Below are 144,179 nucleotides of genomic sequence, written 5' to 3' on the forward strand. Positions count from 1 at the left end.
CTATCTATGCATTTCCCTCAGATAGATAGATAGAGTAGATGGATAGATAGTAGATATAGATATTAGACAGATAAATAGAGAGAAAGAGAAAGATACATGGATAGATAGATAGATATGAGATAGATAGATTGACTAGTGATGCATATATAGATGAGGGAGATATATAAATATATAGCTGAGGGAGAAGGGTTATATATATATATATATATATATATATATATATATATATATATATATATATATATATATATATATAAAATCTATCTCACATCTATCTATCTGTGTAGTAAATCTACATTATTGCAGATCTCTCTGTTCCTCTATATACCCTATAGATGGATATAAAGCTATATAATATGATGACTTTCAAATCAATGATAATAAATGTTGCATCTACTGTATATTAAGAAGAATTCTGCACATTCAGTTCTTGCAGTTTTGCTGTCTCTCAGGTAGGGGGTGATCCAGTGTACTTAAGGAAATAGGTGTGGTGACCGAAGGGCTGTGCTCAGCTGGAAGTGCTGCCAGTCACTCCTCACAGTTGGCAGACACCATGGACAGCTCCCGCTGAGCACACACAAAGGGATCCTGCTCCAGTCATCTGCTCCTCAGGGCTCCTTTAGACTTTCTCATCATCAGGGGGCTACAACTATATCCCACTGACAGCACTGCCTGTGAACACACCATTCTCTCTAGCAGACAGGTAAGTGCACATTTGTTATAATTTTTTTCAGTTGCCAAATAACAGAAGCTAATTAAAATGGGTCCATAGTTCAAGTAGAAAAGTGAGATTACTTCCTCTTTTCAGTAGCACCGGCTATTCAGGTTAGAATGTCTTACCTTACTCACTCTATGGACATTGATCAATTTTTATTCTAGTATTAATGTGTATTAAATCCGAGTTACTAACACACTGTGGGGGAGATTTACTAAGCTAAACGTGCCGGAGATTTTATGTGTTTTTTAGCCACTTTTTGGGCTTGACTAGCCAGTTTTAAAAAGTGTCTAGAAAAGCAGAATTTGGATTCGAGAAGTTTTACAATGTTTCAAAATTTTTGCTCAAAAGTGTCTAACATGTCTAGCATGATGCGCCAAATTTATTACACAGCGTGCACCACTGTATTAGTCTGGCACATCTGCCTATCTTTTCAGTTGTATAACTTTCAGACAGTAACAATAAAACTTCTGCTATACAACTTTCATTTTTAGTTGAGGTAAAGCTCTAGTAATTCTGTATTCACATCTGCATCGGAGGCTCCGTTTAGCGTTTCCGTCGCAGATCCAGCATGAAACTCTGCACTTTCTACCATTTGATCGTTTATACAGTATAATGCAATACTATAATATTGCATTATACTGTATTACAAGCTGAATATTAAAAACATGCCACAGGCATGTTTTAATAGGCAAACAATCAATGTAACCTAGGGAGCCTTCAGAAGTCCTCAAGTTGCCACGATATCCAGATGGCAACACTGCAATCTTATCACTCGGACATTTAAATTCTGTTGTTAGAATTGACAAAAGCATTTCAAGGGTTAACAGCCAAGATCTTTGATCGTGGTTGTTACAGGTGGCTGTCAGCTGTTAAAGACAGCCGATACCCACTGTGTAGGAAGGTGGGCTCGCCTCCCAAGCCTGCTTCATACACAGCATACACTGTGGACATCTATATACATCCTACCTGTACAGGGTATGTGCAGTTAGGACATATATAGCTGCATGCGTGTCAGAAAGTGGTTGTACCACAATTGCAAGTTATCCCCTAAGGACAGGATAGGGTATAACTTGTTGATCGGTGGGGGTCTTACTGTTTAGACCCCCACCAATCTCCAGAACGGGATTCTCATGCTCCATTCTCCTGTCACTGCAGGAGTCGCTTCTCTCCCCACAGTGACATCACTGTGAATGGAGCGCTGGTCAAGCATGCATGGTAAGCACTTTATTCGTTTTAATGGGTCTCATGTAAATAGCCGAGTTGGTGTTTCGGTAGTCCCATTGAAAGTCAATGACCAGCGCTTCATTCAGTCTCCTCTTCACTGCAATGGGTGCAGTAACCCAGCAGGGAGGAGGACGGGGGGCTGGGGGGGCACAGGATCCCTGTACTAAAGATTGGCGGGGGTCTCAGCGGTGAGACCTCCACCGATAAGAAAGTTATCCCATATCCTGTGGTACAACCACTTTAATGATCGGGCAGAGCGCTCATAAAGTGCTTGCCTGATTGAATTCTGTTTGGCATCGGTGCCTCCTTCCTCTGCACTGCTGACAGGCCTCTTCCTGCCACTGCAGAAGAAGACACAGTACGGGAACTTTTATACATGATGACTTTTGGGTGCTTAAGCACCTGACAGCTGTCCCAACGATCATGACTCCTGTGCTTTCACATAGTAATCGCTTACTTAATGGAGGTGTAGCACAGTGGAGATCTCTTCTGGCTGCCCACCTCCATTCAGAGTAAACAGGCAGTAATTCATAGAGGAACGACTGCCTGTTTACAAGGGCCGACAGTCGCTTGTTTTTTAGGTGAGCTGAAAACCAAGCAATTCTTGGTCACTTGCTCTGTTGGGTCCCATATTTACATGGGGCGACAGTCACCAGTAATCACTTTTTTGAGGAATTACTTGGGCAACCTGTGTAAAAGTACTCTAGCCGGCCATGTTTTCTGGGGCTGGTGCAGCGCTTGCAGTAATATAGAAAACTAATGAATATGTGCAATAAAGAAACTACTTTTGTCTTTTGGAACATGCTATATTTTCTTTCACAACCTGACAGGTTGCTAGACATATCCTGATTAACCACAGCTATATTCTGGTCCTTTTCCTCTATGTGTCATCCCTCCCAGCAGTAAAAGAGTCCCATGTGGCATAGAGTGTTAAGGCAGCAGAAATGCAGTTCTAAGCTCTCGCTCATGACCTGAAGGTTGAAAGTTCAATCCCCACGTGGTTCAGGTAGTCGGCTCAAGCTTGACTCATCCTTCCAAAGTTGGTAAAATGAGTACCCAGCTTGGTGGGATGGGAAATAAATAAATAAATAAAAAATTACCTGAAAGCCGTGTGGAATAAGTTGGTGCTACACAAATAACAAGATTTATTTTTTATAAAAAAAATATAATCTCTATGCACGGTTCTCCTCCAGACCCCCCCATCCCTCCTGCTGTGTCCTCAGTGTACCTTAGATCAGACACCTTTAATCTTCTTCAATTTCTGCACAGTACTGGCATTCTGTGGACAACAGCCTGTGCAGGATGCATTCTCCTCCCCAACTCCTCAACTTCAGCATCGCAGCACTAGAGGAAGTAAAGGTGGACACAATGTTGCAGCCTGCACAGGCTGCTGTGCATGATGTGTCATTGCCAGGCTGTGTGGAAAGAAAATAAGATTGAAGGTGCAGTGTGACATAGGGGCCCGGTCACAACTGTGACCCCTGCGGCCCCTATGGCTATGCCACTGCTTCGGACATTATTTTGCTATAGTAATATTGCACCAGATTACGTAAAGGGGTATACTTTTAAAATATTGTTCTAGATCACCTTAAAATAAAGCATGAAGTAACTTAATAAATAGTATTGATTAAAAATTGCCTTCCGTTATATGTATACATCTCCTACACAAACCTATGTGTCGCCATGGTTACGGACTTCAAACTAACTCTGTGTTCCTTTTAATCCTGTAATCATGTATTACCTTCACCAATCTTCCAGATGTCTTACTGAACTACTAGCTGTAGCCTGTAAGGAATCCGTTGTCTTAATAAAAGTAAGCTACCGGCTGGTATTGTACTGAAATCATGGCCAAGAGTAATCCTAAATGCTTTGACCTTCTGTGAGCTACTTGGGTGCTGTAAAGTTTAGAAATGATATATCAGCTCAGTCGGTATCACTATACCATGGTGTGTCCAGGGCGTGCTGGACTTTTCCCATTTGTCTGTCAATGTTCTAGATGATTCGGCTACAACCCTGCTAGCAAGTTTTCACAGTCCATGATCATAGTAGAGTCTAACCCTGGTCTGATCTTTGCCCGCTTATGTACTTTTATGCATTTATGGCATGGAAATGGCAGATTATTTCTACTTTTATTTGAGGGAAAAGATAAGATTAGATTTATGACTCGCGCTCGGGAGTCAAAGGTGGATATAAAGTCTAAAGAAGGCAGAGTCTACAGAGTATTCCAATTCTCCAATATGTTTATTACTATGATATTTGCATCATACAGTGTCTCACAGAAGTAACGCCCTGCACAATAAATTGAACGCATTTTCTTCACCCCGCATTTTGAACGCTGCAAAAATATGTATATTTTATTTCTCCCAACGGAATACGCCATAAAAATAATCCCAAAACGTGGTACTTACAGCAAAATGGTATTGATAAAAACTACCGATCACCCTACAAAATATGTGTTCTGCAGGGGCGTTACTTCTGCTGGACCCTGTATATAGCCAAATATTGTGTAACAATCAAGCTGTGCACATTATTTAGGATATTGTGAGATTACATTGTATTCAGATGGATCTTGCTTGATAAATACTCTATTGCAGATTAGTGATGAGCGAGCATACTCGCTAAGGACAATTACTCGATCGAGCATTGCCCTTAGCGAGTACCTGCCCACTCGAGAGAAAAGGTTTGGCTGCCGGCGCGGGTGACAGGTGAGTTGCGGCAGTGAGCTGGGGGAGCGGGTGGGAGAGGGGGAGAGAGAGATCTCCCCTCCGTTCCTCCCCGCTCTTCCGCCGGCAGCCGAACCTTTTCGCTCGAGCGGGCAGGTACTCGCTAAGGGCAATGCTCGCTCCAGCAATTGCCCTTAGTGAGTATGCTCGCTCATCACTATTGCAGATGCAATATACAATAACCAGGCTCGCTCTATTCAAAGGAAGCTCTGTGGTTGTGACACCTGGCTCTCCACAATATAAAATAGTATATCCTGCATTAATAGATCAACTAAGCAGAGGCCAGACAGTAGAAGGACACAAAGAAAGCAAAATTAGGAGTAAAGTTTATCATTGCTATGTAATAAATTGTAAAATCATCAAAATGCAAACAAGACCAACCAGGACTTAGCCCCCTTTATCCAAGGACCCCACTACAGCCACATGGGCTGCTTTAAAGGTATTATGCATAGTCATACGTGTCTGATTGCACATACTGTAAGGTCTGACTTTACATCACTTGTGCTAATGGTACAATATATAACGCTTGAGCATTTCACTAGCCTAGCATCTTTAAAGGGACTTGACTAATCACATGTCTGAAGTTATCTAATGATACATATACTTAATGGAAGTTAAAAGCTTAGGGGTGGACGTAAATGGAGATGGTAAATATTTAATGGCTTCTGTGCGTTTTACTCTCAGTCCCTCTCTTCCTTTAGAGAAACCACCTAGCTATCCACTAAGAAGTGTTAACCGAAGCTTCGGGATCTGATTACACATTGGAAGATAGTGTTGGCTATGAAATATTGGCGTGCCTTCTGGGAAGATGCATTCTGATTCTCATTTAATATCAAACAGCCATAGCTCAACCCAAAGTGTATTGTAGACCTGCATGTAATGAATAAGGGTGATCATACACATTAGATCCAGATCAGCCAAACCCACCAATTGGTTGATCATCTAACGTGTATGGTGGCTTCCTGAATATACCCCAACAGCAGATGTTATGGGAGATAAGGATCAGAAAGTTGGATTTCAACTGCCCGCTTCTTTTCTCTGGAGATGGAAGTCTGCCAGCATCTTTTCCCTCTCTGTATTCAGAATACTTGCACATATGGCTGTTGTCACGCTTGTACAGGAGACCAATTAACAGATTAAAAAACAGAGGACAGGGACAGGCTGAATCACGTGTAAAACCCAAGGAATTTCAGGGTTGCTAGGCATGCAAGGCAATACAGTTGACGGCGGTAGAAATGGAGGGGAGGCCTAGGATCTATTCCTTGATCTGACAATATAGCGGAGCACCCGCCATGAAAAGGGCGATCCCATGACTGGAACTTAAAAAGCATGTCCCATATGTAATAAGGAGGAGAGGGACTATATGAGGACAGGACGATAAAGAATAGGCAAACAAACAATCTGAGGTGAGAGACAAAAGAAACAATAGTCATTAGCAAAATGAGAAGTAGACAGTAGTAGTCCAAAGTCCAAAATCTATTAGAGGCACCTAGGCAAAGGCTGACCACTGAGCAGGACCAGTATGCAAATGTTTTATTGGTATCCTCGGCAAACCGGTGTCCGATAGTCCCTGTCAGCGCTGACACAACCAGAAGCTCCATTACAGATGTGTATGGAAGGTAGAGAAAATGTTTGACTGACAGCTATCTAAACTGCATGGCACCTTAAGCCTGTGTTCATGTTGCCATCATCACTTTCATTCTTAGAGTTGTCCATGGTATAAAGAAAGGGTCTTTATCCGGAAACAGCTTCATTCCTGTCCATGTGTTATGTCTATCATTGCAGTTCATTTCCATAGGGCTAAGCTATAATACTAGACACAATGGACAGGAGTGGCGCTGTTTCTCCTATGAAGAAGCCAAGGCAGCTACAGTATGACAAACTGATTTTTAAACAGACTCCCACAATTCCTGATGGATCCTATTATAATGAGGTATGTGATCAATGGGAGTCCAATCACTAATCATGAGAACGGGGGTCCCATTTACTCCAATATGAATGAAGCCAGGCATGTGGGCAGCTGCTCCATTTATCTCTAAGGGATGGCTGGAGATTGCTGAGGGCTGTACTCAACTATCTATCTCATTCCTATAGAGATGAATGGAACGGCAGCACAAATGCTTGACAGCCGCTAATTCTACAATGTTGCAAAGCCAATTAATGCAAAACTTCCAGTAAAGTGATATAAATACCTACTGCACTTGTGCTCTTTGCCACATGGCTTTTCTCAACCATCTAAAGCATTATTTAGCATAGATAATATAGGAACATTCACTGGAAAGATGATGAAAATATAGTACCCAGAGGATTACATGGTCATCATTCGTATTATCCATGCCTTTCCATGTCTCAAGTTATAATGTACAGTATGTGAAGCCACGTTGCACTCTGGTCAGCAATAAACTTATCTGAACACATGATTGTAGAACATTAGTGAGGATCTAAATTGTACCGCAATGATTATTGAGTAGCGTTTGCTATATTAGTTCACTATCTCAGTTATTACAGGAAAGTATGCATTCAATCACGGCTAGATGTAGCGAAAATCTCAAGAATGGGTCTCTTGCCCTTACTTTGCTAGTCGTTGGAAGTGGACTAAGAAGCATTTATGCCATTGTCTCCATTTGTCAGGCAACCTCATTAGTAACATTTGGTGAATGGGACTAATATAATAGTTTCCTTCGCTATTTGTCTTTGAGTGACCCCCAACAACTCTGCTCATATGTCCAAATGACAACAGTTCCCGGCAAGTTTATTCTTAGTGTAGGGTCATTATGTGATCCAAATCATCATCTGTATCAATAGAATCATTCTAAGTTACTAGAATAATAGTTGTTCTTTATGTTTGTGTGGACATTGAAGAGGATTTGAACCCACATGTCACTACTTACGGGATTGTCCAGCTCAGGATAGGCCACTACTAGCCGATCGGTGGGGGTCTGCTGCATGACATTCCTGTTGAAGTATAGAAATGGGTGAATAAAATTATTAAAACTTAACATATATTTCATCTACTAAAATAGAATGTCACTAGAAGCTGTAAAGTGGGACCACTTAAATATAGAACAGCTTTACCGTGCCACTTCTGATAGTATCCACTTGTAGTTGGTGTTGTCTGGGACTTTTGGGCATTCCTGTCTATACTGGTCCAGCTAAAAAGTATGCTGGGAAATCAGGACCAAATTATTGAACTGTCCCTATAAAACTCTTCATACTAATATGATCCTGCATGAAAATGGAGTGATTGCCCTGATAAGGGCGACCCCACAGCAGCCCTGGTTTATATGGCTTTGTTATGCTTCTTAATGGTTCCAGGTTCCTATGCATTTCATCTATGTTAGAGATAGGCTCATCAGGTGACATATAAGGAGGTCAAAGCAGCCACAGACTATTTTATGCCAATGTTTGTGTTATATGCTGACCCGGCATCAGAGTTCCCTCCTATATGATGCATTGCACCAGTTGTACAATGATTACCACCAGCCACTTGCAATAGCTCACCAGAATCCCTGCTGATCAGTTGTTCACCAGTCCACTGCTCTAATGTACAGAGCTGGAAGCAGACAGCTCCATGAACTTTGCAGTACCTACATGGTATTGCGGGCACAGGTCCTATTCACTTCTATGAGAGCTCTTCCTGCAGTACCATGCTAAGCACTACGAAGTGTACACAGCTGTGTGTATGTCTTCATGCACTGACACAGCAGCCCAGTGATCAGCTATTGATTACCTATCCTGAGGGGATAGATCATCACTCGTGGGAGCTGGAAACATCTTTAATAGCACAGCACACAAGAACTAATTGCTGCAAGTAACAGACCTGTCACTTCAAGCATAGACAACTCTGCATTAAGTATAGCTTATATAACACTAATGGTCATTTCCAAGACTTGGTGGGATGTGTTACCCATGCACATGAGAGGTGAAGCTTCTTAAGTCTTTCTTAGACTCTAGATTCTGCTGGAATTATTATGACTATAGTGTGAGGGATTAGCGTTTAGGATCGGTAGCAACCTGGGCATAAGCAGTCAGAGACAGTGACACTTGCGATAAAGTCTTTAGTCCAGGCTTTGCCTGGGTTTATTTCCAAGCAAACAAAACGAAATACAGGCCTTAACATCAGGCAAACACAAAGTAAATCCTGCTCGTCTGAGCACTTACTATACAGGTAGCGTCCCTGTCTACACAGTGGTAACAAAAATGGCTCCTGCACACAGCCAGCCAGGACTCTCAGACCTGCAAAGGTCTCAGCTCTCTCAGCCCACACGCTGGGCTAGCCGGGCTCCCTGCTCCACAGAGCCCTCTCTCTGGCTCTCAGCCAGATGCTCTCTCCCCCTGGCCCTGTAGGCCCAGGCTTTATAAGGCCTGGTACCAGCCCCACCTGGTACATGGGAGTGACCATCCCACCCTTCGCTTTGGTCACTCCAGGAAAAGCCGGCCCGGATTATGTGGCTTGGAGCCACTTACTTACTACACCGTGTCAGTAACTTAATGTTACTGACACCATACTGCCGGCTTCCTCCACCGAGCCCAGGCTGCTCGGTGGCACGTATCTGCCCAAGCGCTCCCCAAAGCCTCATAGAAGAGCATCCTAGGCGAAATATATATGCCCTCCAGCACTTTGCCGGTCACCTTCTCACAATAGCTAAACTAATCACTTTAAAGTTTATTCTGATTTAGGGCTCATGCCCATGACCGTGATGGACTCCGCCAGCAGAATATCGCTGCAGAGTCTGCCACGGCGCCCCCCCAAAACCCCCATACTTACCACTCAGGATCCGCCGTACGCGTCCCGCATAAAGGGCCGGCGCGCATGCGCAGTACAAAGCATGACGCGCCGGCGGTGTCAGATGACGCGGACGGCGGTGGGTGGGGACGCGTATGCACGCGATACTTTCGCTGTACTACAGCGGAAATACAGCGTGACTGCCGGCTTCCATTGACTACAATGGAAGCCGGCCGTGCATATTCCCGCAGCATTTAGAACATGATATGGGTTATTTCACACTGAGGAACTCAGTAGAACCTAATTACTGGCGGGCCACTCTGCCGATTTCCGCCGCGTGAAACACGATGGAAATCCACCCGTGGGCATGAGACCTTAGGCCTCATGTCCACTTGTGCGCACAGATTCCATTGCTGAATCCCTGTGTGCCCGCAGTCATGGACATAAAAAGACAGTTTCTTATGTCTAGTCTAGCATTCTTCCAGTAGTTCACTGTCCTTTACTTCCTTTTCCTTGCTATTCATGCTGCATTGCTCTGTGTCTGGTCCAATCAGAAGAGAGGCAGTATCTAAATACCCACACATCTACTGTCTCAGGGTGATTGTAGGAGACATTCTGGCCAAATGACTAGTAAACCCCAAAGTAATGGGCACACACAAGTGTTGTAGCAGCAGGAGATTGTTTTCACAGTGTCTGCAGATCTGTCAGCTTGTGAGTGCAAAGAAATATCCTGGGAAGATGGCCTCTCCCTCATCACTAAGAAAGCATCCTAGTGTCCCAGTTACTACAGAAGCTTAATACCTAACAGGCAGTGGATTGTAGAGGAGCTGGAAGAGAGACCCCTAGTTGCAGCCACTTCAGCTATGATTTACAGAGGTAAAAAGAAAAAAAAAGTATATTACAAGATTTATGGGACACACAGAGGCTATTAGTTGAGCATAAGTTGTCTGAAAAGTTAGTGCCCCTTTAAAGTTTGCTGAAACAATGTATGCTATGCATTAAGTGTGAAGTGAAAAATGGCTACATCTGTAAATGTACGGCCCCTCCAAACCTTATAAACTATGTGGCCCCCTACGTGCATCATGTTTCTATTAACCGGACTGCTTATTCAAAGGGCAGGAAGAAGGCAGATGTTTCAGTTGCCCAACATGATTTGTATTGTAATATACTGCACATGTTCTGGCTTGTCATATATCAATGCATACAGATACCGGGAGAGCTTGGAATGCTGGGTACTGTAGTTTCTTATGAGTGGCATAAAACTACACTACCTGCCCGCTATGAATAAGACGTATGAAACTTAACAAGGTGAGGACTTGCAGAAGTACAGCAAACTTAATTTTTAGATGTGTCTATCTGGGCTTCCTGGGGGTTGTAGTTACTCAATAACTGGAAGAGCACTGGTTGGAGACCACTGGTCTGGACAGTAAAAAACACAGTTTTACAGTTTAGTGTTATTATGTAGCAGAGCCGTTGGGCTTTTTTTCCATCTCAGGATGTTTACCCAGATAATTCATGAGGCTTCCGCGTGGTTTTATTTGTTCCATGCTAGTAGTGCGCCTGTGACAAGTCATTCAATGCTTTGTATTCTGGATCTTACATCCTTCCTCTCCTGTGTATTGAAGTTGCTATTCCGGATGTCAGCTGTAGTAGCTTTAAGGAAAATGACTTGATACTATTGTGCATTTTCCAGAGTGGAATGTTCATTCATAAGGTAGATGAAAACACGTCTCGGGGCGGTGTCACACCTGCGCTCAAGGATCCGCTTCTCTGCTCCCTGAATGGAATCCCTGCAGCCCAACGGCTCAGGATGGAACCGAACGGTGCCGAATGGACCTTATTGCCTGTTATATGGTCCGTTCAGTTTATGCTTAGCTGCACAGCTTTTAGCACTTTTGCTTTTGATATTTTGTGTCTGAACTGCAGCGGAACCTCCAACTAGACCCTCCAACCTCCAACGCAGATGTGAGACCACCCTGCAGGTGACCGCAGATGATGGATGCACTGGTTCCAACATTATATGGTCCATAGAATCATAGAATGGTAGAGTTGGAAGGGACCTCCAGGGTCATCGGGTCCAACCCGCTGCTCAGTGCAGGATCACTAAATCATCCCAGACAGATATTTGTCCAGCCTTTGTTTGAACACTTCCATTGAAGGAGAATTCACCACCTCCCGTGGCAACCTGTTCCACTCATTGATCACCCAACAGTATACTCGGACTCAACTAAATCATCACTACAGCAGCCATTACTTGTAGGATGGATAAAATCTACAGTCACCTTATCTTTAGAGCACAAATATATGTTCAAAATCCATGTCAAATCTGCAGCACTACAAACCTGGTACATAATTAGTGTAATTAGTAAAACAGGGGTTACTTTTGTAGGTGGTCAAGGTGTTTATGCAGGGTGGGCAATGGAAAAGTCATCTGCCTCTGATCCCAGCACTCTTATGAAAGCTGTCTAAGGGTACGTTCGCACGTAGCTGAAATGTTGTGGATTTTGCACAAGTGGAAAAGTTCATGGTAAAATCCACAGCATTTCCGAATCAGAAACTGAGTCAAAATATGCACAATTATATGTGAATGTATTCTTAAATGGCTTTTATAACCGTCTGGTGCCAGGATCAGTGGCGGACTACTTTTCCTTGCCCCACGTAAGGGATAAGCACATCTTTGGAAGGTTGAACTACTGAAAAGTTAGTTTTCAAATAAGAAAAATCCAAACAAGTTTCTATAAAATTAACTTAATTTACTTATATTCCTTGAGGCACACCTGAATCAATCATAAACATATGAAAGCACATGATAGAGTTGTGTTCTGCTTAGTGCAGGCTATACTCAAAAGTTGAGTGACCACACACTAGTAAGGGATGGATGGGGGGGGGGGGGGGGAGGCAAGAGATCTCTGACAACAATGAAGAAATATTTGTTTCAAGGAGAGAGAAGACAAGTCAAAGAAAACCACTAATGAAAAAAAATCACATATCCTAGTTAGAGGTATGAGAGACTGTAGCAAAATGAAACATGTCACATAGTCTCTGCTGGAATTAAGCTATTTGACTATAAACCATGCATCATCTAGTGATAGCTATATACCACTGCATCGGACATATACCATCCCAACATGAAACATGCTGGTAGCTGCTCATCGGCAGCAAAATGCAGAGTAATCATGGAGGAAAACCTGCTGCAGTCTGCAAGAAAACTGCAAAAGAAAGCAAAATGAAATATGAAGTCAAAGCAACACATAATTAATACATATTAATTAGAGATGAGCGAACGTACTCGTAATGAGTACTTACGCACCCGAGTACCGCCATTTTCGAGTACTTCAGTACTCGCACGTAAAGATTCGGGGGGCGGGGAGAGGCGCGGCGGTGCGGGGGGTAGCAGCGGGGAACAGGGGGGAGCCCTCTCTCTCTCCCTCTCCCCCCCACTCCCCGCTGCAACCCCCCACGCCGCCACGGCGCCCCCCGAATTTTTTCGCCCAAGTACGGAAGTACTCGAAAATCGCGGTATTCGGGCGAAAAAGGGGCGGGGCCGAGCACGTTCGCTCATCTCTAATATTAATGAATATAATTTATAGACTGAATCATACCCTGCCATACAATAAATTTACATTTTTTATCTACTAAATAACATTAGAACAAAATAATAACAAGTCTGGATGCAATGGCATCAAATATGACAGTATATAGACTTAAATGACCCAAAAAGGAAAAGAGACGACACTTGGTTTCACACCTGTGCACGGGGATCCATTTTCCTTCTCCATTCGAGCAGCAAGAATAGGGAATCCCCATGGCCGAACGGCTCAGGATGGAACCAAACAGCGCCAAACAGACCTCATTGACTATAATGGGGTCCCTTTTGTTTCTCCAGCTTTTAGACAGAAGAAAAAGCTCTGCACTTTTTCTTCTGCTATTTTGAGCCAGATCGGTGGCAGAACTTCCGAGGACCCAACGCAGATGTGAAACCGGCCTTATATGTTAAATGCAGGACTGCTGACTGCACACAACAATAATAATACGTATATTGGAGAGTAATTCTGTACCGCCAACCTGATGAAGCATGATAGAACCATGCAATTTGAACTAGGTAGAACTGACCTGATAATCAAGGTTTAATATGGTGCCTTGTAGAAATGATAAAATATCATTCATACGTTTAACCCTTTCCAATCCAATTTGTATTCTGGTTTTCCTAGGGGGCTTACTCTTTTTCCGCCTTTATACAACGGCACTATCTGCTGGCTAAAGCCAGTACTGCATGAGGTGAAATGTTGGATAGGCTCCGACAGCAGAGAGGCTGGCAATATACAGTAAGAGAACCCCGACGGACGTCTTCCAACATCGGAGCTGTAAAGCCTTAAATCATAATGTCTTCAGACGTCAGACAGTGGATTGGAAAGGATTAAAACATGTGAAACGTGTAAACGGACTGTTTATTTTAATGTGTTCTAATTAGTTTTCTAAGTACTTTTACTTCCAGGCTCAAAGCCTGCAGCCAGCAAACTCTAGTGAGCTCATGGCAAGACTTCCTGTTATCAAGTCACAGTTCTGTGTCATCAAAAGGACATTGTGTGCATGCAAATCACCAGTAACTTCCAGCAATCACCAGTTTGCATGCTTAAGGCCCATTTAAACGCAACGATTATCGCTCAAAAGCCATTTTTTGAGCGATAACCGTTGCGTCTAAACGCGCGGGCACTATTGATTCATTGTGATTTCTAGCCAGCTAGAAATCACCGATTACTGTTATCGGCGCCACATGCTGATTTTCTCAACAGGCGGCACTGATAGTATTCTTTCAGTTGGTATCCCACTGGCAGTTCTCAGCGGGACACCAGCTGAAAGCTCTGAGAACAATGCAGCTGTTTGCATGTACAAAACAGCTGCTTTGTTCTCGGCGGTATCCTGCTCCACCTGCATTAACTCTTAAATAGCTAATTACCTACTTAGAGTTATGCAAAGATGATTGCTCAAAACTGTTACTCAAACTGTCGTTTGAGCGATATTTGAGCAATTACCTTTCAGTGTAAATAGGCCTTTAGGGCTCGTTCACAACAATGCTGTTTTAGTGCAGTATAGGAGCATAAAAAGATTGCGGCTATACTGCACTAAAGATCGCGTGAATGGGTGAATTTCAGCTATGGTATTTAAATTAGCCCGTACACACGATCCGAGGTGTGAGGTGCGTGCTTTGCAGTTCCCATAGAAGTCTATGAAAAGCATGCACCAAAGATAGGACAGGTGCTATCTTTGCGTGCACCACGGACCTGTCCTACCTTTGGCAGGTGCATGAATTTAGCACGTCTAAAATTCTTTTTTTTATGTGAATGCTTCCATGTAAAATCATTAGTTCCGATAGAAGCGCTTTCTCTGCGCACCTCTAATGCACGCCAACAGCACATGTGTGAACGAGGCCTTAGAATGAGACTACATGCAGGCTTTTTGCAGCGTGACTTTCCAATTTTAACTTTTGAGTGATAGCAGCCATTCTCAGGAGTGCACTCGGTTACATATAACTCACTGTACTTCCCTGGACTTCAGCTCTAGCTTGATAGTTAAAGGGAACGTTCAGTTGGAAAATATTGCTGACCTATCTTCAGGATAGGTCATCATCAATAGTAGATCAGGTCAGTTACTTGGGGGTCAGCTGTTCTCTGCGCTTATGCACTCCTGCACTGAGCTGATTTATGCAACAAGAAGACAGCTCTATTCTTATAGTAGTGGACAGGCTTGGTATTGCAGGCCAAGTTCCCATTGAAATTAATAGGAACTTGTCCTGCAATTTGCAAGCCTGACCACTGCGGTAATCATTGTATTTTGCGTGCGCATGTCATTCAAGCAAAGTAATACGCAGTATGCTCTATTTTCTTGCGCATTTGTGCATGAAAATGGTATATACTGAACTAACTTAATTGCCTGTTTCGATGAATGGAAGTATGATTGTGTGTTTCTTTTTGGCGTGTGCAAAAGTACAATCAAAAAGTACAGTCAATCACCATTTGCGTGTGCAAATACACAATGCCCATTGTGCAAATACGTGGTACAAGTGCACATGTAAATGCCCTTATGCCTGTGTGACACCTGCTTAAGGGTAGTTTTACGTATTATGGGTGCACATGGTCTTAGATCAGGTCAGTAGACCCACAGTCGGACTGGGAAACTCATTCGTATTACGGATGCATAAATATAGCCATAATGTACTCATGTGAATCTGGCCTAAGAGCAAGATAAAAAAAAGTAAGATTAAAGAAAAACTTTTTCACGTACACGAAAAAGAATCAACATGCAACTTTTGGTGTAGTTTACAATTAAAGGGGTTGTCCCGCAGCAGCAAGTGGGTCTATACACTTCTGTATGGCCATATTAATGCACTTTGTAATGTACATTGTGCATTAATTATGAGCCATACAGAAGTTATCAAAAGTTTTATACTTACCTGCTCCGTTGCTGGCGTCCTCGTTCCCATGGTGCCGACTAATTTTCGGCCTCCGATGGCCAAATTAGCCGCGCTTGCGCAGTCCGGGTCTTCTGCTTTCTTCAATGGAGCCGCTCGTGCAGGATGCCGGCTCCGTGTAGCTTCGCCCCGTCACATGCCGATTCCAGCCAATCAGGAGGCTGGAATCGGCAATGGACCGCACAGAAGAGCTGCGGTCCACGGAGGAAGAAGATCCCGGCGGCCATCTTCACCGGTAAGTATAGAAGTCACCGGAGCGCGGGGATTAAGGTAAGCGCTGTGCTGTTTTCTTTTTAAGTCCCTGCATCGGGCTTGTCTCGCGCCGAACGGGGGAGGGGGGGTTGAAAAAAAAAAAAAACGTTTCGGCGCGGGACAACCCCTTTAAGATCCGCAATGAAGCTGCAACGGGAGGCCTTAGGCAGATTTACTGGGACTAAACCCACATGTGGATCTGTATAGAAATCCACAGCAGAACTTTGAGGTGCAGCCTTGGAGTTCTGTCATGGGTTAAGCTGTAAGATCCATGTCGGAAAAATCTGACGTTGGCCTAAAATTTACCCGTGTACATCAGACCTTTATGTCCTTTAACCCTTTCCAATCCACTGTCTGACGTCTAAAGACATTCTGATTGAAGGCTTTACAGTTTCGATTGGTATTCTTACTGTAGATTACTGGCCGCTCTGTTGTCGGGGGCCTCTCCAGCATGTCCCATACCGCAGTACTCTCTTTCTCTAGCAGATGGCGCCATTGTATAATGGCAGAAAGAGAAAGCCCCCTAGGAAACACTGAATCCAAAATTGGATTGCAAAGGGTTAATAGGGGGGGTTCATACATAGGTTAAAAAAAACAAAAAGCCGCACTCTTTGTGGCAGTTTACTGTGCTAAAGCCAAAAGTACTTCAGATTCAAAAGGATATTGGAAACATATAGGAAGGATTTCTCCTTCTTGCTGGATCCACTTCTGATTTTGGCTCAAAAAACTAATAAGTGCATGAAAAATAGCTGCAAAAAACCCAAGCATGAAACCAGCCTATATATAACATCTGGTAGATCTTTCATGTGGTGTTGAAAATATGCAGATAAAGCATTATAAAATGAGAATGTGGTGTCATCATCTCCATTAAGAGTCTTAGTATCATTCCAGGCGGACTCTGAAACACTTTACGAAGTAATGATCTTCAAATTTTATTGCCCTTGTTGCAATGTAGCGTTCACATGTGCCGCGGCCACGCAGTTCCATGCCTTAGACCTTCATAATAAAATGCCCATAATAAACCATTGCTGCTGACTGCAAACTGTAGGCTGTAAAAATAAAATTACCGTCAGCATTCGAATGAAGACCGTTCTTCCCAGATGATAGTAACAACAAGTAGAAGACATGGGTAATAATAATATTTACCTAAATGGGTCGTCCCATGATAATAACATCACTACAGGATGGGCAACAAGTGGGTTTCCACTCATCACCTTGATGGGGGTCCCGAATATCCAAATTGTTTTATCAAAAGCCTGCCCTGATCATGTCCAGGTCCCAGGTCCAGATCTGACTAAGGACAATATCTGCCTGGAGTTTGTATGTTCTTCCTGTGATTATGTGGATTTTCTTTGTGTCCTACAGTTTTCTCTCATAAACTTAATAACATACTGATAAAGGATGATGGATTGTGCCCTCCGATTGGGACAAGGCCCTCTGTAAGGCCGAGTTCACATGAGCGGGTCGGGTTCCACACTTGGATGGCCGGAGTGAATTTGGCTGTGAGCCCGGGGAGGCTCGGAGGCGGTCATAGGCAGTACAGGTTTTTTTGTTTGTTTGCATTTCCCATGCCGTCATTAAGCAATGACGTGGATACCCGCAACCCATACGCAATGTTAATGTTAACCCGCAATTCAATGTTAATTGCGTATGGGTTACGGGGCGGCCGCCTCCATTAACCCTTTGCAATCCAATTTTGGATTCATGTTAAACCATGGTAATATTTCTGGATAAACATAAAGGAAAGTTTCCATTCACTGGTCCATTTAATGGACCTTTAACCCCTTCAGTGGCAGGTTTATTATTACAATATTATGGCAGGGAAATCTCCGGGGCTTGCTGCGCTGAGTATGCAGTAAAAACCCCGGAAGATTTTAGATGACAGCTCAGTGCTCTGCACATTTCAGCACTAGAGCTGTCCATGAAAATCTTCTGGGGTTTAACTGCATGGTCAGTGCAGCAAGCCCTGGAGATTTTCCGAGTATGCCACTGAAGGGGTTAATGGATCTCAATTAATCACATGTTGTTGCCATTTGCACATATGGATTTGTGTGAACGATTTTATAACAAATGTTATGTCCATTTTTTCAATCCAGATCCCAAGCCGATCCTAAAAGATGGATTTCAATCGATCCTTCCTGGATGGCATGGTGGGAGTAGGGGACATGATTCTTCTTCATACTCTCTCTGAGGATTCCCTACTTGAGAACCTAAAGGAACGTTTCCAGCATGATGAGATATATGTAAGTAAGATCATATTCACTTATGATATTAAAGGGCTTGTCTGGGTGTCGAACTATTTTTTAAAATAGATCTGTTAAGATGACAAAAGCAGGGGTACTTACCCATCCACTCCTCTGGTGGTCCGGTGTGGCAGCCCCATGGGCCTCCAGGTGTCTGTTTTGGGACAGCTACCGGCTGAGGCCACAGCACTCAGGTGCCATTGTCTTGGCATCACCACTCAGATGCTGGGTGCCACGATGCCAGAAAAATAGCACCCAGCCGCTGCAGTGATCAGGTGATAGCCGTTCTAACACAAACACCGGAAGGACCACGGAGCTACAGCGCTGGACCGATGTTTTTGTTATTTTAACAGATTTTGATCTATTTTTTAAAAAACTGTTTAACACCTGGACAACCCCTTTAAGTATTAACTAACTGATGAAATACTGTATATAGTTTGTTATATAATACAGTTATATCTGAAAATTGGATACAAATGTATCTTTCTTTGGAGATATCGATAAAATGTTAAACAGAAATAGGAAATTGCACAAAGTTAATGATCTACTCAGCCGTAAATCAAAAAAGGGGTCCCAGCGCTCTGATCAAGCGTGTGCCCTCTTATTTGTGCTCTGTATGTTATTAAACATGGCCAATTGATATAGAGGAAAAAGCAATGAATCACTGTTGACAAGGAACATATGGGAAAGTAGGCAGCAAAGTGCCGTAGGCTGTGATTACACAACATTCGACATATACACCAAGAAAATCCCCAGTATTGATCTCAAACGTGCCATACGGCTGCATAAGTTGCCTATTGACTCTTGGCGTGTCAGGCCGTAATAGGCTATGGATACATTTGACGTATACAGTAGGAGCAGTGGGGTGAATATATTTTTTTACAAGGTAATTTTAATGCAACTGTAATATCCAATGATATAAGTGCTGTTATCCCCTCGGAACCCCTTGTCTTCCCCTCTTCTCATCTCAGATTGAAACCAGGGAACATAGAATAAGATAGCAGTGCTATCCATTGCACCGCCATGTGTAGTTGAGTAGATGCCTTATATAGTTTACCTACTGTTCACACAAAAGGGAAAAAGAAAAAATATGTCTATAGCGCCACCTATTAGCAGGCAGAATTCCTGCAAGTCAGTGACAGACTGGGAATATAAGCCAAAGTCTTCTCCAGAAGGAAAAGATAACCATGCACAGACAGACTGTTTCAGGGTTTTTGCCCCTCAACAGTAGGTTGCAGGCTTGGCTACCCAAGAGGCCTATGATGTGGGTCAGAAGGGTATGTTTTATTCCTTAGAGAGAGCAGCTAGAAGGTGTGAGGACACTTATAAGCTCATGTATGCTCCTCTGGGAAATGTATGCAAATGGAGAGATGGAGCAATACCTCTACAGCGCCACCTATTAGAAGACAGCATTCCTGCAAGTCAACGTCATACCTTTTTCACAGGCCTTGTAACGGTTGACAACATGGATATGAAGCTAGTCATATTCTGTCATGGGGGCACACGATCCTACGCTGAAGACTAAAACCATCTGGCAAAAATACAACGTAATACTTTGGACGAATTAGAAAATGAAATTGATCAATAAACTGTACTTAAGTAGAAAGTCGTATTCTTTCATTCTATAGGAAATCTGCATTATTTATGTAATGTATTCAAATCATCTGCGTATTTCCAAGAAAAGATGAGTAAGACAAATACAATGCTTGCATGGTGGATAAGGGTGACTCTACTGAATTTGTAGAACATGAGCCAGCGAAGACAGAGGATGAACCCACTACTTACAAAGTTTGACCTTGTACCGGGTTCTGCATGCTGAGATAAGATTGTGAGATTGCATAAGATAGCAGAATAGCATGAAACTCGAGCAAGGATCGAATATGTGCAAGGTGACATGTAATAGTAATGAGCCGGCCATTCCTTTGCCTATAGGAGTCATGCCAAATAATTGATCAGATTTGGGAATTATGGGCATAGCATGATTTATTGCATTTGAAATTTTTTTGCAAAATGCACAAATTCATGTTTTTTATGATAAATTCTTGAAGTGTCAACAAAAAATACAGAATACTGCACTAAGATGGACAGGAACAAAGAACGCTTACTTCTAGTTTACTATTAGTCTTCTATACGTCTCTTTATCCACTTCATTCTCCCAAGGTTGTACTTAATGGGCATCTGGCTTTTCCCAACCATACTATGAACCTCAACTGTAAGGGTATGTTCCAATGGAATCGGTGTGGAATCTGCACTGATTGTCTACTACACATCAGTGTCCCATGGCATGGTGTATAGAGCACAGATCTTACCATGCATGTGGATTTCAAATCCTTGGGTAGTGAAGAAGTGACATGTCTCATCTTGATGTGGGTTCTGTGCCGTTTCCATGTAGAGAATACCACACACGAAGTTGCCCATTAAAAAGGGCTAAATATATGTGCAGATGTGTGAGTATACATGTACATAGCCACAGGGTTCTCCCGTGAACATACCTTATGGGTGCCCATAGACCTCCAGTAGCAGTTGGACAAATGTTTTTCCTGTAGTCATCATACATTACAGAATGTGCTTAACTGCAAACCAAAAAATGGACCCTCAGTTGAGAAGTGATCGCTATTCCAAGAATCGCAACACCTGAAGAAGTTGTGGAAACAAAACTCGAGTCGGCCAGAGGAGGGCTCTTCACGTCAGATTGCTTTTATGCTGTTTTAACTTGGCCATCCACTTCTACTTCTCTTGTTGCCAAGAGAGTAGTGCAAAGCCTTACTGCACTATATCCTGTCTTCTACCTTTGTATTAGAGATGACAGATGGTTCTGGAAGTGTTCAGGTCTAATTGTGAGGAGCTATCAGCATAGAAGATTGGTACTTGTGTCCGGGATTCCTGGAGTGGCGATCACTTCTCAACTGCCAATCCATTCTTTGGTTTCCGGTGAAGCACATTCCATAATGTATGACTACAGAGATTTGGGCCACTCTTGCTTTGCTGCACCAGTTAAACCTTAATCAGCCGTTGGGGAGCATTATTTACTTTACTATTTTTCTTGACTCCCCCACAGATATGAATGCTCAGTACGGCCAAATATTCACGTGTTTTCAATAGCTAGAGAGGAAGTAGTAGCCAGACAGCTCTAGCAGTGGCTTATCTCCAGACGGGAAAAAAGGATCAGGCATTAGAATTCAGTTTGCCCCAATCCTTTTTGCTTCCTTCACCATCTGTCAGATGAAAGTCAGGAGGCTACCATACACAATCGAGAGTTACTTTGAACTACGAAAATCTGAGCGTTCAGATGACTAATGTGTATGGAGACCTTAGCTCCCTGCTGTAGATCTGCTGTAAGCATCTCTGTATGTGATATTGCAAAGTGGATGCATTATATACCGCTAGACTGGGTTTGTACTTATTGTTAATGTTCACTATTAGAGGTTGATCCAGGGATTAGTCTGACTGCCTTTAGGTAGTTGGGAAGGAATGTTTCCCCCGACAGGGCTAATTGGCTCCTGCCTCTTGGGGTTTTTTGCCTTCCTCTGGATCAACAAGGAGGTTAAACAGGCTGAACTAGATAGACATTGTCTTCATTCGGCCTTACATACTATGTTACTATGTTACAAGTATTTAAGTTGTTCAGAAGGCAATGGTGGGATCCTACTCCGTACTAAAAAGGCGTACTTGATAAAGTGACTATTAACCCCTTCGAGACCAAGCCAGTTTATGCCTTAATGACCAGGCCACATTTTGGAAATCTGGCATGTGTCATTTAAACACAAAATAACTCTTGTAAAAGTTTTACACATCCAAGTAATCCCAACACTGGTTTTTCATCGCATATTGTACTTTATTTGTGTATAATTAAATATTTATTGAAAAAGCCAAAATTAAGAATTTTTTTAAAAATGTGTTTTTTTTACCACATATGCACATACTGTACATACTGTACTCATTTTTAATCAGATTTATATTTGCACTTGTTTACTTTATTTCACAAGCACATTTGAAGAACTTTCCACTTTTCTGAATTATCTAGGAGACATAATAGTTTAATATTAATTTTTTAAAGTTTTAGTTTATTGTTTTTAATTGCCATTTATATTTAATTTATCATTTTTAATTTCTGTAACTGGTATTGACAAATAAATTCAATGAAAGAGTTCCTGCACTTTTTTTTTTTAAATGTACAGAATAGTTGATTTTACAGTGTCTTTATTTTGTATAAATTATTTTTATAGCCCTGTGCATCCTGTGTCTCACCACCCTGGTGTTTAACTGCTCTCCCGCCTCATATGCTGCTGACTCCCGGCAGCGGTGTGTGAAGCAGAGAAGCCCTTCTATTCTGCAAACAGCTTCCCTCCTCACAGTGCCTTCTCCCCGCTGGACTGCACTGACCAGGACTCTCAGCTCACAAGGTGTACACTGATATATGTCACAACCTGATGCACTGAGAGCTCCTGTGGTGTAATGCAGAATTTGACCCTAATTTTGGTATAGATTCACACCGAAATCTGCAGCACAACATTTCGTGTGGATTTTAGTGCAAATCTTCACCAAAATACACTACATGTGAACATACCCTTATAAATTTATTTTTTACTAGTTAGTGTTAAAAATGAACCCTACACTATACAATCCCCTATACCATCTAAACAGTATAAATGATTTTAATAGAAGGGGTTAATGTTAGTTAATGTGGTGTTTTTTGGGTGTTTTAAAATACTATCACCTTCTCTCTCCTCCGATTTCACACTTACAGGAGAGCGGGGAAGTGAGAGGCAGCTACAGGGCTGAAATTCTGGGAAAGTTTGTTACTACAACAAACTTTCCTGGCCAGAGCTGTGATTGGCAATTTCTCTGATTACATCATTGGGACCTGAACCACAGGCTGTTAGTGACAGCCTATTTTGTATATTTTACCCGTTGGTGGGGCAAACGTCCGCGGAGTACTTGACATGAAGTGACATAAACTGACTGTAGGCGGTCATATAGAGATTCTTTTCATCCCATTCCTATAGCAGTTTAAATGGTTGTGCATTTCTAAGCTAATACTTGCAACAACTACTCCACACTTTCCATTACTTCCTTCCATGCCACCTCCGAGGTAAGTGCTCATGGGTTGTACTTAATGCAGTTAATATTAAGTTTCATATTACTAATGCATTACTCAAAAATAATATTTAGTCCAATGGACCAGTAAATATACATGGTTCTCACATGTCGTCTCCTTTATGCCAGACCTATATAGGAAATGTAGTCATATCAGTGAACCCCTACAAGCAACTTTCCATCTACACACCCGAGAAAGTGGAAGAGTACAGAAACTGCAATCTGTACCAGCTGAAGCCACACATGTAAGTATATGAAAGGGAATCCTACAGGTTGGGCCATTTGTATTGATTTGGGAACTTCCAGATAAAAAAACAGCAGTTAATGCACATAGATGTAAATCTCATAGTACAGTAAAGCAATAGGCCTGAAAGAGAAACAAAGCCAATATAGTGTAGGCGTAGGCAAATATCTGAAAGTGTAAGGTTGCCTTTACATGGGACGATCTGTTGGCGACTGCAGAGGTATTGTTCACCATCTTCCTTATTTGCATAAATTACCCAGAGGAGCGTGCATGCTCCTATAAGTCTCCTCCCTCACCTCTCAGGTGTCTTCTCACACCCCTTTTGGGTGCTCTCCTTGGGGAGAGACGATGCCATGCCCCGACCTACTCGCCCCATGGATTTCTCCACACACTTTTTGGGTGCTCTCCTTAAGGAGAGACGACACCCCATGAAAGTAAAGCAGGAATGATTCGGTGTTCAGTCAGTGCATGCATTTACACTGAATGATAATCGTTCCATGTAGAAGCACCTTAAGGTAGACCAATAGACATGATCAATAGACTAATATCCTTTCATGTTTTTACTTAAATGTCTTATGAGAAAGTTGCATATTGAATACAACTACATTAAACATTGTACTAAGTAGATAGACAGATTTGTAAGAAAAAGTAATTAGAATTACTTGGAGTTCTGTAATGATTACTAATGTCTTGTTTAATCACCCAGCATGCCTTCATCCCTATGGACTGCTGTTATTACATTCTGACATAAAATTTATTAATACACTGTAAAATTCATTGTTCTCTCAGGCCCCGAGACAGTAAAGCCAGACCAAACTGCAATGCTCCATCCACCATGCTTCCCGATGAGGTTTTGGTGTTGGTATGCATTGTTTTTTCTTGCATTGTGCATTTGTGCTAAAATATTCTATTATTGTATCAGGTGTGCATAGAACATTGTCCCAGTAGCATTAGGAAACATCCTGGGAAATAAGCTACACTTTCTTTCTTTGACAGAATTGTCAGTAACTAGGCTTTGTATACCTGTTATTTAATGGGCAAAGCACCTATAAAACCCACACTTCCAATCTCATCTTCTTAACTGAAACACCTTTTGCCAATTAGCTCTTTGAGAAATCAATAACGCAGAGGTTCACTTAAGGCCCATTTAGACGCAACGATTATCGCTCAAAAGACGGCTTTTGAGTGATAATCGTTGTGTGTAACTGCACTGACATCCTGCAGTTTTCGTTAAGCCGTCGCTCATCGTTGTCTTTCAGCATGCTGAAAGACAACGATCTACGTTTTACTGGAATTTACGGTGGAAAACAGCTGATGCCATTGCTTCAGCTATATCTCGCTCCCTGAACACAGGCTGGGTATGAAGAACAGAGCTGTCCAGCTGTGTTCTTCATACCCCGCTCAGGAGTGCTCAGCTGTATAGCAGCCGGGTGCTCCAAGCAGAGAACAGCTGGATGCAGAAGACAAGTGGGGCCAACCCGCTTGTCTTCTGCATTCTCCGCTCGGAGCGCTGAGCTGTATAACAGCCGGGTGCTCCGAGCAGAGAACAGCTGGATACAGAAGACAAGCGGCCCTGCTTGTCTTCTGCATCCTCCGCTCAGAGCGCTCGGCTGTATAACAGCTGAATGCAGAAGACAAGCGGCCCCGCTTGTCTTCTGCATCCCCAGCTTGCAGCACAAAGTGATCGCTCGATGTTAGAGCGATCACCTTGCGCTGTAAATGGACACAACAATTATCGCTCAAAAGACACCTTTTGAGCGATAATCGTTGTGTCTAAATGAGCCTTATCTTTATCTTGTTGCACTACATATACTCCTGCAATATAAAGACATGAACGGTACAGCAATGTACGTGTTATTAGTTTAGTTAGAGTGTGATTTCTAGTTAATTGTGACTTAGGTAACAATCAAACTACATTTTATTAGCAATCAATGCAGAAAAACGGGTAATTTCAAGGATTTAGTTATTTTTTATTGCAGCTGTAGACTAATGTGTACTCATAGTATGTGTAATATAATGTTACTAATGGTATAGTAAATACAATTAGCCTTGCCTTAACTTGCCAGCATCGTGGGATCATTAAGTTGAGCTATTTATACCTATTGAGCAGTCATAGCAATGACAAAGGAAAAATGATTCACTAAAGAGAAGGCTGAAACAACATTCAGGGTTATCACAATGAAATGTATAATAGATTGCACACATGTTCTACAGAATAGGAAGGAAGCGGCACTCATGTGGAGCTTCTACTATAATTCTAATATTTCTTGTCTTAAAGGGGTTCTGACATGAGAATAAAAGGCATGTCCCCTCCATCGGGCATCTTCTTCTGTGGCTTGTAGAAGCAGAGCTGGAGCGGTCAAAATGACCGCTTCCTGCTCTGCTCTGTCCGTGAGCCACTTCTGAGGTGAATGGAGGGGCGCCACGTCAAAAGCAGTGCTTGCTGTGGATGCCCCGTCCGTCCTGGCTGAACTCCCGAGTGCTGCATGTGTGCAGTGGAGAGGCGGCCCGTCCTGACTCCTGTCAGAGGGCACCTTTCTTCTGCACCTGCGCGCAATCCCGGAGGGAGGCGGCTGTCATAATGCATCGAAATGACACTGAGCATGCATCGACGCATAGTTCACATGGGCTGTAGCTGACAACATGTAGCTGACACCCCAAAACTGATCGAACACGGCCAGCAAATCATGGTGGTACATTTACATTGCAGTAACTGAGTAGTGCCTGCAACCTACAAACATGCATAATACAATGATCATGCAAGCAAAGCCATCAACAGTAGGAAGGGTCTGTGATTGACCTCCAGTCCCTTAATATAATCCTGTGGGCATCACAATCAATGCAAATTTCAATGTTTACAGTATATGAACGAAGGGAGGAGACTCCATGATCACTGGAGTTCAGTATTTGATACAGAGAATGAGAGGCCTGAAAAAGCCCCCGCAACTGTACATTAGGAATTCTCAAACTGAAACCCGTGCATATCTAAAGTGTAGTCACATACAAATATGGAAGTATATTATAGTTAACAGTAGAGATAAGCAAACTTTTGAAAAGTTTAGTTCTGTTGGTTTGCTGAATTTTGGAAAAAGTTTGGATCGGTCCAAATTAGTTTGAACTGAACCTTCTCCAATAATAATAATCCCAGACAAGTGGTGGTTCTTCTGCGGCTCAGTCGTTAGCACTGTTGCCTTTTAATGTTGTGGTCTAAATCAGGTTCAAATCTAACAATATCTGCATGGAGTTTATATGTTCTCCCTGTGTTTCATAATAATCACCTTTATTTAATAACATACAGATGTTCCCTCAGTTAGGCCGCCTGCAGACGAGCGGAAATCCCGCCGCGGGATTTCCCGCGGGATTTCCGCCGCTGAAAGTCTGCATAGGAGTGCATTACAATACGCACTCCTATGCAGACGGCCGCGGTTTGGCCGCGCGAAATCTCGCGCGGCAAACAAACCGCGGCATGTTCTAATTTTCTGCGGGGCACGCACTCACCTGGCCGCCGGCTCCGGTCTGCGCATGCGCCGGCTGCGCGGCAGCCGGCACATCAAAGAGCCGGGGCCGCCAGGCGCGGGTGAGTACGCGCTCGTCCCTGCAGGCTCTGGGGTCGGATCGCGCGGCGAGATTTCTCGCTGCCGGATCCGACCCGCTCATCTGCAGGCGGCCATAGAGTTTAACTTGCAAGGCAACAGTGCTAACCACTGAGCCACCATGCTTCTCATTTCCCCCTTATAAATATATGCACTATATAAATAAAGGTGATTATTGTGAAGAAGAAACATACAGAAACAGAACATACAAACTCCATGCAGATGTTGTCCTTGGTCAGATTTGAATCTAAGACCCCAGTGCTGCAAGGCAACAGTGCTAACCACTGAGCCACCATGCTGCTGCTTCTTCTTTCTTCCTCCTCTTATTTTGTACTCCAAAGAAGCAAAAAAACAGGAAACAGAGGGAGAACATAAACAGAGGGGCAATAAACGAAAAGAAGAAAGCGTTCAAACTACTAAAGCAACAAGGCAGCGAAGAAGCGCTAAAATCGTACAGGGAAAAAAACAAAATATGCAAAGATACGATCAAAACTGCCAAGGAGGAAGCAGAAAGACGGATCGCAAAAGAGAGCAAAAACAACCCGAAGCTATTTTTCAACTACATTAACAGCAAAAGGATTTGCAGGGAGAGCGCTGGCCCTTTAAAAAACAATGCAGGAGAAATCATTGATGATGACGAAGGGAAAGCAAATCTACTAAACAGTTTCTTCTCAAGTGTATTCACCAAAGAAAAGGAAATGCCACACGAGATGCAGGGAAATAAAACGAACCCCTCACAAAATATTTCATACCTAACGCAGGAGGAGGTGCGGAAGCGTCTAAAGAAAACTAAAATTGATAAATCGCCGGGCCCAGATGGATTACACCCAAGGATACTAAAGGAACTAAGTGACGAGATAGCTAGGCCGCTATACCTAATATTTCTGGACACTATCAAGACCGGAGTAGTACCATTGGACTGGCGCATTGCCAACGTGGTTCCAATTTACAAAAAAGGGAGCAAAAGTGAGCCTGGTAACTACAGGCCAGTAAGTCTCACTTCAGTAACGGGAAAAATTTTCGAGGGGATTCTGAGAGACGCCATCGATGAGTACCTCAAGGAGATTAAGGGAATAACTCCTCACCAGCATGGATTCATGAAGGGTCGCTCATGTCAAACAAATCTGATCAGTTTCTACGATGAAGTAAGCTCTAAGCTGGACCAGGGAGAATCTATTGATCTTGTATATCTGGAGTTCTCTAAAGCCTTTGACACCGTGCCACATAATAGGCTAATATACAAAATGAGGGCAGCTCGGACTGGGCGAAAACGTGTGTAAGTGGGTAAAAAATTGGCTCAATGATAGAAAGCAGAGGGTGGTAATAAATGGCTCATACTCTGATTGGACCACAGTCGCTAGCGGGGTGCCACAGGGTTCAGTACTAGGCCCCACTCTGTTCAACATATTTATCAATGACCTGATAGAGGGGCTGCACAGCACAATATCAATATTTGCAGATGACACAAAATTATACAATATAATTAATGCAACGGAGGACAACGTGCGGCTACAAACGGACCTGGATAAGCTGGGGGCTTGGGCAGGAAAATGGCAAATGAAGTTCAATGTTGAAAAATGTAAGACTATGCACATGGGCAGGAAGAACGAATGTCACAAATATTCACTTAATGGGGTACCACTAGGGAAAAGTGATATGGAAAAGGATCTGGGGGTATTAGTGGATAATAGACTAAACTGGAGTAACCAATGCCAGTCAGCTGCTGCAAAGGCAAATAAAGTCTTGGGGTGCATTAAAAGAGGTATAGGGGTGAAGGACGAGAACATTATCCTTCCATTATATAAGGCACTTGTCAGGCCTCACATGGAATACTGCGTACAATTCTGGACACCGGTGCTCAGGAAAGATGTCACAGTGCTTGAAGGGGTTCAAAGAAGGGCAACTAAACTAATACATGGACTGAAGGGACTGGAATACCCAGAGAGGCTATCCAAATTGAGACTATTTACTCTAGAAAAAAGAAGGTTAAGAGGCCACCAAATAACCATGTATAAGTACATGAGGGGACAACACATGGATCTCTCCCGCGATCTGTTTACACCCAGGACCATGACGGTAACAAGAGGACATCCGCTACGATTAGAGGAAAGTAGGTTTCATCACCAACATAGAAACGGATTCTTTACTGTAAGAGCAGTTAGACTGTGGAACTCTCTACCGGAGGAAGTGGTGATGGCAAAATCCATAGAGGAGTTTAAAAGGGGACTTGATGTCTTTCTGGAGAAGGATATTACAGGATATAAATATTAGGTTAAGTGTCAATCCTGGTATATAGGCAGGTAGGAACTATTAGGGGTTGATCCAGGGAACAGTCTGATTGCCATTAGGGAGTCGGGAAGGGATTTTTCCCCCAAAAGGGCTAATTGGCTTCTGGCCTTGGGGTTTTTTGCCTTCCTCTGGATCAACACAGTAGGATAGATAGGCTGGACTAGATGGACATTGTCTTCATTCGGCCTTACATACTATGTTACTATGTAACATACAAACAGATTTTATGTTCGGCTTCTCTGCAAACTGAACTTTTTGCAAAGTTTGACCCGAAACAGGGTTTGAGTGGTTTGGTTCACTCAACATTAGTTAACAGCTAATAAATATAAATGCCACTTAATAATAAAAAAAAATATTGTCAAAGTTTATAAGATATAAAATTGCCCCAAAAATAATCAAGAAACATGATTTTCTGGTTCTTACGACTAGATGTGTGTCTGTGATATTAAGGGGTTAATATATTGAACCATACCTGATAACAGCCAGTGGAAAAGTGACTCATAGTAACTGACTAGGATTTATGATTCCAATGTCATTAGATTCAGGGCGGAGAGTCCATGTGACAGGTTCTATACGGTTTACTAGTTAACACTTAATATATCAGCCACGGGCTGACTGCATTACAGTTCCCATTATTGCCATCACACAGAGAATAAGTGCTCATAACAGCAGTGCAATCCATAATATTCTGCTCATAATTGCATTGTGATGTCTGGACGGTCTAGTCGAGCCTCTGCAAATAGATGGAAGTCACATCTGTACTAGAATTAACCTGATTCCTAAGAAATATTATGAAAGGAATTTGTAAAGATTTTCATTCATATGCAACAGTATAAAATGTTGTATCCAATAAGATAAAACAGATATCCTGGATATCTCTTGTTTAGAGTTAGATATTGACTCACAAAGTAGCAAAATGGCAATTTAGAGATCACTTGGCCCCTTTAAGGCAACAATTCACATGTTTTAGTAAAAATTAACTTGTCACTAGAGATGAGCGAGCACGCTCGGTAAGGGCAGTTGCTTAAGCGTGCCTCGCTCATCTTCAGTAAATGCCTTCTCCTCCGAGCGTTCTCGGGGGGGGGGGGCGGTGGGAGGGAGAGAGAGAGATCTCTCTTACTCTCCCCCCGCTCTCCCCCGCTACCCCCCTCCCCGAGCACGCTCAGAGGAGAAGGCAGTAACTCGAGATGAGCGAGGCTCACTTGAGTAACTGCCCTTACCGAGCGTGCTCGCTCATCTCTAGTTGTCACTGTATTCTATTTAACAGGCTATGTTCACATTGAGGTTTGGAGCTCTACTGGTTGTTCTGTCACATTTGATGGTAAGAGTAGTGCAGAATTAGGTGCCATTGTGTCAACATGGCAGAAACTATGATGGTGCTACATTCATGCAGGGCAGACGTACTTCCTCCATATAGATGTTAATACCACGACAGACCAAGATAAAGTTAATGTCCACAATGGACCAATATATATATATATATATATATATATATATATATATATATATATATATATTAAATCAGTAAAATACGGCAAATAAAGGCAACAGAAATGCAAGGATAGGAGCACTAGTCCTAACCAGCTTTGGTGTGGCAGACCCTGCACAAAAGCAGGGAGATCGCCCTGATAGGGGCAACCCCACATCAGGATCCTAGGAGGTTAAGTTTGTCAGTAGATGGAGGATAGGGAAGATTTATTATGTAGAAGGAAAATGCAATGTATATAACACAGTATTAATAGGCACAGGTACTTAGCTGACAGGAGTCACTGTCTCACCTAACACCTCAGGCAGGACAATAACCGGCGCCCATGTGGAGGTGGGCTTGAAATAAATACACCTCCATTATGGCTCATTAGTCAATCAGTACACACCATGGAAGGGCTGTAAAGAATGGCACATTATACGTTGAGCCCACTGTGGGATTTCTGATAGACGACACCTCAGGGACCTTCTACAGAATAAAGCACTTATCAGCACCCAGTGCCGAATGACAAGGTACATACTCTGGAAACAGGATCACATGGACTGGGGCTGACGCCATGACATCACCTTAATCCTGTTTATTCGCTAGTGCCAACCTGCCATTACAGTTCGTTCCCACCTACTAAACTGAACAGTAATACAAACAATAGTTACTATATTTACTTGACTAGCAATTAAAGGTTTGATAGTAGAATTATATATCAGATTCCGCATAATGGAGAACAGCTGCTTTCCATAACAAACTGGAGCGAGGTTCTTGCACTTGAGTATGCCTTCTCAGACCAACAGCAGCATCCATGCTCAGATGTATAGCACATGGATATCATACAGGGTGATCCCTCAACACTTGTAGTCCTGGACCTTTCTGCACAGCTATGTTTTACGTTTTGCCAATGGGCACATTTCAATACTGGAGCAAAGTTGATGTGTCAGCTGCTTTTTATAGCGGATGATTGGGGTGGTTCCAGCAGCCAGATCCTTGGTGGTCAGCAAAGGGGAACCTGCACATCCCTAAGATGGTTTTCATGCTTCTGCATATTTCTGACTATGGAATTGTAAGGTTTCGTCAATTACGCTACGCCCTACCTAACTCCAAACCCCCTTTTTACTAAATAAACATCGAGGTTTTAAGCTTGGCTGAAAAGGCTGTAGCAGCGACCATTTATTAAAACAATTCTCAAAACACAATAAATAGTATATTATAGAACATACCCAACAGTAATAACACAGTAAATAATCAGTTGCACATTTTGGAGGAGTCCTGGAGGCAAACAGCACATCTCTACCACTTAACTCAGCCATATTATGCAGTGCCATCCAACTCCATTACTTATAGCCACATCCACATGGCTCGAGGGCACCCAAATTAACAATGATGCACTGCCGAATATAACTCCGGAGGCCCTTAACCACCACCAGGAGGCCCATCTCAGCTGTACTATGAACAGCTATTCTTAGTCATCAAATATTTCTAAGATGCGCCATAAAATGTCTTTCAAAATGTGTTACCTCCATGGAAAACCCTTTCCTGCCATCCATAGAACCTAAATGCCGACCTACAGTTCCTGAAATACTAGCATCTCCCTGTACTACCTACTACAAAATAAGGGAGGGCAGGTGGGACTGTTCCTCTTGGCGCTCAAAACTTCTTGACCTCTGCCCCTACTTTTATTTCCTCTAAAACCCCACCCACTGACATCACTTATAACACTATCCCACTGCACCCTATTCTGCCTCTCTTAAAGCTACAGTACACTTCTACACTGCTCTCAATAACCCCTTATTAGGCCACCAGCTGCCCATTTTTCTGATTAATAGCCCCCCGTCAATCCGCCTACTACGATATGCCTGCGCCTCATTTATATATACAGTAAAAGTTCAGATGGGTGCTAAAGGTGGAGTCGCTACTACGTATTACTGCTGGTAATAATAATGTAATGATACTATTTTACATATTCTTTGCTTTTTAGCTATGCGGTGGCTGATGATGCGTACCAGTCTTTGCGGGATCGTGACAGGGACCAATGTATCCTAATAACTGGGGAGAGCGGTGCTGGAAAAACTGGTAAATTAACCTCATTAGTTACCTTTCCTTATTATTATCTGAAGCCTGGAGCCTAATCTGAGTCCACTGGAAGTCAATGATAAAAGAAAGAAGTAAAGTCTGTTATATTAAATCATGGAAATTGTCAGATTCCAAAGTATTGAAAAGATATGCATCTAAGAAGTGAAGGATTCTTGACTATTTCTTAAAGTTCTACTCCAGTGAATATTTTTCCAATCATTCATTATATAACTAGCACCCTAGTCTACAGGGTGTAGTGAAAAAGACGGATCTAGCGCTATATCTCAATACTGGTGTACTATATTGAGATAACAATAGTGTGCTTGAATAGGAAGGCATGGATGTCCTACATGGTGGTATGGCACACGGCTCTTGGGGCCATGGAACACGGATTTCAATTTTATGTTGTGGCCCTTGTAAGAGATAGAGAGTAAAACCCTACTGCAAAGTTGGAGAGTAGCATGTGAGAAGCAGAAATCCGCTTCCCGCTTCTCTTTAAGCGTTGTGGGACCGCTGCTATGACTGAAGAAAGGACTGGATGAAATTTGGGTCTAGGTCCTGATTCAACCTTGGCTCTTGCACTTCTGTTCTTCCTCGTCCTGAAGAATTTTAACACCGAGGGGCTTTTTCTCTTTTTGCTGATGATTAATCTGTGTTTTTCTGAAGAAAGGAAACATAAGTTTTAGTAGTATGGCCTATACAAAAGTGTACTCGACGTGACCTTTTCCTGCTACAATAGGGGCAGAACATCCAGGAAGTCATCCACCGTTGTCTGCAGTAGATTCAGATACCGATCCACTTACACTGTCCTCCCAGCAGGCAGAGGTGGTACAGTCTCTAGCTGCTTATATGATGCTGTGTTGTTGCATCATTGGACTGGTAGCACAGAATAGTAAAAAAGTAAGCAGGGAAAAATTTCAACATCCAGATGGTGGTAAGCATCAGTCAGGGGGCTGCACTACATAGAAGTGGCTGCAATACACATAGAGGACCTCCAGATTGTGACAGGCAATCAGGTGAGAGTGGCAGGGATGGAAAAATGTGTTTTCCCTAGAGTGACCATCTAAAGTAATCTTGAGTGAAGTGAAAGTAATTTTATTGATTGCACCTCTCCCCTTACTGTAGATGAGACATTTATACGTTCACAAGATCCGTGACCGGGCTTTGTTAGAACTCTCAATGCAAAACAATTTCTATTTGCAGTCTTCCTTAAAAACCACAAATGACACGTCTTAATATTACCATAAGTGATGCCAAATGATACTGATGAACTCAGCATGGTTTTTGTCCCTTTTTATGAGCCGCCTTTAAATATAGAGAGGAAGGTATATAAGTGGATGTTCTTTCATGCTATTCTCAGAGGCCAGTAAACTGGTGATGTCATATGTGGCTGCGGTGTGCGGGAAGGGAGCCGAAGTCAATCAAGTCAAGGAGCAGCTCTTACAGTCCAATCCCGTTCTGGAAGGTGAGTAGGGAAAAGTAAGATGAAGAATGTCCAGTAATCTTTATCATCCACTATTTATAGTACTTGTGGGCATTTTATGGATCATTAAGGATAGGTTGAAGTAATAAATGGATGGGATGGAAATGTACGATGAATAGGAAATATTATTATATCTTGCCGTTGACTATATAACTTTATCTCCATCAGCAACGGCTTATCATCTTTATTAAATACCAATCAAAGCAAAATGTTTCCATTGAGCTCATTTGGAAATATTTACGCCGTTAGTCTCGTATGGTCAGAGCTTTGTGGTTACATTGATTGGGATAATTTAGTCAGGTATGAGGTGTTCTGCTTGGGAACGTTGAAAAACTCTGGCTCATATCACACTAAAAGGGCGACTTCTGTCTTGTATATCCTTTAGTGAAGTCATTGCCCCTCGTCTCAGAAGTGTATTGATGTTGTTCGTTTACGCCTTTCTTCTTTCTTTTTAGCTTTTGGAAATGCCAAAACCATTCGAAATGATAACTCTTCCAGATTTGTAAGTTCTTCACTTCTGTTTTTAATATACCCGCATGGCTACAACATTGGCTTGGCTTACACATAGTTCTAGAAATATTCTCATATTACTTTTGTACCACTTAGAGCCTTTTTGTGGTTCAAAAATACCACAGATGGGGTTTGTAGAAAGACACATTCTGCTAGGATGGAAGTAAGACCAATTGTTTTAAGTACTATTTGTCACAGAAAGTCACAACCGTGACGTCTCAAGATTATGGCTGGAGATGAAGTTAGGGAACAGACAGGGAAAACACTCAACACATGTGAAGACAGGCACGGTAAGGCCGTGTCACTCGGACAGGTCGGATTCCGCATGCAGGAGTCTGCAGTGGAATCTGGCTCTGCCCCTGCACATACTTGAATTATCTTTACTGCGGATGGCCACAGCGGCTCGCTGTCGGTCATGCGCAGTAGAAATTAAAAATATATATATTTGTATTTCCTACGCCTTCACTAGCCAATGACACGGGTACCAGTGGCCTATCATTGCGGATCGAGTACCTGCCCGCTCGTCTCAAAAGACTTGGGGCGGGGAGCGGCGGGGGAGAGCGGGGAGGAACAGGGGGGACATCTCACTCTCTCCCCCCCTCACTACTTCCTGTCGGCACCCGAATCTTTTGAGACGAGCGGGCAGGTACTCGCATAAGGCACTATACACTCGAGTAGTTTGCCTTAGCGAGTATGCTCGCTCACCTCTAATTTTGACCAATTACATATAGGGATTAATGCTATAATCCAACATTCCCCAAAAATTCCTTACATCTATGGCAAGATGAGTTTGTGGTGGCAAGACTAAAAACGAAGTTGCAGCGGTAAAAAATTTCCCAGCCAGAATTTTGACTTTTCTACCTGGTCTCCTAGCAGGCTGTGAGTGCTTCTACCATCTATATCCAATATTAATTGGCTGTGGGTTGCAGGTTGCACGCATCCATAGACATCTATGAAGCCCGTCCGCACAGAATCCACGCTAAAATAGAGCATACTGCAATTATGCAATTCATACGCGCAGGTGTGAACGAAACTTTGAAACGACATGCCTTTCAATGCCCGCATAATACTGCAGGTTTTGTCCATGCGGGCGACGATTGTGGAATCCGCAATTCCGGCCTAAAACAGAGAACATTATGAGTTATTGTATTTATCTTTACAGGGCAAGTACATGGATATTGAATTTGACTTTAAAGGTGATCCGGTGGGAGGTGTGATTAGTAACTGTAAGTATTTTTGTCTATCTATTATCTGTTTCTCTAATATTTATTTATCCATCTATCATTCCATCGCTCATTATCTATGTATTTATCTATCTATCTATATATATATATATATATATATATATATATATATATCTCATATCTATCTCTCTCATATCTACCTATCTATCCCATATCTATCTATCTATCTATCCCATATCATATCTATCTATCTATCTATCTATCTATCTATCTATCTATCTATCTAGCTATCTGTCTATCTATCTATCTATCTCCTATCTATCTCATATTTATCTATATATCTCATATCTATCTATCCATCTATCTATCTCATATCTATCTATCTATCTTATATCTATCTATCTATCTATCTATCTCATATCTATCTATCTATCTATCTCATATCTATCTATCTATCTATCTCATATCTATCTATCTCATAACTATCTATCTCATATTTATCTATCTATCTCCTATCTATCTATCTATCTATCTATCTTATATCTATCTATTTCATATCTATCTATCGTAGAATTCCCATCTTGGCCATGATGGTCCGAGATACAGTATTATAAAAACTCTTCAACAAGACTTTGTCACCTCATTCCACCCCGATAAAGTGTAATATTGTAGCCCTTGCAGACAAGATCCTCCTTCTCTACTAGTTTGTAACTCATTTAGTTGATGTTTATTGTTCTTGTCTTTTCATATATCCAGCACCCCGGCATTTATGGTGCTTTAAATTTAAAAAGTAATAATGATAATGAATAGTTTAAAGTCCACTGATATCAAATCAGTACATTTTATATTTATTCTCACTCCAACTTCCACATTGTGTGCCTGCAAACTGGCTACTTGCTGCATACTAGCTGCTTGCTAATGTATAGCAAGGACAAGCCTTCTCCAATATATGTAGCAGTCCTCTCTGTGCATTGCAATGTGCGGCGAGCGGGCCGCATACCAGGCAATTGCGGGGTGAGACCACGAGGATGTCAAGGTGGTCATTACAGGTGGCCCTGCGATCTCTCTCCCAAAAATGGCGGCAAAACAGGGCCGACCCAGTGACAAGAGGCAAAAGGGGCGCAGTCAAATGGTAGTTGTCACGGTGACACCAGTACCTTTGGAGTATGAACTCCAGTTGATCGTGATGAAATAACTGAGATGAGTCCACGTAGCTTTGTGGTAAACCGAAGGTACACAGTTTACTCAGTACTTTGTATTCATAAGTTTAACAAGTACAGTTGACAGTGGTGCAGTCTTACTTAGCATTGGAATCAACATTGTTCTGAACACAAATTAACACATGAGGTTTCTCTTCCGCGCTCTCTCCGCTTAGGGTTTCTCCAGAACAATTCCCATCAGTCCTAGTTATCTGAGGGTTGTCTTCCCCAGGATTACGTTAGCAAGTAATGGGATAATTGTGGTTGGGCCGATTGCAGTTCCCTGGCTTTTCATCTAACAGGGGCTCGTACAACTTACTACCATGTAGATGGCTTTCAACTCTGTTTCTCCTCCACACTGTGCTCATTTCTCTAGTTTTGAGATACTTTTACTCTCCATTCTAGCAACGTTACTTCTGCGACCTTGCTGCACACCTTCTTTTCTCCTACACCTCCCAACGACTTGTCATGGCAGGGATTGCCATGACAAGTCGTGCTTCAGTGTCTAGGGGAGATCATCACACCGAGACTAAGGTCGGCCTACGGCTTAGTGTAGGCAGAAGCAAGGCGAGCATCAGCCTCCCGCTGACACATCCACCTTCACCAACTACTTCTCTGCTCTCCCCTCTCTCCTCTACTCTCGTCACTAAACTCCGCCTCTAAACTCATCCTAAAATCCCACGATACAACACACACACACACAAACAACGCGTCAAGAGAGACAGGAATGTCACAACATAGCTTGTTAGCACCACACAGACCACAAACCAACACAGATACGCACACACAACGTAAAGTAACCCCAAAGACACCCCAACTCTGGGCCACTACAATAGCTGGTTTGTGAGTGCACTGCGGGGGAACAGGAGTGAGTATAAAGATACAAGTTACAGATTTGATATCAGTGGCCTTTAAAGGGGTTTTCTGAGATTAAGATATTGATGACATATACTCAGGATAAGTCATCATTATCAGATCAGTGGGGGTTTGCTGCTCAAGACCACAACGATCAGTTGTTTGAAGTGGCCGTGACACTTGGGTGAGCAAAGCAACTGCTTCAATGCTTACCAGTCACAGATCCATACACTGCATAGCAGCTGTGCCTGGTATAGCAGCTCAATCCCATTCACTTGAATGAGACTGAGCTCCTCTCGGGACATGTGACTGATGAACATGACATCACATAACTGAGAAGAGGCCGCAGTGCTCACGAGAGTGACGCAGCATCCTCAAACAGCTGATTAGTGGGAGTCCTGAGTGGCCATCCCCCACCAATCTAGTACAGTCAAACCTCTAGTTTCATTGGTAATCCGTCTGAAAGCAATTGGCTAAACTTGAAACGAATGAAACTCGAGGCAATTATTTCCATAGGAATCAATGTAAATCCTATTAATTTGTTCTAGACATTCCAAAAAATACACCAAACCACATTTTTGTACTGCATTTAGCGCGGCTTTTTTTCAGCGCAGCACTACGCTGCACAACGCTCCCATTCATTTCAATGAGGCTGTTCACACAAGCGTTTTCGGCCCTACTTCACCCATTGAAATGAATAGGCAGCGGTTTCAACACTGCTGAAAATGCGGCACAACTTGGTGCCACGTTTTTGGCAGCATTAACCGCACACCGATTTTCAGGGGGGAGGGCTTGAAATATAAGCCCTACACCAAAAATCAGCCCTAGCTACACTAAATGGGAAAAAAAGCAATACTCACCTTGCAGGTGCTGTCTAGTTCCCGGCTGCTGGTCTCTGGTGCTGCTCCAGGCTTCCTCTGCACTGACAGATCATCTATCGCTGTAAGTGAGGTTTGAAATCCCTGCCTCCAGCAATAGATTGCTGTGATTGGTTCTTGGTGCTGGCTCGATGCCAAATCCCAGCCATTCATTGACTGGCACAGCCAATCAGAGCCCGCCGGCTGTGATTGGCTGAGCCGGTCAATGAAAGGCTGTGATTGGACAGCGAGGTCACGTGGGACGGGGCCACCGGCAAAACTAGAAGCAGATGACGAAAGCAGCGGCGGATTTCTGCGTAAAAAAATCAGCGAAACTGGAAACTGGTGAAAGAAAAAGGCAACGAAAGTAGAGGTGTGACTGTACTGATGACCTATGTTGAAGAAAATCCTTTAAACTATTCACTAGAGATAAGCGAGCACGCTCGGATAAGTCAGTTACTCGAGCGAGACTTGCTCTTCTTGAGTAACGGACATTACTGCATTGTCCGAGCGTGCTCGGGGGTGAGGCGGGGGATAGCGGGGAAGAGAGTGAGATTTCACTCTCCCCCCGCTACCCACTGCCACCCCCGCTCACCCCCGCCGCCCTTCCCCCGTGCATGCTCAGACAAGAATGCAGTTACTCCAGAAGAGCGAGGCTCGCTCGAGTAACTGACTTATCCGAGCGTGCTTGCTCATCTCTACTATTCACTCATTACTGTTGGTGGGTGGCCTGAGGTGACAGATTCCCTTTAAAGTGTGCTATTGAGATTAGTTTGAGTGTCATGTAGTGTTGAGTGAACCCTGTTTCACGTCAAATTTTGCTAAAAGTTCAGTTTAGCGCGAACCTGAACCAAGCTTTTAACAAAGTTTTGAACCAGTAGAACCCTGTTTGAGGTTGGATAGGCTCCAACAGCAGAGAGACTGTCAATATACAGTAAGAGAACCCCAACGGACGTCTTCCAACATCGGAGCTGTACAGCCTTAAATCATAATGTCTTTAGACGTCAGACAGTGGATTGGAAAGGGTTAAACTAATTCACACATAACCAAACGCTTTACAAATGTTCAACGTTATGGCCAGACTCTTCAAAACCTCGCTCATCACTAGTCATATGTATAGCTGTATATATGCTCTACTATGCACACAACTGTTGCTTTCCTCTTCCTGTCTCAAATATTTTTCTAGGATGGATCACAGCAGGAAATGTCAAACATCCTGCTCAATGGGAAAACAGTTAGTTGTCTTACATATATCTAACGTATCATTGTCAAGGCAATGGATGACACATAGAATGCATTAAAGAACACACAGGGGGGATCCCTGAGGACACAGTCATATCCTGGCTTATATCAGAACTTGAAGCTTCCCACTCAAATTTCAGCAATTTTTTTTTTGCCGATTCATCCCTGATTAATAAAAACGTTCTACAATAGATTTGAATTCTTCATGTATTGAAAAAAATTAAAGCAAAGATTCAATTGGATTTCTACTTCTGTTCAGTCTTGCCTCAGATTATTGGGCCCTTAAACTAGATTGTAGCTTTTTCTACTCTTCTTCCTAAAGAACTGACATGTGGGAAACAAGGGGTCACTTTTGGATATTTGTTTTCTTCAAAAATAGTGGCTTTAAAACGTCAAGTCTTCAACATAAACTCTGCAGAGCCACTCATTTTTTAGGGAACTTAACCCTTTCCAATCCAATTTGTATCCGGTTTTCCTAGGGGGCCTACTCTTTTTCTGCCGTTATACAACAGCGCTATATGCTGGCTGAAGCCAGTACTGCATGAGGTGACACATTGGATAGGCTCTGACAGCAGAGAGGCTGGCAATATACAGTAAGAGAACCCCGACAGACGTCTACCAACATCGGAGCTGTACAGCCTTAAATCATAATGTCTTCAGATGTCAGACAGTGGATTGGAAAGGGTTAAATCACTTGTAACCCCTGTGTTTTAAATAAGCCATCTTTTCCAGAAAGCCTTTACAACTTCAGTTTATAGGCAAAATAGAAATGGGGCTGACTATGAGACCCTTGGTCACTTTTCTCTTCTGCATTGTGTAGACCTCCTGGAGAAGTCCCGAGTGGTAAAACATGTCAAAGGAGAAAGAAGTTTCCATATATTCTACCAATTGCTGGCTGGAGGAGGCGCGGAGCTGCTAGGTGAGGATGTGGATGCATCAAATTAGGGCTCGTTCACATCTGTATTACGGTTCAGTTTTAGATTTCTATCCCTCTGTTCCATTTTTAGAGCAGAGACATAGCATTAAAACATAAAATAAGAGGGTCTTTTTGCCCATTGATTTCAAATGAAACCTAATGGAACAGAAGCAAGCTGAAAGCTTGCTGGTTTTTGTTTTCTTTTTAAACCATTGAAACCAATGGGCAAAAATGGAAACGCTTATTGTTGTTTTAATTCCGCTTCTACCCACTAAAAACAGAACAGAGAGACAGAGAAAGCTCTAATGGAGCCCTAACTGGTGTGAAAAGAAGATTTGGAATAAAAGGGTCCAGTTGGACCATAAATAAGGGCTTATTAAAGGGGTGGGAGGTCAATGTGGTCATTCGATGTTGAAAAGAGAACTTTGAAATATTCTTCAACAACTTACTGATTGGTGGCATGACGTTACAGCTAAATTGTGGGTTCATATGTAACTAACTGCCATTGCAACAATAGATTGACACATGGTTGGTATTGTCTCCTGATCATTTTCCACATTTTCTTCCATAAACTGTGCCTTCCTTCTGTGGTCCAAGGTGGTTGCTAAGTACAACTGGCTATAAATGTAACCTACTAATGCAATATTATCAGTATTCAAAGATCTTATGTTGCGCCTTGACCTCTACTCTTCAGTCTTTCCCTATAGGACATCATAAAAGACTCTCAACATGCTACAACATGTTATCCCAATGCTCACGCACAGCTGAGAATGGGCTGATGTCTTGTTGGGTGCTAGGAACTGTAGAAAACATTAAAATGTGTCAAAGAAAGTTTTGTTTATGGCTCATAAGGTGCCCATACACCTTCATTAGCTGTTGACCAAACCCTTGTTTCGCCAACAGCTATTTTTCCTACCTCCCCCATCCATATGAGGGCTCGGTTTGGGTGAGCGTTCATGTGTTTTCAGTAGGTGGAATGGAGAAGCTTCTGCCGGTCATCTCTGGTGGCAGCTTATCTCCAAAGGGAACAAAAGGATTAGGTGTTTAAATTCAATATGCTAATCCTTCTTTCCTCTGACAGATGAGTGGAGAGGCCACTATGTATATCCGATAGTTGCCTGGTCCTGCCGAAATTGGCATATTTGGGCAACTTTTTTCTAATGTGTATGGGGCCTATAGATTTTTTTAACTACAGCAGATTGGGGAAATATATATTAGATAGTGCTCCTTTAAAACAAATCACTTCATATATTGTATTTTATGTTTGATTGGTTAGGACAACTGAAGTTGACTCCGGATTGCGCGAAGTACGTCTACCTGAACAAGAACGCAAGCAGTTTAACTGGCATGAATGATGCAGAGAACTTTAGAACTGTTAAGGTACTAGTGCTTTCACTTCTTCTGAGTTCGGTAGACAGGCAACAGTACCAAAAATGTGAAAATGTATGAGACTGCAATATATTGATTTGATTTTTCATTTCTTGCTCTCTTCATTCCTTCCTTTTTTCATCCAAGTTCTGCCATTAAGAACACAGTGTTAATTGAAAATATTTCTAGCAAGTTTAGTAACATGTTTCTCTTTATACAGTACACCTCTCTATATTACACATACATGATTCTTCTAGGCTAAAGCAGAAGTTAAAGTAACTACCATGTTTCCTCAAAAATAAGACAGTGTCTTATATTAATTTTTGATCAAAAAGGTTTAACTTTTTTACATGTAGAGCTGCCTGGACACTATTTAAATTGACTTTAATTAACTGTTAGCAGGGCTTAATTTTGGAGTAGGGCTTATATTTTGAGCATCCTCAAAAAGCCTGGAAAATCATTTTGCATCGTCAAAAATTCTGGAAAATCATGCTATGTCTTATTTTTAGGGTATGTCTTATTTTCAAGGAAACCAGGTATACCCAACTCTACCATTCTATGATTCTATTCTATGATTCTACCCTTCTTTGCCTAGCAAATGGTCACCTGGATATTGCTGGCTAAGCAATGAGGCTCATGTACTGAGGTTTCAAAATCTTGGCATGGTCCATCATTTGCCATATTACACGAGTATTCTACTCTAAGGGATGATAAGGTGTCAGGGTCGGCATACAATGTCACACAGAGAGCCCAGGGGTTGGAATTATGTGTCACCATATAGTGTCCTCAAAGGGCTTTTCCAGAACCTAAGTATTGATGACCTATGCTAAGGACTGGCCCCAGGGGCCCGTGCGCCATACCATCCTGTAGCGCATCCATGCCTTCCTATTCAAGTACACTATTGTTATTTCAGTGTAGGACCCCAGTATTGAGATATAGCGCTGGATCCATCTTTTTGACTATTAGATCCAGTAATTTTACACTGCAGTAAAATATATCATGTTATAATGTCAAATAGTCATTTATATATTCTGCGTCGACATCAAGCAAGTTTGTCACAAATGACTTTTTTGTGTGAGAAATATCATAACTGTACAGTCATCGTGAAGTAGTGATGCTGAATATCTATGTGTTCTTTACAGGAAGCCATGAAAATTATTGGATTTTCAGATTCTGAGGTGGTCGCAATTTTGAAAATTGTTGCAGTTGTTCTGAAGTTGGGAAATATAGAAATAAAGGGACAATATCAGGCCAATGGAATGGCCTCATGCTACATCCCAGATGTAAAGGGTAAGGGGCAAACAATATTCATCGGTCATATGGAGATGGTCATTATTATGCAGTCTTACAGTATTGTTAGATATCACACTCCTCGAATGAGGTATAAATACACAATGTTGACAAGTGTATTGGGACCCCCACCAATCCTGTGCTGTCAGCTGAAGATGATATGTAAATAGGATGTGTGCGCATTAAAGCACTTTTACACACAACGATTATCGATCAGAATTCATTCAAATGGCCAAAAGGGAGCGATAAGTGATACGTGTCAATTCGGGCAGTTGTGCACTATTCAGTCACTAGTCGTTAGCCACAGGTTTTTAGCCCGCCTAAAAACCATTGCTTAGCTGTTCAAAAAAAAATTCTTAACACACTCATTGTGTTTGCTTTGCATACACAATGAGTACTCTGTTTACTCATTGTCGGGAGAATACAATGGAGTTCTCCAGGGCAGATAAGTCTCGCATAAACACAGGGACAGCTGAGTATACTGCTGCTACTGAGTTTATTTAAGCTAATGAGGGAAAATAGAAATGATTAGGTGCGGGTAATTTTATGCAAAAATGTTGACAATTTGTTCAATCAATCGGCCGTTTAAGCGATAATTGTTGCGTAGAAAAAGGCCTTTAGGTATAAAGGATAATATCAGACAGTACAGAAACCATCAGAATGCCAGGAGGTGCAGAGTTGATGGACCCACAACCATCCACCAGCTACACTGTGACAAGCACTTTTCACACAAGGCTGCAGGTAGTGTGTAGACTGAGCCAGGGGTGGGTAATACAGAAATGAACCTTGTGTATTTCCCTTTTGGGTTTTGTTCTGACTTTTACTTTTATTATTGATTGGTCGAGTCAAAAAAACTGTACAGGTTAAGGGCTGGGAGAGCGCGGATAGGGTTTCTTTTAACATGTGTTTTTTAGCAAATCTTAGAGCAGTCAATGACTTCTCCATATGATTATATATATATATATATATATATTTATATATTTATATGACATGTCTGTTTTACTCTCTTTAATCACCTACCAGATCTCAAGGAGATTAGCTCACTGATAGGCATGGACGCTTCTACATTGGAAACCGCATTCAGCGTCCGCACCGTAGAAGCTAAACAAGAGAGAGTAGAGACCACACTGAATGCAGCCCAGGTAAAACACTTTATAAGTAATGGATGTTGTACAATGTGCAGAGAATACAAATGGTAATGATGCAGCTCAACAATGTGCAGTTTAACCAGATCTGGTAGACCTGTCGGACATAAGCAACCCAGATACAATCTAAGGTAGAAGAGGAGCCATGTCTCGGTTGCATCCCTCTGTTTTACACAAAAGTTTCCAACATGCCTAGTAAGATGCCCCAAATTTATCATACATTGTGATCCACTGTGATTAGAGATGAGCGAACGTACTCATTTAGAGCGATTTCGCAATCGAGCACCGCTTTTTTCGAGTAACTGACTACTCGGGCGAAAAGATTTGGGGGACGCCGGGAGTGAGCGGGGTTTTGCAGAGGGGAGTGGGGGGGGGGGAGAGAGAGCTCCCCCCTGTTCCCCACTGCTACCCCCCTCTCTACCACGCCGCCCCCCGGCGCCCCCCAAATCTTTTCGCCCGAGTAGTGAAGTACTCGAAAAAAGCGGTGCTCGATTGCAAAATCACCCTAAACGAGTGCGCTCGCTCATCTCTAAGTGTGATACATTTGATGCATCTTCAGACCGCCTGGTATATGTTTACCCAGTGTAAATATTAGATTGAATTAGTAAATCTCCCCAGCCCTAATATTCTGGATATACGTCTCCTTGGCTGTTTTTGGCATTGGTGGATGATGAACATGTCTTGATCTTCGCACACTGAACACCATGTGATTTGCTCTTTCTCTCTATAAATGCCATATACTGTATTTCTGGCAGAGTACAATAGACAATGTTGCCCCCCCTTCTATGTTATTTGTATGGGTAGCTTTACCATGGGGGTCTTTTGTTTCTATTTTTTTACATTTTAGGGCCTGTTCACACTGACGTTCTCCCCATTTCACCATTTCTATTTCTTTGAGCAGAAAAACGGAAATAAAATTGAATTAAACCATTTATTCCCCCCCCCCCCGCCCCCCATTGATTTCAGTGGGTTTTCAACAATACTTCCATTTTTTCATGGTTTAATTCCATTTTATTTCTGCTTCTCTGCTCCACAAATGGAACCGAGGAATAGAAATGGTTAACTGGGGCTAACGCCGGTGTGAGCGCGCCCTTGTATTGTTTTCTCTGCTGTTTCGCTTACATTCATCTTGCATTGATTTAGGGAGCTTATGCAAGAGATGCCTTGGCCAAGAATATGTACGACCGGCTCTTCAGCTGGCTGGTACAGAGGATTAATGAAAGTATAAAGGTTGGTTCCAAGACTTGTCTGCTTGGCAAAAGCAATGCCATGAATGATACATTCTAGTATTATAGTGTTACATTGTATTAAACTACTGTTAAAAATAAATCTTGTTATTTGTATAGCACCAACTTATTCCGCAGCGCTTTCAGCTAATTTATTTATTACCCCCCAGCAAGCTGGGTGCTCATTTTACCGACCTCGGAAGGATGGAAGGCTGAGTCAACCTTAAACCGGCTACCTGAACCATGCTAAGGGCCCTCTGCACAAGGCGATAATCATTTGTTAGCGACTATTGCTCATGTGCTTTTAAACAGTGATAGTCTGTTAGATACCGGAGGGGGAGCGGTTGGCGATGTCTTCCGGTGACCCGCCGCCATTCACTGCAAACAGACAGTCGCTCCAAAATTGAGCAGCCACTCAGTAGGTGTTCCGTTTCAAACGGAAGTCCTAGCGACAGCCCTGCCGGCGGCTGTATGTACACGGCCTGACAGTCACCTCTAATCACTTGTTTGAGTGATCATTTGGGCGACTATCGGCCATGTAAAGGTACCTTTATAAATGCAAGTTGGGCAAGTCTACACAATAAGCACCAGCCTTCAGGCAATTTATCTGCACATGTAAAAGGACCCTTAGTGTGCTTCTTGATTCAATAGACTATTTATGACAAGGTACATTCCCTAACGGAGTTTAGGGCCTGTTTTTAGACTATTATGGCCATTTAAGACTTGATAGTTGACTGTTTTTACAGTTTGTGAGATTTACATATAAACTAGGTTTACAGCATACTACATGTGCAATATGCATGATGCTGGCAACCTCTCTTCTGACTGTAGGCAACAACGATAAATATGCAGATATATTGTATTGCACCATATACTATATATACAGTGGGGGAAAAAATAAGTGGAGGACAGAGGAGTCTCTTAAAGAAGAAGTTCCAAGTCTGTAAGACCCAGAAATCCTGCTTGTTTGTAGGTGACCAAATACTTATTTTCCACCATAATTTGCAAATAAATTCGTTAAAAATCAGACAATGTGATTTTCTGGATGTGTTTTCTCATGTTCTCTCTCATAGTTGAGGTCTACCTATAATGTCAGTTACAGGCCTCTCTCATCTTTTTAAGTGGGAGAACTTGTACAATTGGTATCTGACTAAATACTTCCCCCCCCCACTGTATGTATATATAGCCATAGTGCATTGTATTTTTATGCTCTATGAATATATTACACTTAATATAGATTAGTGTTATGCTTGTTATTTTCTTTATCCATATTCACATGCAATCAACTTCTTTTTCAAGTCTTTGCCGTTCATGTTTTACTGCATTAATCTTTCCTCTTCTGTCAGGTTTCGGAGTTCCAGGGGAAGAAGGTGATGGGAGTGCTGGATATTTATGGATTTGAGATTTTAGAGGTGGGTTTCGCCTACATTTTAGTAAAGGCCCCCTTATATGAGCCAAGATTCAGTCTGTTATGACAAGTGCCAATTGACAAATAGTATGTAGAATAGTCCTTGTTACTGCCATTCACACAGGCAGAGAATTGCTAGTACTGGGATGAATTATGTTACCATGATTGTCCATTCCCATACATGACAGCATATTCCCCTGTCTACAATGGGAGATGTGCCGCCGACCAGCAGCGGGGAACAGGGGGGAGTCCTCTCTCTCTCCCTCTCCTCCCCGCTGCAACCCCCCACTCACCCACAGCGCCCCCCGAATCTTTTCGCCCGAGTACGGAAGTACTCGAAAATCGCGGTACGCGGGCAAAAAAGGGGCGTGGCCGAGTACGCTCGCTCATCTCTATTCATAACCAATCAACGATCCTTGTAAAAAGGGGATCTTAGCTGCCACAAAGCATCAGCCATGAATGGGAGAGTGTGCGCATAAAATGGCTGAAAAAAATGTAAGCTTTTTGCGTGCGGGAACAGGGCACCTGTGATCAAACACAAATCAAACAGGGCACCTGTGATCAAACTCCCAATTCCCTCACATTTGAGCCCCTATAACATAGTTTATGGGGCTCAAACATGATGAGAGATTCCCTTTCCTTCTCGGTGTGCGGATGTGTGCTTATCACAAATCACTGCTTTCTTATAGCTGTAATTACCACATTTTTTATTCCACACCAGGAAAACAGCTTTGAACAATTCATTATTAATTACTGTAATGAAAAACTACAGCAGATCTTCATTCAAATGACTTTGAAAGAAGAGCAGGAAGAATACGCTAGAGAGGTAAGGCGCCGGTCTTTCTAGTCACCTACCTCATTTTAACCCATTTGCACTGCAGTTAAGAGGCTTGTGGTTCCGAATGTGCAGAGTGAGGTTTGTCTGTAGACGGCGGGAAGTGTTATAGATAAAATAGGAAGGCATTTGGGTCGTTGTTTGTTTTGATTGCTAAAATCTTCATTATTTCATTGGTAAAAATGTTTTTCTTTTTTGAAAAAATTCCATTCCCCCTCCCCCCCTCCCCCGCCTCCCCGATTCACTGAAATCACCCATCATGTGTAGAGCTTTATGTCTTATCTTCTTATTTTTATTTAAGGGAATCGAATGGACCCGGATTGACTTTTTTGATAATGAGATTATCTGCAAGCTGATAGAGGATGTAAGTAGCCGATTTTACATATTTATATATATATAGGAAACAATATTCTCAAATGTTGGGGAAAAGTTTACACTTAAATGGCCACTTTATTAAAGATACCGTCCCTTTCACGATTGGAGCTTTCCTGTATGGAAATTGTTACCCCGGAGTGCAGCATAAAATCAAGTCAACATTAGAATGGAATAATCGAATGGTCGGAGTGACTTTTTACAAGGTCTGATCATCTGTGCTAGACTAGCCGAGGCCTGAAATTCAAAAACTGCCAACTTTATGGGGTTTTGGCAAGTTGCTGTGTCGAGAGTATACTGAGAATAGATGGAGGAAATACATCCAGCAAAAGGGGATCCTTTGGATGCAAACAACTTATCGATGAAAGAGGTCAGAGGAGGATTGAAAAAGGCCAAAATGTTGCTGTCTTTTTGTACTTTATGAGACTGCAGTAAAGTTTGATATATGGAGATGCTGACATCCAAAAACTTTTTTTGCAATATGCCATAGTGACTTGGAAGGATTGACTAGGTGGATGATCTGATCCATACCTGCAAAGTGTTTTCCTAGACTGGAGGACTATGTGGGGCTGTTTTAATATATGGATGTGGAGAGGTCAGAGGAGGATACAGTCAAGCATATTGCAGCCAAATACAACACTGGTGCTCCAACATGACTGAATGCTCAACTCGTTGTTCCTTGCCGTGGATGGGCTATGACAGCACACGACCAGTTTGTGGGCCATTGCTGTCTAAGAGAAACACAAAGACAAGACCTCAGTGGGCAAAAGAGCAGAAGAAAATAATCACCTGGTCAGATAAATCCAGATTTCTGTTGCTCCATGCTGATGGGAAGGTCAGGATTTGGCAAAAGCAGCATGAATCAAGGGGACCTTCCTTTCAGGTGTCAACAGTTCAGACGGGTGGAGGTGGAGTAATGGTATGGGGAATGTTTTCTTGGCACACACTGGGTCCTTATACGGTCATACATTATGTTATAGCGATGGTTTGCAGTTGCTGCATCTGTGTTCTTGCATTATGCTCATTTAAAGGGGTTTTCCAGGCAAATACTATTGATGACCTATGTTCAAGATAAGTCTTCAATAATTGATCACCAGGAATGAGCCACTCAAGATCCCTGCCTATCAGCTGATCATCCGCCTGGAATCCGTCATCAGGGTCAGAGTAGAAAGTCCCAAGGGTGGCTTCAGTACCATTGAAGCCAATGGGAGCAAAACTGCCTATTACACTTTTGGCTCCACATTGAGGTACAATAGCCAGCTCTAAGACTAACTGCTCCAACCCTGATGACAACTTCGGATGACAACTGACAGTGGGCTGGACAAGTATCTGATCACTGGAGATACCAAGTATCATACCCCTGGTGATCAACTATTGATGACCTATCTTGAGGATAGGTAATTGATAGTATTTGCCCATAAAATCCCTTTAAATCATATAATATAGATGGATAAGAAATTATTGTATCCTAACATTTCTAACTGAACCTTTGATATCTTTTGGCAGAATACAAATGGAATACTAGCAGTTCTAGATGAAGAGTGCCTGCGCCCGGGAAATGTCTCTGATGCCACCTTTCTTACCAAGCTAGGAGTAAAGTTCCATGACCATAAGCACTTCAAGAGTAAGGCTACCCAGACCGACAAACGGATTATGGATACAACATTATCTGATATTTCTTTCCGAATAGAGCACTATGCTGGTCAGGTAAGAATACATATTGCTTTCTTGAAAACAAAATAGCAGTAATGTTGTATCCTGGTAGATCTATATGGGATGTGTTATATCCTGAGTGTTTATGTATGTAGAATAGTTCCAAAATATATTCAATTCAGAAAGGTTATTACCTAAGGAGTTGTCCAGCTAAGGGCTTCTCAGGTGTTCCCTACTAGGGCCTCTCTGGCCAGAACTTTTTGGCACTGGGCCTCAGCATTGTTTTTTTTCTGCCACAGAGAGGTTTGTGTATTATATAATCCTTTTCTTAATACTGTAAACCTTTATAATAGTCAAAGGTCACTTTTTTTCAGATTCTGAAAAAATGCTTCTTCTTTTTTTCCTCCTCCTGCTTCTTCCTCCAGAGGAGGAGAAAAAGAACAAGAAACACAGGGAGAACATACAGACTTCATGCAGATGTTGTCCTTGGTCATATTTGAACCTAGGACTCCGGCACTACAAGGCAATAGTCCTAACCACATCCGTTGAAGGCCCACCACCACAGTTGTTTCAGGGTTTAGACAGTGTTTAATACTAGCTTTAGGTATTTTTTTTTATTAATTTCCAGTTTGGTTTGAACTAATTCAGACCAAACAGAATTTGAAATTCGGGGAACTACCAAAACCCAATCTCTGAAAGCTTCACTCATCTCTGTGATATATTGAAAATACAGAAGCCAAACAGTGCAATAAAAAAACTGTATAGCAAGATTTTTTTTATCTAAAACTAAAAGGTTTTAAAAGATGCGGTTGGGTTAAAAAAGTTGACAAAAAGTTATGTTTCCTTACAATATCTGTGCTTTGCTCAGGTCACATACGACACCAATGGATTTTTGGACAAGAACAATGATCTGCTCTACAGAGACCTTTCCCAGGCGATGTGGAAGGCAAAGCACGAACTGCTGAAATCTCTTTTCCCAGAAGGAGACCCCAAGAATACTTCTCTAAAACGCCCCCCTACTGTTAGCTTCCAGTTTAAAGGCTCCGTGTCTACACTTATGAAGAATCTGTATGCTAAGAATCCCAACTATATCAGGTGACATATTAGTCAATGGTTATTGCTGCTTTACCCACTTTTTATTTCATTTAATTGCGTGTCATCAATTGAGAATATAACCATATATTCAAGAATATTACAAAAAAATATATGTAGTGTGATAAGTTGGGGTCTGTTTTCCACGGGATCGCCCACCTTTGGTACCGGAATGGCCACCAGCCGTGCAGAAATGCTCCAGAGACATGGATTCTCTTTAAAGGGGTTGTCCCGCGCCGAAACGGGTTTTTTTTTTTTTTTTAAACCCCCCTTCCCGTTCGGCGCGAGACAACCCCGATGCAGGGACCTAAAGAAAGCTTACCGGAGCGCTTACCTTAATCCCCGCGCTCCGGTGACTTCTATACTTACCGGTGAAGATGGCCGCCGGCATCCTCTTCCTCCGTGGACCGCAGCTCTTCTGTGCGGTCCATTGCCGATTCCAGCCTCCTGATTGGCTGGAATCGGCACGTGACGGGGCGGAGCTACACGGAGCTACACGGAGCCCCATAGAGAACAGGAGAAGACCCGGACTGCGCAAGCGCGGCTAATTTGGCCATCGGAGGGCGAAAATTAGTCGGCACCATGGAGACGAGGACGCCAGCAACGGAGCAGGTAAGTATAAAACTTTTTATAACTTCTGTATGGCTCATAATTAATGCACAATGTACATTACAAAGTGCATTATTATGGCCATACAGAAGTGTATAGACCCACTTGCTGCCGCGGGAAAACCCCTTTAAATCTGCCTCCTGCCAGCCTTTATTTACAGCACATAACAACATAAACATACATAGTCCAAATAAGTATTAAGGTTCATAACCCACAGGGTTCTGTCACTAACCCTTCCTGGGGCGTCTAGAGGGCGTCTTCCTCCGTCCGACCGGGTTACAGACCCAACTGGTCCACACTGGACCTCAGCTTGCAGCCTGTCCTGTATTGCCAAGCTGTAACTTCCCTCTTTGCTTCTGGCAGGAACTGGCTTTTATGCAACCAATTCCTGCTACACCCATCAGGTGTTAACCCTATAGGTATCAGACTGCTTGACTAGCACACTCTGCAGGTCATTCTGATACTTCACCACTACAGTAGATTGAGCTATTTTTGCCAGTTTCAAGGCAAAGGCTATACTGCCCATCTTATAAAACACCAAATAACAGATGAATAGATGCAATAGATAACAAATTTTAAAGGGAACCTGTCACCAGCTTGGAGCTGGTGAAAGCAGTGGTATCTAGGGAAAAATAAATTTGATAAATTTGCCAAAATGTATTTTATTTCATCCATACTACAGTCACACCTTGTAAGATGTAGGTTTAAAAGGGGTTGTCCAGTTGTAAACTATTGCTAGCCCATCCACAGGATAGGCAATCAATGGTAGATCGGTGGAAGTCTGTCATCTGGGATCCCAACATCTGCTGTTTTATGGACCGAGCTGATTTCAGCAGATAGCTCCATTCTAATTGCAGTGGCCAGGCTTGGTATGGCAGTCATTGAAGTGAATTAGAACTTATCCTGCAATACCGAGTCTGGGCACTGAGAACAGTAATGTCTGCTTCTTGCAGAAATCCGCACAGTGGATAAGTGCAGCGCCCAAGAGAATAGCTGATTGTCGGGGATCCTGGGTGGCAGACACCCCGCTGATCTAAAATACTACATCAGGGTATCATTAAAGCCTGGGGCCTTCTGAAGGCCGCCAGGGCTGCCATGATTGTATTGCTATTAGGGATGTGTTTGTGGCACATCTTTAATAGGCAGCCTGTTAAAATACATCAAAATTCAATACCATAGTATTGCATTACACTGTATAAACGATCAAACAGTCACAAGTTCTTATTCCCTGTAGGGCTTAATAGAAAAAAACTGAAAGGCTTTGGAAACCTTTATGCATGAAAAATCAATGCACACATCTCTTACAAAGTCCCTGCAGAAACAAAAAGATGCCCTTATCTGTTTTTTTGCATTGAGTCTTAATTTTTGGTGACAGAAAGCATTTTTTTTGTTAAACAAAGGTATTTTATTTAGTATTAAGCATTTCTATATATAAAAAAACAAATAAAATAGGTATCGCTATCATCACACTGACACACAGAATAAAGATAACATGTTATCTTTATGGCACCATGAACACCATAAACATACCCCCCCCCCCCCTCTTCTCCCCAAATGGTGCAATTGCGTTTGTCCCCCAAAAAACAAGCCCTCATGTAGATATGTCACCGGATAGTTTAAAAAGTTATGATGTTTTCAAAATGGGACAGTATGTGACCAGACACAGGAGCATCAGTGACCCATGGTCATGGAAGAGTTAACTAAAATGTGGCACCCATGATGACCGATCACATTCTGGTATTACCTGCAGTGAATATTTCATTTTTGCCTATACTATTGTAACATTCTTGCAGTTTGTATGCATAATCACTGAGTATAATTTGTATGATGAAACAGGTGCTTGAAGCCCAATGGGACAAAGCTATCATCTGTGTTTGATGATAGCCTTGTGAGGACACAGGTACGCTATCTAGGGCTGCTGGAGAATGTCAGAGTGCGTCGGGCTGGATATGCTTACAGACAAGAGTATAAGTCTTTCCTGGAACGGTACAAGATGTTGAGTAAAAAGACTTGGCCCAAGTTCAGTGGAGACCCGCGGTAAGTTCATGTAGAATCACCATGTTCTATGAGGACCTTACAGTATTATAGGGGCTTTTCATAGCCGAGATGGGAAACCATTGCTATAGTTATCAGCCACCAGCCAGAGCCTATGGGAATGGCCAAGCGCTTCAGCCCAATACTGTTTGTGTAGCTATCATTGAAGTGAATAGGAGTTACGGAAACAAGATGACATAACGCAATATTCAGTTTCCATAACTCCCCAAGTATCACAGTTCTTGTAGCTCTCATTCACTTTAATGATGGCTACACAAACACTGTCGGGTTGAAAATTTCATCTGTTTCCTACAGGGGGTCAAAAACAGAGGTCTGGGGTTTCCCATCCCGGCCATAGAAAGCCAACATAGGAACAACCCTTTAAAGTGGAAATGTATATGCATTGTGTATATCAACACAGCATCTTTGGTTCCATCCAGTAACAAAATAGATATGTATATTTATGTTGCAATGGAGCATTAAAGGTGTTGTACCAGAATTATGTTATCCCCTAGCACTTGCTGATTCTGGGGGTCTCACTGCTGATACCCCTGTTGATCTCGAGAGTGGGGGTTCTGTGTCCCCTCTCCTCCTCACTGCAAGGTTAATACACTCCCAGAGCGAGGAGGAGACTGAATGGAGAGCTGGTCGCACTAGCGCTTCATTCACTTTCAGTGGGACTGGAGAGATAGTCGAGAGACACCTGCTTGGCTATTTCCCTCAGCCCCATTAAAATGAATGGAGCACTGACCGTGCATGCTTGACCAACTCTCCATTCACAATGATGTCACTACGGGGAGAGAAGCGACCCCCACATTGACATGCAGAACAGGATACAGGAGTACCGTTCTTGAGATCGGTGGGGGACTCAGGTGTGAGAATCCTACTGATCAGCAAGTTATCCCCTATCCCAGTGTTTCCCAACTCCGGTCCTCAGTGCCCCCCAACAGGTCATGTTTTCAGGATATCCTATGGTAATAACACCTGTGGCAATGCCTGAGGCATTCACAAGAATTACATCACCTGTGCAACACTGAGGAAATCCTGAAAACATGACCTGTTGGGGGGACATGAGGACCGGAGCTGGGAATCACTGCCCTATCCTGTGGATAGAAGATAACTTGTAATTGTGGTACAGTCCCTTTAAATATATTGTATTGATGTTATAGTAATACTGTCATCAGCTATTGGCCAAAGTATGAAGATCTAACTTTTTCCACTTGTTGACACGTTTTCTTATAATGTGTCTGACTATAACGGCCATTGACTTTCATTCAGGTGGATACTTTCCATTATTCTACATTTATCCCACTGATTAGGTTTTGGACACCATTTCTCTTGAGATTTGCACTTTAATATTTACTGTGTTTTGGTTTTCTGACAGGGATGGGGTACGGGCAATGTTAAGTGACCCAGAAGTCAGTATTGCATCTGAAGAACTTGCATATGGAAGAACCAAACTATTTATCAGGACTCCAAGCACAGTATGTATGGCTTTTCCAGTGCAGACGTCTCACTAAAGATCTTCATGAAGTCAGTTACATCCGGAAAACTTTTTTTCCTTGAACTACTTGACATGAATAAGTCTAGAATTCTGATTCCTTATGTCATGTACCTTAAAATGCTCTGAAGTGGCACTCATGAACTGGAGCCGAGTACGGTTATGTTCACATGATAGAAATTTCTCTGACGTGGATTTCACTGAAAACTGGGACAGAAATTCACACATTTAAATATACTCTGTTATAGAGATGAGCGAGCATACTCGCTAAGGGCAATTAATCGATCGAGCATTGCCCTTAGCGAGTACCTGCCCGCTCGGGAGCAAAGATTCGGCTGCCGGCGGCAGGCAGGGAGCGGCGGGGGAGAGTGGGGAGGAACGGAGGGGAGATCTCTCTCTCCCCCCTGCTCATGGCCGCAACTCACCTCTCACCCGCGCCGGCAGCCGAACCTTTTCTTCCGAGCGGGGAGATACTCGCTAAGGACAATGCTGGATCGAGTAATTGTCCTTAGCGAGTATGCTCGCTCATCTCTAATCTGTTACCATCTTTTTGCCCCCTTCTCTAAGGGCAGCATAAGGTAGTGTCAGTCAGTATGTCTGCTGTATGGATCTGTGCAGTAGTTTGGGAGAAACTTGCATTTTATCAGTAGCAGCACATGCATAGAAGACTACAGGAAGTAGTCCTGGATATTCATGAGCTAGCTACACCAGGTGTAACTTGAACCTTCTGGGTCCCAATGCAAAATCAGTAACGGGGTCCCCAACTATAATGCTTTAGTCATAGTACTGGGCTCCATATATGGAAAAGAGAGGCCTTATGGGTCCCCTAAGGCTCCTGAGCCCGGGTATAACCGCATCCCCTATAGTTACGCCCCTGAGCTACACCCACCCCGCCCTTAAATGACTTGGATTTGCTGTGGTTTTAATGCAGAATTCACATAGATATCGAGTCTAATCTGCCGTGTGAACATGGCCTGTGGCAGACAGCAGTGGTTGGTTTGGGGTAACAACCATCAAGTGGTGTTGTATCAGCTGGAGCAGGGATCAACAGCTGCATTGAGGTTGGGTCAGTAAGAGACGTTTTACATGGGACAATTATCGTTCAAAAAACCATTGAATTGTATGAATCTGAACGATAATCATTCAATGCAAACACAATTGAATGATGAATGAGAATTTGTTTGCTTATCAATTGGCGTCCAGTTTATGTAGACAAAAAAAATCATCATTCAGTTATTTGCAAGTTGTTATGTGTAAAAGCGATTGTTCCCGTTTACTGGCACAATGCCCTGAAAGACCAACGATGGAGCGAATGATGAAAAGATGTAAACGAGCCATAGAGGGACTTTATGTGAGAAGCTCATAGAACCAAGAAAAGCCCACGGGAAAAAGCCTCATTTAAAAATGTTGACATTTCACCGATCTCCAATGATGCAACTTTTTACCGACACCCAAGCCTCATCGTTCTTACAACAATGCGGCAATGAGTTGGGTATTGGGACATTGACCCTCCTCTCGGGATGTAAGGACTCGGCTTCTATACATGAGCCTGGAGCATAAATATTTTCCAAAGGCTCCTAGGAATATTCCTTTGGTCCAATGCTTCCATGACACTAGAGATTGGATTCTCTTATGTACATTTCTGCAAACCAGAATCCTCTGTTCGTCAAATTCTTAACCTTCAGAGTAAAAGAAGCATCAGGAGCGTTTTGATCTGCAAAAAAAAAAAAAGGATAATACCTCTACGGCTGAGACAATTAGAGGCAAAATAGTACTTGATGCCTACAATGAGTCACTGGTATCTACTGTAACCTTGTGTAGAACATGAAAGAGAAACTACTGACATTAAAGTCTTGGTACATATGGTAACAATCAGAGGCGTAACGTGAAGCTTCTGGGCCCCAATGCAAAACCTGTAACAGGGCCCCCAACTATAATGCTTTATTCATAGTACTAGGCTACCTATATGGAGAAAAGAGGCCTCATGGGCCCCCTAAGGCTCCTGGGCCCGCGTGCAACCGCATCACCTGCATCCCCTATAGTTCATCCCTGGTAACAGTGGGCAAAAATATGGAAACACCATATGCATGCCTTAAAATCGGTCTCGACATGTGTTATTGAAATGTGATTTATAATCCTATGTAACCTAAGGGGAGGTAATATAACAAAGATGCTGCCGGGCAGAAGTGAACATCTACCCAAGCAACAAGGTTCCATTGGTCACAGGTTTGAGCCACTTAATTGCTGTTACCAGCTGGCTCCCCAAACTACCCAGAGCAGGGCAAGAGGTGAAGTAAACACAAATTTGGTAAGAAAGCTCTCAGCCAAGCAGGAGTCAAAAGGACAGCTCAGTGCTAATGGTTAAAATGCAATGCATTTCGTATGGTGTTTCCATATTTTTGTCCACTCCCTTTAACTTACTTTATGATGCTAAAATTTGATTATAGGTTTCCTTTAGGTCTCGAGATAAAAATTTAAGCATCAAAATCACAGTTTATGGATACTTGCACACAGGGCAGATTTGTTGTATATTTTGCACAGGGGATGCAAGTCTGAAGCAATACATGCACGTGTTACATGTGGATTTTGTTGCAGATTTCACCATGTGTATTACAAAGAGTGTAGTTTGTGGTGAAAATCCACAGAAAGAATTGACATGTTTCGCACCATAGATCAATGTATGCACAGAAAATCTAAACAAGTTGGTATGTGACATGTTGTTATAATCTCATCAGTTTTGCTAGTAGTTTATTACGCTGCGGATTTTCCTTTCCAAAACCCACATGGAAAATGTGCAGCTAATTCACTCAGTGTACATTTACCCTGGGGGTCTGACATATTATATCAAATCCGACAAGGGTTATTACTGGAGTTCCCTGCATGTAATAATACTAAAACTGATAGACCAATGTTTCTGTATCTATTCCCATATAAGATTTCATTAACAAATACACTTGTTTTCAGCTCTTTGACTTGGAGGAAAAACGCAGGAGGAAATTGGGTGAGCTGGCCACTCTTATACAGAAGACCTTTCGTGGATGGAGGTTTCGGACTCAGTATTTGCTTATGCGGAAGAGTCAGATCATCATATCTGCATTTTACCGTGGCCACAGAGTAAGTTTCTAGATCATGTAGTACAAAAGTTCAGCTTGGATCCCCCCCCCCCCACACACACACACACACACACACACAACTTCACTTTTTGGACGTGTCTTACCAATCACTTTTAGCATCGCCAGCTTTTTAAGTGATTCATCGATGTATCACAACACAAGCCTTGAGACATATGTTTTGTTTCCCGCACAAAAAATATACTGTGTTCAGGCCCATTTACACGTAACAATTATCACTCAAAATTTGTTCAAATGATCGAAAATGAGCGATAATCGTTACATGTAAATGCGGGCATCGGGCACTTTTCGTTTGAATGATGATTTCAAGGTGAACTTAAAATCCATCGTTCAGCTAGTGAAAAATAAAGTACCTCTCAATAGACTGCACGCTGTTATCTCCCTGGGAGGTGGCAGATAACATTGTAATCTGCCTCCAGCCGCGAAGAGAACAATGCAGCTGTCTGCACAGCTGGGCTTGTGATTAATCACATGCTGGGCTCTGCAAACAGCTCCTGGAGGCCCTTTTACATGCAAATGAAGATAAAGTGTTAATGGCCATTAACACTTTACGCAAATAGATCACTAAATCTTTCAATCTCTCAGTCATTTGAAAGATGATTATCTTTGCATGTAAATGGGCCATTAGGCTCATACACAGCAACTTGGCTCTAGTGTACTTCTAATAGTGAACTTAGCGTATAATGGTCAGATACTAGTTTTACACAGTGATAAGGATTACAGTGCAGTTACCTTCAGTGATCACAGGTGACGTCATATCTGATTAGTATCTGCATGCACTTAAGTGGTCACTTGGACTGAGAATCAATTGTTTGCTCGGCAATATATATAATATATCAATGCTTCTTAGGCTGTTTTCCCTTACAAATCCTGTAGACAATATATATGTGTTTTTTTTCATTTGCAGCAAAAGAAACAATATCAGAAAATTAAAGTCTCCGCCTTACTTCTACAATCCTACATCCGGGGCTGGAAGGTAAATGACTCTCTACATGATATACATAGTTTTATGGCAAGCAAAATAATGAAATTCATAGTTTCATGACTAATTACGACAAATACTCTGCATCTTTACTTGTAGCATTTAATTCTAGTAATCCGCTATGTGCTTTGAACTTTTGATTAGTGTTAATTTACTTCTAGGCACGTGTGTTGCTGAGGCAGATGAGACTTATAAACCGCCAGTCAGAAGCATCCACCGTTATTTGTGCTTATTGGAGAGGATACAAGGTAGCGGCGCCTCCTTAACTTAGTGCATCCGCTAATTTATTCAAGTTTGGAAAACTTGAATAACAAATGGAACTAACAATTATTCACCTGACAGCACCGCTTTACAGTAGTGATCATCATCAAATCTATTGTGTTTGCCATGACTGATACTTAATGTATCCATGATTCGCCAGGATTTTAAGTCATGCAGTGATAATCACTCCCTTTGCTCCTTCCTTTTCTCCCTCCATCCATTCTGTTCTTTTCTCTTTAATATGCCATGAATAACTCAGAAATGGAACTATCCAAGTGAGAAAGGTTAAAACTTTCTTTAAAATATACATTTAAAACTAATCAAGTTGTGACCCCTTTACTTTTCTTATTTAGGACCTAAAGAGTGCTTGTGCCAAATTTCATGTTTGTACGACACCGGAAAGTTACATTACATAGGGTTGCAAATACTTTGCACTTAACATTGAATAATCAAGTTGTGACCCTTTTACTTTTTCTATTTAGGACCTAAAGAATGGTTGTGCCAAATTTCATGTTTGTATGACACCGGGAAGTTAGAGAATTAGATTAGGTACATTACACAGGGGTGCTAATACTTTTGCACTTAGTAGTGAATTTTCGAGTTGTGACACCTTTACTTTTCCTATTTAGCACCTAAAGAATGCTCCTGCCAAATTTCATGTTTGTGCGACACTGGGAAGTTACATTACATAGGGTTGCACTTGGCATTGAATAATGAAGTTTTGACCCCTTTACTTTTCCTATTTAGGACCTAAAGAAGGCTCGTGCCAAATTTCATGCTTGTACGACACTAGGAAGTTACATTACATAGGGGTTCTCTCTCTCTCTCTCTCTCTCAAGCTCGGAAGAGTACGTTCGCTTAACTCTAGTTGTAACCTCTTTACTTTTCCTACTTAGGACGTAAAGAATGCTGCTGCCATATTTCATGTTTGTACGACACCAGTTGTGTCACGAAGTTAGAGAATTACACAGGGGTGCCAATACTTTTGCATTTAGTATTCAATAATCAAGCTGTGACCCCTTTACTTTTCCTACGGTATTTAGGACCTAAAGAATGCTCCTGCCAAATTTCATGTTTGTAGGACATTGGAAAGTTAGAGAATTAGATTTGGTACATTACACAGGGGTGCTAATACTTTTGTACTTAGCAGGGAATAATCAGGTTGTGACCCCTTTACTTTTCCTGCCTTTCATGTTTGGACGACACTGGGAAGTTAGAGAATTAGTGGCGGGTTAGTTAGTCAGTCAGTCAGGGCTTTTACACACATATATTATATAGATATATACACATATATACATATATATATACACACACACACACACACATTCTTGCTAGGTCACTCATTTTACAGCTTGGCGGTAGTACGCTCTGCACATGCTCTGTCCACTATCCGCTATCACAGAAAATAATCACTAATAATCTTTTTAAAAAACAATGCACAATAATTAAAGCAATTAGCTTCCCCTCGGAAATCAGGTTGACTTTGTCATAAGCCACCCCTTACCTAATCGTACTTTAATCATTATAGCTCAGTGCTATGAATCTGTCAGGACTTGGAGACAAATCTAGACCTAAACACTACAGAACTGATTTTGTATAGGAATAGAAAAATGTTGTAACTGAAAATAAGTAAGGGCGCCTTCACACTGCTGAGAAAATCGCGCAATTTTTTTCGTAATGCGAGAGTAAGTGAAAACGCATGATTATGAAACCAATGATTTCCAATGGTTTCATTCCCATTTGCCATGTTTTCACTCCTACAATGCTGCATCAAAAAATAAATTGCAGCATGTCCCTTCTTTTTGCGATATCGCCCATGGTTTTCAGTGGGGCCGCCGGCAGCAGCACGGGACCCATTGAAAACAATGGGAGAACATCGCAGTCCCCTCCCGTGGCTGTGACAGGGGATTCCTTCAGCCCTGCAGGGATGCAAGGCTGTTTCCATGTGAAAATGCCTCACATCCAGGGGGTTCAGAAGAATTGCGAGCGCAATATCGGGCCGTGAATCACAGTGTGATATCGCGCTCGCCAGTGTGAAGGAGCCCTAAAGCAGATGACTTCTGTACAATTGCACAATGAAACTTTGTTTAAAGCAGACTGAGGAAGTTGAATATGAAGATATGGCTGTATAACACTGTTCTTGTTGGTTGAACACATAAAAAATGGAAAGTGCCACAATTCACGTATAAAATGCTTTCGACAGGCGAGAAAGGAACACCGGAAACAATTCCGATCCCATGCAACAAAGACCCTGGCCAACTTTATCTACCTGAGGATTGTAAGTTTTTCTGCTATTGTTTATGCGTGGTTGCTACAATAAAAGTAAAACTGAACCTTGAAACAAACTTGAAGAGCCGTTAATCTGATAATAGTTCACATAATAGCAATACTTTTCCTATGTTTTTCATATAAAAACATTATTTTATCCTAGTATATTATCTATTAACCCCTTCAGTGGCAGGTTTATTATTACAATGTCAGCACAGCAAACCCTCGAAGTTTTCAGTTGATAGCTCAGTGCTCTGCACATTTCAGCACTAGAGCTGTCCACAGAAATCTTCCGGGGTTTAACTGTATGGTCTGTGCAACAAGCCCCGGAGATTTTCCAGGCGTGCCACTAAAGGGGTTAAATGGCTTGCCCAAACTGAACACTTCCTGTGTCATCAACAGTAGATTGGTTGGGCTTTGTTGCCCAGGCCTATTGCTGATTAGCTGTTCACCATGCTGCTGCACTTGTGTACCGAACTGACTTTTGCAGGAAGCAGACAGCTCTGTTCTTACTGTAGTGGCCAGGCTTGGTATTGCAGACCAAGGTCCCAATTAAAAGAATGAAAACTTTGTTTGCAATACCAAGCTTGGCCACTGTAGTGGGTATAGAGCTGTCTGCTTTCTGCAGAATTCAGCTCAGTGCACAAGCATGCCGGCTTGGTAAATAGCTGAACAGTGAGGTTTCCAGGCAGCAGACCTCCGCCAATCTACTATTTTGGTGCTAGACAAAGATCTTGCAACCAAAACCTTCCATAGGGAAACGTTCAGATTATATATGTGCATATTTGTGTGTTTGATAATGTTTTTTATGTTTTTTTTTTTCTCAGCTTCAAAAATATTTCTTAGGACTGAAGAACAACCTTCCATCAATGTCTATAACAGACAAGACATGGGAGCCTCCCAAATATAAGTTTCTGACCAGTGCGAATGAAGAATTGAAGAGACTATTTCAGCTTTGGAAGGTGAGATGCTCATCTTAACATTACCTGGCAATTCTTCTTCTGGGTCTAGTCATCTCAGGGATCAAAATATGATAGGGGGTTGTGATGTCATGTCCCTCAGTCAAGGACTTTGACCAAAGGTCCACAATCTCTTTGTACAGTCCACGAAGGTGGGGCAAGTACCCTTTAGAATAGTTGTAGAGAGAGACTAAGATGGTGCAATATGGAGACAATGTTCTTTTTAACTTTCACTGAAGCAACTCAAAAATAATGTATATTGGCCAACTCTGGGGAGCGTCCAAGGCCTGTTTTGGCCCCTTAGGGACTGTCTGTCAATGTCAGTAATACCTAAAGGAGTATTGAAGCAATGAGGCATTTTTCCGCTCGATGGGTGAAAACTGATAGATTGGTGGTGGTCTGACATCTGGGACCTCCACTGATCCTGAGAATGGGGGACCTGTGTCCCCTCTATTTCACAATTCACCATTTATTCTCTAATTTTTGTGTATTGGGGAATGGGCCGCTGGGCGCACATGTGGTGACGCTCCATTTATTTCAATAGGAGAGACGAAAATAAGCAAGCGTTGTGCTTGGCTATCTGTATATCGTCATGGTAACTGCAGCAAATTGTATGTCAAATCTATTAAATTTTACATGAGAAGCAAAAAGCTTTTTCCATTTTGCCCCCATCATCTTGATAGAAGGAGAAGGAATTTGACGGTTTCTCATTGGTCCGTTGACATCCGACATATTGCAGTTGGTGTAGTTCACTAAATTGGCTGTCATGGTGCAATAAGCCGAAACTTTATTTATTTTAATTTCTTTTACATACGACTAGAGATGAGCAAGCACTCTCGGATAAAGCAGTTACTCGAGCGAGCATCGCTCTTCTCGAGTAAATGCTTACTGGTCCGAGCGACAGAGGTGAGCGGGGGGTAGAGAGAGATCTCTCTCACTCTTCCCCCCGCCGCCCCCTTGAGCCTGCTCGGACCTGTAAGCAGTTACTCGAGTTACTCGCTTGAGTAACTGCTTTATCCGAGCATGCTCGCTCATCTCTACATACGATCTATTGCACTTACCACAATGATATGCCCCAATGAAAGGAATGGAGCTGGTGCTACGCATGCGCCCTGCCTCTCAGCATAATACCCGGCTATATGTCTGCAGCATTGACAGGAATGGAGCCCCTGCCGTGCATTTGTGACCAGCGGCCCATTCTCCACTATACTACAGAAATGGAAGAATAAATGCTGAACTGTGAAATAGATTGGACATGGGTGACCATTCTCGGGATTGGTAGGGTTCCCAGCAGTCGGACTCCCATGACCTATCCATTTTCAGTCATTCAGTCAAAAGTCCACGTGAGGAAGCGTGTGTTCACCTGCTGGCTACAGCCACCATTGAATACCCCATCAGTCATGACATCTGGGGCTTTTACTCCCCAGCACCATATTAGTTAGGTCGAAGTCTAACTAAACACCTGAGAACTAGTACACGTCACATGACCACAAACCTGGCAATACAACTTTACCACACTGTATTAACTGATGGTGTTTCCTCCACTCCTGGCATGTCGTAAATGAAGTCATAATAGCTTCTCAAATGTATATTATTACCAGGGGCGCCCCTACCATGAGGCGACCTGAGCCTGTCTTCTCAGGCAGCCGGTTGCAGGACCTCAGAGGAGTGCTGGTGGGTTGCCACCCGAACGGTAATGACTAATTGCCAACAAATTGCCAAGAATTTCACTCACTGGGTCTGTAACTCTTCTCTGGCGTGTGGGAGAGGTGCCACTTCACACTTTGCCTTGAGGTTATTATTGTAATTCTAATCAAGTGTATTTTGGCTAAAGTGGTTGGGAAAGGGACATATGACTTGAGTGCCCTGGGCCCAGTTCTTGCTCAGTCCAGCCCGAGTTTAAGGCTGAATTCACACAACCATATGCAAGTTACGCCCAAGATTATTGGGTGCAACTTGAATTGGACAGCACGTGGACATATGTCCACGTACCGACTAATCCCCGCAGGCAACGGATATGTTCGATTTATGACTGTGATGTGGAAAAAAATAAGACGTGCTGCTCTTTTATTCACATGGACCATTAGTCAGTGTGAAAAAGTGCCTGCGGGCGTAACCTAATTGGCTATGGTGTGTCCGAGTGCTGTCTGTGAAATACACGGAAAGTACGTAGACCGCGAATACCGCTGTGTAAACAAGCACTGCGTTTATTATAGGTTTTAAGTGTAAAATATTGTATGAAATTATTTTGTATAAAATGTGCCTAAAATATGTTTGCACTTTGAAATGTGACCGATACGGATATTGTTTTTGAACAGTGTAAGAGATACAGACAGACTATAATGCCTCATCGCAGGACAATCCTGGAAGAAAAGCTAATTGCCCATGAACTCTTCAATGGCAAAAAGAAGTCCTATCGGGCCAGGTCAGTAGATTGTAAATGGCAAAGAGAAGAATGTAAACATAACACTATCAGGCACCGGCAGGTAATAGAATAACTCATTTAGAACTGTATTAACCCTTTCCAATCCACTGTCTGACGTCTTAAGACATTATGATTTAAGGCTGTACATCTCCGATGATGGAAGACGTCTGTTGGGGTTCCATTACTGTATATTGCCAGCCTCTCTGCTGTCGGAGCCTATCCAACATGTCACCTCATGCAGTTCTGGCTTTAGCCAACAGATAGCGTCGTTGTATAACGGCAAAAAAAGAGTAAGCCCCCTAGAAAAACCAGGATACAAATTGGATTGGAAAGGGTTAAACTAGTAGTTTGTTAGGCCGGCTTCAGAAAAGTGTATTTAACCCCTTCCTATCCCAGGACGTAAATGTACTGGCTGGGAAGCAGTTTCTGCAAATGGACATACATTTCCATCCTACGGGTGGCGCAGACTGAAAAAGCTGAGCCCGAGCCGTAGCGACAGCCGGCCTCCCGCTGCAACGCTCCCCCGCAGAATCGACATGTAAAGGATTCACAGAGGAAAGTCGCTCCTTTTGTGAGATCATCAGCACTCTGCCATGTAATTATGAAGAACCAGACAGTACTGCAATGTATTATTAGTGTGATCATAACTAGAGATGAGCGAGCATGCTCGGTAAGGTCAGTTACTCGAGCAAACCTCGCTCATCTCGAGTAACTGCCTTCTCCTCCGAGCCGCTCACCCCCCCCCCCCCGAAGAAGAGGAGGAGAGGGTAGTTACTTGAGATGAGCGAGGCTCGCTCGAGTAACTGACCTTACCGAGCATGCTCGCTCATCTCTAATCATAACATTGCGGGTTCAAGTTCCCTATAGGACATAAAAAATATAAGTAAAAATAGTAAAAACTTTTTTGCGCACTTTCCCCTCTGTTTAAAAAAAAATTAATAAATAAAATGAAACAAATTTTTATCCTGCAGGGTAAATGCTATTAAAGACGTAAAGGCAAAATGATTTTTTGTGTTCATTTTGCCTACCAAAAACACAATAAATGTGCGATCAAAAAGGCCATATGTACCTCAAAATAGTACCAATAAAACTACAACTCGTCATGCAAAAAACAAGTTCTCTCAGAGCTCCGTCCATGGCAAAATAGTAAGATTTGGGCTTTTGAAAAGTGGAGAAGAAAATCCCCCCAAAATTGGTGAGTCTTTAGGTCGCTGTCACTAAGGGTTAAATAGGTCCGTAATACAGATCCGTATTAAGGGTGTGTTACAAAGTACATTACAACTGTAAGTCATCAGTACTTACCTCCATATTGTTTTTATTTGCTACTGGCAAATAGGAAATAATAGGAATATCAGGGCAGAAAGACAAACAAAAGGTCATTCTGCGTTCTTCCATAATATATAGATTTATATTAGCTCCGTATTATGGTTCACCAAACACGGACCAAATCCAGAGCGAAAATACGCTTTTCTGAAACCGGCCTTATTCTGTATTCCGATCTGTCACCTTCAAGACCGTCAGTTTTGTCCTACCAATCAGCCTGAATTATTTCATGAGGTTAATCTTGGCCATGGAGAAATAGATTATCATTTGTATCAACTGATTCTCTTCTTTCTAGTATTGCAAGACCATTCCAAGGTGATGCTCTGGGGATACAGAAAAATATCAAACTTCAAAGACTGATCTCTTGCGTGGAAGGAAGGATAGATGTAGCGACCACTGTGCAAAGAATTAGCAAAAGCGATGGCAAGGTATGTTATCCTTCCATCCAGTCTACCGCCGCTCACACAGCGGTGAGATGATGATGTAAACGTATAGAATCATGGAAGATGCGGCTACGTTCACACTAGCATCTTCATCTAGGAACGAAGGCTTGTCCTCTACGAATGAAGGTGGCCGTCCAGAAGCGATCTGTGTCCTCTGTGAAAGCTCAGGAGGGATAATCATTGAGAAGACTATGTGGCGTTTAAGCGCCCTACAGTTTTTCTGTCTAAAAGGGACCTTAGACCTCATTTCCACGGGCGTATTTGCCTTCCGAGTATATTTTTTATGCGCATAATACGGAGAGCTTAAATCTTCAGGATTTGTAATAGGGTATTCAGACATGAAAAACTGCAGCCCGCCCTATTTTTTTTTTTTTTCTTGGCGCACCTATGTGCCAAAAAAATATGCGCTCCACACATGTTAAAAATGTGCGTGACCAAAACTCTGTGCCCATTTCTTTCAATGGGAAGCAGGCAACCCCCGCAGTGAATTTCGGGGGAACTGCTTGAAATATAAGCCCTTCCCTGAAAACCATCCCTAGCATGTGTAAAAAATGAAAAATATATATACACATCACCTCTTCGGCGCTGTGCAGCTCCGACGCATCTTCTCGCTGACTCCCTGCAGTGTCGTGAAGCTCTTTCTCCTGCTAGGGATTTAAAAATCCCCGCCTCCTGAAAGAGCTGGGTCTGATTGGCTGAGCGCTGAGCCAATCACAGGCAGCACTCAGCCATTCATTGAATGGCAGTTGAGCGCTGCCTGTGATTGGTCACAGCACTCAGACAATCAGAGGCAGCGCTCAGCCATTCATTGAATTCAGTGCCGGCCCCATTGAAAGCAATATCGCGATCCTCTGCCACAGCTGTGACAGCTGTGGTAAGGGATTCTTTTGTCCTCGTGGGGAGTCCCCTCATCACTGAACACTGTAAAGGTGCTGTCACAGTGTTCATTGATGAGGGGACTTCCTGTGGGGAATCATTATGCGCAGCACGGACCTATGCGGCGCACGGATGTCCTATCTTTTGCAGGTGCAAAGATTTTGCGCCTGTAAAAAACAGACATGTTAAAACTACATAGGGAACCAATGGTTCTAACAGACACGATTTTTTTTTTGCGCACATAGACGCGCGCAAAAAAACGCTCATCTGACTTTGCCCTTACGGTGTATTTACACTGGCAATTTTTTTGCGTGATTTCCATGCGTTCTGAGATGCACAGGAAAAGGACCATTTTTTATTTTATTTGCAGGAAAGAAAAATGGCAGCATGTCCTATTTTTGGCTGATATTGCCGTTATTTTCAATGGACCTGCAAAAAAAAAAAAAAAATCACATTGCTCTTATATGCCATGTGATGTGCATACGAGTGCAGTGTGATTTTTCACTATTGAAACCTGATTTTAACGCATATGATTAATGCAGATTTCAGCGATGCGATGAGTTTTTCTTGTAAAACGCATCGCAATTACAGGTTCACGAGCGTGATATTGCTCCGTGTATCTTGGAGTGATATCGCACTCGTCCGTGTAAATGTACCCCAACTGGTTACATTTCCCGAAGCATCACATAGACAACCCATTGATTTGAATGGGCACTATGTAATACAGGATCGGACCTCCGGAGCGCGACATTCTTTGTAACCGCTCTCCACTCTGGCCAAAATATGGGGATCCTGAAACAAAGATCCCCCCGTTCTATCTATTGGTTCAGTATTCACTAATAGAGTATATGAAAATGGGTTTTCTAAAGCGGACAACTCCTTTTAATGGTCAAACTATAGAAGTGAATACATGGAGAAGCGTGAATGCCTGTAAGCTAGGTTTTTACTAAATTAGAGCCCGCCTGATATATCTAAATATCTCTTCTTCCAGGCAACGGGCATGATCCTCTTACTAACAAAAACACAAGCCGTTCTTGCCGATACAAAAGGTCAAGTGAAGACATTCGTGAGAATGGAAGAGATCGCCAGCGTTTCTGTAAGCAAGTTCAGAGACGGCCTGTTTACCATCCAGCTGGCCCAGGTACCGATTTTTAATCCCCCTTTTCACATGAATGTATTTAATCAGTATTTGTAAGCCAAAATCAGGAGTGGGCCCCAAAGGCGTAACTGGAAGCTCTTGGGCCCCAATGCGAAACCTGTAATAGGGCCACAACTATAATGCTTTATTCATAGTACTAGACTCTCATATGGAGAAGAGAGGCCTTATGGGTCCCCTAAGGCTCCTGGGCCCGGTTGCAATTGCATCCTCTGCATCCCCTATAGTGACACCCCTGGAGGGTCCAACTCTTTCCGTTATTCATTCTCTGTGTAGGTTTTGTACTTGGTGTGGGCTCAAAAATCCAGTTGCTAAATATTGACCGAATTGCTGTTAAAGCGTCCTTACAGAATCTGAACCGCTTCTATCTATCATTATTTAATCACAGTTGTCGAATTTGGTTGCATTCATCCTCCATAAATCAGGTTATGCAGCTGACGCTCAAATTATTATACAATCACTGAAAACGGCCATATACTTACATTAGTGTAGGGATTCGCAACACACAAGGAGTCTTGATGCGGCGTGTGAGCTCATGCATTTTGGCCAAAATCCAACTAATGCCTTGCATTTTTTATGTATTATTCACAACAGGCTGAACTAGATGGACATTGTCTTCATTCGGCCTTACATACTATGTTACTATGTTACAAGCACTGTGGCTTTTAAATGCCGGGGGAGCCCAGGGTGACAGTACCAACGTGGTTCACCTATTGAGGTGCAGAGTAGCCTGCTGAACTATTATGGCATCATTAATAGGTTGCTGGTCTGCATGGAAGGTCTACCACTTTGTATCCACTCTGTGTGGGAGTATACACCAAGCAGCTACCCCCTCGATATTAGGAGGTTGTGTGAGTGGCTGTTTCATTGGTGTCCTCCATAGGTGTAATTGGCTCCCTCATTGGGCAGTATGGCTGCCTGCATGCTGAGGTGGTGCACATGTTTGCCCTCCCGTGTCAGTAAGTATATGGCTGTTTTCAGTGTTTGTTTTTTTATTTCCCCTTCTGTGACATATTCCAATTACTATATGAATAATCCTACAGGTTCTTACAGCGGTCAGTAAGTGGTCTCTGGCTAAGCTGCTGTGTTTTTACAGTAACCGATTCTAAGCTCAGCATTGGAATCCCATGCAGGGAAGAGCTGGGTCCTGAATGTCAGATGACTGCTGATCGGTGAAAGTAGAGCAGTGAAGTGCACCAGCAATCGAACGATTGTAACTTCAAGTACCTTGGAGGGATAAAAAATGTATTTAAAAAGTTCAATAAAGTTAAATAAAGGTTATTTAAAAAACCTTTTTCCCTACAAACCTCCTTTATCATATAAAAAACGAAAATAAATATACATATTATATAGCAACAGGTATGTCATAGCCCGTACTATAAAAATGTCTGTGTGAAAATTGATATTTTCCATGCATCCGCCTCCATAAAAGCGCAATAAAAAGTGATTAAAAAATGTTATGGGTCGTGGAATGTGGTGATGCAAATACCATTTTTTATAAAAAGAACTTTTATTTTGCCAAAGTAGTAAAGTATAAAAAAAATTAATTAATTTAAAGAAATTTATATATATATATATATATATAATTATTTTTTTTTTTCATAATTGTAGTGACTCAAAGAATAAAGTTAGCATTTTATATCACACAAGTGCAAATAAAAAAAAAAGTCCAAATTGCTGTTTACTTCTAACTTGCAATAAAAACAAATCAAAACTTTGCGGGTATTATTGTATCTTGTCACCACCAGCACAATAGGTAGAGAGCTAGTAATGGGCTGTATCCGCCCAGTGCACGCCCACATGCTGCTGATTGGCTGGGTGCCACCAGGTCCTCAAATGGTCCTAGCAGTGTGGGGATTTATTTCATGCTGGGATGGTGGTTTAAGGTAAGGGGTGATTTCACTGTTAAGGATTACATTAGTAGCCGTTAATCCTTCCATGTCAGAGCCGGCTTCATTAACATGGAAGTATTTACAGCTAATAATAGAACCCCAACACTGAAACGAACACTCACCCTAACCCTCCATGCCAGGCACACTGTCACCCAGCGCTGTCTCCCTCCCTCCCTCGCCCACTCGCACCCAGCACTGTGCTGCCGCCGCTGCTCCCCTGCGGCCTTCTGCACAGCCTCACCGTCAGCCTCACTCCTTCACCCACTTATACCCAGCGCTGTCCTGCTGCCGATCACCCGCTCACGCTGTGTCCCTGCTCCCCTGCAGCCTTCTGCATAGTCTCCCCGTCCCCCTCTGTCATGCAGTCAGTCACTGTCAAGCAGCACTGTGCTGCTGCCGGCGCCGCTCCACCCAGTGTTCGCCGCTGCTGCCCAGTGCAGGGAGGCCGGTGGGGAAGCCCTTCTGCCACCGCTGCTGCCCAGTCTAGGGAGAACAATGCGTTGTGCTGCTGGGGAAGCCACTGGAGCGCCAGGTAAGCCACTCTTAGTGGCTGCCAGGATCTGAGAGGGGGGCATGGCCGGCCTGTCAAGCAGAAGTTATCTTTTCACCACCCACACTTCCAGTGGTGACAAGATACAAAAATACCAACGTTGCAAATATTCACATTCTATAATTTACTCTAGAAATTTGTAAAAAAAAAAAAAGGAGATTCAGTACTTTATGTTAATGAAGACTGCTAATACTGAGAAAAAAAGATGGTGGATACATATAGCTAATAACATAAGCGGTCACAAGCAAAACAACTGTTTACCTAAATAAGTGGAAAGCAGGTCATACGTGTAACCCATTCCAGCTGCAGCCCTTTTTATTCAGTAAAAGCTATCCTGTCTTTATTCTGTAGGTCAGTACAATTACAGTGATACCAAATGTATACATTTTTTATATTTAACTACTTAGAAAACTAAAATAATTTTAAAAAATTGTTGTCGACATTTTATCTCCTCCATAATTTATTTTTTTCATCAATGCAGCTGTGTGAGGGCTTATTTTTTTGCAAGGTGACCTGTTTTTATTGGTACCATTAGAACCTTTTGATTGATTTTTATTAAAATTAATCTTGGAGGTAAAGTAAAAAGGGCAGTTCTGGCACTGCGTATTTTTTTTCTGATGGCACTTACTGTGCAGAATACCACTTTTTTAATGCATCAACTGGGAAAACTGCTTTCAAATTTTTTGAGGTTATTTAAATTTACTAATTAAAAAAAAAAAACTATTAATCTTTTTATTTTTATTTTTTACTTCCCATGGAGTATGTGAAATTGCGACCATTTTAACGCATGTACAATATGCTGCAGTACTTAAGTACTGCAGTATATCAGAGTTTTACAAGCATCCTATTAAAGCCCTGTCATAGGCAGGGCTCAATAAAAGGAAATCTACAGAAGACCTGGGGGCTTTCACGAGACCATAGGCTGTCATAGTAGCCAAACAGCAGTCCAATAATAGTAACAGCAACACTCCTTCTAGAAACCCTAACTTTCCTTAGGGGAGCGATTCTTATAGCACGTCTCGCATAGGGCAGGATACCAGCCCAATAATGCCGATTGTATATAGAGGATTACATCAAGATTTTGCTATCCTGCGCCTCTTTTTATATACAAGCAGTCAAACAGCAGCCCACAATCTCATCACGGACATGCCAATCAGGCTTGTTGGATTTCAACTTGCTAAACATAAATCTATTGTTCCCACAGAAGATAAGTCACTGGCAGAAGTTTCTGGGTTTCTGCCGGTAATATAAAGTTGACAATACATAGCATCCAGAGCAATCTATGGTACCGATGTGCATATTTCTTTGTGCTTACTATAGCAGTAACATCATTCTTTATGTTGTAGACATCTACACCTGGAGCAAAGGGAGGAGGAGGAGGAGGAGGAGGAGATATTCTACTAAGCAGCGATAGCGTCATTGAGATCGTGACGAAACTTCATAAAGCTGTACTAGAAATAACACAAAAACCATTAAACGTGCAGATTACTGACGAGTATGTGTCCGAGATCTTCTATATTATAGTATTGTGTATGAAAGAGACCCCCCCTCGGGGCTGGAGAGACAACAATGGCAACACAAGCTCCTTTGGCTGCCTGATGCACACTGTGCATTAGTACACATCATTAGTCTAAGACACTACACCTGCTTTGATTGATTGATGTTGTCCACATGAGCAGTGCTGGCCAGTTAGAGCATGATGTAGTATCGTAGACTACTGTGCATGAAGTTGTCAGAGAAGTTATTCGGCCATCTTTGTTTCTACAGGCCCGGAGGGTCACTTTAAGGCATTTCTTAGTACATCCCCAATTCCAAAAAGTTGAATGGTGTGTAGGATGTAAATAAATGTAAGTGTTAAGAAAAAAAAAAAAAGAAAAAAGAATGCAATGATCCGGTAATCTTGTATAACCAAATTTTATTCTCAGTAGAACATAGAACGTATCAGAAGGCAAAAGGGAGACATTTTACCATTTCATTAGAAAAAATTACCTTCTTTAGAAATTGATGGCAGCAACACATCACAAAAAAGTTGGGCCAGGGCCAGGTCTACCATTGTGTAGCATCGCCTCTTTTTTTTACAACAGTCTGTAAACATCTGGGGAGTGAGGAGACCAATTGGTGGAGTTTTGGGAGAAGAATGTTGTCCTGTTCTTGTCTGATGTAGGATTCTAGCTGCTCAACAGTCCGGGGGCTTCTTTACGGGATTTTACGTTTCATAATGCTCCAACTGATTTCTATCTGTGGAAGGTCTGGACTGCAGGCAGCCAGATTATCACCTGGACTCTTCTGCGAAGCCATGCTGTTGTGGTGATGCAGTATGTAGTTTAGCATTGTCTTGCTAAAATATAGAAGGCCTTCCCTGAAAGAGATGTTGTCTGGATACCATCAGAGATGCAGGCTTTTGAACTGTGCGCTGATAACAAGAAGGATGGTCCCTCTCCTCTCGAGTCCGCAGGACACGGCGTCTGTGGTTTCCAAAAAGAATTTCAAATTAGTTTCATCTGACCACAGAACAGTTTTCCAATTTGCCTCAGTCCATTTTAAACGAGCTTTGGCCAAGAGAAGACGCCAAAGTTTTTGGATTGTGTTGATATATGGCTTCTCTTTTGCACAAGACAATTTTATCTTGCAGTTGTAGACTGCACATCGAACTGGATTCACAGACAATGATTTCTGGAAGTATTCTTGAGCCCATGCAGTGATTTGCATTACAGAATCATACCTGTTTTTAATGCAGTGCCGCCTGAGGCCCTGTAGATCTCGAGCAGCTAATAATGACCGGCTGCCTTGTCCCTTGTGCACATGAATTTCTCCAGATTCTGTAAATCTTTTAATTATATTATATGCAATTTTACATTGAGGAACATTTTTCTGAAATTATTCCACAATTTTTAGATGCACTTTTTCACAGGTTGGTGAACCTCTGACCATCTTTGCTTCTTAGAGACTCTGCCTCTTTAACATGCTCTTTTTTATACACAGTGACTGAGTAGAAAATTGACTCTTCAGCGGTTTTTAACTAGCACCACTTACTTTTCCAACCTTTTGTTAACGCTGTCCCAACTTTTTTGAGATGTGCTGTTGCCATCAATTTCTAAATGAGTTTAAAAAGATGAAATGGAAAAATGTCTCAATTCACTATCGGATATGCGTTTTGTGTTCTATTGTGAATAAAATATGGTTACCATATATACTCAGGTATAAGCCTAGTTTTTCAGCACATTTTTTATGCTGAAAAAGGTCCCCCTCGGCTTATACTCGAGTGAGGTAAAAAAAACAAAAAATCCGCAATACTTACCTCCCAGCCTGCGTCTGTGTCCCCGGCGCAATGGTCTTCCTGGCGGTTCGGCAAGCTGCTTGAGAATTCTCCCTGCTGTCATCTCCCTGCTCAGCTTTGAATTCCCCCACAGTCAGCACTGTGTAGGTAAGCGCTTTGGATCGAGTACCAGCCAATCCCAGCCGACGCTCCATCATTCGCAGTCATTCACTAAATGGCTGTGATTGGTTTATCGAACGCCGGCTGTGATTGGCTGACGCTCGATCCAATCACAGCGCTTACTTAAACAGCGCTGACGGCGGGAAAATTCGAAGCCGAGTCGGGAGATGACAGCGGGGAGAATTCTCAAGCAACTTGCCGCACCGCCGGGGAGACCATCATGCCAGGAACACAGACGCTGGCTGGGAGGTAAGTATTGCATTTTTTCCTTACCCAGTATATACTCGAGTATAGCTAGGCTTATCCTTGAGTCAATAAGATTTACCAGTTTTTTGTGGTAAAACTTATTGACTCGGCTAATACTCGAGTATATTCGGTATATAAGATTTTTAAATCATTGCATTATTTTTATCTTTACACTTCCTTTTTCACAGCGCCCCATCTTTTTTTGGAATTCGGGTTGTACAACCAACTTATACTGCCTATACTTGCTTATACAGTAAAGCTTCTCCTTAAGACTGGCCCTTTGAGAAGACCACCTCTGATCTAGACCAGATTATTCTATGACAATTATTTATAATTGTATGTACTGTATATTGTCTCTCTTTTTTGAGACTAGCCCTCTACATTCTCATTGTACTGCACTTATGGCTTCTTGCCTCAAACAGATTTCATTGTAGTTGATATTTTTCCTTTCTACATAATTATACTGCATCTTATGCTTCTACTCTAGGTTTTCGGTGAAGTTCAAGAAAGATCCAGTGGTTATTAAAATAATTGAATCTGAGGTACAAAACGGAAAAGGCCCTGTGTTTAAGAAGAAAGGAAGTCAAAGACTTGAAGTCTACGTATAGTGATCTGGTCTACATGAACTTGCTTGCCCATAAGAGGCAGAGGGGAAGCAGTAAATACGTCAAGGCTTCCACCATTGGCTTATTAACATCAACCTGAGGCTGGGAAATAAATTAGAAGAAAGCGTCAAGAGAACCAATGTCTTTTATCAGAAGAGGTTTTTCCTGTGCACTAATTCAGAATTACTTTCTTTATCGATTCACTATATACATGGGCCTCATATGAAAACTGCCCAGAACAACCAATTAGAGGGTTTATTTTTATTTTTGTAGAAAATAACTATGATGCAGATGGTTAGCATTAGGAAAGCCACTTCTTCCCATACATATTAATGTAATTTCTTTCTAGTTACAGAACATCCTCCATTAAAGGGGTTTTCCAGAGAAATACTACTGTTGAGCTATCCTCAGGATAGGTCATCTACAGTTGATCGGCTGGAGTCCACCTCTCAGGACCCTAGCTGATTGGGCTCCCGTTGTCAGTGCCATAACAGTCGGGGAAGGGAGCGGAAGCATTGAGCGTCGACCCCTGTGTAGTGGTTGGTTTTTGAAAAAGATTTAAAAAAAATAATAAAATACCAGCGTTCAGGGAATAATATACCCAGGCAAATAAAATGTGTTGTTAAACAATCCATATACTTGAATGGGGGAACCTGTGAACACAAGAAACCTGTAATCCAGACAGGCAGTTTACAATTCTCCAATATGTAATATTTACACAGGACCATGGACAATTAAGAACCCAACAGCTTCTTAACAGACCATCAATGTCCCCATAGAATCCATAGGAGGTAGTACAACGTGTTTCAGGTTGACCAAATACCCTCTTTATCAAGCAAAAAACAAATATGTCACATCCCCATCTTATTTTACCCTACACAAATAGGTTTCCCATGTCCATGCTCCCGCTGTGGCGTGTGGTTCACAGGCCGGATGTAGGGATTGGCAGAGAGCAAAAGTAAAGATATATTCCAAGGACCGGATCTTGGAAAGCATCTTCACTTCCACCACTATACAGGAGACAGAGCTTCCTCTCTGTTCCCTGTGTGTTGTAACACTGACAGCAGGTGCCCGATCAGCTGGGGTTCTGAATGGTGGACCTCAGCCAATCAACTATTGATGACCTATCCTGAGGATAAGTCACCAATAGTATTTTCCGGGAATACCCCTTTAACTTATCTAGAAATCATCACCTTTACCACATCCTCTTACCTTTAATTAAAACCATATCCTACAAATATATACATGGAATTAAATATATCATTAATGTACATAAGCTCGTGAATTAGATGGCAGCATTCAGCATGGACACATAATAATGTCTCATACGTTGACCTATTAATGTAATTTGATTAAACAAGTTTATTAGAGGCCTCGGCTACAGAGATGGGTTATGTACAAGTAGAAATGGCTTCACATGTTGTAACGCGCTGCATCGGGCTTTAGGAATCGTTAGCCACAAATGCTAATCACAGTCTTCCTGAGGGCAGTGCTCAGGATTCTTGAACGTCTCTATTGTTTTTACGAATCATCCAGAAATCTTTGTATAAAATGTTCCGGTCCGAGGATCAATTTGATGCCGAGAAGACAATTTTATAGGGAGGAACATCAAAAAGGAGCAACAAGTTTCTTGGATGGTGAAATACGGAACGTACAATTTGTCACTAAAATTAGGAGTTTTGTCAAAAGCCCCATGGAGATTTACATAATACACCTTTAATAAACCTTGAATGTGGCTCACGGTCATGTAGACTTACTTTGTCTGTTCTTTGTTGTCAGCATTTTATATTATGTTTTAATAGCGTTCAAGAATAACTGATTGGTGAAGAAAGTGGATTGTCTGACTTATGTTAGAGGAGTATTCAAAGATTATAAATTAGTGGAGATCCGGCTCCTTTACCAGAAACAGCTCTGTCAAATTACTAACAACGAGCTGTCCGTGAGTGCGTGCGTGAGTGGGTTTCTGAGTGACTTACATACTCTGCCCCTGCTCACATGACGGTGACATCATCACACGTCCTGTATGCACACGGCTGCTGTCCGGCTAGGTGTTCGTTAGTATTCCATAGCAACTGAGGCTGGAGAGGGTTTGTAGTCCGCCTGTAATCTGCACAAGGATGCAGGACCTTTGATGATATCACAGTCATGTAATAAAGGGCGGTGCATGCAAGTCATTTACTCGGGATGAACGTCACCCTGATGTGATATGGGGCGGAGCATGATGGTGATGTCATTACAGGTCCTTCATTTCCAGTGCTGTGCTGCTTCTGATCCCTGTTGCATGGGATGAACAATGTATGTAGCAGTGCGGTATGTGTGACGTACATGTAGCACAGCTGTGTTGTGCATTGCGCCTCAGAAACACTTACTATAATTTCCTAATAACTACTAGTACATTGTATAGTGGCTGTATGGCGTTACAGATCACTCTAGCTCAATCCCATTCAAGTGAATGGGACTGAGCTGCAATGCCAGGCACAGCCACTATACAATGAAGGGTACACAGCAGTTGGTGAAGGAAACATCATGAACCCTTCAGCTCCCAATAATCTTATATTGTCAGCCTATTTTAAGCATCGTCCATCAACAGTCTAGTCCTGTAGGATCCCATTTAAGCAATAAATGTGTTTTTTATGTAAGTGGGAGATGGTACAATGTACCTAGGGCGCTAACCATCAGAAGGTAGCTTTCCTTCAAGTCAATGTCCAACCTTTGAGCAGATCTTATAGCATCACTAGAAATATAGGCCAAAGCTAGAATTCTATTATTGTCCTTCCAACCCTCATCATAGGTCTCTCACCTAGAAACCTACTCTATGCTGATTAACACAAACTATGAAACAGCCTGTCTGTACCTGGTGTGACAGCTTGGGGAGGGGGGGGGGGGTTAGCTCAGTAGACCATCATCTTTCCTCCACCAGATGGATGGCGGCACACTAAAAAAAAAGCACGTCCAAGCTAGAAATTTTGGAAAAGATGGGTAAATCAACCCTTTTATTGCCGGAGAGCAGCAACAATAACAGTCTTCACACAGTTGTTGATCATCATAGTGTACAAGATACAAACATTCCTGGCCGCTACATAGCAGTCTTCAATTCTAACTAACATACCAGCCGAACTCCTTAACGTGATGTTCATGAAATCATACCCAACCAGTTTGCCAGTTTAAGGGGCGGCCTTCCCTGTCAAACTTGTGGTTTTCAGACTGGGGCCAAGTGTCAGACTGCTAGTCAGTACTGCACCACCACAGAAGAGCAACTATAGCAAATGGATTGTAATAGACCTAATGGACACGGAGCTCACCAACTGTGTTTTTCTGTATTACAGACACACACCTGTGTCTGCTGATTAACAGGTGAAAATAGCCCTTTCCCTGCCAAATATTTCCTTACAGATACAGCTCTCACGCCCCCTGTTGACCACTTATGCACTCCTAGAATGGTTAACTTTTCCTTCTGCAGAAAACTCGAATATGGTTTATATTCCCAATCCTTACTAACAGAACTGTTGGCTTGTAGGAAAGCTACCTTCATAATAGGTGGCTCTGTAGAGGAATCGTTTCATCTCCCATTTGCATAGTAAATTTCCCAGAGGAGCATACATGGCCTTATAAGCTTCCTCACACGTACTAGGCGCTCTACACAAGGAGAAACTGTACCCCTCCCAACCCTACAGAAACTGTAACGGTGACCGTAACAACTACACTGTGTATGCTCAAAGAACATGGGAATATATAACTTAGTGTAACTGCTGGAAACAAATCTTGCAAGTAGTAAAAAAACAACTTTATTTGTTTATAAAATCCTATTTTATCTTCAAAAAGTTTTTTTTAAAAATCTACAACATAATTATATTTATATAAAAATTCTGAGCTTTTTGAACGGATGACCTATCCTATCCTAAATGCGGTGGATATAGTATATCTTGACTTTAGTAAAGCATTTGACAAAGTATCTCATACCATCCTTATTGGGAAAATGACCAAATATAGGAATGACAAGGCAACTGTTGGGTGGATTCACAACTTGGCTGAGTGATCGTACTCAAAGAGTGGTCATAAATGGCTGCACATTCAAGTGGAAGAATGTATCAAGTGGGGACCACAAGGCTCTGCCCTAGGCCCAGTGTTGTTCAACATTTTTATAAATGATCTGGAAGAGGGAATTGAGGGTAAACTGATCAAATTTGCTGACGACACAAAGGAGAGATAGCTAACACTGGGGAAGAGAGGGAGAGTATTCAAAGAGATCTAGAAAAGCTTGAACAGTGGGCAGCGACTAACAGAATGGTATTTAACAAGGAGAAATGCAAAGTCCTGCATCTGGGCAAGAAAAATGAAAAAAAGCACATACAGAAAGGGAGGAATTGGGCTAAGCAGCAGCACATGTGAAAAAGACTTGGGTATACTAATAGATCATAGACTGAACATGAGTCAACAGTGTGATGCAGCAGCCAAAAGGCAAACACAATTCTGGGATGTATTAAGAGAAGCAGGGAGACTAGATGATGTCCTTAGTCAGACCTCATCTGGAATACTGTGTCCGGTTCTGGGTACCCCACTTTAAAAAAGACAGAGACAAACTGGAGCAAGTTCAGAGAAGAGTTACCAAGCTGTTGAACGGTCTGCAAATCATGTCCTATGAGGAACAGTTAAAGCATCTGGGAATGTTTAGCTTTAGCAAAAAAGAAGGCTGAGAGGAGACTTAATAGCGGTCTACAAATATCTGAAGGGCTGTCACAGTGCAGAGGGATCAGCCCTATTCTCATTTGCACAAGGAAAGACTAGAAGCAATGGGATGAAACTGAAAGGGAGGAGACACAGATTAGATATTAGAAAAAACTTTCTGACAGTGAGGGTGATCAGTGAGTGGAACAGGTTACCACGGGAGGTGGCGAGTTCTCCTTCAATGGAAGTGTCCAAACAAAGGCTGGACAAATATCTGTCTGGGATGGTTTAGTGATCCTGCATTGAGCAGGGGGTTGGACCAGATGACCCTGGAGGTCCCTTCCAACTCTACCATTCTATGATCCTCTGGATAGGTCATCAATAGTTGATCGATGGGGGTCTGCCTCTTGGGACCCCCATCCATCAGCTCATCATCCTGCCTGTTGGCTCTCGCACTTCCTGATTCTCATATTTTCAGTACAGGATGCGACATCTTGACCATAAGAGAAGCAGGAAGTGCAAGAGAAGTACAGCACTCCCGTTGATTTCAGTGGAAGTGAAGCCGATGCTCCCACTTCCTGCCATGGCCACTGATGACGATATCCGGCCTGCTAACACTGAAACGGACGATCAGCTGATGGGCAGGGTTCCCGAACGGCGGACCCCCAATGATCAACTACACAGGATGGGCCATCAGTTCAAAAAGCCTGGGATACCCCATTAATACTATGTAATTTGGCACATTTAAAACTTATATGAACTACACAGACTGAGGAATAGTTACATATGAAACGTCCGATATCATCTGCGAAAATATAAGCTGCGTGTTGTTCGTAGCAATCTTTCACAGTTGAACGGTCCTCTTTCTAAGATAAATTGAAAAATGAAATCAGCGGCTTGACTGGCTGCAATGGGCAAACCACCCAACGTTTCCTTCGAGCTATTCATTTTTACAGTGCTGTTGTAGACTGTCAGCCAATCAGATGTCTGAGTTTGGCGTTCAGCTCCCTCTCCTTAGCCAGCAGTTCACTACTGTGTTTTTTGTAGGCCTCAAACTCTCGCTTAAGTTGCGCCATTTCTTTGTCGCTGTCTGCCAGTCTTGCATTTAGCTCCACTATTCTGGCATCAGCATCTACAGCAGTTATGTCTCTCCGATAGCGCTCTTCTGCTTCCCGACGAGCCTTCTCTGCACTTTGAAGGCGATGCGTAACATCGGTGGCTTCCCTTTGGCGCTCTTGTAGAGAACGCCCTCGCTCCATGCACAGTTGTAAGATGTCCTCTTTCTCCTTATTTAATTCGGCCATCTTCTTTTCAGCTTCTTTTTGAGCGGTTATTTGCAGCTCCTCTAAGTGAGACAACTTCCCCTGTAGGTGGCGACACGTCTCCTCTGAAAGCTGAAAATCAGATAATACAAATGAGTGCCAACTAGTTGCACTGGTGCTGTATCCGTTTTTAGTTAAAAAAATACCAAGATGCAAGAATTAAAAGCCAAGAGCTAGATGCTATATTCAGGGTTCCTTGATGAGTTTTAGGCCTCAGGCACACTACAGAATTAGGGCTCTGTACAGCCGAGACGGACGGAGCCATATGGAACTCATGAACTTCTACACTGTCAAAAAAAATCCAGCCCCTAGAAGAAGTTGTCGTTTTGCTGCAAAACTCAGCATGCAGTTACATCTCAGGCAGATATACACATGACTAGAGTTGGTGTGATTAGATGAACAGTCTTCCCACCTGAGGCACTAAAAGTGTTTCCCCCCCTTGGCCTATAAAAGGCTCTCGGAGGCTCCTTGTGTATAGTGACCTCTTCTTCTGCTTTTGTAGAGCTTGTTGACCACTAGACGCCTCTACGACGCAGAGAAGAGATACCACCCCATTACCAGAGTCTGAGAGGAACGCATTATTGGGATATGAGAAGCTGGATGGTGACCAGACTGTAAGGAGGTGTTGGGACCAGTGGATATGTGAAGGCACGCACACATGGCGACTGGTCTCAGGACCACCAGTAGTGAGGATTGTCTGATTGTCCCACAAGCAGCGCCAACTGTTTCGTCGTCCGCCATCCAAAGAAAGGGGGCACCATCGTTACACCCCTGTGTCTGTTGGAACCATTTCCAGGTGCTTGTATCAAGGACATTTGGTCTCACGGTGCCCATTACATGTACTGCTTTTGACACCCACAATTGCCTTTGTTTACAGTGGTGTAAACAACAAAATTGGACGGCTACGGAGTAGAACTGGGTCGTCTTCAGCAATGAATCCAGGTTTAGTTTAGGCACAGACTACAGCCAAGAGAAGCAGGTGCCATCGCATATGACAGTCGGTCACTCCTAGTAGTGATACGAGAGACAATGACAGCCAAGCAATATGTTTAGGACATCCTGCAGCCACATGTTGCCTTTCATGGCAGGGCTTCCAAAAGACATTTTCCAGCAGGGTGTCACAAGAAGGCCCCCACAACATTTCCACACTTCTGTGGCCTGCCCAGTCGCTAGATTTATCACCTATAGAACATGTATGGACCATCTGGGATGACAACTTCAACAGCCTACGAGTTTGCACAGTCTAGATGCTCTGTTATAGCAAATGTAGACCGATATGCCGCAGGATACCATACAGAACCTGTATGCCTCCATGCCCACCTGTATCACATCTTGCATTCAAGTTACAGGTAGCCCAACAGGGTACTAGAGCCTTCATGCCCCCTCATATCACATCTTGTATCCAAGATAGAGACGATACAATAGGGTACTAGAGCCCCCCATACCTGCCCATATTACATCTTGTATTTAAGCTAGAGACAGTACAGCAGGGTACTAGAGCCTCCATGCTCGCCCATATTACATCTTGTATCCATACTAGAGGCAGTACAACAGGGTACTAGATACGGGATGAGCATGGAGGCTCTAGTACCGTGTTGTCGTGCCTCTAGCTTGGATACAAGATGTGCTATGGAGGGAATGGAGGCTCTACCATGTTTCTGTGAAAATAAGACCGTCTTATATTAAATTTTTGCCCCAAAAGAGGCACAGGGTCTTACTTTCACGGAGTGTCTTCTACTCACCTAGCAGTTACCGTTCGGGTCCTTCCAGCTGAGCTGCAGCGCTCCTACAGGTTTTCGTATAGTTTTCAATGCCAACGGAGCATCTCTTGCTGGTGACAGGGCTTGAATACCCCGCCTCCAGCAAGCAATTGCTCTGATTGGTTCAGCCAATCAAAGCTGGCGTTCGATGAACCAATCACAGCCATTCAATGACGTCATTCTTTTTTGTCTTATTTTCAGGAAAACAGTCTCTAGCTTGGATATGAGATGTGAACAAGCGGGCACATAGGCTTTTTTTTTTTTTTTAATTAGTTTTCTTTTGAGAAAAAATGTGTTGCATAATACAGAATGAAGAGAAACTTTGTTAGGTATATCCTTATCCACATATACATTTTCCGTTATTAAACCACTACAAATCTTGTTACAATATTTCTTGAGTTTCTTAATAACAATAAACTTTAAAACTTTTTTTTTAACTGATTCTGCTCTGTCTTGTTTCGGTCTCGGTAGAAAAACGAGAGGTGTGAGTCTGCTGGTGTTTGTTTGTGAGGGGGGGGGGGGGGGGGGAGTATGGGTCAGGCCTTGAGGCTCATTCCATAGGCAAAGTAGAGTGGGAGTCCAGCCAAGTCCCCCATACTTTCCGAAATTTGTCCGGGCATCCTCGGTTTTGGTATACGATCTTCTCGTAGGAGATTACGGTATTTACTAGTTGCATCCAGTGTAGGACTGAGGGGATTTCCGCGGCCTTCCACTTCATGGCTATTGCCTTGCGGGCCAGGAATAGCACTCTTTCCAGAAAAGTACGAGTGTGGTGTGGCCACACCTCCTCCTCCAGCAGGCCAAACAGCGCCACCTTGGGGTCCAAATCGACAACCAGTGGGGGCGGTAGTAGTGAGTTTATAAGGTCGATAATATCCGACCAGTACTCATTGATTAGGGGGCATTCCCATGGGCACATAGGCTTTAGTACCCTATTGGGCTGTCTCTAACCTGGTTGCAAGATGTGAATGTGATACAGGTGGGCATGGAGAAATACAGACTCCATGTGGTATTCTGTGGCATATCGCTGAGCTGTCATTGTCTCTCGTACCACTGCTAAGGGAAACCAACTGTCATATGTGATAGCTTCCCCAGACCATCACACCGGCAGTCGGGGGAAGCGTGCACTCCAGAGCAAAGGCAGGTGCTCACCCCGAGGTCTCCAGAAACAAACTTGGCCATCGTCCATGCCCAAATTAAACCTTGATTTGTTGCTGAAGACAACCTGGTTCGATTTTGCAGCGTCCAGTCCAGTATTGTTGTTCATAACACCACTGCTAATGGAGATGATGGTGGGTGGGTGTCAGAGCCTGTACATGTAATGGGTGTCGCGAGACCAAATGTCCTTCAGCCAAGTGCCTGGAAGTGACTTCAATAGACATAGGGGTGTAACGATGGCGCTAGATAGCGGACAACGAAATAGTTGGAGCTGCTTGTCGGACAATCGGATGGTCCTCTCTACTGGTGGTCTGTAGGGGGCGTCCTGAGCCCGGTCACCTTGTGAACCCTCACACATCCACTGGTCCCAACACCTCCTAACAGTCTGGTCAGATGCTCCTCTCTACTGGTGGTCTGTAGGGGGCGTCCTGAGCCCAGTCACCTTGTGAACCCTCACACATCCACTGGTCCCAACACCTCCTGACAAGGACAGCCCAGGTGGTGGGCAATGTGTCGATACGACCATCCAGATTTTCACATCCCAATAATGCGCCCCTCTCAGACTCTGGTAACGGGGTGACATCTCTTCTCTGCATCGTAGAGGCGTCTAATGGCCAACAAGGTCTACACAAGCGGAAGAAGAGGTCACTACACACAAGGAGCCTCCGAGAGCCTTTTATAGGCCAAGGGGGAACCACTTTTAGGGCAGCAGGTGACAAGACTGATCATCTAATCACATTACAACTCTAATCATTTACATATCTGCCTGCGATGTAACTACAGCCAAACGACAACTTCTTCTAGGGGGCGGGATTATTCTTTACAAAGTGAATGTCTCACATCAGGCCCCGTTATCAGACAGTGAGGTCTGCCGGAACCAGCGGTAACATATACATCATGAGGTGGGTTCGGACCAGGCTTCTATTATAACCCTAGTGTGCATGCAGATCAGTAAATGATTTGTGGGGTTCCTGTTCTGAAGCCCCTAATTAGGTCTAATTCTGAGAGGTCAGTAAATGATTGCAGGTGGAAATGCTCTTAAGAGCTAGTACGTGACGTCACCAGCTGCCCCACATGACGTCAGAGGCCGCTCACCTGCAGTCCCCGGGTCAGGGTGAGGATCTCCCCGCTGCTGGTCTCGATCTGCCCCCGGAGCTCCTCCAGCGCCCCCTGGTGTTCGGCCCTGGCCCCCTCTAGCCGCTCCTGCGCCCCCTGCTGTTCGCTCCTGGCCGCCTCCAGCTGCTCCTGCAGCTCCCGCACGCTCCGCTCCTTCTCCCGCAGCTCCGGGTAGGCGCCCTCCCGCAGCCGCTCGCACTCCGCCCGCAGCTCCTCGTTATGCCGTTTGTACTCGTCCTTGAAGCGGATCATGTCCCGGTGGTTGTCGGCCAGCAGCCCGAACCTGTCCTCCAGCTGCGCCGCCCGCCGCCTCTCCGCGCCCAGCAAACCCTCTAGCCCCCGCTGCTCCGCCTCCAGCTCCCGGCACCGGAGCTCCGTGTCGTCCGCCCGCCGCTTCAGCAGGCAGATGAGCTGGGACTGCTCGTCCAGCCGGGACCTTAGCAGCGCCATCTCCGTCGTCTCATCCCACACCGACGAGCTGACACTCCGGACCGGGACGTCCCCGGAGCCCCCCGGCATCCCGCGCGGCGGCTTCTCTGTAGGCGTATCCATGGTAACCGCGTGCCTGGTTGCTATGGGCGGCACCGGAAGTGATGAGATGGCCTCCTAGTTACCAGGCGGGCTGATAGTGGAGATCAGACATAGGGGCACAAAAATGGGCATCAGGAGTGTCATGATAGGGTTAAATAAATGTACTTCTCTTACCTAACATTGTGGCATCAAACTCAGAGCGCCTAAACACGAACGTATGGTGACAGCGCATGACGCTCGCTGTTTTTGCGCCCGTAATGCGCCGTACCAGGCTGCCATGTTGCTATATACATATATTGCGAGAAATACGCACATGGTAAAGATCACAGCATGTTCTATCTAGGCACATATTACACGCCAAGGTAGCGCAGGGCGAATGGCGGTGCGCAGCAAGTACACAATGTCATTGCGTACCGCTGCATGCTGTGCGACTGTCTCATGCGGGCAGCGCGCTGCGAAGTACGCCCGTCTGAAGCCTCCCTCATGGTAAGGCTGGCCTCATAGAATTGTAAGCTCCAGCGTGCCGTGCGGATCACTAGCGAGTATGAAGTGACATGCGTACCTGCTGCCTGCCGCCAATCGCCATGTATGGGCACATGATACGTGCCAAGATGGTGCACACTGCGATTTGTTTTGCGCGTGTAATACTAAGTAATAGGACATGTTTTTGTGTCCGCAATGTGCGCACAAAATATGGAAATGTGAAGGAACCCATTGAAACCAACTACTCTACGCACGGTGTATTACACGCGGATAAAATATGTGCGCAACCCAAAAGAACGGGCTCATATTTGTGCGTCTCGCAACGCACACATCTCACGCCATTACTTGCCAGTGTGAAGGCAGCCTAAGGGAAACCACAACCAAAGGGACTCGTACGCACCTGTCTTACTGGTCCTTGGTAGGGCTCATTCACACGACCGTGTTTTCACGGTGTGTTATGCGTGCGTTACACAGACGCGTGATAACTAGTCAATGGATCAATAAAAGTCAATGGACTTGAGTAGCGTCCCACCCTAAGGCCGAATGCCCACGGACGGATTATCGCTGCGGAATTCTCGATCAGACGTCCACTGCGAATTCTGCAGCAATGTCCGTCCATAGACATGCAATGTTAAACGATTCTCTCCTGCCCACAAGCAGAAATCAACTGCGATCATTCAATGCAGTCTATGGAAGCCGTCCACCCCGCGATACTTCCACTGTGAGCACTGCGGAAGTATTGTGGGAGTCCGCGTCACAGTCCAGCGCCGGCGTATCACGCACAGCACTGCACATGCGCGCTGGCCAAGGCACTTGCAGCTGATCCGGGCAGGTAAGTATGTGTCTCTGGCGGCTGCCGGGTCGGATTCCGCTGCGATATTTAGCAGTCGGAATCCGACCCGGCCATGGGCATGAGACCTAGAGGTACAAACATATGGTGCAGCTAGCCACACCCAGCCCAACCATAGACACAAAGGACTGGAAAAATTCATGGCTTGGCAGACATCTACACTATTCGTCTATCCTATTTAACATAAATACAGCACCTTAACCAATCTCAGGACACAGATACAGCGCCGAAATCTAGGATATACCATGAATACAGCGCCAAAATCTAGGATATACCCTGAATACAGCACCAGAATCAAGGACATACCATGAATACAGCACCAGAATCAAGGACATACCATGAATACAGCACCAGAATCAAGGACATACCATGAATACAGCACCAGAATCAAGGACATACCATGAATACAGTGCCAGAATCAAGGACATACCATGAATACAGCGCCAGAATCAAGGACATACCATGAATACAGCGCCAGAATCAAGAACATACCATGAATACAGCGCCAGAATCAAGGACATACCATGAATACAGCGCCAGAATCAAGGACATACCATGAATACAGCGCCAGAATCAAGGACATACCATGAATACAGCGCCAGAATCAAGAACATACCATGAATACAGCGCCAGAATCAAGGACATACCATGAATACAGCGCCAGAATCAAGGACATACCATGAATACAGCGCCAGAATCAAGAACATACCATGAATACAGGGCCAGAATCAAGGACATACCATGAATACAGCGCCAGAATCAAGGACATACCATGAATACAGCGCCAGAATCAAGGACATACCATGAATACAGCGCCAGAATCAAGGATATACCATGAATACAGCGCCAGAATCAAGAACATACCATGAATATAGCGCCAGAATCAAGGACATACCATGAATACAGCGCCAGAATCAAGGACATACCATGAATACAGCGCCAGAATCAAGGACATACCATGAATACAGCGCCAGAATCAAGGACATACCATGAATACAGCGCCAGAATCTAGGACATACCATGAATACAGCGCCAGAATCTAGGACATACCATGAATACAACGCCAGAATCAAGGACATACCATGAATACAGCGCCAGAATCAAGCTCATTATATGAATACAGCACTAGAACCAATCTCAGTACATAAATGCAGCACCAGAACCAGATGTATTTTTAAAAATACTTTTAAAACATTTTATTTTTGTCCCACTAGGGGACTTCAATATCGCCAATATCATTCTTCTAATACACTACTATACTTCAGTATAGCAGTGTATTATAAAGCCTAAGCAGCTCAGCAAGAGACTGAGTTTCATAGGTCACCGTAGCCGATTGGGACTGATGGGTGTCAAAAGGAGGCCCCCTAACAGTGTGAGCCTTTGACTGCAGCATGTAAAGGGTTAAACAGCAGGGATCGGAGGTTTCCAAGAAGCTATCAGGAGATTTGGCTTTCAGTACCATCTCTATGCTGACGACATCCAGTTATACACCTTCTCCAGTGACATCACAGCACCATTCCTCCAGAACGCCACCGACTGTCTGTCCGCTGTCTCTAACACTATGTTCTCTACCTAAAACGGAACCTCTCAAAAACTAAGCTTCTGTTTCTGCCCTCTACTAAGTGGCTCCTCCTGACATCTCCATCTTAGTATGTGGCAATAACTGACACACAAAACTTCAGGCGTGCTCTAAAAACGTACACTACCGTTCAAAAGTTTGGGGTCACCCAAACAATTTTGTGTTTTCCATGAAAAGTCACACTTATTCACCACCATGCGTTGTGAAATGAATAGAAAATAGAGTCAAGACATTGACAAGGTTAGAAATAATGAATTGTATTTGAAATAACATTGTTTTTACATCAAACTTTGCTTTCGTCAAAGAATCCTCCTTGTGCAGCAATTACAGCATTGCACACCTTTGACATTCTAGCTGTTAATTTGTTGAGGTAAGCTTGAGAAATTGCACCCCACGCTTCTAGAAGCATCTCCCACAAGTTGGATTGGTTGGATGGGCACTTCTGGCGTACCATACGGTCAAGCTGCTCCCACAACAGCTCAATGGGGTTCAGATCTGGTGACTGCGCTGGCCACTCCATTACCGATAGAATACCAGCTGCCTGCTTCTGCTGTAAATAGTTCTTGCACAATTTGGAGGTGTGTTTAGGGTCATTGTCCTGTTGTAGGATGAAATTGGTTCCAATCAAGCGCTGTCCACTGGGTATGGCATGGCGTTGCAAAATGGAGTGATAGCCTTCCTTATTCAGAATCCCTTTTACCCTGTACAAATCTCCCACCTTACCAGCACCAAAGCAACCCCAGACCATCACATTACCTCCACCATGCTTAACAGATGGCGTCAGGCATTCTTCCAGCATCTTTTCATTTGTTCTGCGTCTCACAAACGTTCTTCTTTGTGATCCAAACACCTCAAACTTGGATTCATCCGTCCACAACACTTTTTTCCAGTCTTCCTCTGTCCAATGTCTGTGTTCTTTTGCCCATCTTAATCTTTTTCTTTTATTGGCCAGTCTCAGATATGGCTTTTTCTTTGCCACTCTGCCCTGAAGCCCAAAATCCCGCAGCCGCCTCTTCACTGTAGATGTTGACACTGGTGTTTTGCGGGTACTATTTAATGAAGATGCCAGTTGGGTACCTGTGAGGCGTCTGTTTCTCAAACTAGAGACTCTAATGTGCTTATCTTCTTGCTTAGTTGTGCAACGCGGCCTCCCACTTCTTTTTCTACTCTGGTTAGAGCCTGTTTGTGCTGTCCTCTGAAGGGAGTAGTACACACCGTTGTAGGAAATCTTCAATTTCTTAGCAATTTCTCGCATGGAATAGCCTTCATTTCTAAGAACAAGAATAGACTGTCGAGTTTCAGATGAAAGTTCTCTTTTTCTGGCCATTTTTGAGCGTTTAATTGACCCCACAAATGTGATGCTCCAGAAACTCAATCTGCTCACAGGAAGGTCAGTTTTGTAGCTTCTGTAACGAGCTAGACTGTTTTCAGATGTGTGAACATAATTGCACAAGGGTTTTCTAATCATCAATTAGCCTTCTGAGCCAATGAGCAAACACATTGTACCATTAGAACACTGGAGTGATAGTTGCTGGAAATGGGCCTCTATACACCTTTGTAGATATTGCACAAAAAACCAGACATTTGCAGCTAGAATAGTCATTTACCACATTAGCAATGTATAGAGTGCATTTGTTTAAAGTTAGGACTAGTTTAAAGTTATCTTCATTGAAAAGTACAGTGCTTTTCCTTCAAAAATAAGGACATTTCAATGTGACCCCAAACTTTTGAACGGTAGTTTACCTCTTCAGGGAGGCATACCATATCCCCTAAACCACATGTGTCAAACACAAGGCCTGCGGGCCGAATCCGGCCATCTGCCTCATGTTATGTGGCCCGCGGCGTGCCGATGCCGCTCACCACTGAAGCGATTACCAGCTGAGGTGCCGCAGCTCCCCGCTGGTAATCGCGCTGTTAGCGCTGATCCCGGCGCACACTGACGTCAGTGTGCAGCCAGGATCCTCCTCCCCTGAGTACCCTGCTCATCATTTCCGCGGGAGAGGACTCAGGGAGGAAGCGTGCCGGGCACACACACTGATGTCAGTGTGCACCCAGGCTCAGCGCAAGCAGAGGAGGAGCGACGCTGACAGGAAGGAAGAGGTAAGTATATGGGTTGGGGGGTGCTGCTTATTACTGGGGGTGGGTGCTTATTACTGGGGGGTGGGGGCTGCTTATTACGGGGGGGTGGGGGCTGCTTATTACTGAGGGGGGGGCTGTATATTACTGAGGGGTGGGGGCTGCTTATTACTGGGGGGGGTGCTTATTACTGGGGGGGGTGCTTATTACTGAGGGGTGGGGGCTGCTTATTACTGGGGGGGAGGGGCTGCTTATTACTGGAGAGGGGGTATTATTAGGTGGGGGGCTGCTTATTACTGGGGAGGGGGTATTATTGTGGGGGGGCTGCTTATTACTGAGGGGGGGTGTTTATTACTCAGGTGGGGGCTGCTTATTACTGGGGGGGGGCTGCTTATAACTGAGGAGGGGCGTGCTTATTACTGGGGGGCTGTTTATTACTGAGGGGGGGGCTGCTTATTATTATTACTGAGGTGGGGGCTTATTGTTATTACTGAGGTGGGGGCTTATCATTACTGAGGGGGGGATTATTACTGAGGGGTGGGGGCTGCTTATTACGGGGGTGCTGCTTATTGCTGAGGGGTGGGGGCTGCTTATTACTGGGGGGGGTGGCTGCTTATTACTGGGGGGAGGGGGTATTATTGGTTGGGGGGCTGCTTATTACTGAGGGGGGGCTGCTTATTATTATTACTGAGGTGGAGGCTTATTATTATTACTGAGGTGGGGGCTTATTATTACTGAGGGGGGGATTATTACTGGGGGGTGGGTTTATAATTATAACGTTGCTATGGGGGTTAATATTACTAATTGGGCCACTGTGGGAGTCGTTATTTTTACTGGGGCCGCTATCAGGGTCACTATTAGGGCTCGTTCACACGGGTGTAATTGTATTTCGATCGCACAAATACGCTGCGTATTTGCTCAATCGAAAATCGCCGCCTGCAGGCGGCCTTACAATCGGCCCTTTGAAGGTCACCATAAGCCTGATGTGGCCTTCGGTGAAAATGAGTTTGACACCCCTGCCCTAAACCAAGCCCTTCTGTACTCCGCCTGATAACATGCCCCCTGTCCTACCGACTGCAATCCCTGCTAGCTGTAATCAACCGCCCCCCTGCAGTCATACAGATTCAGCCACTATACGGCCCAGTTTGAACCTTGTCTGTGTGTATAGCATCCCTCACTCTCCACCTCGCCATACCATGCACATCTCCAGCCCCTTTCCCATCTGTATCACCCCATTATCTGTAGTATGTAAGCTCGTTGGAGCAGGACCCGCACCCCTATTGTTTCCATCAACTGATTACTACATGTAATCGTTGTTTTTTTTATTCCTCTGTTTTATAAGCGCTGCGGAATATGTTGGCGCTATATAAATAAAGATTATTATTATCTCCACTGCTTGAGCAAGTGCCAGGCTGTTATCCAACAGTCAAGCACTCGCTCCATATGGCGCCGGAGAACCGTGCCAGGCTTCTGATGTAGCCACCGTAAAAAGGTGATTGCATCAGAATATAGCCCATTATAATTAATTAACAGCCACCGTCAAAATACGTATGGCCAGTCGTTAAGGGGTTACAGGTTGTGTTCTATTGTGATAATGTCACATAACATTACTGTATTGGCAATAAATATTGTACTGGGATATCTTCACAAGATGTGTTCTAATATCGGGGATACAAAATGCTAGAGCAGATTTATGATAGCGCCTAAAAGAAAAACAGTCTTTCTTGCCTGTCTCAACCAATCACAGCGCAGCTATTATTTGGTATTCTGCTTTTGAAAAATGACAGCTACTCTATTACTATGGACTACAAAAAGTTTTTCTTTCAGGAAGTTGCAGGAAGTTCTAGAGCTTGTGCCAACCAGAAGACGTGCCACCTAAGTGGGTGTGGGTGTATGGAGGAGTGCACAAACAAAAAACTTATTAGGTGGAAATTTCTCCTTTAATTGGTCAAAAAAGACAACCACAAATGGAAAACACGTTTCGGGGCAAAATGCCTAAGATGTCACCTGGTTACTGGTGGAGGGTGCAGGGATCAGGGCTAAAAGGAGAAATAATCTGTAGAATTCCCTGCACTCTCCAAACCTCCACGGCTCAGTTTTTCACGGATCACAGTCGTGCTTGCCCATGTGAATAAGCCCTAATCAGCTTAAGCTGCCAGTAGAGGTAATGATTTTACATAACTGGTAGAGCAATAAATTTGATTGCTGATAACTTAATGTCCTCTTGACTTAACAATCATCATAATGTAGCCTTTTTTGTCTATAAAGGTTGTCGACCTGGAAGAGCCGCTTACAGGGTGGTGCAATAACCACAAAGCTCTGGCAGAACAGCATGGCATAGTTCCTCAGTACCAACATCGTAAGGTGTTGAAATCACAGTGCCATACAATGCCCCCAAAATATCACCAAATAAAAAAAATGATATAGTAAAAAGCCGTTTCTTGACATTTTAGGTTTAGTATAATACATTGTATAGCAGTGAAGGTAATTCTGCTGTGCCAGCACTAGATGGTGGAGTGGTGTAGGGTATCTTTACTTCATGCAGCACCAGTCCTCGGTCTTTGTTCTTACAGCTACAGCAGATTATTTCTGTGTGCAAAAAAGACATCACAAAATATCAAAATGCACCTTTTTGAAGCAAAATTACCCCGAAAAGCAATAATGACAGGAAAATGCCTTGCGTAAAAGTTTTGAAACTGGTCCTAATCAGTAAAATTAATACAGGGTTAGGGTGGTTTCTCGTTTGCTCTTGGGGTTCTGCTTTCCTGCTCCATTTGGGAAACTTGAAACAGAAATCCCTGCGGTCGAACGGCTCCATCTCTGGACAAAACCGAACAGCGCTGGACAGATCCCATTGACCATAATGGGTTCTTTCCACATTCCACTCATCTGCCCAGTTTTTTGGCTGGAAGAAAAAGAGTTGCATGCAGCACTTTTTCTTCTAGTATTTTGAGTGGGATCTGCGACGGAACCCCCGGGCCGAATATTGCAACGCAGATGTGAAACCGGCCTTAAAAAAGGAGCAGATTTGGGGATTTACTTCAAAAATCAAAAGACAGGTTCACAATCCTCACATCCCTAAAAAGTGGAAGGTTCAAAGATTTTTATGACATTGCAGTAAGGAGGAATTCTGACATGGAAACGTGCATTTCTGCGCCAAGACGTGACATGTCACATGAAACTCACGGAAATGTGTCGGGTTTCCGCATACAGATTTTGCCACAGTTTTTAGAGGTGGAAGTCACACGGAAAATTCAGTAATGAATTCTGCCATGTAAACATGCCCTAATTAATATTGGCATTACTGTAGCAGGTTAGGCTCTGTACACACATTTGCTGCTTTCTTTTAGGCCTCATTCACACGAGTATTCATTCACATGGGTGATTTTCCGGCACGTGAAAAAAACTGTGCTGTAAAATCGTCAAATCAGCAACCTATCTCTTGACGAAAAACACTGGAGGCTCCTATAGATTCCTATAGAAGCTGAAAAATGGGATGGAGAGGGAGTGGATGGCCATGGAATAAGAAGATGGAACAGGATGGCTACAATGATGGTGCCGTCAGCAAAGATTTGGATTTCTAGATCATGGAGTGTATTACCTATATGATGGACTGCTTGCTAGAGACGGGTTGTACCTTACAAGGACAGGTAAGCATTTATTTGGCAGGTGGCTTGTTACACTCATTAGGAGAGCTTTAAACTAGTACAATATGGGAAATGAAACGGCAGTTAAAAATATGCAGCTAATTAATACATTTGATAACCTTGCTATTAGAAGTGGAAAGAAAGAACAAAAAAAAATTGAGAAGGAAAGTAGAGGAGCAAGAGACACCGATCACAAACTAAGGTCGCCTGCAGACGGCCGGGTCGGATCCAGCTGCGAGAATTCTCGCAGCAGGGCTTGACCGGAGCGCCGGCAGCCGGCACATGCGCAGAGCGGAGCCGGCGGCCGATGAGTGAAGTTTCTGTGCGGGGCTCTGCAATGCATGCGGAATTTCTGTGCGGAAAGTCCGCACAAAAGTTCTGCAGCAATTCCACCCAGGGTGAACCCAGCCTAACACAGGAAGAGAAATATGTTATAGGCATCACGGAAACTTGGTGGGAGGATACACATTATTGGAATACAAGGCTTGAAGGATACAATCTTGTTCTAATAAATAGACCTAATAAAAGAAGAATGGTGTTGCATGTTAGGAAAGCATTCATCTCCAGAGATTCAAGCTTCAGAGCATGGTAGTTCTGTAGAAACTGGGTAAGAATACAAGGAGAGAACAACAGAAAGGACACCATTGTGGGCATTTACTATAGGCTGCCTGAACAAGCAGAAGATACTGATGAACTCGTTCTACATCAGATGGCCAAGCTCTCCAAAAAACATAACATAGTGATTATGGGAGATTTTACCTATCCAGACATTTGTTGGGAATCTCTCCCGGGTAAAAGTAATGGATCCAACAAATTCTTATCCGCTCTTGCTGACAACTTTATCTTCCAAAAGGTAGAAGAGAAAACAAGGGGATCTGCTATCTTGGACCTAATTCTTACCAACAGGGAGGGAATGGTTGAGGAAGTAAGGGTGGCTGGGACCTTAGGAAGCAGTGATCATGCTATCCTTGAATTTTGGATAACAAGGGAAGGAAGACCTGAGAAGACTCAGACCTCAAGGTTGGATTTCAGAAAGGCAGATTTTAATGAACTCAGAAAGAGGATAGGAAGAATCCAATGGCTGGATGTTCTTAAGGACAGAAATGTCCAAAAAAGGTTGGGAAATATTGCAAAATGAGATTCTCAAAGCACAATTGTTCAGAATCCTTAAAAGAAGGAAGAACGGAAAGCATTTAAAGAGACCAGGATTGATGAACACAAAACTTGCACAAATGTCAAAAACAAAGAAAAATATGTTTCTCAAATGGAAAGAGGGGGAAATATCTAAAGAAGAAAATAATGCGGTCTGCAGAAACTGTAGGGCAAGTGTCAGAAATGCTAAAACTAATAATGAATTGAGGCTTACAACAGAGGCTAAAAGCAATAAAAAAGGATTTTGGGGGTATGTGAAAAGCAAAAGAAAAGTCTAAGATGCTATTGGATGCTTACAGGATGAAAATGGTGGATTGGTTAAAAATTGTGTTGAGAAGGCTGAACTTTTCAATTCCTATTTTGTATCCGTTATCTCTCAGAAAGTAGATGTAACACCAATTGATCTTCCCTGTGCTGTTTGGGAAATAAAATAATCCAGGCTATCTATAAGCAGAGAGATGGCGAGGAAACACTTCGACAACTTAAAGTAATTCAAGTCTTAAGGTCCAGATGGATTACATCCTAGGATACTGAAGAAGGCAGCAGAGGTAATTGCTGAACCACTCGCCAAATTCTTTGAGAAGTCCCAGAAGATTGGAGAAGGACAAATGTCCCTATCTTCAAAAAAGGGAAGAAGGTGAACCCAGGAAATTACAGGCCTGTGAGCCTGACCTCTATACGAGAAAAGATCTTTGAACAAATTATTAATCAGCTTGTATGCAAATACTTGGATAAAAATGGAGTAATTAACCAGAGCCAGCATTGGTTTGTAACAAACAAGTCGTGCCCGACTAATCAAATTTCCTTATGACACAATCACTGACTGGGTTGATCAGGAAAATGCAGTAGATACAGTGTATCCTGACCTTAGTAAAGAATTTGACAAAATATTTTATACCATGCTTATTGAAAAATGACCAAATATGGGATTCACAAGGCAACTGTTAGGTGGATTCATAATTGGCTGAGTGATTGTACTCAAAGAGTGGCCCTATATGGCTGCACATCCAATTGGAAGAATGTACCAAGTGGGGTACCACAAGACTCTGTCCTAGGCCCAGTGTTGTTCAACATTTTTATAATTGATCTGGAGGAGGGAATTGAGGGAAAACTGATCAAATTTGCTGACGACACAAAGCTAGGAGGGATAGCTAGCACTAGGGAAGAGAGGGAGAGTATTCAAAAAGATCTAGAAAAGTTTAAACAGTGGGCGGCGACTAACAGAACAGTATTTAACAAGGAGAAATGCAAAGTCATACATCTGGGGAAGAAAAATGAAAAAGCACAAACAGAATGGGAGGAATTGGGCTAAGCAGCAGCACATGTGAAAAAGACTTTGGTATACTAATAGATCTCAGACTGCACATGTGTCAACAATGTGATACAGCAGCAAAAAAGGCAAACACAATTCTGGGATGTATTAAGAGAAGCACAGAGTCTAGATCATGTGAGGTCATTATCCCCCTCTACTCTTCCTTAGTCAGACCTCATCTGGAATACTGTGTCCAGTTCCGGGCACCCCACTTTAAAAAAGACATAGACAAACTGGAGCAAGTTGAGAGAAAAGCTACCAGGATCGTGAGACATCTGCAAACCATGTCCTATGAGGAACTGTTAAAGGATCTGGGAATGTTTAGCTCGCAAAAAAAAAAGGTTGAGAGGAGACTTAATAGCTGTCTACAAATATCTGAAGGGCGGTCACACTGCAGAGGGATCAGCCCTATTCTCATTTGCACAAGGAAAGACTAGAGGCAATGGGATGAAACTGAAAGGGAGGAGGAACAGATTAGATATTAGAAAAAACTTTCTGACAGTGAGGGTGATCAATGAGTGGAACAGGTTACCATGGGAGGTGGCGAGTTCTCCTTCAACTGAAGTGTTCAAACAAAGGCTGGACAAATATCTGTCTGGGATGATGTAGTGATCCTGTACCGAGCAGGGGGTTGGACCCGATGACCCTGGAGGCTCCTTCCAACTCTACCATTCTAGGATTCTGTGAGTTTACCTACATCCAACGCCAGGAAAAGTACACAGCTGGCTCTATTTTAGCTATCTAAGCTAATAGAAGCCATTCTCCTGACCGACAAAATTCTTCAGGGATTTTTTAACGCAATACGCTCGTGTGAATGAACAAGAAAAAGATGATTAAGTTCAGAATTAGCTCATGGCTATTGTTCTTTATTGCGATTTTCTGCTGGGTGCGGCCAATGAATGAATGTGTGAATGAAGCACTAGGGTGCATTTACACAGGACAGTTTGGTTGCAGTAAAAGCAGCTGAAAAAACACATTGGAAAAACATCTGTTTCTGTCATGGTTCTGTCATGGTAAAAACCACAAACTGGCCAAAAAATTGGCTTTTGCTGTGGTCAATTTGTGCTGGATTTGTGTGGATTTTTTCCCCATAATGTGTGGATAAGGCTAACAACAAATCCACAACAAATCCAACCTGTGTGAGCGTGGCCTAAGGCTGTGTGCCGAAGTGCGTGAGTCCTGAGAACAGAGAAGACACTCTGTACTCTCATATCATTGTAGGTGGACCCAAACCAGCAGCAAGTGGACTGAACCCAACTATACAGCATTTAGGCAGCTGTAGTCATGAAAGTGGTCAGAGGGGAAAAGCCCATGAGGTGTGACTAACTCACCGCGGAAAATATACTAGGAGGCGCAGAACATCTTAGGCATGCACTGGAGAAATACATCAATGCCCCCTTCACATAAGCGTATGCGTATTTGCACATGCCTGAGCGCTGCGTATTTGCAGAATGAATAACGCATTTCTGAGCATGCGTTGGTGTGTTTTATAATACTTTTTGCACTCATGCTTTTGCATGCTCATTTGCCCATTGCAAATTAAGACAACTGATTGAAATGGCTAATGAGTCTAATGAGTTCCAGTTGTGTTCTTTTTCCTACGCATGTACGCTGTGTTTAGTGCATCTTCTAGCATATTGCGTGCACAGTTGCACATTCCCAGTGACTAAGTTGTGCATTCGGACACATAGGCCTCATGTCCACGGGCGGCTCAGTTTCCGCATGCGAATTTCTGCAGCGGAAGCCGACCCTGCCCGTAGCTGAGGACCCTGTGGGTCTTCTACTTGCCCATGGGCACTGGGCCATAGTTGGAGAGCCAGTGTTGTAATTGGCTGCAGTTTGCATGACTCTGCACCATCTGTTCATCAGAAGGATTCTACATCCAAATCTAGGATTTGATTTGTTTATATCCACAGGTTCCCCTTTGGCTTGATATACTCTCAACATCATTGGACATGAAAACCCCACCAGGTTGGAATTGTACGAAATCCTGCCCCAGTTAGTCCATCACCGATGACCATGTCTCAGTCAAAGTCACACAGATCACTTGGTTTTTCCATTCTAATTTGGATTCTCACTGAAATTCATCCATGGAAAAGTTGATCACTAATAATAATGCTGCACTGCAGGCAGAGGCGTAACTTGAAGCTTCCAGGTCCCGATGCAAAACTTGTAACAGGGCCCCCAACTATAATGCTTTACTTATAGTACTGGGCTCCCTATATGGAGAAGAGAGGCCTTATGGGCCCCCTCAGGCTCCTGGGCCCGGGTGCAACCGCATCCCCCGCGTCCTCTATAGTTATGCCCCTGACTTCAGGGTAACTTGTGTATATTTCATACAGGCAAGCCCCAATTGTGAAACAGCCGTTGTCTCTAATCTGTTACAACTTACATTGCTGCTTGCATTTCTTGCTAAATCTATCCCTTTTCTAATATGGGATATGATTAAAGGAGATGTCCCGAGGCAGCAAGTGGGTCTATACACTTCTGTATGGCCATAATAATGCACTTTGTAATATACATTGTGCATTAATTATGAGCCATACAGAAGTTATAAAAAGTTTTATACTTACCTGCTCCGTTGCTGGCGTCCTCGTCTCCATGGAGCCGACTAATTTTTGGCCTCCGATGGCCAAATTAGCCGCGCTTGCGCAGTCCGGGTCTTCAGCTTTCTTCTATGGAGCCGCTCGTGCCAGAGAGGGGCTCCGTGTAGCTCCGCCCCGTCACGTGCCGATTCCAGCCAATCAGGAGGCTGGAATCGGCAGTGGACCGCACAGAAGAGCTGCGGTCCACGAAGGTAGAAGATCCCGGCGGCCATCTTCAGCGGTAAGTATTGAAGTCACCGGACCGCCGGGATTCAGGTAAGCGCTGTGCGGGTGGTTTTTTTAACCCCTGCATCGGGGTTGTCTCGCGCCGAACGGGGGGGGGGGTTAAAAAAAAAAAAACCCGTTTCGGCGCGGGACATCTCCTTTAATACCTGATAAATGGATATCTGTAAATACTTGCGTGACTGTAACTGTGTATTTTAAAAGTGAGAGTGAGTAAGCCGTGACTCAGAGTTCGACAGTCTCCTTCATCTGTGTTTTTTTTCTCTATGTTAATTTGTATTTGCTAATCAGATGAGACAGCAACTCCTTTAAATGTGGCCAAAGGGATCCGTGTCTTCAAGCTAAGTGTTAAATGTTATGGCTACAGATCCTGCTTGGCTAGAATGCGAAGTAATTATCGCTTCTGGGTCTATATCATGACATTGACAAGGGTCAACCACTGTGAATAGTGTTGTACTACCCGAAGGTGATGGAGCATTTTAATAGCTGTTGAGGATATAGTAAAGTGTCGTAGCAGTAGTACCCAGTACCATGGGAAAGTCTCCTGGGATGTATTGGACATATTTATCTGTGAAGACAAATCACAGTTGTACATGTAAGGCTCTGTTCAAATCTGCATCAGAGGTTCCATTAGATTAGGTCCCAAATAGCGGAAAAAATAATGCAACATGAAGCGCCACTTTCCCGATAAAATAACAGCATGATGCAAACATGATGGACCCCATTATAGTCAAAGGGGTCCATTTGGCACCCTTAGTGTTCATCATGTGTAAAAACCAGCAACATTGCCATTTTCATTTTTCTGTTCCTATCACAGAAATAGGAGCACAGAGGTAAAGAGAGCCTAAGGACCTGTTGTCATCAAATTTGCTTGTCTTTCTCAAACATTCATTTCATTTTTATTTCACATGGTGTGAACATAGCCAAGCAAATACTTTTAAAAATGACAGACGCGTCTCTGAAAATCTCTGGGTCCGTTCACTTCAAGGCTGGATTTCAGACTGGGCACTGGAGGTCCAGTGCCTCTGGTGGCAGGTTATAGAGGGGCGGCTTGTACTAGCAAGAATTTTTTTGTTTATATTTTGTCTTTTTGGAGGATCGGGGACAGGTTGCACCCTTTTCTGCTGCCTCTTCCTCCATCTCCCTCCCTGATCATACAGTAACCTCTTAACACATTCTTATGTCCATTGCATTGCTCACCATCAGGGCCACAGACGCTGCATCTCTTTATTATTTGCTTTATTATTTGATTTATCTTTTATCTTTTTCAACCTTGATATATACTTGGATCTAATAGATAGACATTAGAATTTATGGTGCACTTTGCACTTTGAGCAAAAGAACAATCAGACTACTTTAAAATTGGCTTAAAGACAGCCTCATCAAATTGGCTGATCTTTATCTATGCTGCTGCTGATCTTGCATGCAACATAGCTGTTAACCCTTTAAGCCATTAAATGGTGCATTAAGTACCTATGCTGCTGCTGATCTTGCATGCAACATAGCCATTAGCCCTTTGAGCCAACAAATGGTGCATTAAGCACCTGTAGCAAGAAAAACAACTTAAATTACATCTGAATTGGCCTAAGACAGCTTTATGAAATAGGCTGATCTCCATCTATGTTGCTATTGGTCTCATATGCAACATAGTGGATTTGGGCAGTTTGATATTTATCACAGACGTCTCCTTTTTAGGAAACAAATCTGCCTAGATAGGCGTCTGTAGTGCTCTCAGTGACTGAAAATAATAAGTCATAATCCGAATTAATTTTTGGATTAACTATAAGCAACATATATAACTGCTACATGCAGCACCTTCCGCCATCTGATAGGTGACTGTTATTAGCATTTTATCAATTAATGCTAATGCTTATAGCCTGTAAGTGTACCATACCAAGAAGAACTAATGCCGGTGTAACTTCTATAGAGGAGGAAAACGTTTCTTCTCTCCTCCATTTCTAGTGGTCTATCTGTTAGATAACATACAGTGTTGAAGGGATCCCACATTGTATGGAAATTTATTGAGTATCAGAGGTTGCTTAATCACATAAAGTCTATCTATCACGCAACACAAAACTGTGTATAACAACATAAGTAGTTAGCCCGATATAGGCTCTGCTCCTGATGAACCACTAATACTGTGGGGAAACGCGTTGAGCCCGAATTGAGCCCTAAGTTGAGCGGAACTAATAGACTCATATATATCTCCCAGACTATAATGAAATACTTGTGGACAATCCTATGAGTCTATTACTACCTTTCGTAGGTTTCATCATAATTGGTCAATCTTGATCACACTACGAAGTGTCCTTGTCATTTACTACCATCAGGACCTTCCTATCTAAAAAATCATTAGTTGTTGTGTGGAAGGGATACTGTGACATCCCTTTGTGTTTATGTTATGTGAGTCCATATAGCCCATATATGTCTTTTAAAAAGGATCTTAATAAAAATTATTATTTTAGTCTATAACTGTGAAGGGCATTGCACATGGGCCAGTATCCTTTTCATATTCAAAAAACAAGGGGCTGAAAAATGATGTCTGTAGCACCCCATACTGTGCAGCATTGCGATATGTATAGTCAAAATAGGAATAGGAATTTTGAATAATCTGTACTTCTCCCATTACATGGGACAAGTACTATAAGTCCAGGGTCTAAAGTAGTTTGTGCCGACGGTATACCATGATTATTAGGACAATGTGCCAGAATCGGGCGAAGTTCCAGATGATGATTAAGGGAAAGATAGAAATGTTTTCTTCCTAGGATATAACTTTCAGCCATATTTTCAGCTTTAGAATTGTTCCATGTATGTATTACAGTGTTCAAAATTCCATGTCATTGTATACTTTAGGCTTAACAAGTTATGAAACTTTTAAAATAAAATGCTCAATTTTTCATAAAAGTGAACTCTGACCATTCTTGCCCCGAGTCCTTCATACGATGGTAGGAGTTTGATTCAGCTGGACCAATTAGAAATCTGGGTGTTATGATTGTAATATGCAGAGGCGTAACTATAGAGGATGCAGGGGATGCAGTTGCACCCGGGCGCAGGAGCCTTAGGGGGCCCATAAGGCCTCTTGTCTCCATATAGGGAGCCCAGTACTATGAATAAAGCATTATAGTTGGGGGCCCTGTTACAGATTTTGCATGTGGGGCCCAGAAGCTTCAAGTTACACCTTTGGTAATATGGTCTTTGTAATATGTGCCTATATGATGGCCATCGGAATCTGAACTTACCGCTACTCATCAAATGACTACCCATTAGTCACATGAATAGAGCATTGACTGGGATGCAGGAGTTTTCACAGTGTGTAGTCGACATTAGTTTGGAGTTTTATCAATGACTGCAGGGAAATCAGGGGAAAGTTTCTGACGTTTTGTCAGAATTGGAAAACACATTTTACAGATGTTTAAAATGAGACGCGGTTTCTTTTCAGCTACCCATGGATCGAACTTTAAATAGACATCACTACTTCCTTCTCAGCACTCAAATAGGTGTATTTTCCTGTTAATTACAGGAACAAGACTGACAGATAGCTAGGAAACCGAATGAATTATATAGCAGGAGGTTGCATCTGTGAACTGAGCCCCCTGTGATATTTTTCTTGTATTCACGAGTTGTCAAATACAGATTTTCTATACATAGCAATCAAATTGCTCCAAATTGGTAGTGCAAGATTTCAAAGAAAAAATACAGTCTAAAGTTATTAAGCTAGCCAATGTAATTTTCCATAGGAGTATCTCAGGGGAGGGGTGGGGGGAGGTTGGAGGCAGGTGAGGCATGTGCCCCGGGTGCAGTGAGGACTGAGGGGAGGGGGTCACCCGCCTGGCAGTTTAAGAGGAGTATAGTTTACCCAGAACAGAACTGCAGAAACAGGACATTAGAGTTTTGGACATACTGGACTTGTTCTACTTCAAACAGTTGTAGCTCTGGTTCTTTCAGCACTATTCTGAGCTTTAATATGACAACAAAAGCAGTTTCATAGCACTTATAAAACCGGAGATACAGCTGTTTGAAGTGGGATCGGGAATACTGAAGTTACTGCTGACATTTCTGCATACAGATCAGAGAGAGGGCAGTGGGGGGACGATCTGTGATTCTCCTGTCAGAAGGGGGTGATATGAACTTTTTTTTTTATGTTAACACCCCACCACTTATCAGAGAACATATTTGCTCTCTGTCACATATAGGTGTCTCTCTTTTGCTCATCTAATCACTTCTCTGTGCTGTTTAACTCCACAGGTGCCGCAGTTATTGCTTACTATGGCATCCATACGTCTTTACAAAAAAAAAAAAAAATTACTTTTCCCGCTTACAAGATGATTGAAATATTTAAAAAAAATATATAAAAAAAAAACTACACAGAATTCATATATCCACATCCGTAACAACCCATTCTGTAAAATACTGCATTTATCCAGCATGGTTAATTCAAAAAAATGCAAAAATAGACATTTTCTGTTCATCTTGCTGATATCACTGACACCAGACCATGTGACTGTTGTAGCTAATCACAGGAAGAAGAGAGCCAGTGATTGGCTGCAGTAGTCACATGGCCCTGGGGCTGGTGACATCACTACCAGCTCCCTGCGCCTGTAAATGTAAATTTCGAGGTTGGAGGGGTGGGGGGTGGGGTACCCGGTACCCAACTGATTTTTTGCCTCAGGTTAAAGGAAAGCCTATCTACACTTCTAAATAATCTATTCACACAGGATTAGATGTGCTCACAATATAACTGGGGCAAGACAGAAAATTAATTGAGGGCAAGGGTCATTTTGTGTGAAAATATGAAACACAGACATAAAACTTAATTGAGAAAACAGTAATTAAATATGTTCATGGTAATATCGCCAGAAGGGTTCACTCAGCCATCTACAGTACATGGACTCTGTACAGTGGCATTTTTAATGGTTGTCATGTTCCTACAATTATAGGGGCTTGTAGGTACAAGATCAACATCAAAAATATTTGGGCCCCAGATGGTCAAAGCCTTGAACGTCTTATAATGTCCATCAAGCTTAACCTCGTACCCTATTGCATTTGACGGACCCCTGAGCCTTGTTTGCACATTAGAAATTTCATATGGATTCTGATGAGGATTCTGGGATACAATCTGTGTGTTCTTCATGCCCCACTGGTCGAAGTGAGATTTTTCCGTTCATATATTTCAAATTCGTGTCATACAAAAAAGTTTAAGTCATGTCACTTACTGATGCAGAAATCCAAGGCTTGGCCTCAAATTTATATTGCGGGTTCTTTTGCAAATACATGGCGGGTTTTTCATGTGATCATACCCTCAAATGTCTTCTGTATTTGCTCCTGTCTAGAGATGAGCGAGCACCAAAATGCTCGGGTGCTCGTTACTCGAGTCGAACTTTCAGTGATGCTCGAGAGTTCGTTTCGAGTAACGAACCCCATTGAAGTCAATGGGTGACTCGAGCATTTTTGTATATCGCTGATGCTCGCTAAGGTTTTCATTTGTGAAAATCTGCAAAACACAAGAAAGTGATGAAAACGACACAGAAACGAATAGGGCAGGCGAGGAGCTACATTTTGGGCTGTATCTCAAGTTCCCAGGTCCCACTATTAAGCCACAATAGCGGCAAGAGTGAGACCCCCCCCCCCCCACCCCGCACTGTCAGCATAACGATCGTTCTCCTCTGCCACAGCTGTAACAGCTGTGGCAGAGAAGAACGATGTTAGCCCATTGAATTCAATGGAGCCGTCAATACAGCCGACTCCATTGAAAGCAATGGGCTGCCGGCGATTGCGGGATGAATTGTCGGAAAGGGGTTAAATATATAAGCCCTTCCCTGCAATTCATCCAGAAATGTGTAAAAATAAAATATATATATATATACTTACCTGGTCCCGGCAGAGCGATGTTAGCCCATTGAATTCAATGGAGCCGTCAATACAGCCGACTCCATTGAAAGCAATGGGCTGCCGGCGATCGCGGGATGAATTGTCGGGAAAGGGTTAAATATATAAGCCCTTCCCTGCAATTCATCCAGAAATGTGTAAAAATAAAAAATATATATATACTCACCTGGTGCCGGCAGACGGAGTTCAGCGCGGCAGGCTGCAGTTCTCCTGAACTGCTCTGAACAACTGTGAGTAGTATTCAGCAGCCGGGGATTTAAAATCCCCGCCTGCTGAATAACATGCCTCTGATTGGTCACAGCCTGACCAATCAGAGGCCAGCCCTCACTCACACCCATTCATGAATTCATGAATGGGTTAATGAGGGCTGCCTCTGATTGGCTCAGGGGCAGGAGAGCTGCTGAATACTACTCACAGCTGTTCAGAGCAGTTCAGGAGAACTGCAGCCTGCCGCACTGAACTCCGTCTGCCGGCACCAGGTGAGTATATATATATATTTTATTTTTACACATTTCTGGATGAATTGCAGGGAAGGGCTTATATATTTAACCCTTTCCCGACAATTCATCCCGCGATTGCCGGCAGCCCATTGCTTTCAATGGAGTCGGCTGTATTGCGGCTCCATTGAATTCAATGGGCTAACATCGTTCTGCCGGGACAAGGTAAGTATATATATATTTTTTATTTTTACACATTTCTAGATGAATTGCAGGGAAGGGCTTATATATTTAAGCCCTTCCCGACAATTCATCCCGGGATCGCCGGCAGCCCATTGCTTTCAATGGAGTCGGCTGTATTGCCGGCTCCATTGAATTCAATGGTCAGTGCTCGTTTAATCGAGACGAGTATCGCGTGGTGCTCGTCTCGAGTAACGAGCATCTCGAGCACCCTAATACTCGAACGAGCATCAAGCTCGGACGAGTATGCTTGCTCATCTCTACTCCTGTCCCAAGAATCAACATATTTGGTTGTAATGATAAATGCGGGAGTCAGACATTTTGACTGTTAAAGTATTGAAAAATACTGTGTTTATTGATATTTTGGCCATTCCCATGCTTGCTGAAAAACTCTTAATACTTTTTAAATGGGGTGAAATGGAAGAAAAATGCAATTGGGCTATTTTTGAGGGGGTTCAATGCTTTAGAGCGTTCATGGTGCAATAGAAATGATATATGAACTTTGTTCTTTGGGGCAGATACCAAATTTATATAGTTTGTTATGTTTTTTAAACAAAAATAGCTTTCTACGACAATATTCTGAGACCCATAACTTTTTATTTGTTGTTTTAGCTGTGTGAAGGCTCATTTTTTTGGTGGTGAGCTGCAGTTTTTGGGGTAGATATATCATTTTGATCACTTTTTATCCACATTTTTTCAGGTCTGGGATAACCAAAAAGACTTTCAATTTTGGCATTTGGTACTTTTTCATGGTGCTCACTGTGCAGAATAAAAATAGTGATATAATAATAATCTTTATTTATATAGCGCCAACATATTCCGCAGCGCTTAATGATATTTTAAGAGTTTGGATTTTTATGAACACAAAGGTACCAAATATGTTGTTTTTTTAATTGTTTACTATTTTTAAGGGGAAAATGGGAAAAGAGACATTTTTTGACTTTTTTTTTTTTTTTTAAACTCAAAAATTTTTTATTGAATTTTTTACAGGTTAACATACACAATAGCCACAATACTCAAACATTATAGCAAAGAATTATAGGCCTTGTCAATGTGTCATAACTGCTTTTAAAAAGTAAATTCTTTCCCTCTCTAGGTCCCCCCGACTCAAAGGGCAGAACCGAGGGAGGGAACCAACAGAAAACACTAATAGAGATCCCTTTCGGGAAAGTAATGCGGGGGAGCACAGTCTGTGGACTGTAGCTCAAACTTGTAGGATTATGGATATAAAAGAGAAGAAGAAAGGGGGGGGGGGGGAGGGGAGGTCAATTGGGATGAAAAAGGCAATTGGGGGGGGGAGAGGATGGAACGAAGTCAGGGGGCTGGGAAGAAGTCCCAAGGCGACCTGCTTCAAGATCCTTTCTCCCTTACCTTCCACTTGTCGAGGCTCCACGTCTCAAGATGCAGGTGCGCCACCGCTCAACGCCCGAGGCCAAGCCCCTCGCTCCGAGGAACCGTGTTGTCGCCCATCTCCTCCACAGCCGGCTGGTGCAGGGGCGGGGAAGTCGTCCCTCCTCCCCTGTCCAGACCTAAGGTCAGGTGTTGTTGTTCAGTGGCTTTCCTTCTCAGGTCTCTCCAGGGGTACCAGGTAGTAATAAAGTCCTCCTGGTTTCCCTTTGACCAGCTCGTGATCTCTTCCAGGTTGCATATTAGATCGGCCTTTTCTCTCCACTTGTTTGCTGTGGGCGGGGTTTGTTGGAGCCAATTCAGAGGAATTAATGCTTTGGCTGCATCAATCAATTGTGCGATTAGCTTGTTTTTGCGCGGATGAAAATGGGTCGATGGTTTCCATAAGAAAACCATGTCAGGTGTTAGAGTGAAGTCCGGGGACAGAGCTCTGAGGTCTCTCTCTACTTCCGTCCAGTATCCTGAGATACCTGGGCATTCCCACCAGATGTGGAGGAAGGAGCCCACATCTCCTCCGCACCTCCAGCACTCATTGTGTGGGGCTAATTTATAGCTGAAGAGCCATTGGGGGGTTTTATACCACCTAACTAATAATTTATAATGACACTCCTGCATAAGAACGCATGGGGATAGGCCATATGCCAAGCTCATGATTAGTTTAGTGTCTGCTGTGGAGAGCGAAATCCCCAGTTCTTTCTCCCAGGAAGTTATGAAGGCAGGTTTGGCATGTAGAGGGGGCGCTATGAAGCTCTTTCTTATAATGGAGATTTTCTTTGAGCCCGATGAATTTGTTTTCAGGGCGTTTTCAAATTGTGTCTTGGGTCTGGTTGATTTGTGTTTAACCTGGAAGTCATTAAAAACCTTTTTCACATGCGCTTTTTGCAGAAAGGAGAGGGAGTTATTGGGAGCTAGGGTGGTCATGATCACCTCTGACGATTTGTGTGCTAAATTCTGGATGTCTTCCAACCTACTATTTGCAAATTGTTTCCAGATGCTCATGGAGCCTGAGTCTTGCTGGATCCCTAATAATCTGCCCAGCCCTCTGATGGGTAGCAATGGCGAAGGATCTGGCGCGAGCAATTGTTTGAATTTATCCCATGTTTCGCAGGGGCCTCTAAGTAGGGGATTGAATCTTTTTGCCCTATATTGGTGTTTTGTCGGGAACCACAGGTCCTCCATTAGAAAATCGTTCTGGGAGGCCTTCGCCAGGTTTTGAAGTATTGGGTCTCTTGCCGGGTATGTCAGGTCAACCCAATAGCTAATTTGGATAGCCTGGTAATAATCCTGGATGTTCGGCAAATCCATCCCTCCCTCTGTTCTCCGTCTTGTCATTAAGCTGAACGCGAGTCTGGGTCTTTTTTGTCTCCAGACAAAGCTTGTGAATAGCGATTTAAGCGATTTAAAGAAAGAGGGGGGGGGAGGCAGATCGGGATCATGCGCAGTTTGTAAATGATTACAGGGAGTACATAGGACTTTAGAATGTTTTTCCGCCCAAACCAGGAGAGTAGCGGGAGGTCATATTGCCTCAGTAAGGTTCTTGTTTGGGTGATGAGTGGTTGGAAATTATGGAGGTATAAGTCTTCTATCTTTTTGGATAGCTTCACTCCTAAATAGTCTACCACCGTCTCCGACCATTTGAAGGGTGAACTGGATCTCAGGGAGTCGCTTTGTGCCTTCGGGATTGAGATGTTAAGTATAATGGACTTGTCAAAGTTGACCTTGAAGTTAGAAAGAACTCCAAAGTCTTTTAGCATTGAGGTGAGTCTGGGTAGGCTCCTTTCTGGTTTGGTGACCACAAACATTATGTCGTCCGCGAATGCCGCCGTCGACAAGGTGTGTGAGTGGACCTTCAGTCCCCTAATAACTGGGTCCTGTCTTATCCATTGGAGTAGTGGCTCTATGGTGAGAATAAAAAGCGTGGGGGACAGAGGGCAGCCTTGCCTTGTCCCATTCCGAATATCAAATGGTGGCGATAGGGATTCGTTGACTTTAAGTCTGGCATGCGGCTTTGAGTAAAGGGAAAAGATAGCTGCGACAAGAGTGGGGGGGAACTTAAATCTAAGCAGCACTCTTTCCATGAAGATCCAGTTCACCCTATCAAACGCCTTTTCAGCGTCAGTGCTGACGAAGGCGGTAGGTATTTTACGTGTTTGTGCATATTTTGCAGCATGGAGGAGTCTTAAGCAATTTTCCCTTCCCTCTCTTCCCTGAACGAAGCCTGCCTGTTCCGGTGTTATCAGTGCAGGGATAAAGTCTCCTATCCTCCTAGCCAGGAGTTTGGCCCAGATTTTTACGTCTTGGTTTATAAGCGAGATGGGCCTGTAGCTGCTACATTGCTCGGGGTCTTTGCTATCCTTTAAAATGAGGGTGATATGCGCTTCCTGCACCTGCCTGGGGAGATCAGCTCCACTCAAAAGGGCGTTGAACGTTTCAGCTAATCTGGGGATTAATTGTTTCATAAAGGCCTTATAGTAGGTTAGTGAGAGGCCATCAGGCCCTGGGCTTTTGCCGAGAGGGAAAGACTTGAGGACATCCTCTATTTCCTTTTCCGTGATCGGGGCTATTAGTGATGAGGCTTCTACTGCTTTTAGTTTGGGAAGGTTTAGGGACCCGAGGAACGCATCTATATTTTCCGTCATATTCTGTCCCATTAGAGGGGTCACGCTCCCCTCCAGGTTATAGAGCTTCGTGTAGAAGAGCTGGAATTCTTTCGCAATTTCATGCGTGGAGGAGACCGAGGTTCCCGACTGCGGTTTTATGGAGTGGATCGCATTTCTAGTTCTAGCCTTCTTTAGTAGGGCTGTTGTGAGTTTGCTGCCTCTGTTGCCATGGGCGTAATATGCCTGTTTACGATACAGATGTTTTTTGTTGTACTTCTCTGTAAGGAGACATCGGAGTTGATGTCTTTGGGAGGTTAGTGTGTCTAAATTGTTTTTTGTTTGGGAGTGTTTAGCGGCTTGTTCGGTTGTAGCTATTGATGATAACAAGTTATCTATTTGTTTTTGCTTTTGCTTTTTTACTTTAGAGCCAAGCGCTATCAATAGCCCCCTTACGTAGGCCTTGTGGGCCTCCCAAACTACAGGCTTTTCAACAGTCCCCTCTAAGTTGACCCAGAAGTATTCTTCTAGCAGGGTTTCTATCTTAGTTCTATCTTCTAAGGAATCTAGGAGGGAGTCATTGAGGCGCCACCTCCATTCACCAGGGACAGGCTGTGGTATAGAGACGTCTAGGTGGATAGGGGCATGATCAGAGACAGTGATAGACTCAATACAGGCATTCCTGATGTAGGATAGTAAGCCTGGGGAGACGCAAAGGTAGTCGAGTCTTTGGAAAGTGGCATGTACCTGGGAAAAGAAGGAGTAGTCCCTAGTGGAGGGATGACGGAGTCGCCAAACATCCAGGACACCCACCTCCCGCATAGCTCTGTGCAACCTTCTTAATTTTGTTTGATGGATTTGGGATCGGGATGTTGAAGAGTCTAAAAGCGGATTTAGTGTAACATTTAGATCTCCCCCTAAGATGATATGACCCACCGCAAATTGTTTTAGGGTCTCTAGTTGTCTGATTAACCAGGGAATTTGGTCTACATTTGGTGCGTAGAGATTGGCTAGCGTTAATTTTGTATTGTCAATTGAGCCTTTTAGGAATATCGCTCTGCCCTCTCCGTCCTGCAAAAGGGAATCTAGTTTAAAGGGAACGGACTTGTGTATCATAATGGCAACTCCCTTGGAGGCCGAGGCTGGGTTGGTGCTATTGTAATGTTGTTGGAATCCCAACCCTGGAAGGGTAAAGTGTTTATCTTTTTTGTAATGTGTCTCTTGTAGCATTAGGATTTTTGTCTTACATTTTTTGAGGAGATGGGCGACATTATGCCTCTTGCCTGGCGAGTTCAGACCTCGAGCGTTGAGCGACGTGATGCGCACCAGAGACATGGTGGGTCAGATTTCCCAGAAGAGGGTCCAGACCTGCAAGTTCAAAAAACGAGAGAGGGAGAATAAGACTATGACACAAGCTGTCTGCCTTGGCGGTCCTTTAGAGGTTTTATAGAGTGTGGACGATAGAGCAAATACGCCTGAGGGGACCACGACAGGGGTGGAAGGGAGAGTAAAGGTGAGAATGGGGGAGGGAAAGAGGAGAGGGGAGGAGAGGTGTGGGTTTTAGAGGGTAGGCTGACTATAAAGCCAGTTAGACGTGCTTAGACGTGCTTAGGCCCAGGGGGATTAAGGGTGGGACTGCAGTATTGGATGGCAGTTCGGGCAAAGGCCGAGTGCTATGGACGGAGACTCGTTGTCAAGAACGCCGTTCGTCCAATTGGGAGTCCCACCAATCCGCAGCCTGTTGAATAGAGGGGGGTGAGGGACAGTAACAAATTCACAACAGTTAGGCAAGGCCTGGGCCCAGATGGGGCAGGCCCCGCCACTACCAACAGGTCATAATATCTAAGAAAATACAAACGCAAATGTTATCAACTCCTATGGGGAACTGTCAGTCAGAGGGCGAGTGAACATCTCCTCTGTCTAGGTTCCCAACATTAGGTTAGCCATGGGTTTCAGCATGACAGTTACTCAGGTGGTCTCCTGCAGAGAGCTTTCTTTGTTTTTCTTTTTCTTTCCTCTAGGGGATCTGGTGTCTTCTGAGTTCTGAGCGGCCTCCGCCAGAGGTAGAGAGGGGAGCGTAGGGAACTCCGGGAGCGGGAGCCATGAGGGGATGTCGATCGGGTCCATCTCTAGGATGAGCCAGCATTTCTGAAGGTCCTCCGGTGTACGAATATTGTACCGGCGACCCTTAATGTTAAGTCCCAGACCAAAAGGAAAGAGCCAGGAATACCTGATGTCCCTGGCTCTCAGTGCCTCAAGTAAGGGTCTCAGTAGGCGCCATTTGGCTAAGGTTGTTGGGGACAGGTCTTGGAAGAACTGAATAGGCGCTCCATCATACAGTGTGTCCTTATTGCGCCTTGCAGAGTCCAATACAGCCTGGGTATCTGTGTAAGTTAGTAATTTACAAATCACATCCCTAGGCGGGTCCGAGCTACCTGGGGGGGGGTCGGAGTGATCTGTGGATACGCTCTATTTTAATTAGCGCGGCTCTTTCCTGCCCCAGGAGTTGTGCAAACAGTTCGGTCGCAATCTTGGGAAGAGCCTCCGCAGCCCATGTCTCCGGAATGCCTTTCATTCTGATGTTATTTCGCCTATTGCGATTTTCTAGGTCTTCTTGGAGCAATAGGGTTCGATTTAACTGGAGGTGATGTTCTCTGATCACTTGCTCGAGCTCTGTTGAATGTGAAATTATTGAGGATGAAGAGGCTTCCAGGGCCTCTACTCTCTTACTTGTGTGCTTGACCTCTTCTTTGATCTCGGCGAGGTCCGAGACAATTGGTTGTAGAGCTTTGGTGATTAGATCTCTCATGAAGCTTCTGGAAACTTGCTCCGTTTCTTCTGCTTCTGAGGACTCCTCTCCGTCTCTTTCTATGTTGGTCGGCGGAGGCGCGGATAGATTCAGGGCTTTTTTGCTCGAGGAATGTGGGGATCTGGAAGGTCTCTCCTTAAAGAATCTCTGCATATCTGATTGGCCTTTCGCAGGTCGAGGTGTACTCAAGGAGTCGCTGCTTTTATCTCTGTTATTTTTCCCCATGTTGAATTGGAGTCGATTCAGGCCTGTTCGTGCGACGGGGTCCGCCCCCTGGAATGATTTTACTCTCGAATCATCCGGAGGGCCCTACCGCCCGGTATCGCTTTAAGATGGAACCTGACGGTGGTGGTTTGTTCCACGGTTGGACTGTGCAGATAGTGCGGTCTATATAGCACGCCGTGGGTTATAAGGCCTCCGCTGGTACGTCCGAGCAAAACAATAGACGCGCCCGGTGGAGGCTTGTGTAGCAAAATTCACTCGGGGTCCGTAACCGGGGTCACCTAAAAAATTCAGGCCGGGCCTGTGTGAGTTCTTTTGGATGCGCTGGTGTCTAGTCCCCTTGTGTCTGCTCAAACCAGCTGGGATAGAGCAAGGCAGTGGTAGGCTGGAGGGAAGGAGGTGGGGGTTGCAGATAAGTCTCTCAATGTGGGAGGAACAGGCAGGGGGGAGAGAGTCTCTGAGTGCCTGTAAGTCAGATGAGTTTGCTGTATAACTTGCTTTCAGGGCACTAGCAGGAAGCAGTCCTGCAGATGTAGATGTGTGCTTCCCTATATGGGATTTCAGCAGCACCTTTAGTAATGAGATGCGGAGGTGCAGTGAGGGGGGGTCGCCCTGCGGACAAGGGAGACGGAGCAGCGCCGCCTGGTAGGCTCAGAATTAGGCCCCGTTTGTGACTTCCCGATGTAGGGGGGAGCTGCTCTTATTACTTCCCTCTGGTCTGGCTATATTTTCGCTCCCTCCGCAATGATCGCCGCGGCCGCGGCGCCGCTGGTTACCCGCCGGCCTAATCCTCCCTCCTCCAAACCTTTCGTCCGGAAAGCCTCTCTGAGGGCTGCCGGACCGTGCCGCTGATGAATGTAGCTGTGGGGGCTTTCGCCCGTCTCCTCCCGCCGCGCGCCTCCGGAGCGGCGCGAAAATTTTGTCCCCGGCCTCTCCCTGTCCACTAGGCCCGATGGAGCTCTTCTGCCGTGGGGGGCCCGGAGCGGCTTGTTTTATTCCTTGACCTGCGGAGCAGCTTATGCTGATGTTTGGCAGCGTTGTCCGGTGTCAGGAGTGCCGGTAGAGTCGGTTTTCCCGGTGTGGAGGCAGGAGCTGAGGTCCCACACGTCTGCACTCTCCGCTGGTTAGGCCACCCATTTTTTGACTTTTAATATTTATTTAACTGTTTAAAAAAACTTTATTAAACCTATTTGTATATTTTTAAATGTATTCTTCGCAGGGAACGTGAACTTGCGATCATTTGATTGCTTGTACTATAGACTGCAATACTTAAGTATTGCAGTATATAATCAACTTTAATGTTGTTAATGAAGCTCTACCACAGGCAGAGCTTCATAGGTATCCCTGCAATAACAGCCCTGGGAGACTTCAGCAGGTTCCAGACTACCATGTTAGGCCTTTGGCACCCCCTATTCACATTAGGGGGTGCTGATTGGCCGTCAGTGGTCGCCTTCCTTCTGGCTGATTGCTTAGACGCATGACCAATTTTGATCATGGCATCTAAACAGTTATCTGTGACAATCAGCAGCTGTCGGCTGTGAAAAACAGCTAATAGTCACCAGATAACCACATAATGTAAATTTTTGTTATGCGATCGTGAATTGGTTAAAAGAGTTGATAGAGAAGCGATCTCCGACCCGGTTTCTCTTTTTCAGTGAACTCAGAGATCCCTGAAACTACTACAGTAAGAACATAATGATTTTACTTAACTTCCAGCTCCCACTGACGCTTCACAGGCAATATGCAAATTGTTCTAATCGCCTTACAATTGTACATCCGCGTCAAACACGACATCAGACAGAATAATTTGGCTCATTAAGTACACCTGTGCTTTCTTCTAATTTTCAGTGTAAGATTCTTATAAATTGCAACATATACTTAACTTCTCATGAATGTACTGTATGTGATGGGTTTTTATATGTCACTGAGTTTCTAGTTAGCGTTGAAGATGGGTGTAGACAAACACGCAGATAGCTTCCAATATTTCATTGGAAACGCAAGTATTTACTAAGACAGACACATCCTCTAATTCCTGTGAATTCGGAAGTTTTGTTTCCAGATTACATGGGGTTGACATTACATCTCCATTTGACGGCTGTTTCTTTCCATCCATCTGTGACCTCTGATAATGTTTAGGGGGCAGAACATTAGCAACTTTGACAAGTCGACTAATTCTTCCTTTAAGGAAGACCATGGGCCAAACAATGAAAAATCTGCCCAAGCAAGTCATTTCCACCTGCCCCTTCTGTTTGCATCGACAGTGAAGCTCTAATTAATTAGGCAGGACGTCTACTTGCCCTTATAGTGTGAAAGGAACTAAGAAGCATATATTGACAAGAAAAATGACTGAGTCCAGATGGGATTCTGTACTATTTGTGCTCGATTGTGTGTCATGTATCTTACATCATCCATAAACTGAAGTCTATTAACACCAATGACCACTGAGTTGTCAAATAAACAACTAAAAAAGTAGGTAGTTACCGGTATGTTTTATCTGTATTTAAAATTATAAAAGTTATATAAAAAAGTGTTTTTATTTCAATAAATATTTTCAAAAATGTACTATGAACCCACATTTTGTTAAAGTTAATTAAATAACAATGAAATATTCTAAACATAATAATAATATTAAATCATCATAAAGGGATAGTCCAGTCTTAAAATTAATGGCCCATCCTTAGGATAGGCCATCAGTCTCTGATTGGTGGGGGTCCACTGCTCAGGATCCCCACCAATCATCTGACTGAAGGGGCTGCAGCGCTGGTTCAAGTGCCGCAACCTCTTTGTTTACATATCAGCATGAAGTTATTCAGACTTGGATCACTGGAATATTTATACTCAGTAACATAGTATTTTAGGCTGAAAAAAAGACTTGTGTTCATCGAGTTTAGCCTATCACCCCACCCCCAATGTTGATCCAGAGAAAGGTAAGAAAATAAACATGAAGTAGAAGCCAATTTTATCATTTTAGGGAAAAAAAAATTCCTTCCCAATTCCAAGTCTGGCAATCGGAGTAATCCTTGGATCAACAATCCTTTTGAAATAATTAGTAACTATAACATGTAATACTGATACACTCAAAAAAGGCGTCCAGGTCCCTCTTGTAGTCTTTTAGTGAGTTCACCAACACTAAATCCTCAGGCTTCTTTCATGCGAGCGCATATCGGCCGGCCGTTTTCATGGCTGGCTGATATACGCTACGTTGGGGCGAAAAAACTGCTGAACGGGCGCACAAATCAAATGCGCCGACCTCACCAGGCCATCTCCCATTTTCCCTCCCTCCCCATCACAGGGTCACCTTTCTTCCTCTCCGTTCCTTCTGTGCAATGGGAGGGGGGCAGGGGCAGAGCTAAGCACCAGTCTGCCCCGCCTCCTCTCATTGATGGCTATGGACAAGGGGCTGGGAGAGGGTGGGCGCTTAGCTTCACCCATGTCCTACCCCTTGTCCATAGCCATCAATGGGAGGAGGCAGGGCGGATCAGCACTTACCTTTGCCCCCGTCCCACCCCTCCCCATTGCACAGAATGAGCAGGGAGAAAGAGAGGTGATCCTGCACAGGGAAGGGGAGGAGAATAGAAGGAGCCCATAGCAGCTCATGCAGCGGCCGACGTATTCCGGCCCAAAACATAGTTCCAGGCCTATGTTTTGCGTCTGACGTAAAAACGCCCGGCGCTATATTGGCTTGGCCAGGCGTTTTTACGTTTTACAAATACGCCCATGTGATCTGATGCATTGGAATCTAATGCATCAGACCACAGTGCATATCGGCTGGCCGTGTCAGAATAGACAGCGGTATTTAAGGCGTTAACAGCTCCAACGAGCGTTGCGGCTTATCAGAACTGCTGCCGTCGGGTGTCTGCTGTATGAAACAGCCGGCACCCGACGTTCAGGGTCCCGTACAGTGTCCCGCATTAAGATCGCGAGACGCTGTGTGGTTGCTAGTATAAAATGTGCAAGTGAGCAGTGCCAGGAGCGAATTATTTCTTTAAAAAGTGCATCAAGGGATGCCTCTTTATTAAGTCATATCCAGAGAAAAGAAAACAACGTTTTGACCCGTGCAAGGGTCTTTTTCAAGTCTGGTTCTGTTTTGTGAGCTCTTGCGCTGTGACATCGTGCACCTCCCAATGTGGTGGTTTTATTTATCTGAGGAGTGCTTGCTTTATGGCTGTGTGGTTGCTAGGCAGCTCGGGGCCTTCTGCAAAAGCCCCAGGGCTGCCTGTGCAGAGTGCCTATCGAATGCATGGCTTGATAGGCGCTCTACATAGGCAGCCCTAGGGCCTTTCAGAAGGCCCCCGGGTGCCTAGCATCCGCACAGCGTCCTGCGATCTGACCGGACAGGCTTGATAGAAGCCTGTCTGGTCCCTGCACAGTATGATGTGACATATGCCATAGCATTACATCATACTGTGCAGGACAGATTGTTCGTATCTTGCGAAGTTCGTAACTCGAACCTACGCCAGTACGGGACTATCTGTAATGACAAGTGGTACATTTTCGTTATGTAGTTATGATTCCATTGTATGGGCTTCACTTCATTGATGTCATGTTGAATGGAGGGGGAAATTTTCCTCTCTGATGTATTACAAGTGCAGAGACAGAGCAGATTTCTCTTCTTACTTTTCTATTATCCCAGCCTTGCTACAAGCTGAGATGGACAGCTGAAGTCAATTTCACGTGATGAGCCAAGCAATCAATAGCTATCAACGGTCCTCCTGAAACTGAAACGTGCAGAGATGTTTGTGGCGACCTGTTTGCAATGACAGAGGCAATGGAAGGTAGCGTGCTTTAATGGATTCCGCGCTTCCATACGTTATTACTTTTAATTGTACTTCTTTCTTGTGTTGTTTTGTATTCAAAGGACTTAACCACTTTATAGATTAAAGGGAAGCTTTCACGTCCCCACGGCGCTATAAACTACGTTATGCTGCGTTCACACCTGCGTTAGGGTCAGTTCAGGGTTTCCGTTTCTCTGCTCAGAAACTGAACAGAAAAAACAAGGTTTCCAAAAAACGATCCGTTTGCTTCCGTTCCGCCAGGTTTCCGTTTCTTGGATGGAAAAATAGCGCAGTCTGCAGCATTATTTTTCCTTTTTCAAGAAGTAAGAAACCTGACAGAATAGAAGCAAACAGAGCAGAGAGCCAGAAACCCGAGGGCTCTTCTACACTTGGGTTTTTCTTGCGCGTTTTTTTTTCACACGATATCGCTGCATTTTTTTAACGATGTTGTCAATGGGACTTTCTAATGTATCGCAGGACGGACGGCTTCTATTGACTGCTGATTTCCGTGAGAATCGATTACCACAGCATGTCTATGGACGGTTATTGCTGCAGAATTCGTGGCGGGTGTCTGGCCGTGAATTCTGCAGTGATAAGCCGTCCGTGGGCATTGGGCCTAACAGTACCATAACTTAGTTGGTGGTGCCGTGAAGACGCAACACGTTCCCTTTAAAGTATTCACACGATCGTATGCTCACTACCTTTTACATGCGCAGTAGCAAAATCCCATAGACTTTAATTATGCTGCTTCCACGAGCTGTGTGAAAAATATTGCAGCATGCACTATCTTGGCGCATATTCCGTGTGCATATATGCCAAGATAGTATATGGGGACTGGTAGTGTTGACAGCATGCGCCCACTCATCTGATTGGTTGGGGTCCCGAGCGATGGACCCCAGCCCATCAACTATTGATGACCTATCCTGATGATAGATTATCAATAGTTTTTTACTGGAAAATTCCTTTTGGCCTCTCATACATGGTCGTAGGTGTTTTTATGTGCGCCCGCTGGAGCCGTAAAAACACGTGAATAGGCGCACAGACGTTAGAGACGGCACAGGCCCGATGCATACACGCCATTGCCTCCCCTGCTCTCCCCCTCACCAGCTTACCTCTTCTCTTCTTCCCTCCAGCTGTTTGCAATGGGAGTGGGTGGGACGGGGGCAGAGCTAAGCACCCAACCTCCCCGCCCCTTGTCCGCAGCCAGCAATGGGAGGGGGTGGAGCTTATCCCAGCCCTGCCCCCATACCACCCCCTCCCACTGCAAAACAGCCGGAGGGGTGGAGAGAAGAGGCAGGGAATTTAGCAGTCATGCTGCTAAACTCCCTCCCTTCTCTGTCCACTGTCATTGGCTCCCATAGGAGCCCATGCAGCGGCCGACGTATTCTGGCCAGAAAGATAGTTCCAGGACTATCTTTTCGGCCCGGCCCGAAAGCGCCCACCTCTATATTGTCCGGCCAGGCTCTTTTACGCTGTGAGAATACGGCCATGTGATCTGATGCATTTGAATTCAAAGATCAGATCGTAGCATATATCGGCTGGCCGTGAAAAAGGCGGCCGACATACGCTCATGGGAAAGAGCCCTCAAGGTACTGAAATGCTCTGAACAGCTGACAGGAAGGGTTCTTCAATCCATGCTGCTTACACCAAATTCTGACCCTTCTATTACCATGGTGCAGCAGAAATCTGGATTCATCAGAGCAGGTGATGTTTTTCCACTGCTCAAAGTTTCAAATTTGCACTCTCCTGTCCACCAGAGTCTTACTTTTCTGTTTATTCTAGACAGCAATGGCACCCGAACCGGTCTTCTACTGTTATAGCCCATGTGTGTAAGGAACAATGAGTTATGCATTCGGACAAATTCTGGAGCTGTATTTGGCTGCAAGGGGATGCCTGTTCACTGATGTCAGAATGATTCTTGACATCCTCCTCTGACCCTTTCAATTGATCAGTTTTTTACATCCAGTGCATCCCCTTTTGTTGGATGTTTTTCCTAAGTCACACCATTCTTGATATGCTCTCGACATTGGTACACCAGAAAACCTCACAAGGTTGGCAGTGTATGAATTCCTGGCCATGACTAGTTTAGCACTGATGACCATGTCTCATTCTAAGTCCCTCAGGTCGCTTGATTTTCTTTTTCTTTCAAAATATGTTTATTCATTTTCAAATACTTTGACAATTTTGCATTGTGGGATATAACCAAGGCAATTAGGAACTTTGACCAACGTGGTGACAGCAGGATGCGTTATGGGTCACCGGAAGAGTCACAATGAAAAATATTAATGCGGGGAGGTGGCATTCGTGATCCTTATGGGAACTGCGAACCTCAGGGCTTGGTCTGCACGGCCCTAGTTCTCCGCCTCCCAGTACTCAAAAGGGTAAATCCCCTTTCTGGTAATTCGGTTGGTTGTGTCTGGGAGTCCCGGTGTCCCCCATGCTCCCGCCGTCCCTGGTGAGACTTTTTAAACATTTCCAAATTATAACATAAGTAACAATGCAGATATTATGTAAACCTATCCAGTACAAATATATACTAAAATTATAGTCCTGGAGAAAGTACCAGGAGAAACGGGGGGAACAAAGACAGACAGGGACGTGGTGTAGGGAAGAGCAGGAAGGGAGTATAGGGGTGAGGTGGGGAATAAAGGGGGGGAGGGATACTAGGGGGGAGGACAGAGTGGGTGTGATCTTCTTTCATCACTTTATAACATTATGCATATATAAGCGCAGCAGGTGGTCAGGCCCGCGGGCAGGTAGTTCCCGAGCTTGGGGCTCGTTTCCACCTCGGGTCCCCAGTTTGTTAGTGTTTATGATGATCCGTTAATTAGCCATGCACGGAAGGATGGAGATTCCTTAAAGTCAATCCAGGCGCTCCAAGCGTCGCCTGTAGTCGCATGAGTGTCGCCGGGCTCGGAATCTGAGCTTCTGAGTTCCTCCATGTGTTTAGTTTGTTCCATTGCCTCTATCCAATTCGACCTACGGAGCTCGCCCCTCAGTCTCCAGTGCTGCGAGATAATGAGGCGCATAGCCATGATAAAAAGTCTTAGGAGACCTTTTTTGATTCTGGATATAGTGCCTGGCAACATGGAGAGGAGGGCTATTTCGGGAGTCAAGACAAGGTTAGACCTACATATCTTATTGTACAACCTGGCGATGTCCCCCCAGAGCGAGGCAATCAGTGGACAGGACCACCAGATGTGAAACATGGAACCCACCTCCAGACCGCATCTCCAGCATTCCTCCGGCACGTCAGGAAAGATTCTATGGAGTCTCTCCGGAGTCCTGTACCAATGTGAGGTGATCTTGTAATTAAGTTCCTGGGCCTTGGATGATATGGACATCTTGTGAGAAAGCTTGTATGCCTTGCTCCAGAGCTCCTCGGAGAACTGCTTCCCGATTGTCTCCTCCCATCTCGTCTCCCACTGCGGGCGTGACTCCTTCTGTCTACCGTCTAGCAACAATCCATACAGCATTGATATCGCCTGGGTTGGGGGGAGAGGGGCCATACAGATCTCCTCAAACGGAGTCTGGTCAGAGTTTAGCTGCCTGGGGTCCCCAAGTGAACTCAGGTAATTCCTGATCTGCAGGTATTGCATCCAAGCTCCCGGTTTAACTCTATGACTTCCTATTATGTCATTCAGTGGGCGCATGCCTCCCGCTTCCCATACGTCTCGAGTAAGAGGCCTAGGATTATCCGGGAGGATAAACAGTGTTTTTGCCGTTTGAGTGGCCACGAGTTGAGGATTCCCCGTTAGGGGTGTCAGGGGACCGGGTACGTTCGCTATCTTACTGTTTCTAGTGACTCGCCTCCAGGCTCCAATTAGATGTAGCGCTTGGAGGGACGCTCCCCGGTCCCTCCAATCTACCCTTCCTTGGGTCCAGAAGGCACTCCCCAAATTTATGTTGTTTTGTTCTAGTTCCAATGTCACCCATGTTTTTTCTTCTGAATGGTGGAATATGTCTATTATGCATTTTCCTATTGCTGCTTTGTGGTATAATTCGAGGTTCGGAAGGCCCCCCCCCCCCCCCCCCCCCCCCCCCCCGGATGACCTAGAGCGGGTTAGGATCTTATAGCTAATTCTGGGTTTTAGGTTCTTCCATATAAACTTTACTAACGTCTTTTTTAGTGTATTAAAAAAGTTCCTAGGGATATCATATAAAATGGAACGTCAGATAGGGATATCATATGGCGCGGTTTGAAAGACATACAGGATTCTGGGCAGCAAGTTCATTTTAAGGGAGCTAATCCTTCCGAACCACAATAAGTACAATTTAGACCAACATTCAAGATCCGTCTCGAATAATGATAGTAGCGGTCTATAATTTAGGTTGAAGATTTCTTGTGTGTCAGCCGGAATTAATATGCCCAGGTATTTTATTGCATCGTTCCTCCACGTGTATGGGAGGGATCTGCTCAACTGGTTGGCCTCTGAGGTTGACAATGACACGTTTAGGATTTCTGACTTTTGGGGATTGATTTTAAATTACTAAGGTTCCCGTATCTAATGAGTTCCCTTTTAATCTCGGGAATCGAGGTGCTAGGGCTCGAGACGTACAATAATAAATCGTCCGCAAAAATGGATAGCTTATGCTCTCTGCTTCCCCCCCCCCTGCTATTCCTCGAATATCTGGAATTCCCCTCAGGGCCTCGGCCAGGGGCTCCATCGCGAGTATGTACAGGAGGGGGGAGAGGGGGCATCCCTGCCTAGTTCCGTTCCGTATCTCGAGGGGTGCTGACAAGAGACCGTTGACCCTGATCCGTGCTGAGGGGGTGCTGTAGAGGGACATTATCCAGCGGAGGGCCCTCGGGCCCAGACCCACCCCCTCCAGTACTGACTCCAGGAAGGTCCATTTCACCCTATCAAAGGCCTTCTCCGTGTCCAGCGCTAGAAGGCACATTGGGGTTTCTGAGTTCCGTGCTTTATTGATTAAGGAGATAGTTTTGATGGTATTATCACTGGCTTCCCTGCCAGGGACAAACCCCACTTGGTCTACATGTATAAGTGACGGGATGAGGGGATTTAATCTATTTGCCAAAATTTTTGAGAATATTTTTAGATCACTGTTTATGAGGGAGATGGGTCTATAGTTTTTGCATGACCGAGGGTCCTTCCCCGGCTTCAAAATCACCGCAATATTAGCCTGCAGTGCCTGGGGTGGGAATGTGTCCCCCTGAGATACCGCGTTAAACGCGGCCAGCATACTTTCTGCTAGCTGGTCCCCAAAGGTTTTATAAAATCTTGGCGTGAAGCCGTCGGGCCCGGGGCTCTTCCCTAGCTTCAGGTCTCGTATAACCTGGGATAGTTCCTCCGTAGAGAGGTCCGCCTTGAGCGATTCCGTCTCTGCTAGTGGGATAGTTCTGTGTATGTTTTGTAATAGATATTGAACTGTTTGTTCCCTGTGTGTGGGCTCCTCCATTCCCTCCGATCCTGAGATATTATAGGGGTCGGAGTAATAAGCCCTGAAGACTTCTAATATCTCTCTCGGAGCGTGGACCTCACTCCCGGAGGAGTCCCAGATGGACATGACATTCATCTGAGGAACTCGAGGGTGTAGGGCCCTTGCGAGCCACCTCCCACACTTGTTACCATATTCATAGCAGTTCGCCCTGAATCTGTCTCTGATGTTAAGAGTGTTCTGGTCTAGTATAGCTAAGATTTTATGTCTGATGTCTATAATTTCTGCTAACAACACCTCTGACTTCTGAGTTTTATTGGCCGTCTCGTGGTTTTCTAGTTCCAAGAAAAGCTGCTTAAGTTAATGGGCTCTTTCTTTTTTAAGCCTCGCTCCATGGGCCATGAACACCCCTCTCGGGGTACCTTTCAGGGCCTCCCACTTAATTGGTGCCAGGGTCGAGTCGGTTGCGTGGGCCTCCAAAAACACCTCTATTGTCTTTTTTATGTCGGCCAGACATGTGGGATCCTTGAGGAGGTTGTCATTTAGTTTCCAGTTAAAACCTCTATAGTCCTGTCTGGTGGGTTTGAGTTCCCCTAGTATTGGGGCGTGATTTGACCATATGAAATGTCCTATGGAGCATTTAGGGAATCCGTCTAGAAGCTTATGCGATACGAAGATGTAATCAATTCTGCTGTATGTATTGTGTACACTCGAGTGACAGCTATAGTCCCTGTCGGCCGGATGGAGAGATCTCCACAGGTTGACCAGGTGTAGACTCACCAACATCTTCTTAAGTCTGCGGATAGTGGAGTGGGAGACCGAGGAGCGTCCCGAGGATGTATCCAGGTGTGGGTCCAAGGGTACGTTGAAGTCGCCACCGACAACGATCATTGAATTCTCCGCGAAGTCCGACAGTCTCCGAAGAGCTCTGGAGCCCGAAGGACACCGGCCCCTGGTTAGGGAAATAGAAGTTAGCGAGAGTGTACAAGTCATTTAGTAGTTTAAATTTCAGGAATATGTATCTCCCTTCTTCGTCTTTTTCTATTTCTAGGATTTGGGGTTTTAATGATCTATGGAATGCTATGGAGACCCCCCCCCCTACTTTGCGGTCTGGGTGAGGGGCATGGTACCAGTGTGGGTAGTAAAGGTTGTGGCAGCTGGGGGTATTTGCGGTGGTGAAGTGGGTTTCCTGAAATAAAATTATCATTACTTTCTTCTTATGAAGGCTATATAGGATTTGGTTCCTCTTGTTTGGGCTGTTTAGGCCTCTAGCATTATAGGAACTTACTGTTAGAGACTCCATCTTGCGGGCTCAGGGGGGACATCGCCAGGGCCCACAGGTCGTAGACCCCTGGGTTTGGTGGAGGAAGACCATAGGTGGGTACAGGGCAGAGAGGGAGGGAAGGAGGGGAGACATGAGGGGTGGGGAAAAAAAACAATTAGGCAAAACAGATGTAAATGCAACATGTTGAGGCGAGGTCTTAGGCCAAGAAGGCCCCGCCTCCTGTGTGAATTCACGTAGCAAGTAAGGCTACGGATAAAACTAAATTTTTAGTGCAGCAACTTGTGCTGCTGGCCTAGGTTGGGGGAGCCTGTATCAAGACCTGGCTTACAGCGCCCCCCGAACCCCGACTTTTAAATCAGAACCCATCTTGGGGTTTTGCTTCGGTGAGTCATCCATGGACAGTGACAGAGATAGTTCCGTCGAAAGCGGTCGAGCAGGTGGTGTAAGAGGAGGGGCCCTCAGGATACAAGGGCGTCTCCTCTTCTAGTCAGTGTTTCTCGGAGGGGCCGACCAGGTGCCAGGTCTCTTTTAGGGGCAACGGGTCCGGTGCTCCGACTTTTGGCCAGTCGGGCAGGGCGATCATAGGTAGTTCAAATTTGGCCAGGAACCTCAGAAGGTCCCCGAGGCCCCTGAAGATAGTCGTGTTTCCATCTCTTCCTGCTTGCAGCTGGAAGGGATATCTCCAGCGGTATGGGATATTTTTCTCTTTAAGGGCAACCAACACTGGCCGAAGGGCTCTCCTTAGTTGGAGTGTCCTTCTAGATAAGTCCTGAAGTACCAGGAGAGGGCTGTCTCTGTAGGTAATCGGGCCCATCTCTGTGATTTTCCGTAGTAGTTCTTCCTTCACTTTGTAGAAATGGATCCTACAAATAACATCCCGAGGTCTAGCCAGGTCTGCACTTTTGGGACCTAGGGCTCTGTGGATCCTGTCTAGCTCGATCGGATTGTCTTCTTGTCTGTTAAGTTTATCCCCGAAGCTTCTAATTGCCCACTGCTCTAGGCGGCACTGTTCCACTTCCTCGCTTAGGCCGCGAATGCGAATGTTGTTCTTTCTATTACGATTTTCTATATCGTCCAGATGCGTAAGTATGTTGGCAATCTGCGAGGAGTGGTCTAGCAGGATGTTATGATGTTCGGTGAGTTGCGACTGGAGTTCGGTCTGGGCTTCTTCTGTGTCAGCGACTCTATGGCCGATATGTTTTATTTTGGTCTGTAGTGCTTCTATGGCTTGCATTTGTGAACTCGTCGCTTTTGTAAGCAAGGCGTCTATTTCACTTCTAGTAGGAATGCTTTTAAGGTGGGCTTTCCAATCCCAATGATCGTTGTCTTCCTCATCATCCTCTTCTGTGTCTGAGGAGGGGGTGGGACTTGTATGCGTTTGCGGAGTTTGCCTCTTAGCCGGTTTCGTTACGGTGTGGCTCATGGAGTTTCTAGGGCTCCCGTGCTGGGTAGCTCTGTGGCCCTCACTGGGTGGGGGTTCATGTGGGGGCTCCCCTCTGCGACCCGCTTGTGGTGGGGATCGGGGGTGAGTCTCATCCGCTGGGTCCTGTGTGTCGTGGAGTGCGTGTTCTTTCCCCTCCCCCTTCTTTGAGACCGTGCATATGCCTTCCCTCTCTGTGTCTGTGCTGGCCGGTTTCTGTAGTGCCCCTTGTAGCCTGGTAGCCATTCCTGCCCCTTTATCAGCCGTGCTGCGGGCCGTCTTCTGCCCTATTGGGTCAGGGGAGGTACCTTCTGTGCTCCTGGAGGGGAGCTTATTCTTGGGTATGGCGCCGGCGGCGGTGGGTGGGGCCTGCCTCGGCAGGCTTCTTGCCGATTTAGGCTGTCTTTGTGGCTGTGTGGCTGTGTACCTCTTTTCTCTGGTGTCTGCCGTGCTGCTGTGGGTGGCCTGGGGTGAGCTGTTATGCCGGGCAGTCACCTCTGTAGCTCCGGCACCGAGCGGGGCTGTAGCTCCTCCCCCTTTCTGGAGCGGTGGCGCCATCTTGGATGCCTCCTGTGCCGCCAGGCGCCGCGGAATGTGGTCCAGGTATGCGTCTAGGGGCCCCGATTCTTCTCCCGGTGGTGCCCCCCGTCTCCTGACCTCTTTAGACGTCCCATGGTAGTTTTATAGTGCCGTGGATGCCGGTAGTTGCGCTGGTTAGCTGGGGTTCAGCGAGAGCCTTCAGCCTGTGCTGCCTATCTCCTCATGCCCTAGGCCACGCCCCCTGATTTTCTTTTTCTAATGTGTATTCACACTGAAAATGATTAATGGAAAACTTTCTCACTTGATCTTGTTCTGCACTCCGGGGTCTAATTTCCATACAGGGGAAAGGGACGCTGTCTCTAATAAAGATTTAAACCTACAGGTATCTAATATAAACAAGCCTGCAGGCTTTTTCTTGCACCACACTTTGACCCCTTTGCAGGACCTGTGGTGGGTAATTAAATTTGTTAGATCCCCACCAGCATAAAATCATAAAATCTGAGTTTGATTGACTGAGGTGTCAGGCCAGCTGACAATTGCAATGTTAAGTGTAGCGGTGCCGTTGCTTCAGCTGCTAGGGAGAGCAAAGCATTGCTAGGCGAGCGCAAGAACCTTCACTGTCTCTAGCGGCTGAAGCACAACAGACGGCCGATTGAAATATGTGGAAACCCCTGGATACAAGGCGTTTTCACATGGAAACAGACTTCCATCAATGGAAAGCTGAAGGAATTCCCTGACGCAGCTGTCAGAGAGTGGCAGGGGATCATGATGTTCTCCCATTATTTTCAATGGGTAGAGAGAGGGAGAGAGTCTACACGCAGGTATATACACTCAACTCTGAAACACGCAGATATATACACTCAACTCCGCTACATGCAGGTATGTACACTCAGGTCTGCAACATGCAGGTATGTACACTCAGCTCCACTACATGTAGGTATATACAATCAGCTCTGTTACATGCAGGTACATACACTCAGCTCTGAAACACGCAGCTATATACACTCAGCTCTGCTACACGCAGGTATATACATTCAGCTCTGCTGTATTCAGCTATATACAGTCAGCTTTGCTACATGCAAGTATATAAACTCAGCTCTAGTACACAAAGGCAAATACACTCAGCCGTGCTATGCACAGCAATATACACTGAGCTCTGCTACACGCAAGTGTATATACTCAGCTCTGCTAGATGCAGGTATATACATTCCGCTCTGCTAAAGACATATATACTCAGCTCTGTTACGCGCATGTATATACACTCAGCTCTGCTACATACAGCTCTACTACATGTAAGTCTATAATCTCAGCTCTACTACACGAAGGCAAATACATTCAACCGTGCTACACGCAGCTATATACACTCAGCTCTGCTACACGCAGCTATATGCACTCAGCTCTGCTACACGCAGCTATATACACTCAGCTCTGCTACACGCAGCTATATACACTCAGCTCTGCTACACGCAAGTATATACACTCAGCTTTGCTGCACGCAAGTATATACACTCAGCTCTGCTACATGCAGGCATTCACACTTAGCTCTACTACACACAGGTATATACCATCAGCTCTGCTACATGCAGCTTTATAGTGGTCTACAGCTCAGTTACTGTATTCTCACTCTGTAGTAGATACAATCTGTAGAGTATACCAAAGATACACGATATTACCAAAGAATGCATAGAATATACTGGGGGCTCCACAGTAACATGTAATATACTAAGTGGTGTAATATACTAACATGTGATATACACTAATTGACTGTCGCCATGTCCCCAAAACATGGAAGACCAAGCCGTGATTGGCGAACAGTTCAAGCAGAATCCTCGACTCGACAGTTCTTAAAACATTTACAACCATTTTTGCAAACATTTAATGTTCACGTAGTGAGCATCGGCTGAATCTAATATTATAAATAACAGGAATAATACAAGGGACATAAAGAGTATAGTTTCTCCTTAGAGGTGTGAGAAGACTTACAAAGCCATGCATGCTCCTCTTGGAAACTTATGCAAATGCCAAGAAGGAACAATGTGTTATCCGACCACACCGGTACCGATCTGATGACCTCGTTGCCAGGTGCCAAATTGGTAGATATGGAAACCTATGATGAGAAGATTTGCTAGCAATTATCTATCAATAGCATGAAATTACTCCATGTTATGTCAAGACATTTCTCCAGTGAGAATCTCAAGGAAATTCTACTTTATTATGAACATTGCCAACTCTTATACAGAAAGACGAGGGCGTATCCAAATGTTGCTTGGTACAAAGATTAGTGTTACGTAGCTTACTGTTACAAAGGTGAAAATACTTATTGATCACAAGACTTATTGACATCTACCAAATAGTCTCAAAGCTCTTAAAGCCCGACTCAGACATAGAAATTACCTAAGTCAGGATATTGCTGTTGCATTAGACAATAGTTCTGCTATAGTTGTGTGTCTTCTCTGTTAACATAGCTTAGCCTTATTTAATTTGTCTGTTGACTTCTTATCTTAAAATCCTAGTTCCTGACACTACAAAGCATAGGTTTTAGTCTTCTATTTAATGGTCAATAGTCCAATACAAGGTAAGAAACATACATTTATTGCATTCTGAAACTTAACACTTTATATTTCATGACAAATGCTTCTACAGCGCCACCTGGTAGAAGGCTGCATTCCTGCAAGTCAATGTCAGACTTTTTAACAAGCCTTATAACAATGACTGAGAATATAAGACAAAGCCAGAGTCTTCTTTAGAAGGAAAACATTCACCATGTACAGACAGACTGTTTGGTGGGGGTTTGCCCCTCATCTGTGTACAGTAAGTTACTGGCTTTTCTAGGTGAGAGACCTCTGATGTCAGTAGGGTTGCCAACCAGAATTTTTCTTTTCTTTTTGGACTACTTATCCAAAAATCACAGACAGCTTTTACAGACACATTGGGAAAACCATAGTAAATTAAAAAAGGTTATACGTGATATATGCCTACAACACAGACACTGATATGAAATCATTACCAGTATTCACCATTCGCTGTAAAATGATCATTAATACAGTCATAGTAAGCTGTTCAACTACCACCAGTATCAAGAAAATCACGGACACTGGAAAAAAGTCTCTTATTTTTATGTACTGTTCAGGAATTTCTAGACGGTTGGCAACCCTGGATGTAGGGCAAGAAGGGTATAGTTTGTATTTCCATTCATAGTTTTTGAGCTTGTTAAATGGTCTGACATTGACTTACAGTAATGCTGCATTCTAATAGGTGGCGCTGTAGAGGCATTGTTCCATCTTCTCCTTTGCATAGATTTTCCAGAGAAGCATGCATGGCCTTAAAGATCTCCTCAACCTCCTAGGCACTCTCCTTAAGGAGAAACGTTTGACCCACATGATAGGTTTCTCACCCAGCCAAGTCAGCAATCTACTACTCACTGATGAGGGGCAACTCCCCCCCCCCCCCCCCCAAAAAAAGAATCTGTTTGTACAAGGTGATCTTTATCTTCTGGAGAATGTTCTGGCTTTGGCTTATATTCCCAGTCATATTACAAGGCTTGTTAACCCCTTAATGACATGGCCTATTTTGGGCTTAAAGGGGTTGTCCCGCGAAACAAAGTGGGGGTATACACTTCTGTATGGCCATATTAATGCACTTTGTAATGTACATTGTGCATTAATTATGAGCCATACAGAAGTTATTCACTTACCTGTTCCGTTGCTAGCGTCCTCGTCTCCATGGTGCCGTCTAATCTTCAGCGTCTAATCGCCCGATTAGATGCGCTTGCGCAGTCCGGTCTTCTCCCTTCTGAATGGGGCCGCTCGTGCCGGAGAGCGGCTCCTCGTAGCTCCGCCCTGTCACGTGTGCCGATTCCAGCCAATCAGGAGGCTGGAATCGGCAATGGACCTCACAGAAGACCTGCGGTCCACCAAGGGTGAAGATCCCGGCGGCCATCTTCACAAGGTAAGTAAGAAGTCACCGGAGCGCGGGGATTCGGGTAAGTACTACCCGTGTTTTTTTTTTATCCCTGCATCGGGTTTGTCTCGCGCCGAACGGGGGGGCTATTGAAAAAAAACAAAAAACGTTTCGGCGCGGGACAACCCCTTTAAGGACACAAGGATTTTTGGCGGATTTTCTTCTCCATTTATCAAAAGTCATAATTTTTTTATTTTTCCGTCAACGTGGCCAAATAAGGGCTTGTTTTTTGCGTGGCGAACTGTAGTTTTTGATGTTGCCATTTTTGGGTACATAGACTATATTGTAAAACTTTTTTTTTTTTTTATGATAGCAGGGAGAGAAAACGCATTAATTCTGCCATAGATTTTTTTTTTACAGCTTTAATCATGCAGCATAAATAAGCCAATCCATTTTTTCTGTGGGTCGGTACGGTTACAACGATACCAAAGTTATTTTATTTTTTTTAGGTTTTTCCACTTTTCTACAATAAAAACCCTTTTTTTGGAATTTTTTTTTCTAAATCGCTGCATTCAAAGTCCTGTTTATTTTTTGATGTACGGAGCTCTGTGAGGGTTTATTATTTGCGAGACGAGCTGTAGTTTTTATTGGTACCATTTTGGGGTACATACGGCTTTTTTGATTACTTTGATAGCGTTTTTAGGTAGGCAAAATGCTAAAAATTAGCATTTTGCCTCAGCTTATTAGCGTTTTTTTTAACGCTATTTTCCGTGCACACTCAAAAGCATGTGCAGCTTATTGGACGCGTTGTTATGGACGCAACAATACCAAATATGTGGGGTTTTAATTTTTTTAACCTTTTTTATGCTAATATGAGAAAAAGCCTTTAAAAAAGGGTTTTTTAAACTTTTTTTTTATTCATTTTTTTAACCTTTTTTTTTTACACAACTTGTGTCCCCCTGGGGGACTTTCACCACAGTACTGCCCATCGCTTATACAGCGATAATAGGCATTGGCAATACAGGACGCCAGTGTCTGGCATCCTGTTGCCACAGCGACAGGCCGTGCTCCCTCTGTGAACTCCTTCCCTGCCGCGATCTACTTAGATCGCGGCAGGGAAGGGGTTAACAAAAGGGGGCGCATCTCCGATGCCCCCCCCCCGCTGTTGCAGCGGGACGCCGGCTGTGACTGACAGCCGGCTCCCGCTGCGGGATAGCGTGGGATCATATGTGATCCCTAGCTATCCCCAGGACGTAAGTTTACGCCCTGTTGCGGGAAAGTACCCCGCTCCCAGGACGTAAACTTACGACCTGGAGCAGGAAGGGGTTAAAAGGTCGGACATTGAGTTGCAGGAATGGAGCTGTGGAGGCATCGTTCCATCTTCCCATTTGCAGGAATGATACAGATAACCTTCTCTGACAGTGAGTGATCATGTAGACATACCTTATATATCTATTTTTTTTTTTTTTTGTAAATCAATTTTTATTCAAGTTTTCTAACAGACAAATCGTCTAGGATATCAAAAACAGTTATCTTTTCACTCAATGCAAGAAACAAACAATCATTTGGATCAAATTACAAGCTTAGGTTGAGGTATAGCTGTTTGCTTACATTCATACTAAGTACGCATTTTGCATCTCAATCATCCCGGTGCTTCGCGCTACTTAGCGCTAATCCTGAGACCAAGGCGTTGAGGTAAAACATCAAACATAAAATTCTTAATAAACAATTAAGTGGAGACTGGGGGGGGGGTAAATGAGGGGGGAAAGGAGGGGGGGACGGGAGGGAAGGGGGGGGAGTTCAGGTGGTGGTGGTAGTAGGAGAGGCACCTCTATGAGAAAAGATGTCCAGGAGCCTCAAGCTGCGCCAGGGGTTCCAGATTTTGGTAAATCTGTTATGTGTGCCATTCTTCCAACTCGACAGCTCTTCTAGATTGAAGAGACTATCTACTCTTTCTTTCCATTGTTTTAGTGAGGGGGGTGCTTCGCATTGCCAGTGCAGTGGTATTAATGCTTTAGCTGAGTCTATCAGGAAGGCCATCAGTTTGTCCTTTCTGGGGTGGAAAGTTGCGGAAGGCCTCCAGAGGAACAGTATCTCTGGTGAGAGTGTGAAGTTTGGTTTAATTTTCCTCAGGATCTCCTCAACTCCCCTCCAGTAGGATTTTAGGGGGGGGCAGTTCCACCATAGATGGAGGTATGACCCCTCCTCTCTACCGCACCTCCAACATTTATCGTGGGAGGCTAATTTATAGGCATAGAGCCACTGCGGGGTCTTATACCACCTTACAAGCAATTTATAGTGCGCCTCCTGAGCCATGATGCAGGGGGAGATACCAAATGAAGTTGCTAATATTGAATTGATGTCTTCTTGGGATAAAGAAACGCCAAGCTCTTTCTCCCAGGAGCTAATGAAAGCTGGTTTAGTTATACTCTGAGGTGTTATGTAGCGTTTACGTAGAGGAGCAATTTTCCTTACTTTTGGGTCTTTGTTATTCAGGGTAGTCTCAAAGGGAAGCATAGGTCTAGCCCCTTTATATCTCTTAATGAATTCTCCTATTACGCTGGTCACCATTGCTTGGTGTAGAAAAGATAGCTTATGCGAGGGCAGGAGGGTTTGGAGTATCTCTGAAGGGGAAAGATGCGCTATGGAAAGCAAGTCTCCAATCCTGAGGGTTCTGAATTTTTTCCAGACCGACTCAGTGACTGGATCAGCCCCGAGGTCTAGTAATTTGTGTATTGTATTCAGGGGAAAGGTTGGTGAGGGTGACGGAGCCAATCTCTCTCTTACCCCGTCCCATACTTCACACGGGCCTCTCAGCAAGGGATTAAAGTTTTTTGCTCTATAGTGGTTTTTTTCGGGTAGCCATAAATCCCCCTCCGAAGCCTCCCTGTTATATTGCAGGGCCATTGCTGCTAGTAACTTGTCTCCTATCGGGTTCACTAGATTCATCCAGTAACCTAGTTGTGAAGCCCTGTAATAATCGCTTATGTTGGGCAGGTCGATGCCTCCCTCAGGTCCCCTCCTTATCATTAGGCTATAGGCCAGTCTCGGCCTCCGTTGTCTCCATACAAAGCCAGAGAAAATGGTGCGCAGGGTTTTAAAAAAGCTTGTAGGGAGGTGAATAGGAAGCATCCTTATTCTATAAAGCACTATTGGAAGTATATAAGACTTCAGGATGTTCTTCCTACCGAACCACGATATACATGGTATATCGTATGATCTCAGAAGGCTCTTAATTTTGTTTACCAATGGTATGAAGTTAGCTTTGAACAGGTCTTCCGCTCTTTTTGTTATAATCACTCCTAAATAGTCCAGTGACACCTCTGACCACGTAAAGGGGGAGGATGTCGAGAGGGTGTTAGAAAGGGTGCGGGGGATAGAGATATTCAGCACTGTGGATTTATGGAAGTTGATTTTGAAATTTGAAATTTCTCCGAAGAGGTTCAGCAGCCCCACCAGCCCGGGGAGACCCTCAATAGGGTTGGTGATCAAAAAGACAATATCATCGGCGAATGCCGCTGTAGACAGTACCTTGTCCCCAATAGAAAGGCCTTTAATGTTCGGGTTTTGTCTTACTTCCACCAGGAGAGGCTCTAGAGCCAGAACAAATAGTGTGGGGGAGAGAGGGCACCCCTGCCGTGTACCGTTATTTATTTCAAATGGAGGGGACATAGCATCGTTTACTCGCAGTCTCGCGTGGGGTTTAGCGTAGAGTGTAAAAATAGCAGATACAAAGTCTGGTGGTAGATTGTAATTAAGCAGTACTCTTTTCATGTATGTCCAATTCACCCTATCAAACGCCTTTTCTGCGTCTGTGCCTACAAAGGCTAGGGGAATTTGGTGTTTTTGGGCATAACGAGCTGCGTGTAGTAGTCTATGACAGTTGTCTTTGCCCTCTCTCCCCTTCACGAACCCTGCCTGTTCCCCGTCAATCAAAGAAGGGACCAGGGCCTCGAGCCTTTTTGCCAAAAGCTTCGCCCACAACTTTACGTCCAAATTAATAAGCGAAATCGGCCTATAATTCCCGCAAAGTGTGGCGTCTTTATTTTCTTTTGGGATAAGGGTAATCTGAGCCTCCTGTGCCTGTCTAGGTAGTTCTTTACCCCCCAGTAGGGCGTTAAAGAGATCCGTTAGCCTTGGAACCAGCACTGCCTGAAGGGTTTTATAATAAGCTCTGGTCAATCCGTCAGGGCCTGGACTTTTGTTAGGCGGGCAGGAATCTATCAGGTTTTTTACCTCTTGGGAAACCGGGGTCAGCAGAGATTCCGCTTCCCGGTGATCCAGCTTAGGCATATTTACTTTCTGGAGGAACCTGTCAATTTGTTCTTGCAAACTCTGATTCCCTCCTCCCGTGTGGGATGTTTGTATGTTGTATAATTTTTTATAGAACATCTGGAATTCTTTGGCAATTTCCTCAGAGGATGTAGCCATTGTGCCCGATGTGGTTTTGATGGCTCTAATTGTGTTCTTTGCCCGGGCTTTTTTAATTAGCGATGTCATAAATTTGCTGCCCCTATTTCCTTGCGCGTACACCACCTGCTTCATAAAGAGGCTCTTTTTGTTGAACCTCGATTCAAGGCAGAGTTTCAAATCTTTTCTTAAGTCTTCTAGTCTCTCCAAGTTATCAAGAGTCTGTGAAAGTTTGACGGATTGTTCCAGCTTAGCTATTGATGCGAGTTTTGTATCTATATCTTTTTGTAATTTTTTCTTGACCCTGGAGCCTAGTGCGATTAATAAGCCTCTCACATAGGCCTTATGGGCCTCCCAGACAGTGGGGGTGCCGACCTCTCCGTTCGCGTTCAGAAGAAAGTATTCCTCAATAGCTTTAGAGAGCTTTGTAGCCTCGTCTTCTGAGTCCAACAGTGACGGATTTAGTCTCCATCTCCATTCTTTGCAGGGTGGGTGGATGGGTCTGAGCAGGATGTGTATGGGGGCGTGGTCAGAGATGGTCAGTGGATCTATTATCGTTTTATTTAGAAACTCCACTAGTCCCTTGGATATCAACAGGTAGTCCAGTCTCTGGAAAGAGGAATGGACCGAAGAAAAAAAAGTGTAGTCCCTCACTGAGGGGTTAAGGAGACGCCATACATCAATCATTCCCAATTCCTGGAGACCTCGGTTAAGTTTTCTTAATTTGACCTGCGAGATCTGGGATCGGCCCACGGATGAGTCTAATACCGGGTTAAGGTTGACATTAAAATCGCCCCCCAATATCACGTGACCTATTGCAAAATGTTTGAGTGTGTCTAACTGTTTGAGTAACCACGTGACCTGGTCTGTGTTTGGAGCGTATAAATTTGCTATAGTGATTTTAACATTATCCAAGAGACCTTTAAGAAATAACACCCTCCCCTCTCCGTCCGAATATTGGGACTCACATACAAAATTCACAGACTTGTGAAGGAGTATGGAGACTCCTTTAGATGCCGAGGAGGGGTGGGAGTTATGATAGCATTGGTGGTACTGTCTGCCTGGCAATGCGAAGCACTTGTCCCCTTTAAAATGCGTCTCCTGCAGGAGAACACTTATATATCTATTTTGTTAGCTATTCCTATCACATAAAAAATAAGAAAAATAGACTCTATTTAATTCCAAGAGAAGAGCCGGCCCATCTTATTACATCCTCACACCCGAATTAGAGAAAATCTACATTTCTTTCCATCTGAAGATAATTAATCAGGTCACATCTGAGTGCTAATCGCAGCAGAAAGAGACAAAAAAGCAGCAAGATCAATACACAAACTTAATGAAGAAAGTGATGAGAATTTAGGCTGAGTTCACACATTACATTTAAATGAAACTTTCACTGCACTTAAGCATCAAACACACAGAGAAGGATAATCCAAATTTCAAAGAATGTGACAGCAGACAATTGTATTCATATACCGTAAACAGTGTATAATTTATTAAGCCTCCAATGGCATAACACAAAAGGAAGCAGCATTTGGGGCCAGCAGCCTTCTATCAAGCACAGTGAATAGGAGATTGGGACTGTTATTACTGAAGGAGCATCCTTAAAAATGACGGACCCAATAGAGGGCTGCTGGCCTAAAATATTGGCTCCTCTTGTGTGATGCCAATCGAGGTTTTATAAATTTTTCTAAACTTAAAGGGATTATCCAGCATTAAAGGGGTTTCAGGGTTTATTGATGACCTATCTACAGAATAGGTCATCCATATTTTATCATGGGGCTTTGACACTCGGGACCTCCATCAATCAGCTGTTTGAAGGGGCCACAGAGCTAGTTACATCATGTTGATTCCAAAGCAGTTGACATTCACTGATTGGATATTGCAATCCTAGAAAACATCTTGAAAAGGGATTGTCCAGGATGCCCAGGTTGTCTAGACTATCTAACTTCCTATTTTTAGGCCTCCTTCCCACGAGCGTGACGGGCTCCGCAGCGTAATATTCCGCTGCGAAGCCCGTCACGGCGCCCCCCAGAGCCCCTATACTTACCTGCGGGAGATAGCGTGAAATCGCTTCCCCGCCCACCGCCGCCGCGTCACCGCCCGTCACCGCCCACCGCCGCGCGTCACCGGCCGTGTCACGTGACGCGGCCGGCCGTGTCACGTGACGCGGCCGTGCGCGTCATATGGCGTCATATGACGCGCGGCGGTGGGCGGGAAAGCGTTTTTTCACGCTATCTCCCGCTGGTGACAGCGGGAGATAGCGTGAACGGACGGCTTCCATTGACTGCAATGGAAGCCGTCAGTGCGTACAGCCCGTCCTCACCCGCAGAAAATAGAGCATGCTGCGGGTGAGGACGGGAGAAATCGCGGTGCGTAATTCCGCGGTGGAATTACGCATCGTGAGCATGGAGCTATTAGGTTCAATAGAACCTAATAGCTGCGGGCAACGCAGCGGATTTTCGCCGCGAATTACGCGGCGGAAATCCGTTCGTGGGAAGGAGGCCTTAAGGCTTTGCAAAGGAATATTCAGAAAAGGAAGGGGAATCTGTAAGGGAGAAACAGATGACTACAAGTTAGTTCACAAAAGTTTTATTGAGTTTTCCTTACAAAATAGACCCACATAGGCACATAAAAAAGTATAACATCTTGAACAAAAAAGGGGGTTATTGTTAATTTAACTGAAATCCACTCATGACAAAGATGGCGAAATATCGATAAGAAGAAAAGAAGGGAAGATCCACTCATTATCCCCAATAACAAAACAATCGTGGCATGAGACCCCCAATAAACTAAAACAGGACGATCATGGTCGGTGATATGAGTAATGGGGAAAAAATGGGAAAGGGGAAGTGAAAGTGGTAATAGGGCCGTAGGTAAAAAGGAGAACAAAGCCTTGAAAAGATTAACAAGACCACAGATAAAGTTGACAAGCTTAAAAAGAATTGATTAAGATGAGGGAGGAGACTAGGTGTAAGAGGATTGACTAGTGGTCATCTGTATGTTTGGGCAGCAAAGTTCCATAGCTTCATGATAAGGGAACATTGGTACCAAGTTTACCAACGAGCACCTCAAAGAACACCTCCCGGTCTGTGAGGATAGCCCCCAGTTTCTCACTGACCATTATCCAAGGCAAGGGGTTTTGCCATTAGAAACAAATATATACTAACCTATTCCTCCCCCGGCAGCCTTCTCACTGCATCTTCACCTCACCTATCTTCTCCTGGCTCCTGCAGTCCCTGGGTCACCTCACCTCCAGCCAGTCGGATCCTCTCCTTCTTACTTTGGAGTGTCCATTAGCTGAAGTTCACTTCCTGCAGGGCAGTAAATGATACCAGTGACGTAGCGTTCACTGCCTAGCAGGGAATGCCGTAACATTGGCAGCCTGCTTTAGCGGGCATGCAGGATATCTCGCCACTAATGTTTCATATAGTATATAAAAACACTAGCAGCGAGACTTTGTGCGCAGTCGTGCTTAAGCAGGCAGCTGAGGATTCGGCATTCCCTGCTAGGCAGTGAACACTACATCACTAGTGACGCAGTGTACATTGCTCTGCAGGAAGCAGAATGCCAGGAAGGTACACTTCGCTACAGGAAGAAGAGGATCTGGATGGCTGGAGGTGAAGTGACCTGGGGGACAGGAGAAGATCGGTGAGGTGAAGATCTGGTAACAAGACTGCCTGGGGAGGTATAGGTAAGAATAGAATTTAAAAAAAATTAATGACAGAATTTCTTTAATCTTCATCAAGTCAATACTGACTGACATTTTCCTCCAGCAGCATGCAATTGCTACTCTTGCTGCCTCCCAAGGAGAGCATCCTAGGGTGATTTGCACAAACTATTATTAGTGATATTAATATTAACAAGTAGACCTGGGTCCAGAAATAGCATAAGCTAAGACGATTCCACCATATGTGGAAAATGGAGTCCTCTCCGTCCACAGCCCCAACACATGAGAATTTTGTAACCGGCTTCCATGATATAAACATTAATCAAGAGCTTAGAAGCAGCAAGGGCCATTTTCTTGGCCAATTGGCCAATGCTTTTCTATTATCTAATAGAGATAAGACTTTATGCCTAATCTGTTGAAGGTGCAGATGACTGAAAGTAAAAGGTTTTCTTGGGTGAAGACTATCGATGACCTATTATCAGGATAGGTCATCAACAGTTAATCACTGGGGACCCGATGCTTGGGACCTCCGGAAATGAGCTGATCGCCTGACCTGCTGTCGCTGCAGCATGCTGGATGTTTGTTATAAGCCAACTAGGGCACTACAGCTGCTGTCCACAATGACTGGCCAGGTGATCAGCTAATTGTCGCGCTTCCAGAGCGGCGAAGGATAGGTCATCAATAGTCTTTGCCCTGGGCTGTTGCCTAAATGTGTCCTCGCTTCCTAAACATCACCCTACCACGCCATGTCTAGTATAAATAACAGACGATTAAAAAAAAGGCGCAGTGGCAGATCATGACTTTTGTTTGTAGTCAATAACCATCGAGTCAAATTGGTCTGTATAGGGGCTGTATATACAAAACTGCAGGATATTTTTGATGAAGACTTTTTGTAGTTGCTTAATTATTTTTAATTGCAGAGACTCTGAGGCAATAAAAAAAAAGTAGCAATTTTGTAAATACTGGAGGGGAGCGGGGTGGAGAGTGAGAGAGATCTCTCTCTCTCCCTCCCGATCCCCTCCGCAACCCCCCGCTCACCCCTGCGGCCCCCCTGAATTTCAGGGACGAGCCAGCAGTTACTCGAAAAAGGCGATGCTCTCTCGAGTAAATCACCTGAGGCCTCGGTCAGACGGGCGTTTTTTCGTGCGATTTGCGAATCGCATGACGGATGCGCATCCGCAAATCACGTGCCTGGAGCCAATGATTCACCGAAAAATCTGCAGCTAGCAGTGTTTTTCGGCGAAACGGGCCCGATCAAAGGAGCGCTGTCCGCTGTTCGCCCATTGAATTCAATGGAGCCGGCAATACAGCCGACTCTATTGAAAGCAATGGGCTGCCAGCGAGCGCTGGATGAATTTTCGGGAAGGGCTTAAAAATATAAGCCCTTCCCTGAAAACCATCCTAAAATGTGTAAAAAAAAAAAAGAAAAAAATGTATAGTCACCTTTTCCCTGCAGCCGGAGTTCAGCCTGCTCTGTGTAGTATTTAGCAGGCGGGGATTTCAAATCCCCGCCTGCTGAATGGGCTGCCTCTGATTGGTCACAGCCCTCACCAATCAGAGGCAGCTCTCACTCACCCATTCATGAATTCATGAATGGGTGAGTGAGTGCTGCCTCTGATTGGCTGAGCGCAGGGACCAATCAGAGGCAGCTCTCAGCTGTCATTCAATAGCTGAGAGCTGCCTCTGATTGGTCCCTGCGCTCAGCCATGTGACCGATCCCATTGGGATGCATTTGGTCTATAGATCTGCAGATTGCAAGCACGTCTGCAGATCGGACCAAAAAACGGTCGTGTGATCGAGGCCTCAATGAGTATGCTCGCTCATCTTTATTTTTAATGCATTTTGTCAGCATTTTTTGGATTTACTGTAATCTTTTTAGGAAAAATGCTGTAAAGATACCTAAAAAATACTACATATGAACTTTTACCTTAATGGTTTCTCCCGTCCTGAAACTTTAAAAGAAATGATCAATTGTCAAAATTAATTTGCACTCCTGAATTAATCTAACACTGTGAGACATTTACATTACGACAGGAGTGCTAAAGTAGCTTAGTTTATCCTTCTGAACCATTTATCAGAGATTTGAAATGTTGGCAGCAGCTTGAAATCTATTTTGTTTTTATGAAAGGATCAACCGGTTCTGGGGTAAGAGAGGGGACTCTGCAAAGAAAACTCAGAGCAAAATATTCAAAAGAAACTCGGCAATTCTACAGTAAATTACAAAAACCAGATGTTTCTCTGTCACAGAAAAAAAGATTTTTTGGATAAATTCCTTTGCATGCCAAGTATAAAGTCTCCCTTGATAGTCAGACAAAGTCTTATGCATATGGCATCAAGAATGTTCAATGCCACAGGGCAGAACTATGATTACAGCAGAGAGGGGTTATACTTAAATTGTAAATCGGTTCTCGTTATACAATACCTGGGCTTATTACACAAGAAGACTAGCTATTTATTATGAATCCTGAAACCTATTTTGTAAAATCCTCTGTTTTTGTGTATATTAGGAGTAAAAAAGACAAAACATTTAGACCAGCACTTCTCACAGCTGAGAGTTTGCATAAATGATCTGCTCTAGGCAATTCTCTGTGTGCTAAACAGTCTGGACTGAGGCGGACACCATAGTTTTTATAAAACAGGAGAGAGATTTTAGATGCTCATGTTTTTGACTGGACACAACTGCTCCATTTGGGGAGTCTCCATGGCTTCGTCTCAGGATGGAAATGAGCAGCACCAAATGGACCCTATTGACTATAATGGAGTCCGTTCGGTTTCCACTTAGCTGCGATCTGTGATTGAACCTCTGACTGGAGGTTTCTACGTAGATGTGAAACCAGCCTAAGAAGATCATAGGCTCTGGGCTGTTGCCTAAATGTGCCCCCGCTTCCCAACCATCACCCTGCCATGCCATGTCTAGTATAGATAACAGCCGATTAAAAAATAGGCGCAGTGGCAGATCATGGGCACTTTGGGTGGCTATGAGCCATATGGGAGCCTCAGGTGGTGTCCACACTGCGCAAATGATCATCTGCCAGTGGAAACAACTACAATACCAAGCTTACGGTCACGGCTTTAACTATGTGGGGCACAGTTGATTCAGGGTCCTGACTTTATGGATGTAACACAGATAACCATGACTTTTGCAGAGTGCTATGTAGTTAACAAAAATAAAGATATAGGAGCATAATACTACCAAAAATCTATTACTACTTATAAGAAAAAAACATGAAAAGTAGCGACACAAAAACAAACAGAAGGATCACAGCTGAAAGGCAACAGCACTATCAAACATACGTCGTAATGGAGGCCATTGCATAAAGCTACAATAAATGCATAAACATACAAGAATTCGTGGTGGAGCACAGGCAACTAGCCCAAATATATGCTACAGGCAATGTGTGAAATGAGGCAATGTATAGCATGCTTGGGCAATCTATAGAACTCCCAAAATGGGATGTCAAAGTATGATATGACGAATATTTCACACATTTCCTAAGCATTTTATGCAATGCCAAAAGGTGAACTGGCAAAGTATAAAATACCCCTCCCAGAAGTAGTCTGTCCCCTCCCTCCTACCAGGCACACCATTTTTTTCCTTACACCAAAAGATATGATTTTACCCTTTGCACCATCAACCCTTTATCATCGTCTTCCAATGTCCCATAATTAACCCCTATCATCTTCTTCAATGTTCAACAATTCAACCCTCATCCTGCTCCAAGGTGCACTACTACATTCCCACAGTCAGTGACCACTGACAGAGTCAGCGCTGCCCCCTGCTGTCTCTCTCCTCCACTGCACTCATGCGGACAGACAGTCTAGACTGCCGAGAGCAAAACGCCTGCAGGCTACATGCAAGGCGCGACAATTCTGGTTCTCCATCTGTCCGCATGACATTGCAGCCCGCATGGTGTCAAGGCGTATGTCCTCTTCAGCTCCCCTCACTCACCACCGCTGCAGGGGCCCAAAGAACTCAGAGACGCAGGCACTGCATGCTGCTAGTTCGATAGTTTTTCTCTTCTTCATGACCTCTTATTTGTAAAAAGAAACTTAAAGTCCATTTGGTTCCTCAGCATTCATTAAGTAGACATCCAATCAAATACGCATCCTTGTAGCAGCAATAAATGGTAGTAATAACCAGCTTATAAGGTACATATGCATACAAGGAATCCTGGGTATAGTTGAAAGATAACTAACGCCTGCAGCCGAAACCAGCTTTTCCCCTACAGGGTACTACACTAT

The 144,179-nt window shown here is 43.9% G+C and overlaps 2 protein-coding genes across 2 annotated transcripts; one reads left to right on the top strand and one right to left on the bottom strand.

Moving 5' to 3' along the window:
• Nucleotides 1-560: 560 nt before the first annotated feature.
• MYO1A (myosin IA) lies at nucleotides 561-78,216 on the top strand. The gene is made up of 29 exons (XM_066584456.1): nucleotides 561-703; nucleotides 18,209-18,355; nucleotides 23,582-23,697; nucleotides 33,034-33,128; nucleotides 34,489-34,593; nucleotides 35,067-35,113; nucleotides 36,284-36,347; nucleotides 41,279-41,377; nucleotides 42,651-42,754; nucleotides 43,885-44,032; nucleotides 45,056-45,174; nucleotides 46,321-46,407; nucleotides 47,750-47,815; nucleotides 48,533-48,637; nucleotides 48,948-49,010; nucleotides 50,525-50,725; nucleotides 51,540-51,766; nucleotides 54,209-54,409; nucleotides 55,791-55,890; nucleotides 58,872-59,021; nucleotides 59,946-60,014; nucleotides 60,182-60,268; nucleotides 62,485-62,559; nucleotides 63,377-63,511; nucleotides 65,827-65,933; nucleotides 67,552-67,684; nucleotides 69,567-69,716; nucleotides 73,520-73,668; nucleotides 76,343-78,216. The coding sequence occupies exons 2-29, from the start codon at nucleotides 18,230-18,232 to the stop codon at nucleotides 76,461-76,463; spliced, it is 3,249 nt and encodes a 1,082-aa protein (XP_066440553.1). The 5' UTR covers nucleotides 561-703; nucleotides 18,209-18,229; the 3' UTR covers nucleotides 76,464-78,216.
• A 1,208-nt stretch (nucleotides 78,217-79,424) lies between these two features.
• On the bottom strand, nucleotides 79,425-87,025 carry CCDC89 (coiled-coil domain containing 89). The gene is made up of 2 exons (XM_066584459.1): nucleotides 86,461-87,025; nucleotides 79,425-82,519 (listed from the first exon to the last, which is right to left on the bottom strand). The coding sequence occupies exons 1-2, from the start codon at nucleotides 86,998-87,000 to the stop codon at nucleotides 82,097-82,099; spliced, it is 963 nt and encodes a 320-aa protein (XP_066440556.1). The 5' UTR covers nucleotides 87,001-87,025; the 3' UTR covers nucleotides 79,425-82,096.
• Nucleotides 87,026-144,179: the final 57,154 nt, after the last annotated feature.

Source organism: Eleutherodactylus coqui, chromosome 1 (genome assembly GCF_035609145.1).
Source record: "Eleutherodactylus coqui strain aEleCoq1 chromosome 1, aEleCoq1.hap1, whole genome shotgun sequence".
In the NCBI taxonomy this organism is placed as follows: Eukaryota; Metazoa; Chordata; class Amphibia; order Anura; family Eleutherodactylidae; genus Eleutherodactylus; species Eleutherodactylus coqui.

Excerpts from the sequence above, each read along its gene's own strand:
- MYO1A (XM_066584456.1), top strand. The coding sequence starts at position 18,230 with ATGGATTTCAATCGATCCTTCCTGGATGGCATGGTGGGAGTAGGGGAC. Across the intron at positions 55,891-58,871 it reads TTATCAGGACTCCAAGCACA|CTCTTTGACTTGGAGGAAAA; the intron begins GTATGTATGGCT and ends ACTTGTTTTCAG. Across the intron at positions 67,685-69,566 it reads TTAGCAAAAGCGATGGCAAG|GCAACGGGCATGATCCTCTT; the intron begins GTATGTTATCCT and ends CTCTTCTTCCAG.
- CCDC89 (XM_066584459.1), bottom strand. The coding sequence starts at position 87,000 with ATGCCGGGGGGCTCCGGGGACGTCCCGGTCCGGAGTGTCAGCTCGTCG. Across the intron at positions 82,520-86,460 it reads CCCTGACCCGGGGACTGCAG|CTTTCAGAGGAGACGTGTCG; the intron begins GTGAGCGGCCTC and ends TCTGATTTTCAG.